Raw genomic sequence first — 144,179 nt, 5'->3', positions numbered from 1 at the left:
TATAAACAATAATCCCAAATACTCTAAATTTTTTGTTTAATGTAGCTGATTGAATGTTGCTGTGGAGCATTAGCCTTTTCATTGCCTGATCTTTTGCATGTTTAGATTGCCAAACATAGCAGTCCTTCAAAGCATACATTTTGTTATGATGAGGCTGCTTTCCACAGTGCTCCTACGTGTGGTTAAACCAGCCCCATTATGGCAAATCTGCTACATCATGAAAACAATAGCCTTCAACAAGCCATTATTCCCTCAGCTCCAGACTTGCTTCCCCCACTCCAGCTACCCATCATTCTGGTTTAAAGTCATATGCACCCTTGGTTGGCTTCCCTCTTGGGAATCTCTGGGTATCGACTGGGGCCTTGTCTACAAAGCTTGCACCAGCTTAACTAAATGTGTGTTTTTTCAAACCAATTGAGTCAAAGTGGTCCAAATTCAGGTGTAGATATTTTTATTTTGGATCAGGTTGTTACTATTAATCGTTTGTATTATTGTAGCTCATAGGAGCCCTAGTCAAATGTGACATATTTTGATTTAGATGTACCTTTTTTAAGGATTAAGCTAAATTGAAATAAGCCCCTCTTCAAATAGATTTCAAGGCCAGAAGGGAACATTATGATCATCTAGTCTGACTGCCTGTATAATGCAGGCTAGAGAACTTTTCTTAAATAATTCCTAGAGCAGATCACTTAGAAAAACACCCCTTCTTGATCTAAAACTTGTCAGTGATAGAGAATCCATCATTAACCTTGGGAGATTGTTTCAATGGTTAATTACACTCACTGTAAAAAATGTATGTGTTATTTCCAGTGTGAATTTGTCTAACTTCAACTTCCAGCCTTTGGATCTTGTTATACCTTTCTTTGATAGACTGAAGAGCCCATTATTAAATATTTGTTCCCTTTGTAGATAGTTATAGACTATGACCAGGACACCCCTTAACCTTCTCTTTGTTAAGCGAAATTGATTGAGTTCTTAAAGTCTAGTGCTGTAAGGCATGTTTTCTAATCCTTTAATCATTTTTGTGACTCTTCTCCGAACCCTCTCCAATCCATCAACATCCTTCTTAAATTGTAGTCGCCAGAACTGGACACAGTATTCCAGCAATGCTTGAATGAGTGCGAGGTATAGAGGTAAAATAACCTGTGTGCTCCTACTTGAGATTCCCCTGTTTATGCAATGGAATTTTCTCATTTTCTTCAAACCAGAACAAGAGCAATGTGCTACACATGGGAAGGAATAATCAATTGCACAAATACAAAATGGGAAATGACTGCCCAGGAAAGAGTACTGCAGAAAAGGATCTGGGGGTTATAGTGGATTGCAAACTAAATATGAGTCAACAATGTAATACTGTTGCAAAAAAAGTGAACATAATTCTAAGATGTTTTAGCAGGAGTGTTGTAAGCAGGACATGAGAAATAATTCTCCCACTCTTCTCAGCACTGATAAGTCCTCAGCTGGTATACTGTTTTTAGTTCTGGGCACCACACTTTAGGAAAGATGTGGACAAACTGGAGAAAATCCAGAGGAGAGCAACAAAAAAGATTAAAAGTCTAGAAAACATGACAGAATGAGAAAAGATTGGGGAAAAATGGGTTTGTTTAGTCTGGAGAAGACAGTACTGAGGTGGACATAACAGTCTTCTAGTATGTAAAAGTTTGTTATAAAGAGGAGTGTGCTAAATTGTTCTTCTTATCCACTGAGGATAGGACAAGAAATAATGGGCTTAAATTGCAGCAAGGGAAACTTAGGTTTGACATTAGGAAAAACTTCCTAACTGTAATGGTAGTTAAGCACTGAAACAAACTGGGGAGTTTGTGGCATCTATGTCATTGGAGGATTTTAAGAACAGGTTAGACAAACACCTGCCAGGGATGGTTAGATAATACTTAGTCCTGCCTCAGTGCAGGGGACTAGATTGATAACCTATTGAGGTCCCTTCCAGTCCTACTCTTCTATGATGCTATAAGAGAGAATGTCAAATGGGGGAAAATGTCATAATAGTGAGAGTAAATGATGTTTTATTTCTCTCCAGCTGTTTTCCTGCTATGAAATTGGAAAAAATATTAACACTTATTTTTTAGAGGGTCATAATTCAGGAACTTCTTGTCCAATTCACTTTTAACTCTTCATAATAATTTTACATTGATCTCAGACCTATCCTACCAATTTTGTATTTGAAATCCATTTTTTTGTGAAATTGGAGATGAAGGGGTAAAATTGTGCTTATCTCATTTCATAATATATTTTATAGTATACTACTTTTCTCATCCATATTGACGGATGTAGCTGCCATGGTATTATAGCACCAAATTTTGGATGTGCAAAATATCGAGCTAAAAATAGACTTTACATACCACTTTGCAAAAACTCTGCCTCTACAGTTTGGCATCTAATCTTTGTGAAAAGTGAAATTTTGAGGATTCAAACTGCATAGAGGAAAATTACATGAAAATTTTCACCTAGTTGGAAGTGTTTTTGCTCTGTTGAATTTTTACTTACTTGAAAAGTACAGTGAAAATAGCATGTAAGAAAACTGTTCATGTTAAATATTTATTTTGTATCTGAATCAGTTTGATTTTTAGAATAGACATACAGGTCAAAATGGCTGTGTTAATTGTTGCAACCTCAGGAGGAGAAAATGAGAAAAAGAATCTAAATTTTACCAGTGTTCCTTGTTCTTCCAACTAAATATCTTGTCTGTACATTTCAGCGTGTAATGAATACACACAGTCAGATTCTCCAGTCTAGTAAGACCATTTTATGCCATTTGTAAGCTGTGTAAATAGCAAATGGCCTTAAACCCGCCAAATATTCCCAGTAGAGACACCCCCACATGTAAAAGGAACAATATTGTCACCCCCAGTCTTTCAACAATCATGAGTCAGGGCTCCTAAAATTGTGATAGGCTCAACAATTATGAGGTTTAAAAAATAATGAATTTGGAGTCTTTTTGTCATGTGTTTTACCCTTTTAGTGTTCATGTTTTCAAATTTTTCTGCACAATGACAAGGGCAAGAAACTTCCTTTTTAAATGAAAGCTGAGACACTCCCATAATCACCTGACTCAGGAGTTGGGACTTTATGAAAAACAACAAATATAATGAAACCCATGATAAAATCATGAGAGTTGACAACACTGTGAGAATCTCTGCTGGCACAGTTGTTTCCTATGCCATCTGCTCATACCCTACCCTGTTGAAAAGGCAGGGGTGGGGGAGTTGAGCTTAGGTAGGAATGATCCTTTGCCAGAGCTAGCAGGCTCCTCCTGCCCTAACTTACTCCAGATCCAGGCATCCCTGAACCAGGCCACAACTGACTCCCTACAGTTATCTCTCTCCACTGCATCTGAACCAATGTGTAAGGGTGGAGTAAGTGGTCATATTACCCTCTGCAAATAAATGTTTGGTCTTCCCTGATCTTGAAGGAAATCATCTAAAAAGAGAAATCCCATTGCTTACTTTAGGGCCTGATTCTGAGAGGTGCTGTTGTGCTGAGTGTTTGCAACTCCCATTGAAAGCATAAGAATGGCCACACTGAGTCAGACCAATGCTCCATCTATCCCAATGTCCTGTCTTCCAACCGTGGCCTGTGCCAGATGCTTCAAAGGGAATGAACAGCACAGGGCAATTTATCGAGTGATCTATTCCCTGTCATCCAGTCCCAGTTTCTGGCAGTCAGAGGCTTAGAGACACCCAGAGCATGAGGATATGTTCCTGACTATCTTGACCTATAGCCACTGAGGTATCTATCCTCCATGAGCTTATCTAATTCTTTTTTGAACCTAATTATTCTGTTGGCCTTCACAACATCCGCTGGCAGTGACTTATACAACTGGAGTTATGATTGTTTAGTACTTCTCAGAATTAGGCCCACAGGTCACTGCCTTGTAATTGGTCAGTGCATGAATATCTAGCTCATTTTTTCCTCCTTTGCTGAGAGTACTACAGATGCAGTGTGCTCAGCACACTGGAAAAGAGAGTATTTCAAGCTAAATTCTTCTGGCTGATGCTTACCACTGTGTGGAAGGAGGGTCAGATTTTTTTTTCCCACCTTCCTCTGCAGAATTGGTTGCAGGTTTCTTGCTAGCTTCATCTAGTATATCTCATGAAATCAATTTCCCGCCATTGCAGGGGTCTCAGGCTTTGATGCACCTTGATCCCTCTTATTCTCTGCCTGTGATACACAATAGTTTAGTCTCTGGAGGACTGTAATACTGTAGTCTAATCCAGATTATTGGGTTCAATGCATATATTAATTGGATGGGGTTTAGTGGCTTGTGATATGTAGGAGGTGACACTAGACAATGCGGTGGTCCCTTTTGACCTTAAACTTGATGGCTGTATGATGACGCAGGAACTGTAAAGAGAGTAGGAACAGAGAAAAGAGGGAGAGTCTAAAACCAGGTTATTGGGATCCAAACTGAGAGAAACTGGGAGGTTTAGAGAGCTCTCAGTTTCTGAAGATGAATCAGCATGGGTCTAGGTAATGTCTATCCTACAAGAACTATAGTGATACAGCTGCAGCGCTACAGTTCCACCAGTGTAGTGTAGATGCGTCTTATATCGATGAATGGAAAACCTCTTCCATCGCAGTGTAGTGTAGATGCATCTTATATCGATGAATGGAAAACCCCTTCCATTGATATCAGAAGCATCTACACTACACTGGTGCAGTTGTAGCGCTGCAGTTGTGCCACTGTAGTGCTTGTAGGGTAGACATAACCGTGGTAAATCAGGCCTTAAGTGGCTTCCCAGTGCTTTTGCATTAGACCCCTGACCAGCTGATCAGACAGAACCATTTTAACTGGACACAAATGTCAGAACAAAACATTGAATCAAAAGTTAGTAACATGGTACCTGATGAGTTTAAAAAAAAATTTTAAGGGGATGAAAAGTCAACAATAAATGAGTAGGAAAAAATGGGAAACTAAAATATATTTAGATCCCAATCACACAATGAATTCTCTGAGCAGAGGATCCCTATGAGATAAACTCCATGTGGCAGCTTGGGTCTATCCGTGTGGATCCTCTTGCAGGATCAGGGTCTTGGCCTGCGAGAAAATATTCCCCTAAAATACTGTAAAGTACATCTGAGTTCACATAATACACTGGTGTGTGTAGTGGCCATAGATAGTGCATTGATGGTTAAACACATTCTAGAATGCTTTGGCCATTTATAATGCAATTGTAAAAAGTAGACAAAAACATTTAAAGGAGCAGGCACTTTTGCTTTTAATTTTCTAAAGGACAAAATAATGTCAAGCTACCAGTTATTTCTTTCTTTGTCAAACAGCAGGAGCATGTTTTTTTCTGGAGATTTTTGATGGAAGAGAGGTAGCATTTCATGCCATTAAACTTTTTTCCACCCCATGCCCTTTGGCTTCTTTCTGTAGCTTTTTTCATACAATGGAGCTCTTTAATGAATCATGATTCAGAATTGAGGCAGCTGGGGTTTGAAACTTTGACCTGGCAGTTTCCTGATGCACCACATATTCTGCTTTGAAAACCCTCACCCTACCTCTTGAGAACCCCTGTCTTACAGGGTGGAACACAGGCCTTTCAAAAGAAGTATTCACATTCTTTTTCCTATTGGGGAATTTGTGGAGACAGCATAACCCAGGACCAGACAGGAAGTGTAACAATTCAGAGTAATGCTTCCTCCCCAAACCCAGTCATTGCACAAAGACTCCTTCCCTACAAGAGTTTTGAGCATCCTTTCTGAGCAGCGTCCTGCTGGTTTAGAGCCTGATTCAACCCCGTTGAAGTCAACGGAAGTTAGATTGGGTCTGTACTAGTGAAAGATCATTAATGGAATTCAGACTTGGATACCTGCATGATAGAGCTTTGACTGCAGGTAGATTTCTTTGAAAGGGTGATACAAGAAATTCTCTTGAGCATGGTGAGTTTCAGCCCCAAGGAAGTTTATTTTTCCCTTCTTTTTATTTTAGGCAAGCTGTAGATTTATAAATAACCCTCTGAACAAATTGTTTTAACTGTGAAGAACAGAGACTCAGTAGAGCTACAGTGCAATAAAATAGGCAGTACCCTAGCTAATTTTATTATCATGTGCTTTAAGATGGACTAATTCTCTTAGGGAAATAGCTTCCCAATAGCATCATAAATCAGTATTTAGTAGGCTCCAGTGCCAGCTTCTAGAGCTAAAGTTGAGCTAAAATAAAATACAGACATTAGAAGGCTGGAGGCAGTAGAGATGAGAGTTCTTCTCAAGTTGGCAGATAAAAAGTGGTATTATTTTAAGACAAATGAAGTTAGAAAGAGAGAAGGATGTGAAATCAGCATACAGGATTGTCTGTGATAGAAAAGATTACGATGATGGGGACACTGCAGAAGACAGCTGATAGGATGAAAAAGAAAAAATAATGCATGCACAACCAAGGTCAGTCAGACCTAAAGGCTGATCACCGACTAAATGGTGGCACATTGTATATGGGGACTTGATCAGGCTGGTTTTAATGGAGGAACAAGCCATGGCTGAGAATGAATGGTGATGCTGTACTGCTCCCTGTGTCCGCAAAAATGCTTTGAGATGAGAAGAAGAAAATAAAAAGCAAACAAATTGGGTTTGTGCATCGTTGATTCCTTTGCTATACAAAGAAGGCATAACTTTTAAAGTTTGTTTTTTCCTGTTTTGAACAATGTTAGGTCTGATGTTCCTTGTTTTTTTTTCTGGAAAACTGGTTGGAAGTCTCAGATGTGTACTCTGAGCTATTTCAGCCCTTACGTGAAAGGGAGTAAGTGGGGGAATCGTTCAAAAAAGTTGAGCATTTTGAGTGAAATGGAAGTGAACAAAAGCAAACTGTTTAAAAAAATCTGAATAAAAAATGACTTCCTCTTTCACTTAATCAACTTCCATTGCATGAGATCTCTGATGTCATAATCCCACTAGTGCTGCGGTCATCCATAGTGTCTTCCAGGAAAAACAGGCTGGATGAGACCTACATTTCTACTGCAGACAACAAGGAGGAACCTTTCTCCCCCACATCCCTTCTAGGACTTTACAAATCAAAGAGAAGACAGAAAGAAAGAAAGAAAGAAAGGACACATCTCCCTTTGTCCTTTTTTTTTTATTATTATTATTAAGGAAAAAAGAGATACTTTAAAAATCTCCTCCATTAAGGATCACCAGGCTGTGAGCCCTTTACTCTGACTGAGTAGTCCTTACTTCAGGAATGGCCTTGTTGATTTAAATGAGGCTAATTAAGGAGTAAGATACTATTCTGTCTGTGTGCGCGCAAAATGTAGTCCTTAAATCTGGTTGCAATTCAGTTTCCATTTTTACTCCTTTGTGTTCATGCCCTTCCAGCTTTCCAAAGCATTCACCTGGAGCACTGAAATCTGCCAAGTTTGGTTTGAATTTATAAATTGTACAGTTTTTAAAATGGGATAACTTTTAAAAAAAAATTCTTCTTGTGTGGGCTTCCTGAATCCTGTGTCCCTCCCCTCTCCCTTAGCCCTCCACATGCCAGTGGAGCAGCCTCAGTTCTGCCGCTTTCAGGGCCTTCCTTGCACGTACAGGAGGATTTGTCATTTAATCCTTTGAGTGATGCACAATGGCACTGATATTTTCAAGGGTCCACTGTTATTCTATCTATCTGCTTCAATAGTTTATCTATAACCCTGCCCTGTGCTCATAACTGTAAACCATGACTGCCTCCATATTGGTCTGTTCATTTTTATTCTGACAAAGCTTTTCTGTTTTTGTTTTTGATGATATGGTTCCAGTACTGTAAACACTTACACATGGGATTACTCACATACCTCAGCATTTGCAGGATCAAGGCCTATACTTGCATCAGCATGGGGAACTCCAACTGATAACTAAGAATTTGGCAGACTAGAAGAATGAGTGCCAATTATGGAGCAGCTATGAAGGGGATTGTAGAGGAGATTCTTTTCTTAAATGTTTATTATTCATAAATTATACTTTAACTGAAAAGTATTATGTAAATGTTTTATTTTAATGAAAATAGGTAGGAATGCCAGCCAAAAAATGAAGTAATTCATAAAAGGTTTGGCATCATCAAGAGGTTTGACCCAAAGCCCATTGAGATCAAGGGGAAGGCTCCCACTGAGTTCAGTAGGTTTTGGATCCGACCATTAGTAACTATGTGTATTGCAAATTAATTAGGAAATGGTAAATGGCAGGAGAACAAGAAGCTGATTTTGTAGAACTGATAAATTGTTTTTAATTGTTCACTTTATTAATGTAACTTCTGTTCACCATTCACTACACTTGCCTACACTGCAACTTCTGTTCCATATTGTAATTCAAACCCCATTTTAAAACACTCACTCCATTTTGTAAAAGCTTCCTCCAGCCTTCATTTTTGCAATCCCTGCTGTAATCTTAGTTTAGTTTAGATGTGTGAATGAGGTATGTATGAATGACGGAATCAACCTCCAGCCCCAGCCTGTCCTGATGATAAAGTTCAAATACCAACGGCTGAAGACCTAGGGCTTGTCTACATCAGAAAGTTGCAGCGCTGGTGAGGGAGTTACAGCGCTGCAACTTTGAAGGTGTACACATCTGCAGGGCACCACCAGCGCTGCAACTCCCTGTTTGCAGCGCTGGCCGTACTCCCGTTTTGTCTCGGGTGTAGAGGATCCAGCGCTGGTGATCCAGCGCTGGTAATCCAATGTAGACAGTTACCAGCGCTTTTCTTGACCTCCGTGGAAGAAGGAAGCCTCTGGTAATCAAGCTGGTTTCCTTTCCCGGTTTGCTCTCTCGGTCCCGGAGCCACCCAGCAAACCGCAGGGAAGGAGACCTGCTTGCTCGGGGTTCCGGGACCGAGAGAGCAAACCGGGAACGCCGCGGTTTGCTCTCTCGGTCCCGGAGCCACCCAGCAAACCGCAGGGAAGGAGACCTGCTTGCTCGGGGTTCCGGGACCGAGAGAGCAAACCGGGAACGCCGCGGTTTGCTCTCTCGGTCCCGGAGCCAGCCAGCAAACCGCAGGGAAGGAGACCTGCTTGCTCGGGGTTCCGGGACCGAGAGAGCAAACCGGGAACGCCGCGGTTTGCTCTCTCGGTCCCGGAGCCAGCCAGCAAACCGCAGGGAAGGAGACCTGCTTGCTCGGGGTTCCGGGACCGAGAGAGCAAACCGGGAAAGGAAACCAGCTTCGCCGCGGTTTGCTCTCTCGGTCCCGGAACCCCGAGCAAGCAGGTCTCCTTCCCTGCGGTTTGCTGGCTGGCTCCGGGACCGAGAGAGCAAACCGCGGCGTTCCCGGTTTGCTCTCTCGGTCCCGGAACCCCGAGCAAGCAGGTCTCCTTCCCTGCGGTTTGCTGGCTGGCTCCGGGACCGAGAGAGCAAACCGCGGCGTTCCCGGTTTGCTCTCTCGGTCCCGGAACCCCGAGCAAGCAGGTCTCCTTCCCTGCGGTTTGCTGGGTGGCTCCGGGACCGAGAGAGCAAACCGCGGCGAAGCTGGTTTCCTTTCCCGGTTTGCTCTCTTGTCCCGGAACCCCCCTTGAAGCCGCCCAACAGCGCTGCAGTGTGGCCACATCTAACACCACTTGCAGCGCTGGTTGCTGTAAGTGTGGCCACTCTGCAGCGCTGGCCCTATACAGCTGTACTAATACAGCTGTAACAACCAGCGCTGCAAAATTTTAGATGTAGACATGGCCCTAGATAACATCCCTAAACAAAGTAAGAAGTATCCATCCTAAAAAGAAAAGAACAACAGAAGGAAGATCAAAGCCAGGTTCAAGGCTGAAAGTCACGCCTGCAATTGATGGGTGATCAATCTAAACCCAGAGGCAGCGTGACACAGCAAGACCTATAGACTTTGAATCCAAACTAAAAGCCTATAAAAAAGAAGGGTGAGATGAGAGACTCTGGGTAACATTCTGCTGCCAACATGGAAGAACATCGGTGCCTGCCCAAAAGAGATCCAATCGGCCTTGTGCCCAGCTTTCCTGGCCAGTTAGCTGCCACAAGCTACGAACCCAAGCTGCAAAATCAAGCCATGAACTTAAGCTATCTTCAGGACTGGTAACTATGCAGCAGCTGCAGAACACCTGATGAATGTGGGTGTGTGTGTGAATATATGTGTGTGTGTGTATAGGTATTAGGTATAATGTGAATGTGTGTGTGTGTGTGTGTATAGGTATTAGGTATAATGTGTTTGTGTATAAGAATTAAGATATTAGTTATTAGTCATAAATCAAATTATCATAATAAATGTGGCATCTTTGTCTTGTCCCCTTTAATAAGATCCTGCTGGTTTTTACTGGTCTAATATAATTAGTATAACAATTTCAATCAACTTTGTTGCTTGTGGAATATATCTTGCGAAAGCCTTTTGGCTGAAACATTGTTATTTTGTGAACATAGCCTCATTTAATAAATATATGTTTAATTCTCCTTAATGGCTTCATCTGTATTTGGATCTCACTGTAATTTAGGAACTGTGGGTGAAATTCATTGAGGTTGATGGGAGTGTTGGCAATACATTTAAATGGGGCCAAGATTTCACCCTGTGTCAACTGGAAGTGTAATGGTGTTGCCCAGCTACTGCAGTTTGTGGATAGAGATGAATGAAGATTTTCTGTCAGATTTTTTTTTTTTAGTGGCCCTATACTTGTTGTTTTCAAATAGGGCATGGGAAAGTTAGTATTTTTTCAACAAAACTACGGTCACTTCAATTAAATTGACATTTAAAATAAATATTTAACATAAAATTTACACAGCGGAAAGATGGTCCAGTGGTTAGTGTGTTAGCCTGGGAGTTGGGAGATCTGCGTTTCATTCTCTACTTTGCCAGAGACTTCCTATATGACACTGGGCAAATCATTTAGTCTCTTTGTGCCAACATTCCCCATCTATAAAATGGGAGTAGCAGCTCTTCCCTACCTCACAAAGGTGTTGTCAGGATCAATACATTAAAGACTGTGAGATGCTCAGGGTATGGCTACACTTGAAATTTCAAAGCGCTGCCGTGAGTGTGGTCGGAGCACCAGCGCTGGGAGAGAGCTTTCCCAGCGCTGCACGTAAACCACAGCCCTTACAGGTGTAGCTTGCAGCGCTGATTACACTGAGGCTTTTTACAGCGCTGTATCTTGCAGCGCTCAGGGGGGTGTTTTTTCACACCCCTGAGCGCGAAAGTTGCAGCGCTGTAAAGTGCCAGTGTAGCCAAGCCTTCAGATACTATGGTAAGTGGGCCACATAAGTACCTCAGATTAAGATGGAAGGTGTTTTAAGTTTTTGGCACCCAATTTGAGACACATTAAAGAGGCCTGGTGGGGTGTCTCTGTTTCAGTAGCCAAAATCACTAGTTATTTTAAAAAGTTAAGCACTTAAAATTTTGAATATAATTGACCAAATATCAGAAAATGAATTGAAGAAAAATGTGATTTAAACAAGATAAATGAAAGAGATAAAAAAAAGTATGTTCAGGTGTGAAAGAAACTCCTATCTGTTAAAAAGAGGAAAGTTGTTTTAATACCCTAAATCAATTTGGATTAGAATCTGTGATATTTATGCCTCTACTCATTAGTTGACCTTCTTGGTGCATGAAAAAGAAGCCGCAGTTTCCCATCAGTAGGAATGGAGAGACATTTCCTCACTTCATAGGAGTATTGTGAGGATAAATACATTAAAGATTGTGAAGTGCTCAGTTATTACAGTAATAGGGACCTTGCAAGTACTTATAATAGATAATAGTGGGATGTTAGCAACACTATAGTTAGTAAGAACATAATAATGGCTGTACTGTGTCAGACCAATGTTCTAGCTAGCCCAGTATCTTGTCGTCTGACAATGGCTGGTGCCAAATGCTTCAGAGGGAATGAACAGAACAGGGCAATTTATCAAGTGATCCACATCCTGTCATCCTGTCCCTGTTTCTGGCAGTTAGAGGCTTAGGGACAACCAGAGCATGGGATGCATCCCTGATCATTGCAGCTAATAGCCATTGAGGGAGCTGTCCTCCATGAACATATCTAATTCTTTTGTGAACCAATTATACTTTCGGCCTTCACAACATCTCCTGGCAATGAGTTCCTCAGATTGGCTGGATGTCACGTGACAAAGTACTTCCTTTTGTTTGTTTTAAACCTGCTGCCTATTAATTTCATTGGGTGAGCCCTGGTTTGTGTGTTATGTGAAGGGGTAAATAACATTTCCAATATTTGCTTTTTCCATACCATTCATGATTCTATCATAGCCTTAGTCGTGTCTTCTCTAAGCTGAATAGTCCCAGTCTTTTTAATCTCTCTTCCTGTGGAAGCTGTTCCATACTCTTAATCATTTCTGTTGCCCTTCTCTGTTCTTTTTTTCAAATTCTAATATATATATTGTGACAAAGTTCCTCCTCTACCTTGGTGGGTCCTGCACTTATTTGGCAGATTTACTCACCTCAGTGATCTTCCCCACAGTCTGGGTCAACTCCTCCTGTGTCTGATCAGGAGTTGGGAGGTTTGGGAGGAACCCAGGCTCGCCCTCTACTCCGGGTTCCAGCCCAGGGCCCTGTGGATTGCAGCTGTCTATAATGCCTCCTGTAACAGCTCCATGACAGCTACAACTCCCTGGGCTACTTCCCCATGGCCTCCTCCAAACACCTTCTTTATCCTCACCACAGGACCTTCCTCCTGGTGTCTGATAATGCTTGTACTCCTTAGTACTCCTGCAGCTCTCCTTCTCCTTCTCCTTCTCCTTCTCCTTCTCCCTCTCCCTCTCCCTCTCCCTCTCTCCGAACTCCTTGTGCCTCTTGCTCCCAGCTCCTCTCACACATTCCACTCCCTCATTGGAGTGAGCTCCTTTTTAAACCCAGGTGCCCTGATTAGCCTGCCTTGATTGGCTGCAGGTGTTCTAATCAGCCTGTCTGCTTTAATTGTTCTAGCAGGTTCCTGATTACTCTAGTGCAGCCCTTGCTTTGGTCACTCAGGGAACAGAAACCTGCTTCTTCAGTGGCCAGTAGATCTCCCTTCTATTCCTCTGCTGTAGAGGGAAGGAGGGAGAGGGCTGCTGCTGCTGTTCCTGCTGAGCACTGAGCCCTCGCTGCTGCTGCTCTTCCTGCTGCTCCCTTGGCTGTGCCAGACACCATCGCTTCCATCCCCGCCTCTCCTCTTCTCTGCTACCCTCTAGCTGGCTGGCTGCTGCTCCCGTCACCCCCCTCACCCACAGCTGCTGCTGCTGCTCCACCTACAGCCCCGGGGCGAGGGGGAGGGAGGAAGGAAGGAAGGCTGCTGGCCTGCGTCCCAGAGAAGAAGGGGAGTGAGGGGCCCTAGCTCTTGTTGCTGAGGACACCATCTGAGGGGGGTCCCTCCTGCCTGGACACCAGACCACCAGCACCTGGAGCTACTGGGATTATTGTGGCTTTTGCTGGGGAGCTGTTGGAGCCCCGAGGAGAAGGAGGAGGAGAAGAGGACCACCCGTTGCTGGAAGACCACGTGAGGAGCGCTGTGGAGGGGGCTTTACTGGACTAAGTCTTTTTCGAACTGTGCTCTTGTGGTGGGGGTTTGGACTGTGTCTGTTGGGACACCGGGGGTGTGGCGTGGAGCCTGCCCCCGGTCCATCCGTGTTCCCCTTCACCCCCACCACCATTGTTGCCCCCTCCACCACCCCTGCTGGCTGTTTTCCTTCTGCTTCAGACTCCTGCCTCTGGGACTGAGCTGCTCGCCTGGCTCACCACGCCCGCTTCCATCATTTGGGCCTGCAGCAGCAGCAGCCTAACATTGACTTTTGCATAAGTGCCCATGGGGAAACCACCACCCCCTGCCCCCTGGACTGACCCCCTTTCCTTTGCCACATTTGTCTGCGCCACCTGTTTCCCTCTGCGGCCCTGATAGTCCTGCCCCAGTCCTGCAGCTGTCCCCGTGGTCCCTCTACCCCAATCCCAGCTCACCCTTCCCCGCTCCCACCCTGTGATCCCCCAGGCCTGACTGGTCCCTTCCCTCGTGTGCCCACACCCCCTCCCATGCGCTTGTGCCCTTCCCCCATTTGAGTTTGCCCTTGTTCACAGCACTCCCTTATGCCATTGGCCCCCCATATCCCCTAATGCAATTGGAGGAGTCTGAATCCCCTCTGAGTCAGTGACCTGACACCCTCCTGCCCCTGGGTCCTTGGTTGCTCTCCATGTCCCTTTAGCCTTCCCTTTTTGGCACCCTCCTCCCCTGCCTGCAGCCTAGTGGGGAGGGGTGGTCACCTCCTCTCCCCTCGCTGTTTTTTCCCCTCCCTGCACTCATTACGGCGGGGGACATGGCGGGGGAGACCCCTCGTGATGCTCCCACCGCCCCTCCTCCACCCCGTGTCTACTCCCCAAGCCTCTACCTTGACCACCGCTGCCGATCCACCTTCCATCGCCTCCGCTGGGGCACGGCAGCGGTGAGCACCAGGGAGACCTCCGCTGCTGCCACGTCCCTCGCCGCTTCCTATTCGGGGGGAGCCCCCCCAGCCGGTGGGAAGGGTCGGAGTGGGAAGAAGGGTAAGGGGCCCACTAGAAAGGCCAGGCCCTCCATGGCAGAGACTGCCCCCGCTGCTGCAGTCCTGCTGCCAGTCGCAGCGCCCCTCCCCGCTGCTCCCTCCACCAGCTCCGTGGGTGTCCCTCCCCCAGCCCCCAAGGCGTACGCCCAGGTGGCGGCGGCCCCCCCAACCTGCTGCTGCTCCTCTGACTGCCGCTTCCGCTACCATCTATAGCGGCTGGGGCCCCTTCCCCACCTTCACCAGGAAGCACGGTGTCCGTTGCCTCCTGGTTCCTGCCTCGCCCCACATGGAGACCTATGTGCGGGCGTTGGCGAGGGTGGTGGGGCCCACGGCCAGTGTGGCGGCCTCCAAAATGTATGGGAGGGTGGTCTTCTTCCTGGCATCAGAGGCCGCTGCCCAGGAGGCGGTAGAGACGGGCCTGGCGGTGGGGGGCGTGTTCGTCCCCCTGGAGCCGTTGGAAGACCTGGGGGTCCACTTGGTCCTGACGTCCGTCCCTCTCTTCCTGCCTAATGCCGCCCTGCTGCCCGCCCTTTCTGCCCTGGGGCGCCCTATCTCTGTCATCGGCTCTCTCCCCTTGGGCTGCAAGGACCCCATCCTCCGTCACGTCTTCTTGTTCCACCGGCAAGGGCAGCTTCAACTGCCGCCAGCGGCGCGTGGCGGAGAGGCGCTCGAGAGGTCTTTTCTGGTCCCCTACCAGGGAGCCCACTACCGGGTGCATTACTCGACGGGGGAGGCCCGGTGCTACCTCTGCCGGGCGATGGGGCACGTCTGGAGGGAATGCCCCTTGGCCCAGCACGGAGGAGCATCCGGGATCCCCGAGCCCCGGCAAGGCGCTGGCCCTGTCTTTGCCAATGACCCTGGCCGTCTGGCACCCGAAGCTGCCCCTCCTCCTTCTCAGTCCACCACTGTGGAGGAGGGTGCTGCGAAGATACTGCCGGGCGTGGGAGAGGGCTTGTACCAAGGAGACTTCTCCCTTGTTCCTGCTACCCTACCATTGCCTCCCCGAGTTCTTGAGCCATCGCCCTTGCCCCCCAACCCGACCCCTATTAGCCAGCTCCCAGATGATGCCATGGAGGGCTGGTCCTTAGTGCAGGGGAAGCGGGGCAAGTGGAAGGCTCTAGCCCTGTTACATCCTTCAGCTTCAGAGACCCCCCGGAAGAGCAGGAAGGGGGGCACCAATGATGAGTCTTCCGCCTTGCCCCCTGACTACTCCTGTTGTGTGGTGCCAGCTGGGGACGCCGTGGCAGCACTGGATGGTGACACCATCCTCCTTCGGGGTCCCTTCCTGTGGTAGCCCCCGAGGGAGCCCCTCTCGCCCCCTTTCCATCTGAGGCCCCTGCGAGCACCGAGATGGGCATCACCTCGGGTGCTGGCGGGGAGGGCCCTGGGGTGGCGGACGGTGATCTCCCGTCCACGAGGAGATCGAGACCCTGGGTCTGACCCCGGTCACGCAGGGGGAGGACGACCCTCTGCCAGCGGGCCTCAATCTGGGTGACCTCACCCCGGTCCCCCGGTCCCCATGTTCCCTTCCCCTGACCACTGCTTCTGCTCCCGCCTCTGAGGGTCCCCTAGAATCTTCCATCAGCCCGGCTGCAGGTGGCGCCCGGCTGCAGGTTGCACCCTGCTGATGGCCGCCAAGCCCATTGATGCCCCTCTGCCGGGACCTGGTTCCCAGGGGGTGTCCCTGTTGGGTGTGGAGCACCCAACCTCCTTCCCGGGCAGGGACCCCGTTGATGACCAACCATCTCCTGATGCCGGGGCTACCGCCCAAACCATAGTGGCTGAGCCTGGCATCATTGGGGGTCTCCTTCCCACTCCCCAGATCTCTGAGCCTAACCAGGAGGGGCCACCTTCCAGCGGCCCGACTATTGAGGCTCAGGATCCTACTTCTGCCCCCCTCCCCGGTTCCCTTCCTGATTCCCCGCTCTACTCCTGTCCTCTGCCCTATTCCTGATGCCAGCCCTGTCCTTGTCTCCTCCACCTCCCATGCTGCCAGTGCTGCCCCTGGGGATACCCCCCCCCAAGGAGCGGCTTTAGTTGTTTTTCCCCATCCCGACCCATCGGGGTCTGCTGTTTTCCTTACACCACCCCCTGTTGAACCGGGGAGTGGGGCAGGTCATGTGGCATCAGCCCATCGGATGCCACATCGGGGGTCTGCCCCCTACCTGCCCACCTCGGTGGGCCACGGGGCTCTGACGGGGGCCCCACTGGGGGACAGTCGTAGATCAGTGACCCTGCCCCCCCATGCGCTGAAGGAGGAGCTGCGGGAGTTCCTTGAGGACGTCCGTGGCTCCTGTAACAAAGTCCAGCTTGCGCTCCAGTGGTGAGGGGATTTCCAGCAGGTCCTGCAGGCCACAGGGTCCCTCATGGGGGAGGGTAAGAGGACCAGGAAACAGGCCGCTGCGGCCTACCAGCGGGTCCACCTCTTCCGCGACTCTTTACTCACCTATGGGGTAGGTTACGGATTGCTGTGCGGCCCGACGGAGGCCATGGGCGTGTCTGCCGGCAAGGATCCCCCCTCAGCCCTACTCATGGCACCGATCATCTTTGCCACATTAAACATCCGGGGCTGTAGGATGGGTCTCCGCAGGAGCCAGGTGCTCTCCTTCCTTTGGGAGGGCGGGTATCGTGGTTTTCCTGCATGAAATCCATATGGATCCGGCCGCTGAAGCTAGCTGGCGACTGGAATGGGGGGACGGGGTCTACTTTAGCCACCTCTCGGTCCACATGGCTGGAGTGGTGACCTTGTTCTCTCCCGACCTACGATCCAAGGTGCTTGGGGTCGCTGAGGCTGTTCCGGGCCGCCTGCTGCACCTCCAGGTCCGTATGGAGAGCCTTGTGGTTAATCTTGTCAACGTTTACGCCCCAACATCGGGTCTGGAGAGGTTGCATTTTTATCAGCAGGCGTTCGCCTTCCTCGGCTCCCTGGATCCTCGTGAGTGCCTGGTCCTGGGCGGGGACTTTAACACCACTCTCGAGGAACGAGACCGCTCGGGGACCGAGCAGTGCCCATCCACCGCGGACGTCCTCCAGGAGATCATCGATCGCCACTCCCTGGTGGACGTCTGGCGCGACTATCGCCCGGACGACGTCTCGACGTTCACCTTTGTCTGGGTGGAGGCCCATCGGTCATGCCATTCCTGGCATGTTTCGACCTTTCACGGGCCCACTCCTCCAGCGTTTGGCCTGCCCCCTTCTCAAATCACCACCTTGCCACCGTGACGGCTTCTCTCTGCGCGGAGAGGCCAGGGCTGGCCTATTGGCACTATAATAATAGTTTTCTGGAGGATGCGGGCTTCGTGGCATCCTTCCGGGAGTTCTGGCTGGCCTGGCGAGGGCAGAGGTGCGCCTTTCCCTCGGCGCGGCGGTGGTGAGACCTGGGGAAGGTGCGCGCCCGGCTCTTCTGCTGTGATTACACCCGGGGCACCAGCCAACAGAGGGATGCGGCTATAGGGCAGTTGGAACGGGAGGTCTTGGAGCTGGAGAGGCGTCTGGCTGCCAGCCCTGAGGATCCATTCCTCTGCGGAGCGTGCCGGGAGAAGCGGGAGGAGCTCCAGGCCCTCGAAGACCATCGGGCCCGGGGTGCCTTTGTTCGATCCCGCATCCGCCTCCTTTGGGAGATGTATCGCGGCTCCCGCTTCTTCTATGCCCTGGAGAAAACGAGAGGGGCCAAGAAGCACGTCACCTGCCTCCTGGCAGAGGACTGAACCCCCCCTCACGGATCCGGCAGAGATGTGCAAGAGAGCCAGGGCCTTCTATGTGACTCTTTTCTCCCCAGTTCCAACCGATCCTAACACTTGCAGAATGCCATGGGATGGACTTCCGACGGTCAGCACGGGCAACCGGGACCGGCTACAGCTGCCTCACACTCTGGCCGAGTTCTCAGAAGCCCTCCGTCGCATGCCCACCAATAAATCTCTGGGCATGGACGGGCTGACCGTGGAGTTCTACCGCGTGTTCTGGGACGTCCTCGGCCCAGACTTGGTCACTGTATGGGTTGAGTCTTTGCAGAGCGGGGTCCTCCCTCTCTCATGCAGGTAAGCCATGCTCGCTTTATTGCCGAAGAGGGGGGACCTCCGTGACTTATGGAATTGGCGTCCCATCTTGCTCCTCAGCACGGACTACAAAATCGTTGTGAAGGCCATCTCGATGCAGCTAAGGTCCATGCTGGCGGACGTGATCCACCCAGACCAGACCTACACCATCCCAGGCCACACAATCTTTGATAACATGTATCTGGTCCGAGACCTTCTGGAATTAGGGTGTAGGGATGGTCTGTCGTTCGCCCTCTTGTCCCTGGATCAGGAGAAGGCGTTTGACAGGGTGGACCACAGGTATCTCCTGAGCACTCTGCAAGCGTTCGGCTTCAGACCCGGTTTGTGGGTTTTCTCCAGGTGCTGTACGCTTCTGTGGAGTGTCTGGTTAGGCTCAACTGGACCCTGACCGAGCCAGTCAGCTTCAGGCGAGGAGTGCGGCAGGGTTGTCCCCTCTTAGGTCAGCTGTACGCTCTGGTGATCGAGCCCTTCCTCTGTCTCCTCCGTCGGAGGCTGACGGGGTTGGTGCTTCAGGAGCCGGAGCTGCGGCTGGTCCTGTTGGCGTATGCCGACGATGTGCTCTTCGTGGTCCAGGACCCAGGCGACTGGGGGGGCTTGCCAGGCCAGCTACTTGGCGGCCTCCTCTGCCTGGGTCAACTGGATCAAGAGCTCTGGCCTGGTGGTCGGGGGCAGGTGGCAGGCGAACTTCCTCCCACCCGCGCTTCAGGCCATCCAGTGGAGCCCCGGTCCGCTGCTCTATCTTGGCATTTACCTTTCTGCCACGCATCCGTCTCCACCGGAGAACTGGCAAGATTTGCAGGGCAGGGTGACGGAGCGGCTCCGGAAATGGACAGGACTACTCTGGTGCGTCTCCCTTCGAGGGAGGGTGCTGGTGCTTAATCAGCTAGTCCTGTCCATGCTCTGGTACTGGCTCAACACCCTGGTCCCGGCCCCGGGTTTCCTGGCCAACCTCCGGACTGTGATTCTGGAGTTCTTTTGGCCAGGGATGCACTGGGTCTCTGCAGGGGTCGTCCATCTACCCCTAGAGGAGGGGGGGCAGGGCCTGAAGTGCCTACACACTCAGGTCCATGTCTTCCGCCTCCAGGCCCCACAGAGGCTCCAGTACGGTGCAGGTAGTCCGACGTGGAGCGTATTGGTGCACGCCTTCCTCCGCCACTTCCGAGGGCTCCAATACGACCGGCAGCTTTTTAACCTCCATCTGAGAGGTCTTCGACGAGAACTCTCCCGGCTGCCGGTCTTCTACCAAGATCTCCTCCGGACCTGGAAGCTCTTTTCAATGTCCAGGTCCGTGGTGGCCACCATGGGGGCCGATCTCCTCACGGAACCCCTGCTACACAACTCCCAGCTTTGTGTGCAGGTGGTGGAGTCCCCTGCGATGCGCCAGAGGCTGGTCTTGACGGGAGTCACCAGGGTCGGAGACCTCCTGGACTACGACCGGGGAGACTGGCTGATCCCCTGACGCTCGCTCAGCGCATGGGGCTCTCCAGACCTCATACTCCCCAGCGCATACTTCAGGAGGTGAAGGCCGCTTTACTGCCCGCTGCTCGGGCTTACCTCGACCGGGTCCTGTGAGAGGGCATGCCCTGCCCACCCTCCACCCCAGGCCCCGTGGACATTTTTATCGGGCCCCTGCCCCGTGGACCCAATCGGCCCCCTCACCCTTTCACTGTGAGCCGGCTGCATGATCTGCAGCCAGTTCTGTTCCAGGCCACGCCATGGAAACATCTGTACACGCTCGTGCTCCACACTCTCCACTACCTCATCCTCGTGTCCCACCCTGATACCAAATGGCAGGACCTCCTGCCACCTCTTGAGGGTGAGAGGCCCCAGTGGGCCAGCTTATACTCTGTCCTGGTCCCGAGGCCCGCCATGGATATCAGTTGGCGGCTCCTTCATGGGGCTGTGAGCACGGGCATGTACTTGGCGCGGTTTAGCCCTGTCCCCAGCACCTGCCCTTTTTGTGGCATAAAAGAGACCCTGGGGCACATTTATTTAGAGTGCGCCAGATTGCAGCCCCTGTTCCAGCTCCTCTTGAATCTTATGTTGCATATTTGGTTGCACTTTTCCTCTCACCTGTTTATCTACGCACGCCCCGTCCGTGGCCCCACCAAGTCTCGGGATCTCTTTTGTCAACCTCCTCTTGGTCCTGGCCAAGCTAGTCATCTACGAAACCAGGGAGAGGAGGTTGGCCGACGGGATTTCCTGCGACTGTGGGGCCTATTTCTGCTCCTCCATCCGTTCACACATCTGGGCAGAGTTCCTCTAGGCGGCATCCGCTGGCTCCCTTGATGCCTTCGAGGAGCAGTGGGCGTTGTCCAGGGTTCTCTGCTCGGTGTCCCCATCAGATTCCCTTCGTTTAGCCCTGTGACCTCACTCCTGATCCTGTTTTTTCATTAGTTGTCCCACGAAATTAGTTGGTGTCACAGACCTGTGGATCCTCCTCTTAGGCTGGGGAGAGGTCCTTCAGAAGTGGGCGGTCTTTGCCTGCCCACCTCCTGGATACCAATAGAACCAGACTCCTGTACTCCACTGCTCTGGGTCTGTCCCTATATATATATATATTGAAATGGGCAAGCAGTATTCCAGGTATGGGCATACACTGGATTTATATAGTGGCATTATATTTACTGTCTTATTATCTATCCCTTTCCTAATGGTTCCTAACATTTATGGTTAAAGTTGAGTCTAGCTTACTGCCTAACAGTTGGTTTTTGCTTAAATAGATATTACTTAAATAAACTGGAGGTTCCCATTTTTGCAGGGAATAACACAGAAGAGAGACAAAGAAAATTCACTTTCCAGAAAATTTGGTGGGACAAAGTCAGAACCGTTAACTACTATAAGAATATTAATAATTCCGCAGGCCTTATTTTTTAATGTGCTATTTGGGCATTTACATTAGATTTCATTTCTGTATTTATTTGCCTGTGCATAGTATGACTGAAAAACCTTTGATTTTGTTTTTGTTTAATTATTTAGAGCAGGGATTCTCAAACTTCATTGTGCCATGACCCCCTTCTGACAAAAATTGCTACATGACCCCAGGAGTGGGGACCGAAGCCTGAGGACCCTGGGCAGCGGGGCAAATGCTGAAGCCCCAAGGGCTACAGCTTCAGCCCCAGGCCCTAGCAAGTCAAACCCGGCCCTGGTGACCCCATTAAAACAGTATCGTGACCCACTTTAAGGGCCCAGCCCACAGTTTGAGAACTGCCGATTTAGAGTATTCACAGAAGTCACTACACACATGTAATATAGGTAGTGAAAAAGTGATTGTTACTGTCTCAAGAGTGTCCCAATACTGTACTGGGAGAGTGAGCTTTTTTTCCCCCTTGGCATAGTTGAACCAGTTATAAAACAATGTGTCTGATTAATAATGCATTCTATTGAAAAGGAATGGGCGGTTTGCTTAAGTATGATTCATCATTGTCTGGTACAATAATTATAAGTCTTTTGGTTGCTTTTAGGTCAAAATGACCCTGTTTATTATAATTTTTTCAATGTTGGAGTCCTATGCAGTGGGTGTTTAAAGAGTTTTGCAACAGATACCAGTTTATTGGCTTCACTGGTTTTTAGTAAGTATGTAACAGCCCGTATTTTCTTTCTGGTATCCTTTTTCACGTGGCACTGGAATGCCAAATTGCTTTATAAAACTTTATATTTTTATTTTTTGTTACAAATATCTGTGATAACAGATTTCACAATATTTTAATAAAGTCCTTCTTACTTTTCAGTAGTCTGGAGAAACAGAGAACTTGCATCGTGCATCTGTCCTGACCCACAAAGATTGGGGTGCAACTAACACTGTCAGGTGGTTTAAATACAGAAAAGTATTATATTATTACTGTGAGAATGTACTATGTGGTTTTATAATATACTTTCAGAGGATGGTCTCCAGTCGCTTTACAAATAGTGATTCACAACATCCATATGAGGTCACTAAGTTTTTGTTATTCCCATTTTGCAGAAACTACTGATCAAAGAAGTTGAATAACTATCTCAAGGTCACACAGGAATTCAATGGTCCAGCTGAGACTAGAACTCCTGACTCCTGGGGCTGTACTCTATTAGGCAACACTCCTCCCACACAAAATTAGTGTTCATCCGTAACCTAATTAGAGATTAAGATTTGATAGATTCAGTCCCTTATTTTCTATGCCCTCCGTTATCATAGCATCTGAAGCATGACATGATCTTTAACATAGTTATTTTCACAACACCTCTGTGAGGTAGGGAAGTACAATTTCCCCCATTTTACGGCTGGGTAACTGGAGCTTTTGTATGGTTGGATAGAATGGATACCTTCATTTTTATCAGCAACACACACACACACACACACACACACACACACACACACACACACACACACACACACACACACACACACACACACACACACACACACACACACACACACACACACACTTTTTAAAGGGAGAAAAATGATGATACAATGTGAAAGCAATTTGTCCTATATGCTAAAGTAAAATAAAATTAAAGCCTGTACAATATTTTGATCCCAGTATAGGCTTTGGGCAGTATTGTGTATAGTGTAACCAAGCAGTAACTTTAAAATATAGATATCACATTATCCTTTATGTGTGAAAGTCAGCTATCTACCTAGGAATATACTTTGGCCCCAGAACAACTTATTGTATAACAAATTACCTTGGCAACAGGTTCCAATAATTATAAGTAGCTGGAAGGTAATAGCTGTATTATAACAGGAGAGTATTATCTCTTACTTTGGTTGTGTTGTTGAATTATAGGAGTAATGTTACAAATAGGAGAGCCATGTTATAAAGCTTGAATGGAGAATCTCGCTGGACATTATGAGGTGGTTTTGAAAGTTCTAAAAATAAAGGTGGGGCTTTTGATTAAAACTTGGCTTCTGAGGGACAGAAAACACATCAGATATTATTAACTTGCAAAAAGCTCTTGTGAAGGTGTAAATGGAGTCCATTATCAAGTACCATTTTTGTGGGGGTCAGGACATACAGATACAATGGGTTGATCTGATTGTGCTTCTACTGGTATCAGGAAGTTTTCACATCAGAAATGGCTAGTAAAACCACTATATATTTGTTTTCATGAATATGATGCTCATATCCAAGGACTTGCTGGTGCAGGGACTCACCTTATGCAGACTCAAAATGCAAGCGAAACACAATAAACATTAAAGGGAAAAACAGTGCTGAGGTGCTTAAGAAATTTCAGCTGTTAAAAAGAGGCAGCTCGAATAGCAAGCTGAGTTATGATAACCTAAATCTGTTTGGACTAGAAGCTATGGTATTTGTTCCTCCTCTTGCTACTTGAGGTTCTTGGTATATGAAAGAGAAGAATCCCAGAAGAGATAATGTGACTAAAACAGAGGAAACTTAAGAACAAGTTGAACTTTTGCAGGCATAGTAGAGGTCATATTCTGTTCTTGATTATATCCATGTAGCCTATTGACTTGACTTAACTGAAGTTTCATGGCCATAAAATTTGGCCTTAAGATCTTGATTTTTTGCTTAACTTTAACAAAGCCTTCAGTTTTATGCCCCAAAACAATTTCAAGCACATTTTAGGCATGGTAGAACCTCTATTTTTATGAACTAATTCGGGATTGAGGAGTTCACAAAATCAAAAGGTTCATAAAAATGAATGTCTCAAAATTACAGTAGGTTCAAAGCATAAACGAGTCTGGTGCACTGCATCACCTTTTTTTTGTCCTTCAAACCACTGCAAAGCAACTTCTAATGCATTGAAGGCACTGGATTGTGAGGGAATACTGACTTGTTCTTCATCCACATCATCTCTTTATGTGATTTTTTTTTTTTTTTGCTCCTCCCTTCTTCCCTATTCGTCCTGTTGGGGAAAAATGGTTTGCATAATTGGTCATTCATAAGGTTGGTGTTCATAAAATTTGAGGTTCTACTGTAAGTTAGATATCTAAATATCTGATTTGTAGGTGAAATAGTTACTTAGATGTCCACATATTCAGTGTATAACAACTTAGTAACTTTGTGTAACAATAATTTAATATATCTAAATACCTGATTCGTAGGTGAAATTGAATACTTGGACATCTAAGTAACTGTGTGTAACAATTTCAAGAGACGTTATCAGGGTCAAAGTTAAGGGCATTATTGTGCCTTTTAGGCACTGATCTGCATCAGAGTAGTATGGGGTTGCACTGCCCCAGCAGAAACTCTGGGGCAAGGCAGTATGCCTTCTGGAGATGCCCAATGTAGAAAGAACAAGTACCCTCTGCTATGCCTTTTTTGGAAGAATTCTGATGGGGATCAGTGCAAGGAGGGCAATTATCTCATGGAAAATGTCTGATTGTACCCCATGTAACCACACTAATCTGGCCCCACCATTTTAAAGTACAGATTTCCTCACTTGTGTTACTGTTAGCAGTTTAGATTATTAGAAGTGAATATTTCAAACTGAATTTTCTTTTCGGTACTTATGCTGTTTGTTTACTTTTTTTGGATTTCTGTCAACTTAGACAACCAACATAGGCTATTCTGTGTCATCAATTTAACTTTATCTTTTCAGTTTCACTTTTATATTCTTACACTTTAGCACAGTGCAGGTGATTGGGCCTAAAATTTAGGTTTTGCATGTATATTTTAATCCCTTTTGGACCTAAGCAGCTAGTCAAAGTTTGCAGCCCTAGGGATGTTTCTGGTGGGAATAGAAATTGATGATGGAGTTTGCAAGGAAGGTACCACGTCCTGCTTGTCTGAATACAAGGGGAACCAATGGCAAAAGGAATAGTCTGTTAGCTTACCGGCCCAAGCTCCTTCAGCCCACCACCTCCAACCCAGAACCTCTCTAGGTTTCTCTCAGGCTCACACCATGCTTACAAGGTTCTGCTTTGCTTTTTCAGGCAATCTGTCTGTGGTTCTGTCTTCTGCCTTCACCCACTCCCACATCCCGTTACCCAAAACAATGCCCATACACTCCAAAGCTCCTGGGCAGGTGCACATAACCCTTTTGTCTTAGGTGAGAGCTTGTGATTAACTTATTCTTACAGTTCATCTCCATCAGTATCAAGGTTTTGACTCAACCCTTAACAAGGTTTCCACTAGCTCATAGCAGTATTTTACAAATATTAAGTACAACAGAAAAGATGTTCCATTTTTTTAAAAACTCCAGTGGAAATCTCTTTATTTTTTCCATACAACATATGTATGAACCTCCTAAAGATTAACTTGTGGTCTTTACATTCCTGATATTGCAGTAGTGTGTTTGTGTATGAGAACATGAACGTGAAGCTGAATAGAAATGGACTATAAACAAAAATGACATCATCTAATCTGTTGTCATTGTTCAGTGTAGCGGAAATGGAAAAACTAAAGTTTGCAGAGTCATAATTCACGTAAGCATGTTCTACGTCCTATTGACTTCAGTTAGGGTCACTGTTTTCAATGGGACTTAAACATGAATAAAATTAAGCATATGCTTAAGTACTTCATTAAACTGGAGCCATTGGGGGAAATAAAATTAGATTTTTTTAAAAACCGTTTCAGTTTTGATAATCTCTTTTGATATGTTACAAATAATGTAAGTCGATATGATTATCACCCTGACAAGTGGTCCCTTTACATGTAATACAGTGGTCCCTTTAAATGTAATACTGTAGTTGATGCTTTGCGCATCCAGCAATATGCTGAACATAAAAGGTTTTCCATATACCTATGTACTGTTTAATTTCCTACCCATTTTATTTAGAAGACACACAGACAATGTAGCAACATATGTAACTTTCATTCTCCTGTTAATCTTTCCTTCTGTTAACGTAGTAGAGTCTTGTACAAACAGAAATCTTTTGTTCTCTTCAAGTATTTTTCTATCTGCATAATGCAAAAGGATGTTCCTGTTTCTTTAAAAAAAAATCTGTTGATGTTAATATTGCTTTAGGCCGACAGATTGATTTGTACCTGGCTGGGAGCAACATGACCTAGCAAAACACTTGAGTGTTAATAAGACATAAAGTCATACCATTTATCATGTAGCACAGAGGGCATACAAATTATAGAACAGCTTGATAGGTTGTATGAGAGTCTGATTATTTTGTTTTTGTCGTAGCTATAGAGCAGATAGCTTTGAAACCTTCCTGTGTTCTACTGGGACAGAAAAATGTTCATGTCATGACGACCTGACTGAATGTTCAGTTGCGCACTGCACTGACTCAGAAGCCTTAAGTGCTCCTAACCTATACTCCAAAGCAGCAGATTCTCCTAAATCAAAAGAAAGAAAACTCCATGAAGAAAGTTATTAGCAGTTATCACAGGTGTAAATCCTCTGGGATTGCAATCAAAATGTGAAACTTTGGGATTAACTCATTGGATGTAATCAGGAAGAATAACTTTCTGTAAGGTACAGTGTATTTTGCTTTGTGCAAACTTATTTATTTTTGTCTGTATCAGTAATATTTTCAAGATGAGAATTTTCTGATGCTAAAGGGATTCCATCAAAATATAAATTTTACTGCTATTAATATTATTATTCACACTTCTGCCTCATTTTATGTTACAAATAGCATTTTTAAATGCTGTAATTGAAAGAGTGTAAAAATTATCAGTGTCTCAGGGTTTGTTTGTTTTTTAACTTTATGCATTTGTCTGCACTATGTGTATCCTTTGTGTTATTGGTCAGTTCCCCTGTGGGGTGAGTGGCTCTCTCCCACAGAAACAAGGGAGACATTTAAATAAAGTAGAAAATTATTATTTTAAATCTATAAAAGCTGGGTTTAAAACAGGGAACTTGGACAAATTGTTTCAAAACTACTTTCAACTTTGTTTGTGAAAAGGCTGAGATTTCATGTTAGTGGTGTCCCTTTAACCAAAGATACATTGTTCTAAACACTGTGTGACAGACCCAGGCCAGTGGGGTACAGGAATCTGGTAGAGGGCAAATATACTGGTCACTGGATGAGTAGCTTTCTGTTCTGTGAGTGACCAGAGCAGGGGCTGCACTAGAGTAATCAGGAACCTGCTAAAACCAGTTAAGACAGACAAGCTGATTAGATCACCTGCAGCCAATCAAGGCAGGCTAATCAGGGCACCTGGGTTTAAAAACGAGCTCACTCCAGTCAGGCGAGGAGGAGCCAGAGGAGAGGAAGTGTGTGAGAGGAGCTGGGAGCAAGAGGTGCAAGGAGCTGAGAGTGAGAGGGTGTGCTGCTGGAGGACTAAGGAGAACAAGTGTTATCAGACACCAGGAGGAAGGTCCTGTGGTGAGGATAAAGAAGGTGTTTGGAGGAGGCCATGGGGAAGTAGCCCAGGGAGCTGTAGCTGTCATGCAGCTATTACAAGAGGCACTATAGACAGCTGCAATCCACAGGGCCCTGGGCTGGAACCTGAGTAGAGGGTGGGCCTGGGTTCCCCCCAAACCTCCCAACTCCTGATCAGACACAGGAGGAGTTGAACCAGACTGTGGGGAAGATCTCTGAGGTGAGCAAATCTGCCAATAAGCGCAGGACCCAAGGTAGAGGAGGAACTTTGTCACAACTGTGATTACATGTTTTTTCTGATGTACAGTTTTAAAGTAAATTATAAATAGAAATTATTTCCCGTATTTAAATGGTGACTGGATGGTGGTGGATTTTATCTCACAATGAAATAGTATCTAGAGCTATTACTATTTGTTATAACTCTTCAGCAGCTTCATCACAAACAGGATCCAAGATATTTTAGACTCCCTTCTGCTCCAACTTTTAACATGTATTTAGTCTTCTCCGTGTAAGACTGTATAAAAGTGTGAGTCAGATGGAGGAAATCTCTGAGGCTGTCCATGTGGAGTTCTTCTAGTCTTCTACTGGGGGAACAGAATTTGACTTCCTCTCTGGAATAAACTATTGCCCCCAAATCTGATGGATCCTGTAGGACCCATGGAAGCTGAGGGACAACTGCAGAGATTCTCCGCCTCCACACTGGCTTTGGACCTTGGAAGGACTCTCACAATCCAGTCCCTGTCAGAATGGTACTGGGGTGTGTAGGCAGCACTCTGAAGGAAAGATAATATATCCCAGGCTGTGTTACCTTTTCCTAAGAATCTCCATGGGGCTGGGATGGGGGACAATGTGCACCCCAAGTTTGCCCACTTCTCTGGCCTGCCCGGTCACCAGTGCCTCCTCAGACCTTTGAAGTATCTCTGTGAAGCCCAGAATAGGTGTGTTTGGGGCAGTACCTAGAGGCAGCTGAACCCCTCTTTTGTCCAGGAGCAAGACAATCTATGCACATAGGGTCCACTATGTGCATGGAGCTGGGAGAGGGTATGATCTGGGCCAATATTATCATGGGAACATTTTCCACTCAGCTTCTACCTGCTACTTCAGCCATCCGCTACTAGCCCTGGTTTGCCCCTTCCTGCTGCTTAAAAAACTCAATATGTTTTATACATGTAATTCTTTTTAAGGGAATTTGAAAGGGTGTCTAAAAGAGCTGCTTTAATCAAAAGCCAGAAGCTGATCAAAGCAACACTTAAAAGTCGAACTAGGGTCAGAGCAGAGCTGCTTGACGGGCAATAGGGTTGGGGATTTAGGCTGGGAGAGGAGTGAAGCATGTCAATTGAAATACAGTCGAAACTGCTGATTAGTGATTTTTTTTCTCTCCAGAGTAACACCTGCAAAGTTTATGAGATCCCGCAGGAAAATCAAATCTGCATTAGAATACATTGTTTCCTGCAGGGAGGAATGTCAAAGCATCTACAGGATGCAATGCTATTGCCTAAACGTATTTATTGCCACATCATATATTAGGCTTAGTCTGCAGTATTATCGCAATGCTGGACTGTCATCGAGCTCTACATATGCTTTTCAAGAAGTGGGTCCTAGTCCTGCTGCTGGGCTAGCAAGGGATTAAAGAATGAAATGTATGGTTGGCTATATTCCTAGACAAAAACCAACCAAACAAAAAAAAACCCTTAAACCAGAGTTAGGGCTGAGAATAGGTTTCCAATGAAGGCTAACAATGTCGTCAGAAGGTTATAGCTAAGAAACAAACAGAAACTAAATACCCAAACATCAATAAATGTTCAGTTAAGGATCTCCTAAAATCTTTTTACTGGCCTGGATCTTCTTCCTCCAGTCTATACCTCCCTTAAAATTAAGCAACACCTTTATTAAAGAGTTTTGTAACTGCTGTGAGAACCACTGTCAAGACTCACGTAATTCAGACTTAGTTTATGAGCTTCCCCCTTCTGTGATATGTAAAATGTGAGATTTAGAGAGGTTATCAGCATGGCTTTTCTGGAGATTAAGAATTCCACAAATTCAGCAGAATTTATAACTTTTCCCAGACATCTAAAATGAATTATAACCCCCAACCCCGACAGAGTTCCCAGTGTGCATTTTTGAATAACTCTTATATTTAAAAAGTAAACTTTATGAAAGTAGTTTAATATATGAGATCTCAATAAAGATTTCTGATTAAGACCCATTTGAACTTTGTATGGCAAGATTTATTACAAACTAGAAAAGTTCAAAAACAGAACTTTTTTTTTTCAAAACTGAATAAATATCAAAATTTCAAAACATCATAACTCAAAATGATTTGTATTTCTGGCTTCAAATTTTTCAAATAAATTCAGCTCTGGCTTGGGTCTACCATGAGAAACTTCAGGCTCAAAGTAGTTTATTCTTTACTTTATAAAGTAAGTTTTAAAAAGGACCAAAACTAAGTCTTAAAAGGGGAACTGTTATTCATGCTTAATTAATGAAAGGAGTCTGGTTGTAAATTGGAATCTTCTGTTTCTCCATAGAAGTATAACACCACAAGCTGTAGCATTGCAAATTTCTCTGCATTGAACTGCCAATAATGCCTCAGGCTGGACAATCAAAACTAATAAATGATCATATCCCTTCATTGATCTATTGCTTGGTGGATTTATGCAATATCTAGTTGCGCTTTCTGTATTGGTTAACTGTAGAGCTGGTCGGGAAATGGTGGTTCATTCCTGTAGAAAATTTAGATGAAACATTTTTTCATTTTTGTCAAAAGTTCCTGCAGGAATTTTGTAGGTTACAGTGAAAAATTAACCCCTTCAAAAAAAACTTATTTTTTTTTTCCAGCTGAAATTGTTCAGCCAAAGCCCAAAAGATTTTGATTTTTGGGCTGAAATTTTTCCTGTTTCAGTGGCCAAAAATGAAAAAGAAAATTGGTTGTAGGCAGAAAATGAGCCTTTGGTCTCTTGTGAGTTGTTTGATACCTTGTCTGTCTGAGAGTGGCAGCATTGCTTTCCTAGCAGGTTTTCCACTTTGGTATGGATGTTTTGGGGTGATTTTTCAGATGCACAGAGGGCAGTTAGGCAACAATGAGCACATACATTTTTCATTAGCAAAACCCTAGCAGGGACAGTTATATATTTATTGCAAAAGTATGTATATTAATCTTTGTGAAGAGTGCCAATGTTGAAGATAAAAAAAACTCCTTATTTTTCTCACTCTGGGCAAGGACACTAATTTCAAAGCCTGGATTTGAAATAGTTTTATTTTTAATCCAAAATTGCCAGAAAGCCTGGTGGTCCCCTTCCCCCTTTTGAGCTCTTCTGCATGGTATACTTGAAAGTTTGGCAACTTGCATTCTGAATTCTTACTGAGATTCTGTTGCCTGGAAACATGAGTCAGCAGAGGAAATCATTATCGGATCACTTTCAGTGCAGAAGAAATCCAGTTTCATGTTGAACTAGTTTTCAGGACCAAAATAACAAATGAGATAAAAATAAAAAGAACAGTAAAGAAAGCGGCAGCTCAGAGATCAGACCAGTACTCTTACAGCATATGTCTTTTTATGGAAACAGAAGCAAAACTGGTTGTGGCTGGACAAAGGGGTAGGATTATTTTCTGTGTCCTGGTCCTGTCATCAGCCTTAATCATCAACCTCTGTGTTCAGTGATGAGATACTTTCCAAATTGGTACTATTAGGAAGGAATTTCTGATCTAATTCCATTGGAGAGGTATGAATTCTAAGATATGATTACAGAAAAGGGTACTGTGGGAGTTCTAGCTAGGATAACTGTGTTTGATGTTAAAGTTTTAATGTTGCTTTTAAAATTGTAATGCTGAGGTGGGGCCTAGAGAATTGCCATAACCTGACTCCTAAGAGAAAAAGGAGATCTTTTCATGGTGAGATTCCATTAGCCTTTTGGAGCCTAATAGGTAAGTGACTACAATTAACACTTTGTATATATTAGAACTGACCACGGTATGACAACTCTGTCTGGTGACAACCTTCACAGTTTCAAAATTTGTTTTCATTCTGCAATGGAATGAAAAGAAAACATTTTGAATGGTTTTGTGAAAAGGATGAGGCTGGGTTAGGGCATTGGCCTACGTTGTGGGAGAGTCAGGTTCAAGTCCCTGCTCTGCCTGATTCAGAGTAGAGGTTTTTGTCCCAAATAATTGCAAATCAGGCTAAGTCTCCCACATCCTAGGTCAGTACCCTGACCACCTGGCTTCTCTCTCTCTGTAAAAACATTCCTGACAAAAGTTTCGCAGAAACTGATACAACTTCAAGGAACTAGCATATTTTGCCAAAATTTCAGTTTGGCGGAAATGTTCTAGCCGGTTCTACTGTAGATGTGTATAGCCCTATACACGCAACTAAAACCACACCATAGAGCACTACAGTGAATGACAATTCTGTGGTATGCCAGTGACAGCTTCCTTTTCTCTGAAGAGAACTGATATGGTTTTGTACATGGCTGTAGTATTTATAGTCATTTGAATATAATTTTATCAGCATGCAATCTTTAATGTGAGGTTTGTTAAATCAACATGCCTATGCAGCTCCCACCAGAATTTTGCTTAACAACCAAAGTCTAGTTCTGTTCTTTTCAACTCCTTTTTCTTCACTTGTGCGTAACTCTGCTGATGAAAGGTGCTGATGGGCATGCCCAGAGAATAGCTCCCATCATTTATCAATGGGACAAGTACAGCAAAGAGAGTGGACATGCAGCTTCCTCACACTGGCCTGCCATTATGTCTCGGTCCTCATTTAAAGGACGGTCTCTGGGAGTGAAAGTGCCCACTTTGGTGTTATTGAGAGTCAAATGGGAACCAATTAGTGCCATTTGTAGGATTTTTTTTTTTGTGATGTGGATGGCTAGCCACAGTTGAGCTAACTCAGTTATTTTGCATAAGCAAGCCAATCCCTATCAGATGAAGTGTAGTAATTAATGGGTCCTTTAGATGTCCATATTTGATTTCCGGAATAGAAAGGGTGTGAAATGAAAAAACATTACTAGACACTGTCCCTCTCTCTAATTTAATAAACTTATTGGGATTAACTTCCTGAGTGCATAAGTGTGTTTTAAAAGGACAGTGTCAATTACTCTTGGCAGATTTTAATTTTTTTTCTCATTTGTATTATTCTTAAATACCAAAATACCATGTCTCTCCTGACTGTTTCTTTTATCTTCCATTTGGTAACGATATATTTTTCTCTTCTCCTCCCATATTTCTTGGAGAACACTTGGTTCTACTTAAATAGATGCAGACTCCACTGGCCTCTTTTCCACAACCCCACTTTCTGCAGTCAGTAGGCCCCAGATCCACCAACGGACTTAGGCGCCTAACTCCCACTTTAGGCTACGAAATCCCAAATCCTCAAAACTCCTGCTGAGCTGACACCTAAAGTCCTTCAGCGCCTAAATTTACAACTTTAGGTAGCTAGGCAACTTGAAGTTTCTGCCTCTGGGCATGAGTACAACTACCTATGTCTGACAGCTGGCACCTCTTTCATGCAAAAGCCTCAATAGGGATTATCCTACCAGGTGAAACTAAGCATCCCCAACACCTCTCTCACATGTGGAACCCTATCCTATAGGCTTGCTCAAACACACACACACACACACACACACACACACACACACGGGAGGGGGAGATGATAACAGTATGAGGTTTGCACTTTAGTTGATCTTATTAAACATGGGAGTTCTAGCTGAATCCTCTTACTTTGACTGGATCTCCTTTTGCTATAGTCTGTCCCCTATTCTACCATGACTGACACCCGAGATGACTTCCTGGCTGAGAAGGAACTGACTTTGTAAACCTGGGGAAAGGGCCACTGCAGAGTAATGCAAGTGGCTTCCTTTGTCAAGGTCTGGGTAGGGAAAAATTGAACTTGACCTTGAGTCTCTTCCCTGATACACTAGAATAGTAATCCTTAGTCAGAGTGGCCATCCTTCTCCTTCCATATTGCACAAACACCTCTTGCTATAAGAATTTTGACTATTCCATGGTTGGAGGTTGAATGCTGATCTCTGTGAATTCACATAGACCTCTTGCTACCACTTTCCATTTTTAGGATGGTTCTTTTCTTGTTTACTGTGCCAGCTATCTTTACACGTCCAAGGCAGCATTGTCTGAGAGATCCCATTATATTGCCCTAAATTACTTTGTTGAAGGAAACATCTATTGCTTTGATGCTGATGTGTCTCAGTGTGATCCTAGTCTCCTGTTTATCATGGATTTAAGCAGCAGTGGAAGGTATTTTTCCTCTTTATCCTCTCCAGGATGAGTGACAATGTGATAAATCAAAGAGAAACTCTCTATTGGTAGCCAGGATATTGGGCTATTCTGCTGCTACACTAACCCTCTCAATTGATCTGGTCACTGTCTCCGATTGTTGCTTGGAATTTCACAGGCATTTAAAACTTCTGCCTGTGCCACCCACTTGTAGCCGAGAGAGAGAGAGACATAAATCTGGGCTGTAAATGCCAAGTCCAGTGGACCAGGAAAATGGGGCTCCCTGTGATCTCCCCTGGAGCCAGGGGTCAGCATTTGACAACTCAGGTACCACATTCTGGGTGGGTAGGGCTCAGCGTCCCAAGTTTAAAAGAAATGGCTGGTCTTGTTGGTTGGAAGGCATGTCAGTCATCTTACAGCTAGTAAGAAACAACCCTTTCAGAGCTTGCTTATACTGGCATTAAAAGCCCTCTCTCAAGCAGCTGGGAGAATCGATGAAGGGCTCATTCTGCCTACATGGAGATGTGGCCAGGAGGCTCCACGCACCACCCTGTCCGCAGGCGCAGCCTCTGCAGTTCCCATTGGCCGTGATTCCTGGCCAATGGGAGCTGCAGAGCCAGTGCTTGGGGCGGGGGCAGCGTGCAGTGCCCTCTGGGTGCCCCTATGCATAGGAGTGGAGTGGGGACACACCACTGTTTCTGGGAGCCACACAGAGCCACAGCAGGCAGGGAGCCTGCCTTAGCTCCGCTGTGCCACTGACCTGACTTTTAATGGCCTGGTAAGTGATGCTGACCGGAGCTGCCAGGGTCCCTTTTCAACTAGGCATTATGGTCGAAAATTGGACACCTGGCAATCCTGGATCAAGGCTCTGATTTTAAACTGCATTTGAGTAGGCAGATATTCAGAGACTTAGTAGTAGCATACTGCAAACAGTAACATTACCGATATCAATATGGTTCAATTGATAAGTTACGATGCTGGGAATCAGGAGACTTGAGTTCTAGTCCTGTCACTGTCTGCTGTGTCACCTTGAGCATGTCACTTCACCTTTCTGAGTTCTCACTTTCACCATATGTAAAATAGAGTTAGATTTACAAAGGAAAATAAGGATCACTATTTAATGGGTTCATATGGCCCCCATCACCAGCACATCTTAGCACTTAGATTATGAGTGTGAAGTATTATTATTTCTTATATGCATTTGAAAATCCCCTCGTTCTGGCCATAACTAATCGAATATTTTTACAACTAATTATTAACCATGTTAATAAGAACTTGTTAGAAAGAACTTACTTTTTTAAATGGTCCTTTCCTAGGGGCTTCCCATTTTTTGCATTTGAAACCTGTTGACTGTTATAGAAATTCAGACTCGCCAGTTAAGACCACGTGTCCTAATTTTCATATTTGGAATATGAGATATTAACAAAGGACAAGGTCCTTCCTTAGGAATGAAATGACTGGTACCATATAGAAGTGTTTTGGGCTTAGGTGGAATGTGAGTGGCTGAAGGTTCTTTCAGAAATACTCAAGCTAAAAATCACTGTTAATGGAGAAAAATAATGGTTGATTGTTTTCTCATGTATATCAGTTTTACTTTGATGTAACTCATTGACTTTTTTGGAGTTAGGCCTGATTTACATCACTGTAAATGAGAGGAGAATTAGACCCCTTAACCCAACAGTTTAAAATGGCTTCACTTTCTCTGATCATTTAATTTACTTGTGTCTGTGATGGTAGTTTCTGAAGTATTCACAGACCTGGAGATGGAATTTCTGCTCTTTCCATTGGCTGACTTGCTATGAAAGTGCTGAAGACATATTTTTACATTCCACTTAACAATACACACATTTCTATTCCAAAGAAAGAAAAGATAATAGAGTAACAGGTGCTTTTTTGAGTGGGGCCGAGTTTATAAACTGGAAGAACCTTGAAAATTTCCTATAGAATGTGTTCCCACCTATAAGAATTAGATGCAAATACATTGCAGCATATGATGCTGTAAAAATATAAAATGTAGGTGACAATGTGTCCTTAAAAACAAACAAAACATGGGTATAGAGTCACCAATAACACTTTCCTAAGTGGACACTTACGGATTTTGCAAGTTGTCTAATGGTCTCATTTATTAACTAACAACCTCTATAGAAAAAATGTTTGTAAAATGGATGATTGCTGAGTGGTATTTAACTTCCTGATGGTGGCCAAATGTTGAGAGCAAGCAGGCTGACCACACCTTTTTCCAGAAGAAAGTATTTGTTATGCAGGATTGTGGGTATGCTACAACCAGTCATGTAACACTCAAATGGTGCCTGCCCTTTCACTGTGAAAAGAGGCCCTACCCAGAAATGTTTATAATTTAGTCAGAGAATATCTTGGTTCTGGATGTGGAAGGGAGGTTCAGCACGTGAACAAAGTGATAACGTTGTTAGCAGATGTTTCGTTATTTCCATGTTATTTTTTTAAAATGTGTTATGTAGATGTATGTAACTACACCTACAACTATGAGGCTTGGATGGACTGGAATTAGCATTCATCTTTTGGTAGCTTCATTAATGGCAACTGTCTTATACCTTAAAGTGGAAAATGTTTAATTCATTTTATGAATCCACCTTGGTTTCGTTTTATATCCCTGTGGTTTGAGATAACATCAGGACAACATTGGCAATGGCAGTGTTTCCTCATTGTCTGCAGTTGTGTTTGGTGTAGTGTAGCTTGAGGTTAAAGTAGCCTGCAACAGGAGAGAGTACTCTCATTGCACCAGTCCAGCAGGAAAGGGAGGCGTGGGCATGAGGGGGAGGGGATAGGCCTGGGGAGAGCACTGCTTACTCAAGCTGGGAGTTGGCCTTCTGCTTTTAGCAATGGAAGGGGGATGTGCCCGACCCTTATTTAAGTCCTGAACATAGTCTGGAAGCTCTGCAGCTTACCTGACACCATTGTGTCTTTGTGAAGCCTCACAACAAATTGAAGTCTCCTCTCTTTAGTTCTGTTTTCATCTGATAATGTCAGTGAGTGTACTTAAGGGATGTGTGTGCTCATGTGTGAGAGAGATGTCGGCACTGTTTGTTTTCTGTGTTCCGCATGCTTATGTTACATGTTGCACAACTTTCCTTGTTGGTTCTTTGTGCTTGCCTAATTGTTGTATATCGTTTTACTGGGGTGATATTAAAGTATATAATATCAGACTGTGCCATGTACTGTCACACACAGACAGCAGCTCACGAAAGACACATTTTTGTGTAGAGAGTGGTAAGTGGCTTAGCTTGTTCAAAGTAATTTTTCTCTTGATTGAGTGATTCCTGGAGGCTACTTCCCCACAGGCTTATTTCCCAAGCAGTATCCAGTGTGGGGACATGGCTGTTCAGTGGTTAGGAATTACTGTCACAAACAGGAAGCATTTCATGCTTTCAATTCACAGTTACTTGAGGAGGGAGTTTGTGGGGCCCAGGGCAAGAGCTACTTTGTAGTAGGAAAAAAAAAAAGCTGACATGGCTTTGCGTTAGACCAGTTCATTGTGTTCACAGTGGAAAAAAGGCAGTAAGAGAGTATGTGGAAAGTAAACTACTTGAATATTCCACTGGATTAGACTATTATGGTTCATTAAACTGCAAAATGAACAAATCACGTGGTTTTACTAATAATAAATGCAATTAAATACCGAATCAAATTGATAACTTATCTGACTCTTGTTCTAAAAACACATGTGCTTGTTTAAAAGGAAATATATTGTCTCAATGTATTCATAAGTCTCCTGTTAGTGGGGAAAAGATGCCAGCGATATTTTCAGCCATCCTTTTAGACTGGATTTTAGTTATAGGCAACACTATTTTGCTTGGAGAGAACACGTCTAAAAAAATAGTTAAACTGCTCTAACCATGAATTTTAGACATCTGTTATGATGGGCCATTGATTTGTCAATACACATGTTCATAACTGTTATCCACAAGACCCTTTAAAGTGTATTCTGTTTGAGATATGGAAAACACAAAGATTGTTTGACAGATAAGATTAATGACTTTGCAAATGCATCTCCTGAATTGCCGTATAGTTTGTTAAATTAGGGAATTACTAGAATCAGATTTCTAGCAACATCTTCAAAAAGGTGTCAGACCTTGCTGCCTTTCTGTTGAATTACAGAATGCTGTTACTTAGATAACTTCCTGTAATTTACCAGCAGGATCTGTTTAGTGGCTGCTGCTGTCAGTTTTCCTTTTTTCCGCCTTTCAGTGGAGACAATGCAGTGCTCCTCTTTCATGAGAAATGTTGTGGTTTGGCTTCCATACAATGTGATCTCCTAGCTCTGTGAACTAAAATTGAAACGTGGTTTATTTCTTCTTTTTTTGAATAAGAAGATGGGAAATTCTTACGCCGGGCAGCTCAAGACAACCAGATTTGAAGAAGTATTGCATAATTCTATTGAGGCCTCTCTCCGCTCAAACAACTTAGTCCCCAGACCAATCTTTTCTCAGCTCTATTTGGAAGCAGAGCAGCAGCTTTCATCACTAGAAGGTAGGAAATCTTGGCATTTATATTTTTGTTCAAATAGACCTATGAATCCATTCCTTGTTCATCCTATGATCAGCATGAAAGTTTCAAATTAGAGATGGAGAGATGCAAAAGTGTTTGAAGTTTGGGTGCTTTATGTTCTGTGCAACCTCCTCCCCCCAAATCTAATGCAAATTTGAAAACAACTATTTGAAGAGAATAATTATGGAATGCTCTTTGGTTTTACAAAGTAAGGCTCTATTTTGCAAACACTTATGGACATACATAACTGGAAGCACTATGAGTTCACCCACTAAACATGGGCAGAAATCTTTGGAGGAGCAGAGCTTTATCTGGTAGTTTACCTTTATAGAATAGAAAATTCTACCATGTTAGACAATTGCAAAAATACAACAGATTTACAACAGATTTACAAATGAGAGGCTAAAAATAATTTTGATTATGAATGAAAGAAGCAAAAATATTTGCAGCCTTCCTATTAAGGATGCTAAGATTTTATGATTAATTTTGGCATGACAGTGTTTTTAACTTGATCTCCATTTTTCAAGGTATTGGCTTAAGCTGTTACCTAGTGTTCTATGGTAAATCCTGCTCATGGTCTCTGGACTGATGTTTAGTGTCTTGGATTTCTCTGATATATTTATATATTTGCTGAGCTGCTTTGTTGGTGTCTCTTCTATTTCTGTTTGCAATGTTGTTGTACCTGTGACGGTCCCAGGATATTAGAGAAACAAAGTGGGTGAGGTAATATCTTTTACTGGACCAACTTGTCAAAACAAAGGGAAAGAGACAAGCTACCCAGAGGTCCAATAAAAAATATTACTCACCCACCTTGTCTGTTTCTTTTACTCATTCATTTTTCTCTCTAGAGGTGGAATAGTTTAGATGAAATGTGTAGATCTGACAACCAAATTGATTAGAAAAACAAGTGCTAATACATAACATCAAGTCTAATTAGGTGCTAAATTGTGTTGTTCTCAGTGGGTCTGACAATGTGCAGGCAACATTATCCTGCTGGCGCACATATTTCCTCTCTCTTCCAACTAACTACTGGAGTAATGTTGCATTTGTTTCCTCTCTGTGTGTGTTCTTGTGTAGCCTGCAAAAGATGATGGAGGCACATATGGAATGCAAAATGTGTAAGGTATAATATAGCCTGTAATAAAATAAGTATTCTAAAAAAAATCAGTCCAGCCACTGAAAACAAATGAAATCATTTTGAAAAGATTAAACACTTACCAATAGCTCACTGAAAATGTTGAAAAACATTCTATTTAGAAACAGGTCTGCTTATATCTCATACATGTTTAATTTTCTCCCTCCATTCTTTACTGCTTGCTAAGGACATTTGCCTGAAAATATAATCTGAGTGTCCATCTGCTCCTGCTGCTTATTCTCCACATGAAGTGTTTATCCTCTATTGGGAATTTCCATGGCAACTAACTCTGATGTCACAAAGTGGATTATGACATCAGCTGGGAAAGATGCTGCAAGAGCAGATGCATTGTTCAGGGACAAAGGTGCAGTTTTCACACTTCTGTAGCTCCTTTCATTTAAGGGTGTCAAAGGGCTTTACAGGCCTTCCTAGCCTGATCTGTTTTTGACTGCAAAAAAAAAAAAATCAATGTGAACAGAATCAGGCCTCAATTAATTAAACCTCACAAAGCTTTGCCTAAAGCATGCCCTTTCATGCAAATATCAGAGAGTGAAAACTCTTTATGGATTGCCTAATAGAGTTTTCCTGGGTTGTTGCATAAGATGGTTGAGGTTGCAAACTCACACCATACATCCAACTCCACCACCCCCATCCCCCCAGAACGAACAGGAGTTTCCTCCTCTAGGAACCATGAAGCATTAAGATCTGAGGGGTGGAGGGCAATCACCTTGAAGCAATGGACCATCCTTGTGGAGGCACTGGGCCACGATACCAGCTCTTGGCCCTCCTACTATCTGTATCCTCCCTGTTCCCTGACTCCTTGACACAGTGGGTCTGTTGTGGTGCATTTTATTTGTGGTCCTAGCATTTCTCGCCCCAAGCCAGTGTTTTCAAAGTGTAACCCATGCCTACTTGGTGTGGGGCTCTGTCCTCCTCCTGTGGCACCTAGACCATCTGTAGATCGATGTCACTTGGTTAAGTGCCATGTGACTTTTAGCTCATGCAGTAGAGCAGTGGCTCCCAGACTATGGGGCACACACCCCTAGGGGGGCATAGAGGAATGTCGGGGGGAGACGTGGTGGGGTTTGGGCCAGTCCCCACTCAGGGGGTGGGGAGGGAGCACCACATAGCCCCACTCAGCCCCCAGCTCCTTTCCAGCCTGGCCCCAACCCCGGCTGCAGCTGTGGCCCTGGCTCAGCCCCCGGCCCAGCCGCATACCTGCTTCCAGCCATCGGCCCCCGGTCTTGGTCCCCGGGACCCACTCACAGCCACGGCTCGGCCCCTGGCCCCAGCTGTGGCTCTGCTCCCGGCCTGGGTGGGGGAGTCACAGACACATTCTATTACTGGTAAGGGGGGCGTGAAAGAAAAGTTTGGTGACCACTAAGCTTCAGAGGTCCCAGGTTCGATCCTGCCTGCTGAGAACTGGGGTCTGTCAGCATTATACACACATAGAAGGAACCATGGGTTAAGTGATTCACCCAAGATAATACAGTGAGTAGCAGAGCAAGGAATAGAACCCAGGAGTTCTGATTTAACATTCTCTGCACTGCCAGTTAAGTCGTATAGGCACAAAATGACAAAAATACAGATGCAGGATTGTTTCTAAACAGAATGACTCTGGTATCCTGTTAGGCACTAATGGCATCACAAGTTGCTATAGCTTCTGGCCATATTTGAAGAGAGTGCTTTTCTGAAGTTATCTTGGAGCTCACACTGCATTTTTTTGGTGTTAGTTTGCCCTGTTCACCATACCACTTGGCAGCAAAACCAAGCACTATGATATCAGTCAGGTTTTATGTTCCTGCTGTTATTGTTCTAATTTTAAAATTGTTAATATAAAAGGGACACTGTGAACTTGAAATATAGTTAATTTAAAAATAAATGAGTTGAAAGTAGTTTCAGGTTCTACCCCTACCCCTAATTCCCACCTACTGATTTTTGTGGTTCATATAATCATTTTCCTATTTAAAATAAATGTTTTTCTCTCCCCTGTTGCTGTGTGAAAGACCTTCACAAATAATAGGGCAAAGTATCTACGCAGTAAAATTAGACTAGTGTTATTACAATTTATGATTATATATTACAATTTAAATCCTATAAATGTGAAACAGATTATACCCTGTGTTATGTGGGAATCAAACTGAATGATCATAATGGTCCCTTCTGAACTTAAAAGTCTGTGTCAAAAATGCACAAAGTGAACCAGCTGAAATTAAGGTCTCTTTTTAGCTTGTAGATTTTTAAGCTATCTTTTCAAATGTCACTATGTCTAAATTACAACATTTTTAACTCCAGTTTTTGCATATCATTTTGATAATACAAGATAGAACAAGGAATAACCCCTTCTTACTATTACAATACTATATTATTCAGCAAAACAATTGCTTTTAAAACATTTTTTCTGTATCCTAAAACTTTGTTTAGACATCTCTAAACAACTATTATCTTGTTTGCTGCTGTTACTGTTTTATATAGATCTGTTTGCATCCCTTAATCATCATATCCATAATCATTTTGAGGACTATATATTAAATAAACTAAAAGCTCCATGGGTCCATCAACACTGTTTGTCACTCTTTTTTATCTTTGCCCATGTAGTGATGCATTCTCTCTCTTCTCCTGTGTTGGCTCATTCAGCTTTTGAAACTGCCTGAAAATATTCTTTAAATACTCAGAGGGTAGCCGTGTTAGTCCCATTACATGCATCTGAGGAAGTGGGTATTCACCCACGAAAGCTCATGCTCCAAAACGTCTGTTAGTCTATAAGGTGCCACAGGATTCTTTGCTGCTTCTTTAAATACTGATTCTCTTTAAATGATCCTGCTTCTAGCTTGTCTAAAAGCCTAGAGAGTCTGATGTAACCTCTCACCTTTAATCTTGCCTTTCTAATGACTGGCTTTTAAAGTTTTCATCTTTTTGTGGGTTTTGGAGCTTGGAGAACCCTCCTCCAGATGTTTAGTAAAGTGACATACAGGCACTTCCCGGGATGGTTTGATGGCTGTAGTAGTTGTGGAAGGTGTTTGACTGGTGCTAGTTTAGATTTCTTATAGGCTCTGCCCTGACTATTGGGGGCATTTTTGAGCTCTAGCTAGTCTGTGTCTGTTACAGTGTGGACATGCTTTTCTGTTGCATCTTAAAAGATTGGGGGCCAGATTCTCTGCAGGTGTAAATCTGTATGGGCCCATTGAAGGCAGCGGAGTTGTGCCATTTCCCACCAGCTGATGATCTAGCCCTGTATATTCTTTTCCATTTTGAGATTGGTGGGGACGATCTTATAATGTGAACTCTTCCTTTCTCATTAATGCCTTCTGTCTGTGGATGTGGGACACGTGGCCTCACATTGTGGTGGCTCAACTGGCATCAGAGCTTTTGCTGCCTCTGGAGACCTCTAGGGTACTGTGTGTCTCATAAGGCAAAATCCACATAGTTCCTAAGATGCACAGGAGAGGGTCTTGTGTCTGCAGCCTACTTAAGGTATGCAGAAGGACCCCAGCAGACAGCCCTCATAAGGTGGGTGGGTTAAGGCTTTTCAGCAGTGTCTAGTCAAGTGGTCCCACATTACAAAATGTATTTTTAATCATTTCTTCTTTAAAAACAGCTAAAACTCCATAAAGAACTATGGGCTTTCTCCTCAGGTAAGGGGGGTGGATCATGGGGAGACTATGTACAGTTTTTTTATAACGCTGACAGCTGTGTGTGTGAGTAGACAGTTAAAGTCTCCTGTGCTCTGTGCGGGGCATGTTTACATGGCAACAAAAGATCCACGGCACCCAGTCTCAGAGCTCAGATGAACTGACTCTGGCTTCTGGGGTTTGGGGTGTGGGGCTAAAAATAGCGGTATAGGCATTTGGGCTCAGGCTGGAGTCCTGGCTCTGAGACCTGGCAAGTGGGACGGGTCTCAGAGCCAGGGCTTCAGCCTGAGCCCAAATGCCTACACTGCTATTTTTAGCCCTGAAGCCCAAGCCCCAGAAGCCAAAGTCAATTAAGCCGGGCTCTGAGACATATTGCTTCGGGTTTTTCTTTGTTGTGTAGACATACCCTAAAAGCTCATCCACAGAAACATGGGGCTTAATTTGGGAAGCAGTTTTTTTTACACTCAGATTTAAAATCGGATTTTGACTCATAACAAGGATTTGCAGTCTGCTGGAAAATAAAAGACCAAGCCCCTGAACTATGCCTGTTAGTGCAAAATGGAGCTGTCACTCATGTCGTACAGCTGCATATTTGCTTTTAGATTCCTTTCATTCTTAATCTGAAAGCCTGCACAGCTCTCTCCTGCCTAAATCTCTGCTCCCACGTTTTGTTACTCCGGTCTCCGCATTCCAGTGACAAAGGCTGCTTCACTTCTCCCTTTGTCCCCTCTTTACCTCTTGTCTTTGTGCCTTCTCCCATGTTATTCCCTGTGTGTACCACTCTGCCTTTATCCCTGTTCACCAAGGGATCAATCTTGCTGCTCATGTGAGTAAAGGTAAGCATATACTTAAATACTTTGCTGTCTTGAGGCCAGAGTGCTTGGCACCTTTCAGGGGAAAGCTTCCAACACACACCCTCTCCTCTTTCAGATCCCTCATTAAGACTCACTTATTCTGCAAAACTCACAAATACTAACCCTGGAGCCATTATTTAAGAAGAGGACAAAGTGGGGGAGGGGGATCACAGAGAAAACCCCACTGTGGCTGACCCCATCCATGGGATTTCCAGGGCCTCATCCAAAAGTCCATTGAAATCAATGGAATGACTCCCATTGACTCTGAGCTTTGGAGCAGACACACCTTCCCCATCCCAGTGGGTTTTGTATTGTCCATCTATTTAAGATCTTTGGGGCAGGGAACTATTTTTTGTTCTGTTTCTTGTATGGCATCAAGTATATAGTCAGCACTTAACTATTGATAATTTGCATTTGATCTTTTGCTTTGTGAGAGCATCTCAAAGTGATTATATATTGTAAATATTGAAAACAAAGGTCAAGAGAGCTTTTATGAGGACAGAATTCTATTATTGACAACTCCAAGGGTTCAAATGTCATAAGTCAGCCCCCCCCAATCATGAGTCTGATTTCAAAATCATAAGATTTTAAAAATAAAAATTTGGGGGTTTGTTTTTATTTGCCTTCTGTTTTCTGAGATTTAAGTGCACTCAGGTCACATTTTAAAGCTTTTCTCCACAATCACAATCACTGAACTTTTTTTTTTTTAATAAAAGTTGAAATTCTCACATAATCACAGGGTTCCAGGACCTGGAGCTTTAAGAAAAACACAAAACATTGTGGGATTTGGCAACACTGCGGTTCCTTGCAAAGACAAGGGAATCTTACTTTTCTATGGCGCTTGCTGTAACTGGGACACTGCTCATTCCCAGGATCAGCCATTGCCACAGCTATCCATTGTCTAAATGTAATTTTTCCTGTGGTACTTTTGTAGCAGGCAGCAGAGTGGATAATGAGGAAGAAGAGGAGGAGGAAGAAGAAGAAAGTTCAGAATCAAGTAACCCTCCTCTTTCTTATCAGATGAAACCTCCTCCTGAAGGCTGCTGCACTACTGATGGTAAGAAATTCACAAGACTCAAAGTTTGGCAACTGATCCAATGGCCTATTCAGACAAAGCTCCCATTGATATCAGTGGGAACTGGGGTCCCAGTAAAGAGTGCAGGATTGAGTCCAAACATCATAACAAGCACCTTCCAAGTGGATCATCAAAATTAGGTATATAGAAATTGCGGGGCTGTCCCAGTTTGTTACCTCTTAAACAAAACTAGAAACTTGGTTGATCATATGCTTTTGGGTGTCTTTGCTGAATCTTTCAAAGGAGCACTTCTGTGTCAGGATGAAGGAGGGGACTAGCTAGCAACTTGGAATCTATCCAGTTTTAAAAAAACTCAAGCTTAAAGTAGTTTCAGATATTACAATTGCCAACTTTTGTGGTTTTATCACCTTATTTTCCCATTTAAAACAATTTTTTTCTGCCCTCTCCTGTGGCTGGGAGAAAGACCCACATGAACAAGAGGGAAAAGACTGTATCAAAAGTGTAAAACTGCCCAGACACCAAGTGCTGTTGTCTCTTGTTAAACATATGCTTAATGTAATCTTGTTTATATTGTTAAATATATACATTTCCATAAAATGTATATGTTGTGCAACATAGATGTGTTTCTGTTGCTGCAGAAAACTTTATTTTTACATTTCCAATTTTTTATTTATTCATTGTATTTCTAGCATTTGTTTATAGCTCGCCCAGTAGCTGGAAAAATATTGACACTGAAGTTAAACCTGACATTAGGTTTACATTTTTTTTTAAATAAAAAGAGAAGTTGGAGTTTGTTCAATAAGGAAATTGTGAAGAATTAAGCAAAATGACCTTTGAGCTAAGAAATGTGTTGCATTTGTTTTTTTTCTAGGTTTCTGCCAGGCTGGTAAAGACTTGAGGCTGGTATCCATTTCCAGTGATCAAATTGAGGTGCCTTCGGGTTTTTTACTTGTTGGTGCTAAATCGCCAAATCTGCCTGATCACCTTTTAGTGTGTGCTGTAGATAAAAGATTCTTGCCAGATGACAATGGGCGTAATGCCCTGTTAGGTAAGTGTCCTTGCTCGCCCTAAGTGGATGCTGTTTTGGACTACAGTCATATCTACTCTTGTTGCAAAGTGAATATGGTAGATCTTATTTCCATCATTTGTAGACAATAGTCCTCCCTGATTGCTCACAGCAAGATAACCTTTTAGAACTGGCTGTGTTTGCACTGGAAAGAGTACAGTGTGAGCCACTCCAATACAAATGCTGCATCTCCTTTTATCCTGAGAGAATGCTATGCCTCCAGCTGAAGGTTAAAGTCATTGTCAGGTCAGTTTGAATTACGGTTGCCTGAACTACACCTTCACTAACTGAGATATTTCTGCATTGCTGCCTGTCTGTTACCTTTCTAAATACTGATATGTACCACTCCCCTTCTCAGATGCAGTTACTCTTAGTGAACCATTGTGGCAGCTACCTGGAGTGAATCATAACATTCTGCAGTGCAGTTGCTATTGGTCATTCGGGCCACAGAAATTCATAACCGTTTTTTAAATTATGATCCCTTTTGGGCAGAAATCAAGTCTTCCAATGTATTTGGACAGTCCCTAGCACAACAGGGCTCTGCTGCTCCCAGTTGGGGACTTTGGATGCTATTGCAGTATGGATGTGTGTATACATAAAAATAAGAGTTACAAGTCAAAGTTTTGATTTGACACATAAGCAGACAATATTGTCTGTCTGTCTTTGGTCTTAAAATAGAAAATATTTAATGACAAGGATAGTGGGGAAAACGCAGGAATTTTGTTATTCATCAGTTTAGGTGTTTGGCCCCTAAACTGTAATTAGGTTCTGGTATCCAGTTGGCAGTGGTCACAGCCCTTCTGATAAGTTATGGGCCGATTCAAAACCCGTTTAAGTTAATGAGAGTCTTTCCTTTGGCTCAGGCCCAGTATTACTGTTGACAGTGTTGAAAAGCCTCTAACATCTGAAATCATATGGATAAATGAGCTAATTATGAACATGATAAAAACTGAAGTAGTTTGTGTGATTATGTGAAGTGATATTTAAATCTACAAGAAAATTATGGGTTTTTTTGGTCACGCTTTTCAAGTTTAACATGTAGCATTTTATCAAAAATTGTTGTGCCTCTTCTGTGCAACACTGAGCTTTAATTATTAAAAGAACAAAAGAAAGAAAGTTGTCGTTGGGTTTGTTAGCCTTTTTGTTGATCAAGAAATGATCCTTGCAATTTCACTTTTACCAACGCCAAAGGTTCTGATGTGAACTCGGTTGCTATCTCAATTTGAATAAGACTGAAAGGCATTTGGGATAACAGCACAGTGTGAAGGTGCATAATGTAACTCCATGTACAGTAATGTCTTTCGGCATGGGATCTTCCTGACTTGGATTGGCCACAATAAAATTGACCAGTGATTGTAAAGGAATTAAGGGGGTTGTAAATCAGCCAAGTGTTGTCATTTTAAAGATACAGACAGGAATGTTGTACCACTCAATTCATTCACTGCTAGCACTATTAACAACTTAAATTCCCTTGACTGTAAGCACAGAGGAAGTAGTATATTTGTTAACTGCATGCTAAACAAGAACTGAAGAGGACAATAAGGAGCATTTGATAATAGCTCACTATTTTTTGTGCTACTCGTGCCCTCATTTTGCACATTCGATGCTATATTAGTTGCCTGTAAGCTATTTGTATGCTTATTTTTTATAATTTTATCACACATGAAAACTAATGAAGCAAACACTTTGCTTTTGTGAAACATTTTAGCAAAGCTGTAGGGTTACCCCTGGAAAGTCTGGAATAAACTTCAACCAAAAAGAAGCTACATATTTAAGATCCTGATTCAGGCCACAGAAATTGCAAACAAAGGAACACTCCTGAGTCCTATAATCTGATAAAGAATAGGGTGCAGTTTATTGTCATCAGGGTAGCATGGTGGTGGTACAACAGTACACTAACCATGTTTAGGTAAATAAAGATTGTTTGGTTCTGTTCTCACTAGCTATGTTTTCACTGCAGCTGGGAGCAAGCCTCTCAATCTGGGTAGACAGCCTTGTCTATCAGGACTTGAGCTTGTCTTGGGCTGCATTTCCGGCTGTCAAGCGTAAGGGATCGGGTGGACTTGAGAGTCTAAGCTCCAGCCCAAGCTGCAATGTCCTTACTGCTATTTTTAGCATGCTAGCTCGAGTTCCACTAGCAAGAGTATATCTAGGCTTGCTCGCAGTGGTTGTATAAACATACCCATGTATGTTGGTGTGAACCAGGATTAACTCTGTTGCAGTCAATGGAATTATACCAGGGTAAGTGAAATTAGAATCAGGTACACAGTCTCACAAGCCAAACAGTTTTATTTACAAATAAAAGGTATAGTCTGTGACAAATGAGTTTGTCTTCAATTTATTGTTTGCTGGACTAACATGGTAACCACTTTATCTTGCACTAAATTCAAGCTGATAACTGCAAAGGACTTTATCGAAAGGAACATAGGAACATAAGAACAGCCATAGTGGGTCAGACCAATGGTCCGTCTAGTCCAGTATCCTGTCTTCTGACAGTGGGCAAAGTCAGGTGCTTCAGAGGGGAACAGAACAGGTAATCATCAAGTGATCAACCCTCCTTTTATTTGATGGCTCTGAAAGAAGGGAACAGATTAATTATTCCTGAAAGTCTGGGTTTGAGACCATTTTCCTTTGCAAAGCCGCGGGTATGTGTATTTGTAAACAAAAATGAAAATGTTGCCCCAAAATATTTAGTAACTGTAGAGGTAACAGGCTCCATTTTCCAAAATGCTGAGTACTTACTGAGAGTCTATTGGAGCTGAAGGCATCTGGCACTTTCTAGGAGGTGCCGAGCACCTTACAGGATGAAGTGAAGTGTTTGTAACCCATGAGACACCTCATTTTCTTTCTTGGGTCAGTGGTGTTTGTGTAAAGAGGGAGGGTATTGTTCACTATTGTAGATTATCCAAAAGTAATTTATTCAGAAGGAAAACACACCCAAGAAATGTCTTAGTGGTTTCCAGGCTATTCTTGAGTTGCCTCCATATCAGTTTGTGGATATGCCTGTTGGGTATTTGTAGGCTCAGAAGGAAAACACACCTGAGGAGCGTCTCATAGTTTCCTGACGTTATCTTTTGATTCCTAGTCTTGTCTCCATGACAGGCTGTTGACCTGCCTCTGGGGCAGGTATAGGGTTGGTTTATTGATTATGGTAAAAGGTTGTATTACTCTCCTAGCTACCTGTTCATGTGATTTATGTGCCATTCATATTACATCTAATATTCCACTGGAAAGGCCCTCCTCTTGGAAACGTGTGGGTGTCTGCTTCAAGCACAACCATTTGTGTGTAATAGCACAGGAGCCTTAATTTGTACCCTGAGAAGCTCCATTGCATCAGCTTATCTTTATTAATCAGAATTAGTTTCCTTAATTACAAGGAAATCAGTATTTTGCCATTAAGAAGCCTTTTCCTTGTGCCTGGAGATCTGTTAGAAACGGATGGAGAAGGCAGTGTTGTGATTGGGGTCATTGTTTCCCCAACAAATGCAGCTGATACATCCCTCTCCCTTCCCCCCACTAAGGTTTATCTGTTTATTTTCCCCACTTTTCTTGTCTTGAAGTGGGAATGTGAGGACAAACAATGCAGCTAGTGTCTTCTACCATCTTCCTCCCAGAGACAGAGAACAGCCTCACAGATCATCCCCACTTCCATTGCTAGGAGTAAGAAGTGTATTTATTTTAGACACTGGCTGGGGACAGAATAATATAGCAGAAAAGATTAATTTACATATCGTTTGTAAGCCTGGTTGTAGATGAAAGGTTCCATTGTGAAGTATTGTATTGTTACTTCTATTGCTGGATGAAGTGCACAGGGCATATTGTATACCAAGCAGGTTTTTTGGTACCCTAAGCAAAAAAAATTTTGGCTGCCTCCCACCCCAGCCCTGGGCTCTCACCCCCTGCCGCCCCAGCCCTGGGCTCTCTCTCCCCCCCTGCACCCGCCCCAGCTGCCACCCCAGCCCTGGGCTCTCTCCCCCCAAATTCCCCACACCCCCTGCTGCCCCAGCCCTGGACTCTCTCCCCCCCCCCCACACCTCCTGCCACTCCAGCTCTGGGCTGTCTTCCCTCTCCCACCCACACACCCTGCAACCCCAGCGCTGGGCTCTCCACATCCCCTGCCGCCCCAGCCCTGAGCTCCCTCCCCACCCTCCAGCTGGCAGGGTCGGGGTAAGCTGCGGGACTCCAGGGCTGTGCCTCAGCCCAGGGTTCCTCCAGCCAGGGCTCCTGTCTCCAGGACTGGCCAGGACCTGGGAGGGCAGAGCTGGGGGACTGCCCGGCAGGGGGCTGAGAAGCCATAGGACTGCCCCGGCAGGGGGCTGAAGAGCCAGGGCAGGGTAGCCCCAGAGGGAGCGGAGTCCTGGAGAGCGGGACGTGGGCCCCGCATGGCAGTGCCCTGCCTCTATGGCCTCACTGCTGCTTCTAGCTGCCTTTCCCCAGTCCCTGGGCGGCTCGGGCCACTTTGCACAGCCCCAGCTGCAGTGCTGGGGGCAGCTGCCCTGCAGCACCTGCCGGCTGCTCTGTGCGCCCACGGGGCAGCCCCCAGCCTGAGTGTGGCCCGCTTGGAGCCTGCCTGGCCCAGCCACAAGATGTGGTGCTGTTCCCCCGCGGCACGAACTGCAGCGGCCCCAGGATGCCCCCCAGGCACGACACGCTGCTGCTGCCAGGGCTGGCTCTAGGTTTTTGCCGCCGGAAGCAAAAATAAAATAAAATAAAATAAAAAGATGGCCAGAATGCCGCCCCTGAAAATGTGCGGCTCCAAGCATGTGCTTGGTTTGCTGGTGCCTAGAGTCGACCCTGATACCAAGCTCATTATAATAACAAGCAGAACCGAGCATTCTTGCCTGGTCTTACAAAAACAAACATGGCTTCAGACTTCAGAGGAAATTGGACTGAAAGCCCCTCCACATTGGGCCGGGATTAGGTTCATGGTGCTGCGGTAGTGTGTGCAGACATGTAATGGTGGGTCACAGAAAGAAAGACAAAATGCAGTTGGTGGGTCACCTTATTAAAAGGTTTGGGAACCACTGGTCTATTTAATCAGTGAGCCAGGGTCAGTGCAAACAAACTTTTCCAAACTGTCCTCCTAATGAGCCTCAATCCTGACCCAGAGAGTCAATAATTGTACAGTAAGAAGACAGGTCAGTCTTCATGCTCTGTCAGTTGTTTGCCTCTCTACTTTAACTAACTGACAACTGGGTGTATTTGTCTGCTAGGTTGTGGACAGATTCATCCAAACCCATTTCATATAGACTGCTGAGGACTTTTCAGATGGTAACAACCTTCAGTCACTATTGATGTAGGTGGATTTGAACTGGTGACCTGGAGGTGAAAGGCTTTTATCCCCTATACTCTATGAATTGATCTCATGTTCTCTTGTGAAATCAGCCTTATGACATAAATAAATTAGGACAGCTGCCCTGAATCCCCTGACCTTTGCCCTTTCTATAATGTATGGAAGCCTATTTGATTTAGTTTATTTATGAAACTACCTGTCTTTCCTATCAATTGCTGCTTCCAGACATTGGCATGCGAAGAGAAAGGGAATAGTGAAATGTTTGAGTTCTCATCCTGCATAATCCCTGTTGCCATGTATTGGGTTATGAATAAGGTCCAAATGATGCTTTTTAAACCCTAGAGTTAGCCATATGATAATATAAATGATGTGTGACATCTTTATTTCACCATATTTGAGCACAATATCAACACTTGAAAACAAAATGAGATCCTCTTAGGATGTCTTATCAGTCAGAAAAGGGCTCCCAGTTAATTGAATGTTCTCAGCTCCACTAGGACTCTTTTCTAATCCATATTTGACTGATAAAGGATTTCTTAGGTCCTCTTAAAAGTTGACATAAAGTCATGTTGTGTTGTAGTTCTCAAGTTATAGCCAAAATATGCTAATGAAAAATCAGTGGACAAAGCTGACTGTCAATGAAAGTAGAGTAGCAATAGGGGGACATGATAGGGATAGCTGTGTTGGAGGGAACTTGCAGCAGGGAGATCTCAGGAGAGTGCTGAGAAGCTGGTGGGTGGTAGTGAAAGGAGACTGTTTTGATTTTTAAAAGGCTTTTCAGATAAAAGAAGTTCTAAAATGTGTAGCCTCTGAGTCCTTTTCAAAGTGAGTGGTCAATATTAGATGCGTCTGAGACACTTATCAGCTCTCTCATGCATACTGAAATGATTAGTGTTGACAACATTAGGTGGTGTTATAGCCTTACCGTAGCTTTAAGTTGTTGTCTTGTATGTTACTATGTGGTGGTTTTGTGATCTGAGAGGTTTAGGAGGAAGTCATGCCCTGCCTATGTGTGCTGGAGTTGCTACTTGCAACCTTCCAATAAATTCCTGTGATTTTATAAGTGAGTATTACAACTAATAGCAGCAGCTGGAAAATTACAGTGCTGTGGGTATGGATTTAGGAGCTGAAATAAGTTTGATCTATGGTGAACACCCAGTCCTGAAAGGGAAAAAGATTTGTACTGCAGGAGTTAAACTGATGACCATTAATCATCAGCCACTGCAGACAACAGGAGGTTGGTATGCTGCTCCCGATTTGCAGGACAGATACTTCCACGTGGCAATATATCCTGGCTGCAGAAAGTACCTTGCTTTATAGCAAGAGACATCCACTACCAGTACATGGTGCACTCCTTTGGTCTGTCATTCGCCTCAAAGGTCTTCACAAAATGCAGAGTGGTAGTAGTGGCTCACCTGTGCCATTTAGGTGTCCAAATTTTCCCTTACCTACACATTTGGCTAGTAGGTGGAGGTCAAGCATCCAAGTCAACAGCAGCATCCTCATTATCAGATAGCTGTTCTCTCATCTGAGCCTGAAACTGAATTTAAACAAATCAAAGTTGCAGCTGATAGAGTGTATAACATTCGTAGGAGCAGACCTCAATGCCATAACTGTGATAGCCTGTCTTCTGGTGGTCAGGTTTCAGTCTGCTTTCTAAAATCCTATACTGTTACAGCAGTGCATTCCTGTTCACAACTACTGGGCCACATGGCCTAGTACATATATGTAATTGCATGCCAGACTTCACCTTCATTGTCTATGGGCCTCACTTCATTTGGTTGTTCTTCTAACTAGGCATCCTCTGGATATGCTTGTTTATGTACCTGCATGAGTGCTTGAAACCCTGGGCCGTTGGCTGGGCCATCGCAATGTGAGCAAAGAGCTGCCTTTTCTATCTCCTGAGCCAGCTTTGACTCTGGTTACAGATGTGTCTACCAAAGGCTGGGGGTCCACCTTGGTTGACTTTGTGCGCAAGATCTGTAGTCACCCTAGGAAGTGTCTCTATGCATAAATGTGCTGGAGCCCTGTGTGATTCATTGGGCCTAAGAGACATTTATGTCTACCATCAAAAACCATGGTCATCTGTACATCTCTTTTGCAGACATTATGCCATCACTCTGGCCTCTTGGGCCGATGGCAGATCGGGTTAGTAGGAATTGCAATCTCTATTCAGGTATCAGAGGGGTGGCCGTGTTAGTCTGGATCTGTAAAAGCAACAGAGAGTCCTGTGGCACCTTATAAACTAACAGGCGTATTGGAGCATGCGCTTTCGTGGGTGAATACCCACTTGTGTCCAACGACACCCACGAAAGCTCATGCTCCAATACGTCTGTTAGTCCATAAGGTGCCACAAGACTCTTTGCTGCTTTTATAAATCTCTATTCAGATAATCCAAAATCCCTCCATCAGTAAGCTGCTACGGAGTCACCTGCAATGGAATATATGTGTTCACAATCACTTCAAGAAGAAAAATGGGCTACTTACCTAGAGTAACATTTTTGTTTTTTTGAGATGTGTTGTGCACATATACATTCAATGACTGCCCCATCTCCTCTGCTACTTCAGACAATAATTTCACAATTAGGAAGAAGGAATGGAGAGGGAGGTGGCAGACACGCCCTTTTATGGTCCTGGCTCAGCATACCAGGACAGCTGGGGCGGATGTGCCGCCTAGTTGTACCACTGGCAAAAGTCTCTGAGTCCAGTGTATTGGGCGCACATTATGTGTGCAGTGGAACATATATGCAGTTGAATGTATATGTGCACAATGTATCTCAAAGAATAAAAATTACTATAGGTAAGTAACCATTTTATCTACTGAAGGAGACTGGGGAAATCTACATAGTTCAGGAATCCATTGATCCAGCTACTAACTTGTTAATGTATGATGGTAACAGGATTGTTTTGCTAGGAAGCTTACAGAGAATGATATTAGATCATCTGGGGTATGAAAAGACACTGAACTGTGTATCTGACAGATATTTTGGCTGGGCATGGCTGCAGATGTTAAGGACTGGGTACTATCCTGTCTTATCTGTCAGGAAAAGAAAGTGCTGGCAAGAAGAGACAGAATTAGGAGCACACCAACCCAGCCAGCTCTAGGTGTTCATACAGACTGACTTGGAAAGGCCCTCTGTCAGAAACACCAGCTGGAAATTTATATTTGCTGATAGTGTCTGACACCTTATGCTGTGGTGTGACCACTGAAGGATAAAAGGACTGAGACAGTTACAGATGAATTGATGAAACAAACTGCATCTGCAGTGATCAGGAGAAGGAATCTGAATCATGGTTGCTATAGGAGGTTTTCTGACAACTCCAGATAACCAAGGTGAGGACTGGAGTTGCCCACCCTGCAAGTAATGGGAGTGTGGAGAAAGTGCACCACTGGCAATTTGTTAGCGAAGACCAATGAGACTGGGATACTAAGTCATCATTTGTCATCTTGGCATAGAACACAAGCATGCACTCACCTATCCATTACTCGCCTGTGAGGTTATTTTTGGCCTCTGCACACTCATGCTTCCCTGTGACTTGATGTTCAGGCAGCAAGAACTGGCAAGACCCCGTGCTTCTTTGCAGGTGGGTGATGTGGTGGAATCTTATATCAGTGACCTGAGGACAGCATTCCAGAAGGTAGAGGAACAGATTAGTTGGAAGCGAGCATGTCAGATACAAGATGCCAGAAAAAAGGAAAATTGTGCCCATCCAGGAAAGAGAAAAAGTGTAGCTATGCAACTGGAAAAAACAGTCTGGAAAAAATCCCCAAAGTACTCCTTTTTGGAGGGAATCTTACACAGTGATTAAGAAATTAAACAGCTTATCCTTACTGATACAAAAAGCAAGACCTTGCCACTTTGTAGTGCATCAAAAACTAGTGCACACATTCATTGAAAGAAAGAGGAAGGCAAACATTGAGGATACCCAATAATTATCCCAGAAGGATGCAGAAACGATTTAGAGGTACCCCTAGCAGGTTCCTGTGGCTCATAATGGGAGGCCAGTTGTGAAGGAGGAATTGCTGGGATGTTCTTGGGACCTTAGCACACGCTGTCTTCAGCAGACAGTTTGTGTACAACAGATAGAGGACATGAACCCTGCAGTCACTGATAATCTAGATCCAATTATGAATGAGATGTCAGTGAGTGAATATAGGCCTTTAGTGGGCAGACCAACACATAAACCCCCATGGATGGCAGACTACCTGGGTTCCTAGGAGTTACTGTTATTTAACTGGGGGGGGGGGAGTTGTAATGGTTATTATAGACAGCAACTCAACCAGTATATAGTGCTATATCTTTATCATAGTGTTAAGGTGTTGTGTTGTGTATGTTATGTTGTTGATCTGACATATGGGTTAGCAGGAAGTTCAGGTAGGAAGTTCAATCCTGCCTGCTTGTGCTAGAGTTGGTACTTGCAGTGTTCCAATAAATCCCTGTGAGAAATCCACACCCCTGAGAGACCAATCTAGCCCATGGTGTAGACAGCACTAGGTCAATGAAGGAATTCTTCCATTAACCTAGCTACTGCCTCTTGGGAAGGTGGTTACTTATGCTGATGGGAGACTTGCTCCTGCAGGCATAGGTAGTCTCTACACTGAAGCACTGCAGCGGTGCAACAGCTGCAGCTGTGCTGCTGTAGCATGAAGTGTAGATGAGCCCTAAGTGAAGATTAGGTTTCCTAATTGATCTCACATGGCTAAATGAGATTGCTTATGGGACCTTTAAGGGGCTATGGAACCTTTCAGTGCGGTCTCTGCTAGTTTGAGTCTGGTCCAGGTTGTGGTCAGTGATCTACGTGAGTGAGTTAGGAAGTTTAGTAGGAAGCTGGTCATGGAGCACAAAATCTTTTCAAGTGTACCACAGAGCAGGCACTGTATCTTGGTAACTGATCCAAGTGGCTGCTCTGTGGCGCACATGAAAAGATTTTGTGCTCCATGACCTGCTTCTTACTGGACAGCTGTTTCTATCACCAGTTTTGGCAGCCTGGCAGTCAGTCTCAGCAAACAGAACAGGCACAGACGACACTGTCTTGCTGTAGGAAATGGTTCCCTCTATGGTCAGGCTTAAAAAAAATCTGGGTAGGTGTCAGTGTAGGGAAAAGTTCACTGCTGCTGGCCATGCTTTCTGTGTTCTGTGGATGAACAAGGGATTTCATTCTCCAGGTTTCCTGAACTCTGAATCTGATTAGAACACATGTAACACTGTACAGCTTTAATCACATTGGGTTTATTTGAGGTTCCTTTTACTGTTGCCTTTAATTACTGAAGTAACTGAAGGTTTTCTCCTGTTACTATTGATGTTTGTGTGATGTTAGACAGATGGTTTTGTGATACCTGGTTTAATATGAAGGCTTATGAAGAGTGCTAATTTGTCCTAGTGTTATAAGTCATAGTGACCTTTACTAACCTATATACCAGAACCTGAGATGTAACAGTCATATTTCAATACCCTTAGCTTCAACACATAACCAGCAAAAAGACCTAGTACCCTTAGATACCAGACCAACAAAGGATGAATTTTGGCCTTTAATACCTTCTGCTGAGCCATTACGAGGCTAATAAGGAGGGTAATCAGATTTGTAAGCAAAGCGAACGATACTTTTCCTGGTATTCTCCTTCTGAACAAGTGTTTATAGAGCATTATATTTCAGTGGCTGTGCTTTTAGTTTACCTTAGCTCAGTAAAACAAAAATATTGTCAGTTAATTTGAAAACGTAATTTGTGTGAAAGATGTCCTTCCCTGTTATCACCTATTGAATAGGAAGCCTCGCTTTGCATCCATTGAAGCCAAGGAGAGTTTTGCTATTGACTCCAGTGGGTTCAGGATCAGGCAAAAATTGTAGCCTTGTAAGGAGAGTTGGTTGCAGTGCTGTGCCACTCCGCAGGGGGCTGGAGGAGGGGGTTGTATCTTAAACTCCTCCCTGAACCTCTTAACAGACAGGATGGGTGAATAAGAAAGATATGGGCTGACTTGTGGATAGCTCTGAAGGCAGCAGTGGCCAAAAAGCAAAAAAAAATGTGGAGATGTATGAAGACTGGGGTAGAAAATATTACTGAAAATATTATAATGCTGCTATATAAATTGGTACATCCTCACCTGGAATAATGGGTTCAGATATGGGCACCTACCTCAACATAAATAAATCAGAAACCAAAGGAGTTCAGAAGTGGGCTAAGAAAATGATTATAGGCATAAAAAAACTTCAGTATAGAGAGAATTTAGCAAGAGTGTGACTCTTCAATTTAGAGGAGAGATCAATCAGGTAGAAATGATAGAAGGATTCAAAATAACAAATGGTGGAAAGTAAAACCATTCTTATTTACTCTTATAACCCAGAAAACAAGGCCATTCAGTGAAATTGAAGAGTAACTAATTAAAAACTAATAAAAGAAAATAGTTTTACTATATGAGTAATTAATCTGTGGAACTCATTGCAGCAATATATTGGCCCATGAAAATTTCAATACTAAATAATACCTGGGCTCCGTGTAATTCAATATCCTGTCTCCAACAGTGGCCAGTACCAGATGCTTGAGAGGAAGGTGCACTCAACCTCATATTAGAAAGATGTGGAATAATCTGCTCCCTACATTAGGTGTCTTCCTAACCCTGATAGTTACTTCATGGCTTAAGCCAAAACCTATGAGGTTTAATATCCTTTCCAAAATGTGTTAGCATTAATTATGATAATTCTGAATAGTCTTGTTATCTATATAAATGTCCAGCCACTTTTTTGAATCTTGCTAAATTCTTAGCCTCAGTGGCATCCTGTATTAATGAGTTCCACAGTTTGATCACCCATTTAATGAAAAAGAATTTCCTTATACTAGTTTTTAATTTGCCATCTTTCAATTTCACTGAATGTCCCCTTTTCCTTGTAATATTAAACAGGAAACAGAAGCTCATGATCTACCTTCTCTAGACCATTCCTTATTCTTTGTCCATTTATTGCATTCTTTCCTGTTTTATTGCCTTTCTAAGGTAAACAATCTCAATCTTTTCAGTCTTCATATGAGAGTGTCTTCTCAATCTTCGTATGAGAGTTTTCCCATGATTTTCCTTGCAAAGATCCTAGGGTTAAAAAATGGATTAGACTTTTATGCGGATGATGACACATCCGCATACGTATTAGATAGGATTAAAAGAAAGGAAAGGAAAACTTTGATTCTTCAGGGCATAAGCCATATATTAACTGATGAGGGAAGTAGAAAGAAATGTCCATAGGAACCAGTTATTCATAACTACCCATTTCTTGTACTAGCCTATGTGGAGTGCTGTCTGATCCATTTGACAATTCCTATGTAAATACATTACAAAGTAGCAAGAAAAATAAGGCTATCCCAGACCACAGTACAAATTAACCAATCAGTGTCAATCTGCCCCCCCCCCCGAAGGAGTGCTGTTATATATTAAATAACAAATAGAGCACAACACCTGCTCCTTGGGGCTCAATCCTACGGGGTCTCAGTGTGAGGAATTCCCATTTAAGTGAATGGCACAAAGTCCCTGGGAGTTCTGTGTATGGAGCAGCTATCCCATCAGGCCCTGAGCTCTTTGGCACAAGCAGGGAGCATGTTTCTTTCAGGCTCCGTGCAGCCCCAAGCACTTTGGTATCATACAGATAAATAATAGTTTTTAAAACAAATTCTGTGATATTGCAGATGGGTCATGCAGACTAGCCCCCGAATTTGGGAAGGCTGTCTTAAATCACGAGGGATTTGCTATACTTTCTCCTGAAGGCCCTGACCCAGGAGAGCAACCCTAATAAGGAAAGCACTTTAAAAATGTGCTTAAGTGCATGTTTAAAGTTAAGCACTTGCTCAGTGCTGTCTTGCATAGGGATAGATTTAAACACATGCTTAAGTACTTTCTAGTCAGGGCCTTAATAGTCTAAGCCTTTCTCTACGCTACTTGAATGACAAAACTTTTGTCATCACAGGTGCTTAAAAAGCCCCCTCTGAAAGACAACGTTTTTGTGGCAGGAAGTGGCAGCATAAACGGCTCGTTGTCGGCAGGAGCGCTTCTCATGTCGACAACACGAATCCCGCTTGTAGGGGATGGAAGTATTTTGTTGGCAAAAGTGCTGACAAACAGCATTTACACTGCCTGATTTTTACGCTAAAAGCTGTGTTGTGTAGACCAAGCCTAAATGCCTGTTTCCATTTCTATGACCTGGGTATGAAGGTATCTGGAATGTTTTGAAAGTGGTCTGAAATGAAAAATATAACCATAGACAATGAAAACAAGGTATGTATTTACTAACTGTGAAGCTTAATTTAGGAAACCTGATGGCCAAGTGCAATTTGGAGGGTTTGACTTAATTTTTTTAGTAAGAGAATGTTTGTATCAGAGGAATTATTTAGAACAAATGCTCACCATCCCAGGGAAGTGTTGTGTCTACGTATTACTGTCACCTATCTTACCAGATCTTTTGTACTGTTTATTTTATCAGGTTTCTCTGGCAATTGTGTTGGCTGTGGAAAGAAGGGCTTCTGCTACTTTACTGAATTTTCCAATCACATCAATCTTAAACTGACCACTCAGCCCAAGAAACAGAAACACTTAAAGTATTATCTGGTCAGGAATGCACAAGGAACTCTTACCAAAGGATCTGTAATCTGCTGGAAAGGGGCAGGTGAGATAATGAAGCTGTCTTGTTGGAGCTCTGGTTCTCATCTGCAGAGCTTAGATAGCACAGAGATTAGCGTCTGAGAAAAGCCTGAGATAGACAGATAAACAAAGGAGTCTTTAAAGCTAGGTGATTACTAAAGAGCAGCTGTAGAAAGCAATTGTCTAATAAAGATGGCATGTTTTGACAAACCGTTAGTGCCCGCTTTCCAAATATCATAGCAACTGAATCAAATTAGTTCATGTTCTAAATTCTCAGTTTAAATTTACAAAGATAAAGCTTTTGTATTGGTTCTCAGTGGAAGGGTCTTGTTTTCTTAGAGTTCAGAGGCCGACAGGCTTCATCTGGTCCTTGTTCAAGCACTTTGTTCAACCTCCAGAGAGTTCTGGTCCCCCGCTAACACCACACAGTGAGCTTGTTCCAGCACGAAACCCAAATGCTCCGGCTGGGACTCAACAAACAGGTAACTTGGAGAAGAGGAACCCTTTGAGTTACTAAATATTTGTGTGTGTGTGTGTGTGTGTGTGTGTGTGTGTGTGTGTGTGTGTGTGTAAATAGAAACACATAACACAAAATGAATAAATGCGGATGTCTGGGTTAACTAAATCAAGTTAATTGATATAATAATGTCGTACGCTCTGAAAAAAGAAAGTTAATAGTTCTTTGAACGGCTTTTTCATTACAAGCGGTTTTTCAAAGTTATTGATGAGGGAGTTGACAACTAGCTTAATGATTAGAAAATATTTCTCTTTTGGAGTCAGTGAGCTTCTTCATAGCTAGGGCAAGCCAATCTTTGAGATCCAGCTGTTGCAAGGTGATAAAAGTGGACTTCACCATTTTGCAGCTGTTGTATCTAGCACAATGCTTTGGAATCAGTTTGTTTATTTCAGTTTGTTCTTCTGATCCATTTTATGATATGAGTGGGAATCCTCTTATTGCAGAGGTTATATGGAAGTTCGGTTAAATATGCTTTTGTTTTTTTTTCTTTTGCTGTGTAAAGGCATTGGTTTATTTTTTATATTTCAGACATATTAAGGTCAGGTTTTCATATTTAAACCCCCCCCACCATATCTTCTATGGTTAAAAATATTTACTTTCTGAAGGTTTGCTTTTCTGTTTCCTGGGTGTGCATAGGTAGGTGTTTACTGATGAAAGGTGAAATGATCTCTCGGATTTCACTCCTAATGAAATCATCTGTCCAGTGTCTTGTGAGTGTGAGGGTATTTGTATTTTGAGAACTGCAATAACTTTATTGACATTTTTTTTCTCTCTGTCAGAGAGGAGCCTGAATCCAAATATATTAAACAGTTACGATTTAGAAACCTGGTGTTTATTGAGAACAAAGCATTAATCCCCCTAGGACGTCATTGATGTGTGTATATTTTCAAAAGATGAAAGTAGAAAAAGTAAATAATTATAAACAGAGTTAGGGTTAGTCAAATCTACCTATTTATTAACATGACACTGTCAACTCCTGATAAATAAAAATATGTTTGGAAAAAAATGTAAACTCAAAATTTTGGTTGAGTTTATTTGTATTGATACAATGCTTGATTCTTTTAAGGCCATTCTTGCAATGAGCTTCCCATGGAAGCAGGTGGCTTCATGCTGATGGGCTGAATGTGGATCTGATTGCAGGACTGGAGCATTATCCACATATAAACCCCAAGTAACTCCAGTGAAGTCAGTGGAGTTACACTATTGTAAAACTGATATAAGATCCAAACTGGACCCACTGTGTTCAGTGCGGTAAACACTATGAGGTGATCCTCAGCTGATGTAAATTGTCATCGATCCATTGAAATCAGCTACTAATTGATCAGTTCATTACACCATCTGAGGATCTTCCTCTCTAATCATTTATTTAAAATAACTTTTTTTTAATGGCAGGCACAATATCTGATCATCTCCCATCAACAGCAGCATTAGGTTCAACTGTTTACAATGGCAAAGATTCTCCCAAACAACAGCTGGTGAAAAATAACCTGCCAGCTCTGACAAGACCATCAATCTTAGGTACCTTTGAACTTTGTGTTTAAACAATCTAAATAGTATATTCTGATTTGGTTACTTGAGGGGAAATTGGAGTATTCTGTTTGGCATAAATTCCTGTTTCTGGATCAGAATATTACCCTAAGAGTCATTGTGTTAATAAAATCTCTTGTTCCTTATTAACTTTCAAGGTGTGTTTTATGTATTTTCTGACACGGCTTCTGTAGAAGTCAGAACAGTAATTTATTATTTTTATTTCATTTTACTCTTATTTTAGTTTGAAAAGAAAGAAGCCTTTACTCGGTGTCCAGACTCTTGGAAAGATTTGTCTGTGTCAGTTTTTTATAGTCACTCCAGAACAGGTTTTATTTATCAATTCCAGGAAAGCTTTATTCTGACCAGTCAGAAGCTGCTTATCAAAGGATGCAGTCCACATTGGGAAAGATCATTCCACTTAGACATCTAGCTCCAGAGTTTAAGACACTGTTCACATTACTCTTTGGACTGCACAGGAACAACATGTTTTTAAATGGTTGTCCAGAATGGTTCTGTCTGATCTGTGATCGCCAAATTTTTCTGCATGAGCACCATGGATCTGCAGTTTGGGCAGGAAAACTCTTAATAGCCGTATTGTAGCCAAAGTCAGATTTGAGATTAATTTTAGGTAATCTTCACTGAATTACACTGCCAGCATGCTTCATCCCAGTTCAGTTTCCATGCCCACTCTGTCCTTGACCACTTCGCCTCTCTAAGTGAATGGTCACTTGCTTATGAGAAAATGGACTGATCTCACCTTCTCATTTCACAAAGAAACCATCAGATGTCAGTCGAATTACATAACCATGTGAGACCTGGCGGGTTGGGGATTTGCAAAAAATACATACATTATATTGATTTGCTCTTCTTGAAATTATTGCCTTCTGCTCTGGATTATGCTGGAAAGATAAGTAATTGAAAGTAGAACAAATGGCCATATATTGCCCTCACATGGGGAAATATAAAGGACAAAAGTCCAACTTTTTTAGTAGATACTAACTCTATGATGAATCTTCAAGTGAATAACTTTATTCCAGTCTGAAGGCATGCTAGTTCGGCACATATGGTTGTAGTTTATTTTTATATGGTATCTTTTACAAAGAAAATGTCATAACCTTTTTTTTTAATTCTATAAGACTCAAACTCAGGTTTTGAAGTATACATGGGAATAAACCATTCTGTTGTCAAGATAGCCTTTGACAGTGTGACTAGATGTGCTGGTACCTTGGCATATTAAGGTAGGGTGAGACTAAGAGCTCAGTCTTACAGGATTCTGAGCAAAACTTAAAAACCCTTAACATCCACTGGTCAGAAATGCCCACTGGTACAGTGCAAGTTCAGCATTCTGGAATTTGCAGAAATGCACAGGAAAACACAGGAAATCAAGACCAGTAACTTCAGCAGAAAGTGGCTCAGGCTGGTGATTGGTAGTACAAACAAAGGTGCCGGAGCCAGCTGCTGGTCTCTACGGCTGCCAACCTTGAATATCAGAGGAATAGAGCTGATAAACCAGTATGGGGTGGCAAAAATAATGATGGTGGGTAATGTTTTCAAAAGCTCCCAAGTATCATAATGTTTCAATGGGATTTAGATTCCTAAGTCCCTGAATGCACTTTGTCAAATTTTATCGAATGTCTCCTAATTGCTAAATCTGCTCATTTTAAGTGTTGTATCTGGACATACAAGGAATAAAACATATATATTCTTGGCTTCCAGGGTAAGAACATATTAATGCTATACTAGTATCGTTTTCCCAGAACTCACAGTGCTGTAAAATAGATGAACTGTGCTATCATGAATCACACGTCCCTGCCCTGGAGAGTTGAAATTATTAAGGTGTAACACAGTACAGTAAAATAAAGGTCATATACAGACTAGCGAGTCTGTGTACATGTTTGAGGCAAACTAGTACAATAATTAACGTGTATATAGGGCTTGTCTATCAAATACCATGTTGGACTGTCATGCATGTGATTTAACAAGTTAAAAATATTCCTCCATTTTGCATATTAATAATTTTCTGATGTATTAATATTACCCAGGCACTTTAACAATCCAGGGCCTCCTAAAAGCGCCACAAGGGATGGTCTCCAGAGTCGCCATCATTGACTGAAACTTGGAACTTGCAGCCTAACCTGCAGACTCCAAATAGAAATAAAAATGGTAAGTTAGTTGAATTCTTTTGTCTAAAAGATAATGAGTGATGGGTGAGATTTCACAAGGTATTTAGGAGCCGAAAGATCCATCTAGGTGCCTCAGATGATTTTGAAAAGTGCCTCAGCATCTAACTGCTTTGAAATCAGCCTTGTAATCTACCAGCTTTCTTTGAAATAGTCTTTTTATCTCCTGTTTGGAGTATGACTGCTGTCAAAAATGGAACATTGAAAAAAATGATACATTTTGGTGATTTTTAATTTCCCTCATTAGGTATTTAGAGCAAGAACATTCCCTTGGAATCCCTGAATATGTTACTATAGTGGAAAAATGCAAATCATACATGTTTGCTGTTGATAAAGCCACGCCAGTCCATATTATTGAACTCATGCCAGCATGTTGTTTTTTATGCTCATTTTGCAATCTTTAGACATGTGTGATACTCAAGGGCTTGGAAATGTAATTATTATTTCAAGGAAGCCAACATAATAAATATAAGCTTTATTAGCATTTCATGAGTCATTTGTTTTGTAGTTGTAAAAAGAATGGAACATTGATCTTGAATGCAGATGCTGTTAGTGTTTAATACTCTTCATCAAGAAAAACAACGTTCTGAATTTATTTGCATCAATATGATAATTCATTAACATTATGAATTAATTCTTAGATGTGGGAGGCCTATCATGTTTGACACATTCTACTCTGGTGGGACCAGTCTCTTCTCCAATGGTGGCCTCTGGAGAACCAGTTTCTGTTCCTGATAACTTGCTGAAAATATGTAAAGCAAAACCAGTTATATTTAAAGGTAAAAAAACTATCCATGTGTGTAAGAGACATACAAAGATATTGGCCTGCTTTTATAATTTAGGGAAGAAATTTTAAATACACTGGACGCAGGCTTAAAGGCAATTTAATGTATTTTGAGAAGAAACTTGTATAGGATTTTACATGTGCAAACATTAATTAACTTGATAATTATAAAAAATAACCCAAAAACCCAACCAATCAACCCACCCCTCAAAAAACCTAAAACAAAAAGCCAAAACTTCAAGAGCTCAAGGTTGTAATCCTGCTCCCGTGCAAATCAAATGCTTAATTCCCATTTAATGCAATAGGAACAAGATTGGTCAACAATTAAGGAGTGTAAGGCCATAAATTAGTGCTTTGGCCTTTGTAGATTTAAATTTGTGATGGGTACTCTGTGTTTACATCTCAGTCTAGACTAAAGTAGACATTATCTACATCACAGTTCTATCAGGTACTTTAGGAACACCTGTAGTCTTTGTTTGGGTTGGGATGGGGGAGTATATGAAATTATTGCAGCTTTGGTGCATTGTGAGGGACAGATGTAAAGCTCGCACAGTCTATTCATGTAAAATGCTGGCTAAGTAGTAGGGTGTTATCATCTTTGGAGAGCAGCCATGATACACCTGGGGTACATCTACACTGAATAAAAGACTCATGGTATGGCCACGGCTGGCCCAGGTCAGCTGACTTGGGCTCATGGGGCTTGTGCTGCAGGACTAAAAACTGCTGTGTAGATGTTCAGGCTCAGGCTGGAATCTGTACTTTTGGACCTTACCCCCTCAGGGGGTCCCAGAGTTTGGGCTCCAGCCAGAGCCTGAATGTTTACATTGCAGTTAAACAATCCCGTAGCTAGAGGCCAGCTGACATGGGCCAGCAGTAGGTGTTTAATTGCTGTGTAGACATAGCTTTAGAGTTAGTACACACAGCTGGGATGTAAAATGTAGTACAGACCAGTGTGTCACACACAACTCCACATGGACCTGCTGGCACACACTGAAAGTTCCCTAGTGTGCATTGATGCTGTACCGTTTGAAATGGGACTACATCAGCACACACTAAGGAACCCTGAATGTGCACATGGGTCCACACAGTAAGTGCACACTAGTGTGTTGCCACCAGCACGTTGCACACCAGCACACTGTGTAGACAAGCCCTAAGTCAACGTGCAATACTCTTCTTCTCCTCAGGGGAAGCTCCTTCTGAGCATCTGAAATCAACAGTTCTGTTCTGCATGTGGGACTTCACTTTGTAACAACTTTGCTTCCCTGAGTAGGGATTGAACCTGGGACTTTCAGTCTCTGAAATACAAGCATCTACCACTTGAGCTACCTCCATTAGCTGGTAATACCCTTAACTTCTATTCTCTACTTGGAATGTTTCTCAGTCCTTATCTTTAAGGTGCTCAGTAGCTTGTTCCCAGCATATCAGGAAGATCACCTAAAGCTCTGGGATGAGGACCATGGTCAACTTCTCTGCTCATCTGGTATGGGAGAGCTAGGGTAAAGCTCATCTGTGCAGGTGATAGAGCTTTGTTGGTCTGAGACTGTGGAATGAACTCCCACAGGAACTAAGGACCATCACAAACCTCATCACCGTCCACTCCAAATGCAAGGTGCACTTTGACTGGCCTTCTCTAACTAAACACAAAACAGCATGTACAAAAAACCCCAACAACCCCTCCCCCAGCAAAATCCAACCAAACAGAAAACCCTACCAAAACAAACCACTCCACACACAGTTGTTCCCCTTGGAAGAGATGAGAGAATGAGCCACAGCACATGTGGCTGACGTTATTTACATTGCTTAATGTGCTCCTGCAAGGCACTTGGCTTCTGTGGTGATGATCTAGAATAGAACTAGTCATTATGGGACACAACACGTGGAGCCAGGATGTTAGACATGGCATCACCTACTGCTTTTAATCTCTTTCGCTGACTCCCCGAGCGCTGAAATATAATTTGAGCTGTTACCCTTTAAAGTGTTAGTGACCTGTTTGATGCTGCATAGTGAATTATTAAATTAAGTTTATCTGACAAGTGCAAATATGTTTATATTACAGGTCATGGGAACTTCCCTTATCTTTGTGGGAACCTTAATGACATTATAGTCAGCCCTCTTTTGTACACCTGCTACAGAAATTCACAGTCCATATCTAGGGCTTATGAACAGTACGGTGCCTCTACAATACAGCCTATTTCAGAGGAAATGCAGCTTTTACTAACCGTCTACTACCTTGTTCAACTAGGTGAGTTTTTTTACACGTGTAGAATCTTGGACTAGAATTATTACATTTTGCTATTGTTGAGTAAAGACTAAGATTTCTTTGACTAAGTGCTTTTTAGATTAACTAAAGGAGCTCCTGCCGTAGTGAAAGAGTTGATTGCTGGGTCTTAAAAAAATATAGGGCCAAGTACTGAGATGTGCTGAGCATCTGCAGTTCCCCTGGGATTAAGTCCTTGGTAAATTCTGTCTCCCGTTGAAATCAGAACTGCCAAAAATGTTCATGGACTCTTAAATCAGGATTGGATATCTTTGGGAAAGATGTACTCTAGTTCAATGACATCTGTTGGGCTGGATGGAAACACTGGGTGAAATTCTGTCACTTGTGTTATCATAGAATCATAGAAATCAGGATTGGAAGGGACCTGAGGAGGTCATCTAGTGCCACTCCCTGCTCAGAGCAGGACCAATCCCCAACTGAATCATCCCAAACAGGGCTTTGTCAAGCATGACCTTAAAAACTTCTAAGGAAGGAGATTTCACCACGTTCCTAGGTAACCCATTCCAGTGTTTCACAACCCTCCTAGTGAAAAAGTTTTTCCTAATATCCAACCTAAACCTCCCCCACTGCAACTAAAACCGTTACTCCTTGTTCAGTCATCTGGTAACACTGAGAACAGTCTAGATCCATCGTCTTTGGAACCCCCTTTCAGATAGTTGAAAGCAGCTATCAAATTCCCCCTCATTCTTCTCTTCTGCAGACTAAACAATCCCAATTCCTTCAGCCTCTTCTCATAAGTCATGTTCTTCAGCCCCCTAATCATTTGTGTTGCCCTCAGCTGGACTCTTTCCAATTTTTCCACATCCTCTTGTAGTATGGCCCAAAACTGGACACACTACTCCAGCTGAAGCCTCACCAATGCCGAATAGAGGGGAATGATCACATATCTCGATCTGCTGGCAATGCCCCTACTTATACAGCCCAAAATGCTGTTAGACTTCTTGGCAACAAGCGCACACTGTTGACTCCTATCCAGCTTCTCGTCCACTGTAACTCCCAGGTCCCTTTCTGCAGAGCTGCTGCCTAGCCACTTGGTCCCTAATCTGTGCAGGAGTCTGTATTTTTCCTTGTTGAACCTCATCAGATTTCTTTTGGCCCAATCCTCCAATTTGTCTAGGTCCCTCTGTATCTTATTCCTACCTCCATCATATTTACCACTCCTCCCAGTTAGTGTTATCTGAAAACTTGCTGAGGGTGCAATCCACACCATCCTCCAGATCATTAATAAAGATATTGAACAAAACTGGTCCCAGGACTCACCTTTTGGGGCACTCTGCTTGATACCGGCTGCCAACGAGACATGGAGCCATTGATCACTACCTGTTGAACCCGATGGTCTAGCCAGCTTTCTATCTACCTTATACTCCATATATAGAATGTCATATTAGTTGATCATAATTATGCTTTCTGGCTTTAAAATCAATGAAATATCCATTTTGCATTCCAGCAGTGGTCCAAAAAGTCATTGTTGAAATGGTAAAGAACCCGGATGTTTGGGTCCTGGAGACGTCTGCTCTGTGTAGGAACCAAGGATGGAACAAAAGTGGCTATATGGCAGATTTGCTCCCACTGACTGCTAGGGCTGCTGAGGCCTGACTTTAAACTGTGCTGAGATTTGCTTTAACTTACACTGAGCATAACATCTCTCAAACACTAGCCCTGCCCTCCCTTCCCCACCAAGCCATGCCCTGATACACCCCGTACACCGGTGGGATGCTGGAAGAGTGTCGGTGTAGAGTCTTAGCCAGTTAGGGATTTCCCAGTGCTGAGGGAATGTTATGCTCCCAGTTAGGGAAGCTTTACATGGTGACGCAAAGGGGCTGCAATGTGGACCGGAATCTGGCCCTAAATCTTTTATATGGGCAAAGAGCCTGATTCTGATGTAAACCATCTGTAATGCCAGTGAAGACAATGGAGTTGTGTGTGTAAAACCAGAGAAAAATCAGTCCTCAAAGAATTTTAATTTGCTGTATTTTTCAGAGGGGAGGGGCTTGATTTTCAGTTTGACGTCATTTGCAAGTGATTTATAATGGGCCTCTAATGCTGCTGTTTCTTTAGCTCCAGACCAGGTCCCTTTGATTGAGGATTTGGAACAAATATTCATGCGCTCGTGGCGGGAGTCGCACCTCTCTGAAATCCGTCAGTATCAACAGGCCATTCCACAGGCTTTCCCTCCGGTTCCCAGCCAGATTGCACCAATGACATCGGCCCAGCTTCCCTGGCTAGCAGGGTTGGCAGCCAGCTCTTGCAATGACAGTGTCCATATCATCGAGTGCAGTTACTCTCTTGCAGAGGGACTTTCAGAAATGTTTAAGTTGCTCATTGAAGGGAAGCTAGTGAAGACGAACTATGTGGTGATCATATGTGCTTGCAGAAACAGAGCATTAGATTCCTGCATTGCGGTAACAGGTGAGATCCATAGGGAAAAATCTTGGGACAAGCCTGGAAAATTCCATCATTTTCTGTTCTGAAAAGTTAGTTGAGTTAACTTGCTTGCATGCCCTTGCACACCCTTGCTTGTGTATTGGTGCCCTTACCCATGCTACTTGCTAACTTTGCCTGTTGGTGAATGCAAAGGAGGGTTTTGCGCATGCACACTAGTGCACATGCAAATTTTGAGGTTGGGTCGAAGCCTCATTGAAAATGTAGTTCTTCTTTAAGTGCTTGCTCATATCGATTCCAATTAGGTGTGCACGTGCCGCGTGCACGTTCGCCGGAAGATTTTTACCCTAGCAACACTCGGTGGGTTGAATGGGTCGCCCCCTGGAGTGACACTGCTATGGCGGTGAATATATACCCCTGCCAACCCAACAGCCCTTCAGTTCCTTCTTACCACCCATGTCGGTCATTGGAACAGTGGAGCGCGGCTTAGCTGATCTCCGCTTCCCTAGCTACTCGTAGTTTCTTATTAATAGTTGTGTATATAGTTATAATCTCTATAGTCGTAGTTAGTTTTAGTCGTTTCTATAATATATTTAGTGTATATAGTTGCGAGGGGATCGTGGATTAGCCCCTTCCCCCCACCCAGTACCGGTGCTCATGCCTGGGTCACCGGGCTTCAAACCGTGCTCGGCCTGCCATAAGCCGATGCCAACAGGAGATCCCCACAACTCCTGCCTTAAGTGCCTTGGGGAATCCCATCTCTCAGATAAGTGCTGGATCTGTAAGGCCTTTAAGCTGAGGACGAAGAAAGAGCGGGACTTTCGCCTCAAACAGCTCCTGATGGAGGCAGCTCTTAGTCCTACGCCCTCGGCACCGAGCGCAACAGGGTGATCATGCGCTCGCTGGGAATGCACATCCCAGTGACTCAGCGCAGGTCCTTCCGTCCTCAGCCTCAGCGCGCTTACCACCCATCTAGGCCACGAAAGGACTTCGGCAGAAGACGCGGCCAGGGGAATTGCAGAAGGCAGTCTGGGCCCCAAGGGGGTCAAAATCAGGGCGCCCCCAAACCATCCGCGGGACCCAAACTGAGCTTTTGAAGGGACGCCCAAGGACAACATACCAGTTCTTTCCCAGGATCCTTTTCCGCCTTTTTTCAACCGCCTCTCCCGTTTCCTCCCTGCGTGGGCCCAACTCACATCGGATCGTTGGGTCCTACGCATGGTATAATTGCGATACCACCTCCAATTTATTTTGCCCTCCCACCCCCCACCCTCGTCCCTCTTCAGGGGCCCCTCTCACGAGAAATTCCTCTTGCAAGAGGTAGGGATGCTCCTAACCATGGGAGCTATAGAGGAGGTACCGAAAGACTCGAGGGGCAATGCATTTTATTCCCACTATTTCCTAATCCCCAAAGCAAAGGGAGGTCTGAGAGCTATCCTAGACCTGCGAGGACTCAACAAATTCATGATAAAGTTGAAGTTCCGCATGGTATCCCTGGGGATTATCATCCCATCCTTGGATCCTGGAGACTGGTTATGCTGCCCTCAATATGAAGATTGCGTATTTTCACATCGCTATTTACCCACCACACAGATGGTACCTCTGTTTTGTGGTCAACCATCAACATTTTCCATTTATAGTCCTTCCTTTTGGCCTTTCTGTGGCCCCACGAATATTCACAAAATGTATGGCTGTAGTCGCCGCCTCTCTCCGTCGTCATCGAGTGCACGTCTTCCCATATCTCGACAATTGGCTCATTTGAGGGACCTCCGAGACACAAGTCACCCATCAAGTGGGCATCATCAAGGACCTATTCAGGCAACTAGGCCTGATGATCAATACAGAAAAATCCACTCTGGTTCCCACTCAGAGAATAGACTTCACTGGGGCCATCTTGGACTCCACTCTAGCCAGAGCCTGCTTACCACAGCCCCGGTTTCAGGTGATGGTATCAATTATTCAAGGCCTGCAAAATTCCCGACAATGTCGGCTTGCACTTGTCTCGGCTTCCTAGGTCACGTGGCGGCCTGCACATTCATGACCAAACACACCAGACTACTCCTCCGTCCCCTTCAAACTTGGCTCAACTCGGTATACCACCCGGGCAGAGACAGCATAGACATGATCCTCATGATCCCACCCCCTCAGCATCATAAACTCCCTGAACTGGTGACTGTCGCCCGCCCTGGTCTGCGCAGGGATGCCTTTCCACCCGCCTCAACCTTCAATGGCCCTGACCACGGATGTGTCATCTCTGGGTTGGGGAGCCCACCTCGAGGATCTCTGCACTCAAGGCCTTTGGTCAGCTCAAGAACTGACCTTGCACATCAATGTACGGGACCTGAGGGCAGTCCACCTCGCGTGCCGGGCGTTTCAAGAGCATATACAAGGCCATTTGTGTCTCAGTGTTCACAGACAACACAATGGCCATGTTTTACATAAACAAGCAGGGCGACACACGTTACTCCCCCCTTTGTCAGGAAGCCATCCAGCTCTGGGACTTTTGCATAGCCCACTCGATCGACCTGGTAGCGTCTTTTCTCCAAGGGGTTCAGAACACTCTGGCGGATCACCTCAGCAGATCCTTCCTGTCTCACGAGTGGTCGATTCGTCCGGATGTTATCCATTCTGTTTTCCGGAAGTGGGGTTCTCCCGGCATAGACCTCTTTGCCTCCCGCGAGAACAGGAAATGCCATGTGTTCTGCTCCTTCCAGGGTCACTCCCCGGGCTCTCTATCAGATGCATTCCTGATACCATGGACAAGCCATCTCCTTTACGCCTTTCCACCATTCCTGGTGGTCCACAGGGTCCTGCTCAAGCTCCGCAGAGACAGAGCCCACCTGATCTTTATTGTTCCAGCGTGGCCAAGGCAACACTGGTACACCACGTTGCTCGACCTCTCGCTGGCCAACCCAATCCCCCTACCTCTTTGACCGGATCTCATAACTCAGGGCCACGGCAGACTTCACCACCCAGACCTGAAGTCTCTTCACCTTACAGCATGGTTGCTGCATGGTTAAGCCGGTCCGAGTTTACGCTGCTCTGCCTCGGTACAACAAGTACTCCTGGGTAGTAGGAAACCTTCCACTAGGTTAACATATATGGCCACGTGGAGGCGTTTCTCCTGCTGGTGCGAGCAGTGTAACGCTGTTCCTACCAAGGCACCAGTTCCTACCATCTTGGACTACCTCTGGTCCCTAAAAGAACACGGCCTAGCGGTTTCATCAATAAAGGTGCACTTGGTGGCCATCTCTGCCTTCCACCCAGGGGAGAACGGCTGCTCGGTCTTCTCTCACCCCATGGTTTTGAGGTTCCTCAAGGGCTTGGAACGTTTATACTCACAGGTCCGCCGCCCTGCCCCAACCTGGGACCTCAACCTAGTTCTAGCCAAACTTATGGCTCCTCTCTTTGAGCAGCTGGCAACTTGCTTGCTGCTGTACCTGTCCTGGAAGACAGCATTTCTCGTAGCTATTACATCGGCAAGACGAGTCTCTGAACTTCAGGCTCTAACGGTCAACCCCCCCGTATACAGTGTTTCACAAGGACAAGGTACAGCTGCGACCACATCCGGCCTTCCTCCCTAAAGTGGTATCGGCCTTCCATATCAATCAAGATATCTTCTTCCTGAAGCCACACTCATCACACCGAGAGCAGCAACTGCACTCCCTAGATGTCCGTAGGGCTCTCACGTTTTATACTGAGCGAATAAAGCCCTTTCGTAAAACACCCCAACTCTTCGTCACGGTAGCAGATAGAATGAAGGGCCTACCCATCTCCTCCCAGAGGATTTCATCTTGGGTGATGTCGTGCATCTGCACCTGCTATGACTTAGCTCATGTTCCGATGAGCCACCTCACTGTACATTCTACTAGGGCTCACGCTTCATCTGCCACCTTCCTGGCTCATGTACCCATCCAGGAGATATGTCGTGCAGCTACCTGGTCCTCGGTCCACACCTTCGCATCACACTACGCGTTGGTACAACAATCCAGAGATGACGCGGCATTTGGTTCAGCAGGGTTACATTCTGTGACATCTCACTCCGACCCCACCGCCTAGGTAAGCCTTGGGAGTCAACTAATTGGAATCGATATGAGCAAGCACTTGAAGAAGAAAAGACGGTTACTCACCTTTATAACTGTTGTTCTTCAAGATGTGTTGCTCATATCCATTCCAAACCCGCCCTCCTTCCCCTCTGTCGGAGTAGCCAGCAAGAAGGAACTGAAGGGCCATTGGGTCGGCAGGGGTATATATTCACCGCCGTAGCAGCGCCACTCCAGGGGGTGACCCAGCCTACCCACCGAGTGTTGCTAGGGTAAAAATCTTCTGACGAACGTGCACACGGCGCGCGTACACCTAATTGGAATGGATATGAGCAACACATCTCGAAGAACAGTTACAAAGGTGAGCAACTGTCTTTTACACAGTCCTACTTCTGTGTTTGACTGGAATATCTCCACTAAGGAGAGGTTTGAGCATGTTCTTACTTTCACAAGGATGTTTTTTCTTTTTGTTCTCCCAAAGACAGCTGATGTCCTGTATAGGCTATGCTGATACTGTTGGCAAGAATTCTTGGCACTCTACAGCTTTACTCAGAATAATGGGTTTGAATGTCAATGAAATAACTAAGATCTAAGAGTTTATTTTGAAAGCAGTATGGCTCAGATGAATGACAAATCCAAGACTGTTTTTGTACTGTCGTTTCCATATATTGCTTGCAAACATACTTCCTGAGACAAAAGATAAAATAGAGGGGGGAGCATAAAACTGTTTGTTGGGGAGGTGAGAGAGAAAGATGCTGATTTCTGTTACTTTTGTTTTGGGGGAATATGCCTTTGATAGGTATTGTTATAGTTATTTTATCAATTAAGTAGAGAATTTTGATTTTAATTTGAAGTGAATTCAAAATTGAAATTCAAATTAAAAAGAGCGTATTTTTTGTCTTTTAGGAGGAGTACCAGGCACGAGTACTGTGCTGAGAGCATGCGTACCCCAGCAGAGTATCAGAAAGAAGTTAACTATCAACTAGTTACTGGGAAAGTGGGAAACATTGGGCTCTTTTTTAGCACCCTTTGTCCAGGTACATAACATGCCATAAATAGACACAGTTCTAAGAGCCTGATCTTTGTAAGTCAGTGGCAACTGCAGGAGCTCATCACTTTTTAGGAACAGGGTATATAATAAGAATACATACAAACGAGACAAGGAAGATCTGGGAACATACATTTGGTCTCTCCTTAAGAAATTCTCCTGGAATGCGTCAATTTATAAATGCCTATATTGTAATAAAAATGCATGAATGTATAGTTGTGTTCTATTTCTGACTGCACAGCACAGACACATTGATGGGTAAATGCGTTTGATGCATGCACATAATTTCCATTGATACTAATGAACACACTCAGATTAAGAGGAGAATTTGAGTACTCCCCTTCTACACCTCAGCATGCATTCAATCCTGAGCCCGCTAAAAGAGAGGGAGTAGTACTGAGTCACCAGTAGGGCTGCTGATCATGGCTCCTTTCCACTTGCAATTCAGTAAGGTGAAGTAAATGGAGGGGAGCTGGTGCTGCAGGCAGGGGAGCTGGCAAGAACAGTGTGCCCTGCGTACGTCATGAGCAGAGCTGAGTGAATGAGGGATTTTTTGGTTTGAGGGCTTAGCCAAAAAAAATGGTTTGAAATTAATTATTTTGGGTTTTCTCACTGAAACAAAAACCAAAAAATAGACAAACAAGTAAAACATAATCTTGGATTGAAAAACACTTGAAATGAAATAAGAAAAAAATAAATAAAATTGAATGGTTTTGATTTTTCCTTTTTGTTTCATTTTTGGTGATTTTCTCCTTTTTCTTTTAAAAAGTAAATATAGCTAAATTTCAAAATGTCATTTTGAAAAAAAAGTCAAATATGTTTTGCTTTGAAATGGTCAGTATGAACTGTTTTGATTTTTTTTCAAAAAAGTTTATGAGGTTTTTTTTTGGCCAAAACTATTTGCCAAATTTGACCTGAATTTGTGAATAATTTAAGTGCCCCAAGAAATGCATTTTTTTTTAGCAAATTTACTATTTGTCAAATTTTTTTTGCCTAGCTCTAATCACAAGCCATCAACTAGCCATTTGAGAGTGATTCTGTTTTCTTAGAACTGTCAGACACATTTCTATGTCGGTGGCTGCCTCTGTCCCCATTTTCTGTTAAAGATGACTCTCACAAGTACTCAGGTGCTCCTTTTCCTTGGGCAGTAACAGTAACTGAAAATCCTCAGAATAGCTTCCATGCACATCATGTTCACTCACTAGATTGCAGTTAAGAATCTAGAGCCTGACCATGCTCAGCTCACTCCGGGTGTACTAATGTGTCTCTGCACAAGTGCTGAGCAAACTGAGTACTCAGTGCTAATGCTATGTCCTGTACATCTTTCAACAAGACAAAACAGGTTGTAAGGAGGATCCTTATGTGGATGGATATACCATGAAATACAGTGGCACTATTCAGTAAAATATGTCTGTTTTTTGCCTTATGTATAGCTAGAGAATCCCATATTGCAGGCTTACAGGGGCTGCAGAACTTACTTTGTAAACATCACTCACTGGGATTTAGAAATCAAACTAAGTCTGTAGTGACTGAACTAAAAGTAAGGTTTTATAAGCAATTCAGATTTGTTTTATATTTTATTTAACAAATAAATTACAGTGATATAAAAAGAGCATATTTTAAGACATAAACCCAAGATGGCAGAGTTAAGATTGAGTGTACAACCTTCTGTTGTGCTCCTTTGTTTCTGAGTATTCCATTTTTCAGTCTACTATGGCTTTCTATCCATTTGGCCACACTGCCTAAATAGGGAGGAAGGGCTAAAGCTCTGGACTGGGACTTTTAAGACCTGGGTTCTATTCCCTGCTGTACTGCTAGATAACCTTGGGCAAGTCACTTCACCACTCCCTGCCTCAGTGTCCCCATCTGTAAAGTGAGTTTAATGATACTGACGTCCTTTATTAAGCACATTCATATCTTCAGATGAAAAACACTGTATAAAAGAGATAGGGATTGTCTTTGATTTTTTAATTTAACATTGTATTAAGTCTTGTGCTTTGCAGGGAATCTTATCTAATGACATTCTTTTATTTTTAAATGTATCCCTTACACTGTGACTGGGATCTGCTTATCCTTTTCCTGTGGGATGACACAGAAATATAATTGACCTAGGTTCCATTAACATAGGGCCTGGTTCTCCTGTCTCTTACATCCATTTTCTATTAGTGTAATTTCATTAACTTCAATGAGGTTAGTCCTGATTTACACTGGTAGAAGAGAGAGGAGAAACTGGCCCATAGTTTCTTTGCCCTGGGTGTTCATTTGGTTCTGTTATGACTATGGGAGCCATTCAGAGAAGAGTTTAATTGTGTACCATGGATACTAATATCCACTGTCCTTTCAATGTGGTAGATGGTGACATTGAAGTTCTGCTGGACAAGTTTTATCAAGAAAACCAAGGCCAGAGGTCTTCATCTCTTTCTACTTCAGTGAATAAGCCAACAGCATTGGATATAACTGGAGCAGCTGTGTGCACAAGTAAGTAATGAAGGTGTCTGAAGATGTAGCAGAGGAGGGTCTCTCTCCTTCAAGACAAACTTAGGCCCTAATCCTGCAGTTGGATCCATGTGGGCAGAGCCTTATCCCTTTGCAGAGTCCCAAACTCAGGTTAATAGAAACTCCTCTTGTTTCGGTCCTCCAAGTTTGCATGGTTGGAAGTTCCACTTCCTTCCTTTGTATCTCCTCGTCTCTCAACCTTAAGGTTGGACCTTAACTCTGCAGCAGCTGAGCTTCAGCCCTGAGGAGTTTGAGACTCATAGGATTAAAAGATGGTAGTCCACAATTATGCAAATACACAGTTTCACAAAGGTTTTTTGGATGCCCCTTTAGCTTTTATGAAAGCAGAATCCTAACTCAGTAAGCAAGATACTTTAAAGATTGCCAGACTTTTAGGGAGAGTTTGTATAAGATTAGGCTTCAGTCATTCAGCTGAACAGATTTTTGCCTCTTTCCAGGTTATAATGTTGAACGGCATCAGATTCGTCCATTCCAGCTAGCAGTGGCTCAGAAATTGTTGTCTCACGTTTGCTCAATCGCTGACTCCAGCACTCAAAATCTTGATTTGGGTTCCTTTGAGAAAGTTGATTTTCTGATTTGTGTTCCTCCCTCCGAAGTGACATATCAGCAGACACTGTTTCACCTCTGGCATTCAGGTGCTCATTATTAGCTAGACTTATTTTATATATGTTCAGGAAATTGTTAGCCGCGTCTGACCCCTGTTCCATTTCTTTAGGTGTTTTATTAGAACTTGGCTTAGAAAAGGAGCACCTTACAAAGCAGAGGATGGAACAATATGTTGTGAAGCTGGATGCAGAGGCCCAGATAAAATTTAAAGTGTTTTTGCAAAACTCTATGCAGAATCCACATACACTGTTTGTACTAATCCATGATCATGCACACTGGGATCTTGTGAGGTAAGAACAGCTTCATTCCTAGGCCATTTTTAGAGAGATTATTATTAATTATTGTTGTTATTGTTTGTATTCTTGGATCATTGCTTCATCTATGTTACCCCTTTGTATGCATCCCTCCACTGGCTTTGCCTTTCTATGCATCAAACATAAACACTTCCTTTTAAAGCCCTTGGTTATCTACCTGCCTATCATCTCTTATGCCTTATCGAGCCATCAATGCCAGCCTTCATTGTCCATCAGTTACATTTTCCCACAAGTACCTTCATGCATTCTGTCAGGCTGTCCCTTATGTATTGGAGGAACTCTGTGTAAATATGTGTAAAGCCACCACAATATCCACCCTCACATCCCTCTTTCAAATGCCCCTCTGCTACAGTGCCTGCAGAAACTCCACAGTGGCTGGGCAGTTGGTATGATGTGCTAGCTGCTTATTACTAGAGCAAGTTGGAAATTTTTCTGATGGTATGTTTTTTTTTCAGTTGAAAAATGCCAATCTTGTCAAAATCAGACTGTTCTGTGGTTTCTGCCAGGTCAGCCACTCACATCCCCAGCTCCTTGGGGAACCTGGGCTCCCAGCTCTTCAGCAACACGCCTGGCGGGGAATTTCAGAATCAGAGGGCATATTTCAGAAACACCAAAATGCTCTCACTGCAGGAATGTGTCAGTGTTTCTAAAATAAAAAAGATGGCATTTTCACTTCTGTAAGGAATGCCAAGGTATTGACAGTTTGTCCTGATTCAGGATGAACATTTTTCCAAAACATTGAAAATTTTCACAAAAATGAAATTCAGCTTCCCTATCAGCTTATTATACCAATCATAATTTATTGGTGGATGGATGAGATCCCAGTGGACTAGAGGAAGGAAGACATAGCACTTACCTTTAAAAGGGGGAACAAAGATGACCCTGGGAATTAGACCAGTCAGCCTAACTTTGACACCTGGAAAGATATTGGAGCAAATTATTAAACAATCAGTCAATCTGTACACCTAGAGGATAATAGGCACCTTTGGAACGTGTGCCTACCCTTGTTATAGTGGATCACAAATTGAATATGAGTCAACAGTGTGACGCAGTTGCAAAACAGGCTAATACCACTCTTGGGCATATAACAGGAGTGTCATATGTAAGACATAACTATCCTACTCTACTCAGCACTGGTGAGGTCTCAGATGGAGCATCGTGTCCAGTTTTGAGTGCCACACTTGAGAAAGATGTGGACAAATTGGTGAAAGTCTGGAGGAGAGCAACAAAAATAATTAAAAATTTAGAAAACCTGGCCTCTGAGGAAAAATTAAAAAAACTGGACATGTTTAGTCTTGAGAAAAGGAGACTAGGTGGGACCCGATAGGTCTTCAAGGTCTTTAAACACATTAAGGGCTGGTATAAAGAGGATGGTACCTGACTACAGTCCCCAGAGGACCACGTGGCTGTTGGCAATTGCTGTGGTGCCAGCCCCTTCTCAATCTCCTCGTGAAGTATGCTGGGGGCTGAGGGAAGTCTGCCATCACAGCCCCTAGCCTGCAGTGTAATCCACCGTGCCAGGGAATTCCCAGCTGAGGAGATATGTGGCTTGCTTTCCCCTTCCTTTGTGTCACTGGAGTGGTGCAAAGAGAGCAGGGTAAGGCCAAAGAATCCAGTCCCAAATTCCTTGTGGCTGGTTCACTGTGCTTTTGTGTCCAGGTTTGAGATGGTGACACGCATGAATTTGTCACAAGCATACATTTATACAAATCACTTAGGAGAGTTTGGGGTTTCTTTTTGCAGCGCTGTTCACAGCCTTTATCCTCAAGCGGAACCATCTGTGGGACTCGTTGATAGATTGTTGAACTGCAGAGAGGTGAAAGAGGCTCCAAACATTTTGACGCTCCATGTGACTTCCTTCCCCTATGCTCTGCAGACACAGCATACTCACATCAGCCCATACAATGAAATCCACTGGCCTTCGTCATACAGCAATGTAAGATGGATGTTTTCAGGATTTTAGGTTCATTCAATAACTATTTTACATTTACATGTTCTGAAAAACACTTGAGACCACGTGTTCTTGTAAGTGAAATGATGAATAATGATGTCTGCATCACTCCTATCTTTCGTCTTCCTCATTCAGTGCATAGACGCGTCTCTCTTATTCTTCCATCTCTTCCCCTTTTTTGTTTGTTCCCCTTCTGCCACTCACCTTCCTTCCATTTCTCCCTTCCCTTTCCCCAGTATCTATTAGTCCCTTTTCAGTCTATCCCCCAGGTCTTTTATCTTCCAGACTGTTTGCCCCCTTCCATACTGTTTCTCACCCTCCCAGTCTCCTTATCCTCAACTACAGTTTTTGATGGCTCGTGGAAAGAGCAGCCTGAAGAGAAGCACTGGTTCAGAAGCTGCTTAAAGAAGAGTCCTTGATATCCTTCCCCTACTGTCTGGCCCTTTTTCTTTCCTCCTCTCAGGGGAAACATATTTCTATCTGCTCCCAATGAAGGGTGGCTGGCAGGAGGGAACAGGGTTAGCCACCTGAACTGGCATGTGTGGCATTGCTATGCTGCATTGCAACATGGCACAGCTATGACAGACAGAGGACCCTGAGGCAACCAGCTGTCCTAGGAATACACTGAAATTTGTTGAAGCCTACAGTTTCAATAAAGCCATTCAGGACGTCTGGTAACTGTAAATGTAGGTGACATTGGATCATTAGCTACTGAGAATGGGAGGGGCCTGTGTTTTTTGTAGTGATCCAAATTTTATACCCCCCCACCATTTTTTTGGTGAGCTACTCACACTACTAAGGTATGTCACATTTTCATACCTCACTTGCCCATGCCTAAAATAAATGAAGGTGTTTATTTGTAGACCAGATCCTGAGGAGCATTTTGTTCCCTCTCCATGAGCACTAATGTCATAATCCAGGTCTCTGGGCCATGCCTTTCTCTCTGGAGGGCTTCAACACCTTATTGGGTGGAAAGAAGTCCTACAATGTCACTCAGATCCCCAGTCTATTAAGGACAGAGCTGATGTAACTGCCAGCTGTATTAAGCATCCATAAACTTTATGCAAATATTTGTTAAAAATAATAAGTGAATTATAATATTGAGAGTGTGGTCCTGACTGCTCAGAGGAAGCTGCAAAGACCATGACTGCTCTCTCCACTGAAGGCGTCTGCCTGCTTCTTCCAAAATGGTTGCAATCATAGGTTTTAATCTTCATTGTTTTTGAATTCTGAGAAAGAAGGAGGTTCTGAAAAGTTTTTTTATTAAATCTTCACCTTACCAAGAGATCATTGCATTTCCTCTCACACATCTCACCATGTTTATCCATGCTTTTGATACCTCTATTTTAAGTTAGTTCATATGCTCTATATGGAAATAACTACAATGTGGTTCATGTGTGCAAGGTGGACCAGTGAAAGCACATTATACTTACTATCAGAAAAGTTCCCTAGCTGTTTTTCCAACATTTTTTCAATATTTTTCTCCAGACTTTTATTTTTTTGGCTCATACATTTTCTGATATGTGGAAAGATGATGTGTCAAGTAGTTCAGAACTGTGCAGTCTTTCTACTGTGCACAAGATAAAAATATATATAAATCTACCCAGATCCTCAACTTGTGTTAATTGTAAGTAAGCTTCATTGAATGACACCAGTTTAAACCTTCTCAGAATGACCTATTGTGAGTATGAATGTGTGTGTATATATATGTGGACTATTTTATATATACATGTGTGTGTGTGTATGTGTGTGTACGAGATATAAAGAATGTCTATATATAGGTGATGGTAGTTTCATCCTTAAATTGCTGTCGTCTTATTCACTTTAGGGAATAGATCTATACCATGAAAACAAGAAATATTTTGGGTTGTCAGAATTCATTGAATCCACCCTTTCTGGACACAGCCTTCCATTACTTCGATATGACAGCTCTTTTGAAGCTATGGTCATGGCTTTAGGAAAAAGGTACAGTACATTCTTTAGTTTAAAGCATTATGAAATTTGAGAGGTAGTGTGGTCTAGTGGGTGGGATACTGGGCTGCAAGTCAGGAGACCTGGATTCTTTCTATTCCTGGTTTTGCCACCAACTTAGGTCAAATCACTTTACCTCTCTTTGTCTCTTTTTCTACTCCTAACCTTTTTCAGTTGTCTTTATTTAGACTGGAAGCTATTCAGGGTAGGGGCACTCTCTTGCTACGTGCACACCTTCTAGCACAGTGAGACCCTGGTCTTTGTTGGTGCCTCTAGGTACTACAGAAATAATATTACAAACAAATCTTGTGTTCAAAGTGAAATGTTAGAAATTAACTAACCCCCAGCCAATACTTTTTGACTGCTTCCCTGCTCTTACAGGAACTAACTTCATTAGCTTAATTAGTTTTATGTATGAACTAACAGACCAAAATGTATGGGAATATTGACATATAGTACAACAGTCTTAATGGTCAAAAGTTGTGGGTTTAAATGGCTGCATTGTAACCATCAGGAATTTGCATTCTGAGTTGCAGTATAATTTCTATGCTTAGTCTCAGGTGTTATTCAGTCAATATTGGGAGTGTGATTCCATTCTGAATTTGGCTGGCTATCAAAAAACTGATTTTAACATACAACATTTGTAAATATTTTCGTGGGACCACAAAGAGCAGGTGAGATTTCACTTTGGCTCATGGAGTTAAATCAATGAAAGACTCAGTTAGGGAGAATACTGTAGAACATCATCAAAGCTTGAAAAAATGTCAGTGAGCCGATTGGCTCCATGTGGGGAGATTCAGATTAAAAACGTAGTTACTCCAACTGCATAGTAATTGTTACTTAGATATATTTTTTGCATGCACAAAACTCCAGTAGGATTCCTTGCAGGTGTTAAGGTGTGCACGTAATAAAAGATTGGGCAAGCAGAACTTGGCTAAATTGTCTAATGACTGGGGGAATCTGTTTGTATTAGGGATAAATCCAGTTCTTTCTATTGGTTTTAGTAGTAGTTGAATCAGATCGTTCATAAGTAAATGTTAGTAAAAAACAAGGATAATGCACCGTGAGGAGTACTTTGTTCATTTATATGACAAGTGCATTTTAGTTTTGATTAATAGTACTGCGTAGTTCTCTAGCAAATATCCAGTAGTATGTTTTGCAAATGTGATGAAGTTTAATAATAATAGGAGATAATATAACTTCACTACACCACTTAGTTATTACATCTATACTGAGAAGGGGAGAGATTGCATCATTGGTCTTGGAATTACAGGATTTGCAGATTACCTGTTGGTCAATGAGGTTCTACTGTGTATCGGGCATGATTTTTCACCTGGATTAAATTTTGAGTATTAATTATTTTTACAAGGGCAACTTTCTCACTTTAATTCTAGGATTTTAATGCTTCACAATTTATTTCAGATTTCCCAGATTACACAGTGCAGTGATAAGGACATTTGTCCTTGTACAGCATTACTCTGCAGCTATGATGGCAGTAAGTGGCCTGTCTCAGATGAAGAATTACACCTCAGTTGAAACTCTGGAAATCACCCAAAACCTTGTAAACTCTTCAAGGCAGTGCCCTAGTGGTCATGGCTTCATGGTGGTGTTAAGAATTCCTTGCATTCCATTGGCTGCTGTGGCGTATGAACGACTTTATCACGTAAGGGAAAGACTATCCCTTGCAGATAATTTTGAAATCATCTTGGGAAATCCTAATTCTGGAATCACCATAGGGAAGCACTTTGTGGAGCAACTAAAGGTAACTTGCAGAATGACATTGCCTGAAAAGAATCTCTGAGGAGCAGTGCTTTCAGTGGGTGGCTGGTGATATAAAAGTTTTATTGGCATGAGATCTGGATGTTAGTGACTGAGATGGCTATTTCCCAGCAAAATTAAAATTCCCTGAAGAGCCTGACTCCTATCTATCAGACACATGCATCTGTCATTCCTATAGCCAGCTTCTGATGGCTGCTCAGGAGGGCCTTTACAAACGTGTTTGTTAGAATTCCCAACCACTAACAACTTTAGCCCCAATCAGCTTCATTGCACTGGACTGTGGCACCAATGAATCAACATAGTGGTAAAAGACCAAGTGAAAATGAAGTGAAATGAAAGCTACTTTTGGTATGAAAAATCCTTTACCAGAGCAGTGAGGCTCTTCCCCCTTGTGAGCAAACCTCAGTGACCAGTTTGGAATTGTATTGCACAGCCTACCAGATGGAAAGGCTTTGAATCAGTACACTTACCCACAGGTCTCTGAATGGCCCAGGTTTTCCAAGCATGGTGCCTAATGTTTTCTGAATCTTATGTGATTTTGAAGATGATAATGCTGGAAATAAGATTTAGATTTTTAAGGCTAGAAAGGACCACTATGATCACACAGTCTGACCTCAAGCATCACACATGTTGAATTCCACAGACACTACCCCTCTTAGTACAAATGCTATCACCACATATTAAAACAAAAATATTTGCATTCTCTAAACTAGGACTGCTCTTACATTCGGAGTCTGATTCATGTCATTTATCTACTTAGCTCAACAGAGCTGAGGACAAGAGCCTGATTTTGAACTCATTCTGATATAAATCAGGAATAACTCCATGCTTTAAAGCTGATATAAGTGAATTCAGAATCACATGCCAGGTTGTCTTAGGTGTCTTGAGCAGCACTGCATTTACTGTTGGTGTTTGTAGGGGTGCTGGCCGGGGCTCGACCCTCTCTGGGGCGGAGGGGAGCCACAATGATTCACTGCACACTGCTGAGGTTTGGGGAATTAGTCTGGCCGTGGGAGTCTTTCCTGGTGGTAACTGGAATAAACACCGTAATCCCAGGCCCTGGGTCAGGGCAGGTAACAGTAAGTCCAGTGCTCAGGCCCTCAGGCAGGGCTGAGCAACAACAGTACAAACAGTAGGGAGCCCAGGCCCTGGGTCAGGGCGGGGCAACAATTAGTCAGGAGCTCAAGCCCTCGGGCAGGGCTGAGCAGTGACAGTAGGCCCAAGCCTTCAAAAGGCCTGGGAGAGGGGGAGACTGCCACCCGCGAGTTGGGTGGCAGGGGGACGCAGGCCCTCCCACTCCACTGCGTCCCAGCCCGGGGCCCTAGCAGCGGCAGAAGACCCGCTGCTGAGTCAGTGGGGATCCTGGCTGCAACACATTGACATGGGCTGCCCCCGGGCTACTTCCTAACTCCCCCTCAGGTAGGACCTGGGTCAGGGTGTTGTCCTCTGGGCGGTCCAGCACCATAGGTTCCTCGGCGTGGTGGGCAAGTGGCAGGCCCAGCAAGTCCTCCAGGGAGCAGGCGCAGGGTAGGTCTGGCAACTCCTCCGGGTAGCGGGCGCTGGGCAGGTCCGGCCAGTCCTGGCGGCCACCTTGGGCCACGGGGTTCGCCCAGTCGCAGGCTAGGCTGGAGGCGTTTGGCCTCTCTGGTGGCTGGAGCCTTACTGAGCTCTGAGGGAAAGCCTTTATACTTCCGGGTCGTCACCTGACCCTCTAGGGGCGGGCTCAGAGCTCTCTAGCTCTGCCCCCTCTGGCTGCTGGATGGGCTCTTCCCTCTCCGGGGTGGAGGGGAGCCACACCGCTTCACTACAGTGCTTAATGAATTAATAAGGACCAGATAGTGATACCCTTGCTCCCACTGAGTAGTACCTTACTCATCAAGAAATCTCATTGACTAGGTACTAATCAGTGTGAATAAAGGTATCATTCAATGGGCCTGATTATCAAAGGGTAACTGACAGCTGTGGTTAGACGACTGGACCAACAAAGGAAAACCTTTATAGTGAGTAACTCCGCTTTCTGTCTTTGAAGATCAAGCTATACATCTTCACAATGGTTTCTCATGTTTCCTGAAGGAGCATTTGGATCTATATTTAGCCACTTATGGTAACAATTCACTAGAGTTCTGAAATATAGTCATATTATGGGGCAGTTTATTATTGATAGAATAATTCTGAAAAAAGATTAGATCATTTGCAACTCAGGACCTTTCAGTTTAGAGCCTGATCCTGCAATGATTTCTCTTGAACATCTGCAGAATTAGATCCATACAATAGACAATAAATCATTTGTTTCTTCATTCTTAATTGTGCCATATAAATATGCCCACCAATGTTTTTATATTCTATGACAGATATGGCAGAAAATTGAAGATGCAGAGTGGAGGCCACAGACCTATTTGGAATTAGAAGGTCTGCCTTGCATATTAATATTTAGTGGAATGGACCCCCAAGGGGAAGCCTTGCCAAGGTAGGAAGGAAATACTGACAAATATTTCCATGACAATTTTTCATTCCCAGTGGTTCACAACTTCCTTTTTCTCTTCACCCTTCAAATGGCTGAAAAATCATTCTGTGACCTGCTGTGTCCCATAATCCTTTGTGGGTGCAAAGGCTGATGAAATTTGAGTGACAGGATGGCTTTTGGTAGTTTCTGTATCAAAAAAGTGGAACATTTGTGGTGTAGTAGGTTGGTGGTAATGGTTGTGAGGCGGAAGTGTGAGGTGCAATCTTTAATTTTCATAACATTGCCAATTATTTCTGTTTTTATAGATGAGGAAACCAAGACACAAAAAGGTCCCACTCATCCTTGGTATAGGCAGGTGCAGTTCCCATCAACATCAGTGTTGCGCCTGCTTATGAATTAGTCCAAAGAGATTAAGTGACATCCCTAGAGTAGAGAGAAAGTAAGTGTCAGAGCCAGGATTAGAACTCCGAAGAATCGGTCTCCTAAATTTATGCCTAATGCTTTGGATTATACTGCTTAAAGTAATAATAATGAAACAATATAGTGGTGAATTTACTGAAAGACAGAACAAGTGATTTGAATTGGTCACTATCTCACACATCAGTTAAGTAGGCAATGACAAAATTACTTATTATTTCTTTTGCAAACACAATCAAAGGTGTGGAATACCATGAATTTTCATAGTATCTTTTGGTTTCTTTCCAGATCATTGAGATATTGTGACCTACGTTTAATAAATTCCTCTTGCTTAGTAAGGACAGCCTTGGAGCAAGAGCTTGGCTTGGCAGCATACTTTGTTAGCTCTGAAATCCACATGGAGAAGGTGGTCGTGAATGATGTGTTGGAGAGTGACCCAGAGAAACTGAGTAGTACTGATAATGAAGATGAAGAAATAGTGACAGAAGGTAAATGAACCTGTGTAGTGCCAGTTTTCTTAAAAGGTATTCAAACAGCAATTGTGATTAAATACTAATACCATAAATTTCAGCTAAGTGAGATGGACATTAGCCTTTAAGAGTGCAAATCAAACTGTCAGAAGGAAGGGAATGGTAAATACGTAAGTATACAGCAATCAGTAGCATGGGAAGCTGCAAAAGATTGGGCGACATCATTTGAATTTACAGTGATGGTTTGTGCACTTTTGGAATTAAACTTATCAAATAATGTTATTTGTTCTTCCTGTTGTGTTTTACATCTGAGGAATGCAAAGAATTTTATTAACATTAATTAGTTGAACCTCAGAACCCTTGAAAAGTCATTATTTTACCCATTTTACAGATGGGGGAACTGAAGCACAGAGAGGATAAGTGATTGCTCAAGGTCACATTGAAGGGACTGCTCAACTGAATAAGGTGTTATTCAACACAAATAAGGGTGGCAGAATAGGGGCCAAAATTAACAGAAAGATGTACTTTGAAAGGGGGATGAAATTATATTGTTATCAAAGAGAAAGGTACAGTCTGGTTGTGAAGTTGGTTTAAAATCCCATTTTAAGGATGGTCACCTGGTAGTGCCAACATAGGGGCTACAGCTGAGATAGCAAAGAGGAGGAGGCATGACTAGCAAAGAGGGAATGCGGCCGAGATACCTCTGCACTATGCCAGCTGTTCATTGCAGTTTTGGCTCTCAGAGGCTGTTGCAGCTCAGCCAAAGTTAGAACAGCCCTTAGGCTGCTCCACCATAGCCTAGGAAGAATGGCCATGCTCAGAACAGCACCTGAATCAGGGCACCTAAATGAGCTTTAAGCCACTGTTGCCCAGCATCCCTTCACTTTATGCACTTTGGCCATAGCAGAGAATTGGTCTTTAGAATTATAATTCTCCTCCATCCTCCCTCTTCTCATGAAACAGGCTCCACTTCAGAAAAGAGAAGTCCTGTCAAAAGAGAGAGATCATGCTCCCATGACTCTGCATCTTCATCTCTCTCTTCAAAAGCTTCAAGTAAGACTTTATGATGATCTTTCTCAAGTGGTATTTAGGATGTAAAAGTGGCAATTCATTTAGCCTGGCAAATGAAGAATAAAAGACACAAATCATTAGGTTTTTGGCAAAACCTGTTTGAATGAACTTGCTAACAATTAAATTTTAAAAAAATCTGAGCTTTCAAGAATCTTACTTCTGAGATAAAAAAATAATGAGATTGCCTCATGCTTGATCCATGAATGCATAGACATAGGGCACTGTACAGATCTGTGAGCAGGGTCACTGTGTTATACAACAGTATTGTAACAACAGAAATGTTCTTTAATATTTTTATGACAGGCACCAAGATGCAGATCCTCAACTGGTGCACATTGTCAGAGCATCATTTGAAACCAGTGGACTCATGACAACTCTCACCAGCTGAGGATCTGCCTCTGTATTTTCAAAGGACATTCCTAAATTTTGCCTGAAAAAATGTTCATGAACTTTTTTGGGGCACTAGAATGTGTGCTCACAAATTTTTCAGTGTAGAGTGTGTTCATTTTAGAAATGAGTGTATTTTGTCAATACTTTGCCCTATACATTGAATATATATTCTTTCTTCTCAATCTGAAAACTGGTTTAAGAACAGACCATTAAAGGAATTCTGCACCAAAAAAATTAAAAAATTTGCACCAAAAATATTTAAAATTCTGCACACAATATTTTAAAATTCTGCATATTTTATTTGTCAAAATAATCATGCCAATTTCAATTATTTTGGTAATTTATTTCAAAATACCTGTCAGCAAGTGTAACTGTAACAATTCAGACAACAAAAAAGATTCAGGAAATGTTTTTTGACAAATAGATTCCTTACTGGGCATATTAGCACAGAACTTCAAGTAATAATTTAAACTACAGTACAGAAAGGTATTTCCCACACCCCTCAGAAGAAGTACAAAGGCTTGGGGGAGTCAGGATAATTAATTTCTGGCAGTCTGGGAGTGAACCTGGAGGGTTGTTGGGTGTGGTTGGGAGAAATATGGAACAGGGTTTTTTGCAGGGAAGACGACAAGGGATTGTTAGGGGGTTGGGGAGCCTCTCCCATGCAAACCCTGGCTGACCCCTAGCCTTTCCTATTTGGGCAAATCTGCACCCTTCTTCCCTCAGTCCCCATGTGTCTCTACAGTGGCAGCCCACTCCCATTCAGGTCCTGGCTCAGTGTTGTCATTCCACTAGCTCCTGTGCCCTTACCCTAATCTGTCCTTCCCAATCGCTGTGAGAAAAGCAGCCTCTGCTCTCAACGGCTCTGTGGCTGGCTGCTCTGGCTCATGAGCTGTCTGCCCTCTGTTTGATGCCACAACAGCCCCTGATGGGCAAAAGGTGTAATTGCAATGGCTCCCTGACAGAATGTTTTACAGTATTCAGTAGAGAGAAAAAAAGCTGTGGGGGGATGTGAATTTGGCATATGTGCAGTGGTGCAGAATTCCCCCAGGAGTAAAGGTTTGAAGCAATGTCAGTAGGTACTAAAATTTTAAATTTGTATGATTTTTTTATGGACAGAGACTAATGGAACAGAACAAAAAAGTGCAATATGCATTGAATCATACTTCAGTAAAAATGCATGTTTATTTGGAAGATTACAATTTCATGTAACATCACAAAACATGTTATATTGCATTAGCTGTAAAATTAAATGTTTCAAGTTATTTCCAAATAATTATTGTTCTCACCACAGCTATATGAGTATTCTGACTGTGAATTCTTTTGCCATAAGGCACAGTGACCATTACAAATGGAAAAGCACCAAAATTTTTAATTTTTGAAATGTATACTGTTCTTCAAAGGCAGGTTGCTGACCTTTTCTGCACTGCCTTAGGATGCCACTTGTGGGTTTGTTGGACTGAATCTGTTTGTTAAAGAAAATCTTTTTGGACAGTTCTTGCACGTGGATACAGGTCTTTGGCATGTTGTCACAGTATTACTAAGTCCAAAATGTATTAACATTGTTGGTGACATTTTTACCATTGTTTTTATTCTGCTATTGGCTGCTTTGGAGTATGCAATTGGGATGTCTCTTCCTGTTTCATGGGGACAAAGCAAGTGGGCATCCCTCATTATTTTTCCACAAACATATGAAAGTCAAGAAAGGAACCATAGTACGTAACTATTGTACATCACTTTTGGATCTCCCAGAAACTATGGAGTTCACACTTAGAAGGTCCCCCATGGCTAGTCATGACAGAGAGTGTTGTGGAATAGGGTCTGGTGTAAGGGAGCATGAACTGTGAATTTTAGTGTGAACACTCCCCAGCTTTGTTGGTCCATGTCTCATGGAGATTGCGTCTATCTTTGGTAGGCGTAATCTGTGGAGTTTCTGTATGATGTCATGGGCCTCTAGGCAATGAGTTTATGGGAACTCTGGTTTTGGAGTGTGAATTGTATAGCTGTTTTCTTGGAAATTGGTGCATGCCCTGAATTAGATGGTTGAAGTCTGCTTGACTTTATGAGATTGTGTTTGTTTATATCAGTGCTGACAATCACTTTTCTTTTCTTTTCTTATTGCTTGCGGGGAGACACCAATAAGTGCTATGGAGATCAGTGCCTTGGAAAATGGACCATTTTGAAAAGCTAATCTGAGAACTGCTGATCATTTGCCTCTTGTTTTTGAAATTGTTGAGAGTTGGGGATGCTCAGCAGCTCTCAGGATCAGGCCCTCACCTGCCAGGAGGCTGATAAGTGTAATGTTAATGGGATTCTGGTAGAATATTTAGGATCAAAATCATGCCTATGTTAAAACTGTTATAGTTGCAGGGGGGGGGAGAATAACCTGTGATTAAATTTTTTAAAGTTATATATTTTTTACATTTCTCAAAGAAATGGAAAATTTAACAAACATAAGGCTCAGCGCTGAAATCAATGGGAGCTTTGCCATGGATTTTAGTATTCCAAATTTGCATGGGCTTATTCGCATAAATACTCCTGTTAGTTTCAATAAGACAACCTGTGTGAGTTAGGTGAACACAATTTGGCCCAACAGGAGCAGGTATCGACTCAGACCTTTTGATGTCTGCATTATACATTGTTTACTGTGGTTTGACAATTAAAAGTGTAATAGAAATGTTGTGGTTCAAAGTGGTTGCTGGAGAATCACATCACCCCATGTTGAAATGCAGACTTTGTTTTTAGGTGCAGCATTCTGCATTGAATCATCTCCTCCTTTAGCAACACCGGAGGATGTAGCAAAGTCATCCCACCAAGTCCTAAGCGGCAGTACAGAAGAGAACACAAACAACTGTGAAAGGCAAAGGCAGAAAGTAGAAAAGGGGGCGCAAACAGTGATCAGCAAGCACTTGCCAGCTGCAGCTGAACAGCTGGATTCAAAACAGAACATAAAAAGTGCCCAAATTTCCATCAACTCATCGTCATCACCTTTCTCCTCTTCTTCCTCTTCCTCTGCACCTACTCACAACTCCTTCATCCTGCAGACGTCTCAGTGCTCCATGACTAAAGCATCAAAACAGCCCCCCATTGTTTTCCTGCCTAAGCTGGTGTATGACATTATTACTTCTACTGACAGCAGCGGACTTCCCAAGTCATCTTCCCTCTTGCCTTATCATTCTGTGATGTGGGCAAGTTCTTTCCGCCCTGTCATGAGTAAAATGATGACCTGCACGGAGCAGTCTCTATACTATCGCCAGTGGACAGTTCCCAAACCAATCCATATGGACTACAATAATAGAAATGAGGGCAGAATGGACACCTTTCACCCAAGGAGGCTGCTGCTGAGTGGGCCACCTCAGGTGTGTAATAAGAAGAGGGTATTATTATCATTGTTTTATTTTGATTAATTTTGTCTTCATCTCATTAAATGCTAGGTTAATGAGATTATTATTCATACCTAACTGATTTTTTTCACTGGTGGAAAAATAACCTTTCTTATATGTTTTTATTACTGTATCCACCTTAGTTAAATCTTCCTCTCTTCACTGTTAACTTGAGGCAAGGACAATTAAGTTGTAGTGATATCTTTTTTTGTTGTCAATCTTTATACAATTAGTGTTGTGTTTTACGGAAATGATACTCTTTTTTTTCTTTGAAAATACATTTTACACACCATGCTGTCCCTTGCAGCTTGTTACAGACTAATAGGAGTTACATTTTAAATAAAGTTTGAATAGCCACCCAGGGTCAGTTTCTTATGGTCAAGCTGATTAGGATGTGAAATTGGCAGAGTCAGCCATTTTCTTCATGGTTTGGAGAGAAACAGAAATTGTCGCAAATACAAGAGGGGACTGATCCACTTCAACAAAGACAGCTGAACTTCTGGCCCAAGAGTTTTCAAATGACTTTGTAAGGACACTTGGAAGTAGGTAAAGACTTCAGGGAACCTTTTCCCTCTTAAGTGTCCTAAGAATATTTAGCGTGCAGCTATGAGCATAGTGGCTCTACAATTCAATGCATATACTATATACTAAAAGTTTTAATGTTCCATTGAAGTTTTATGCAACATGCCAGGCATAGGGGAAACACCATAGCCACCAAGAGAATATTGCATAGAGCCCTCAGAAATTAGAAATAAATCCAAACTAAGGCAAAGACTTAGATGTCCAGTTTTTGTACCATTCACTCACTGACTAAAACCACAGAAAGTCAAAGTTCAACCTGCCACTCACTCTTCTGTACCTGTGTATTGCAGAGGTCTCAGGTCAGAAAAGACCACATTTTGCTCCTAGTTTAATAGGCGCAATGCATTGAAATAGATGGTGTCACACTGGGGTAAGTAAGACTGCAAATTGGCTCTAAGTATTTGAAGTATGTAGGCACTTGCAAGTGCTGCTATAAATGTATAGAGGGTACCAGATGGATCACTGAAGAATATCTCTTCACTGCTCTTCATCTCCATGATCAAAACTCTCAATGTTTGCTGTGGATTAAGATAATAAGTGTTCAAAAGAGATGAATATGTGGTAAACACAGACAAGGTAAAAACTGATGTACTGTGCAACAGACAGCTAGTATGCTAGCACATCCAAGAAAAACATACATTGATGTAATTTTGGTTGGAATTTTGAATGCCTAAAAATCAAGAACTTCAAAGTTATGGTTCCCAAAGCTACAATAAGGGTACAAAATAACCCATATGTAGTAGTTTGTATTACTGTGCCATTAATTTGGCCATAAGATAACTGATTTCTGCCCACAGATCTATGCTTGTGGTTCTCAACAAAGTCAGCGGGAGTCCTGTATTCATCTGAGGACAGAACTTGGCCCTTAACACATATATGGTATGTGTCATTGGCCAAATATATGCAGAAAATATAGTCTGCTTATTTATTCATTTGTCTGCTTCTTGGGGCATGAGTGCAAGTCTGATTTTGAGGGATTAAGTGGTACATAGGACTCAGGTTGGCCCTCTGCACAGATGTGAATTTCACCTCAGAAGAACACTGTCTGTTCTACAACTCCTCCATCTCTTCTCTGACTGTCTCCAGAACAAAAGTTCTGGCCTACAATTTCCCACTGACTTTAATGAGAGTTGGATCAGGTCCTAAAAATATTCTCCATGCATTTATTTATTGCATACTCACTAGTTCTTCCTGATTACACACTGTTTCATACTGTATTTTTTTTTGAGGAAATCAGGAATTAAATGTTTCATTTTATTAAATGTTTCATTTTTAGGAGTATATGCTCATTTTAGTATGTTGGGGAAACATGGCTGCTTAGCTCCATTTAATATCTAAACCCCAAACATACGAAAGAGAATATATTCTAAAAACCTACAAAACAGTCAAGAAAGTATGTTGGTTGCTTTTGGCTTAATGTATGGTAGTATGGTGTCTATTCTAATGGCAAGGTGAAAGAAAACATATAGCAAAAGTGAGCTCCTGTCTCACTTTGGAAATAAACAGTTTTCTTTCCAGAAGTGTGTTTTGCTCATGGGGTTGTTTCATAACTATTGCACTATATGTGGAGTTATGCTACCTACTGCATTAAGAGGAATCAGCAGAAGATTTTGGCACCATAATGTCTTGTCTGAGCGTTTTAGAGACAAATCCAAACTCAGGCAAAGACTTAGATTTCCAGTTTTTGTAACATTAACCCACTGACTAAAACCACAGAAAACCAGAGTTCATAATAGCTGGTAGAGATCAGCTATTAGACATGCCATTCTAAATGTATAAATAACAATTCAGCCAGAATATTAAGCTGGAGAAAGATCTCTGAATTGGTGGACACAATCCTTTCAGGCACTAGAAGGTGGTGGTTGCTATCGTACCATACAACATAAGTCAATTTAAGAAAAATCAAGCACTCTAGTGAACCAAAACTATAAGTATCACTGCCGAAATGTTTAGCATTCAGGAATTTTTCTCATGTACATAACACCTATATATAATAATAATAATAAGAGATACACCTATCTCCTAGAACTGGAAGGGACCTTGAATCCAGCCCCCTGCCTTCACTAGCAGGACCAAGTACTGATTTTTGCCCCAGATCCCTAAGTGGCCTCTACAAGGATTGAACTCACAACCCTGGGTTTAGCAGGCCAATGCTCAAACCACTGAGCTATCCCTCCCACCTCCATAGCTGGCTAACATATTTTCTATGTGGCTACTTTCCAGTCAAGATATGTACAGCCCCTAGCACTGTGGGACTTTGATCTCCATTGAGGCCTTCGGGTGATACCGCAATACCAATTATAAACTAATGATAAAAACTGCATGTAAAGACATCAACCAGTGGTTTGAATACATACACAGGAATAAAAGGGGCAAAACAGACTTGCCATTAGCTAACCCCAATACTTATTTTTCTCAGTAGCCTTTTATTTTGCTTCTTTTGAATGAAATATGGGGAGAAATTCTCTCACTCTATCTGGTGAACCCAAATCCTTAGTGAATGCAGGGTGTCTCTGCATTTCTTACAGTTTCTGCCTTATATCCAGAAAGACAAATTCAACGATAAAAGGAAGGAGAGAAGATGCTCCAAGTTTCAAACCTACTCAATCTGGAACACTCACCCCATTCTATGGAGCCACTAGACCATTACTTTAACTGGTCTCCAGAGTACTATTCCTGGTACTTCCTTCTGGTTTCTAAGACATCTTGTTTCCCACCCATCGCCCACCTTAGATTCTCAGCCTATGACACTCAAAGAAATACACTGAAGTTTTGTTTCATTAATACATCCTTTTGCACCATATTTTTTTTTTAGCTCTGAGGTAAGAAGACCCTCTGGCATGTGGTCCTGAAGGCTGCATGCTTCTATGGCATGCCACAGTCATACCTTAGTATGGATTCTTCCCAAGGTCTATGGTTGGTGACCTGCATGTCTAGATTGTCTTTATGCAATTTTATCTTTGGCCCAAAGCATTTTCAACAAGCTATTTATAGTCTTTTGATTCTACTTGAATGCATTCTTGGATAACATTTTGGGTTGGATTGTCTCAAGATTTATTTGTAGGTTCATAGCATAAAGGCTTTGTGTAAATTGGAAATTATTTACTCTGACTACCTTTCAGATCCCCTGGGAATGGTTTTGGAAATTAATGAGGGAAAGAAGTCAACAATTTTTTTTTATCTTCATGTCCATTGTCAAGAGTTCCTTTCATGTGAAAGGAGTTGGTAGACTCAATCCATTTTTCAGTAGACAAGTGTCCACATTAAGAAACCCACTGAAACAATTATCTTTCTTGTTGAGAGTCTTAGCAGAGGGCAAAGAGTGAAAAGGCATGGAGATAGTATTGCTGTTTCATCCCTGGGGTGATCTCTCTGTTAAAATATTCAGACACTGGTTGGGCAGTATGGATAAATATGCACTACTGTGAAAAAGTTTACCAGTTCTGTGGAAATAAATTTATCATCCAGGGTGCTCAAATATAATACCATCCATGACCACCAAATTCACTGAAATTTGGGGGGGTGTTTTTTTTGTTGAAGAAATATAAGTTTCTATTATGTTCCCAAATTACATGCAAGAGGTTTGGTGCTATTGCTGGGTTTCTTTGTTGTGTTTTTTACCATGAAAACAGCACTTTCTGTAAGCGTGGAAGCAGTTTAAGTCCTGTGAATGACTCTGTGACACAGGATTCTCAAACACTTTTGTTGTGTGAACCGCAGCCTAAAAGAAAGATTGTCTTCAGGGCAACCTTCCATCCATGGCTGCTTACACCACCTGCCCTACCACTCAGATAACATCTCAGATTTCTAGAGCTAGTTGCTCACGTGTGAAAATAATGTTAGGTAAGTATTTAATATATCTAATGTTAGCTGTCTTTTAGTGCAATGTAGCAGGTAGAAACAAGAAGAGCGAGCACCATCTGTGGACCACAAGTGTTTCACGGACCACAAGTTTAGAACCACTGCTCTGATCTGTTCAGAACTCTCTCACCTGGAAACTGGATTAGAAAAAAATTATAGCAGTGTTTTTCCATTTGCCATATTTTTTTAAACGTGAAGATTTGGAAGCATATTCTTAGTAGTAGTAGATATGAAGAAAGTGGTCAATCAGATGGCTTGTACCACAGGAGTTGGTATCTGAGAGCCATTCCTGTCAATCATCCTGCTGTGCAGTTTCTGAAACCAGTGGAAAAAGGGGAACCCATTATGGTACATGTTATAACAGCACTTTGAATGTCTCTTCTACAAATCAAAATGGTAGCATTTAAACCATGTTGCTGACTGGAATCTGACCCTCTGATTGCTGGACAGAAGGACCACCTGCTTTCAGTTTACCATAGATATCCATGGAAAGAATAATATCCTGTCTAAGATCTCAGGACTGCCTTTCCTCTTAAGCAGGTATTGTACTTTAGAAATGTCTCTCTTTAGTACACAAACATTGGGCCTTCCCACCATTGAGCATCTTGCAAGGAACACCTCAACTGAGATTCATTCCTAAATGTTGTCATCATAAATAGTAAATACTGTCACATGGCATTCTGATTAAAAGGTTGGAATGTAAATGTATCCCCAGTTTTTCATGTCCCAAATCGTGGCAAATGTCAAGCAGAAATCAGACTAGTGAATGGTTGCTGGTGCCGCACATATCAGTTTTCATAAATGATCTAAAAGCTTGAGATTTTTGCTTCTTCCCTTCTTGAGCCTTTTTCTTCTAAGATCTTGTCTGTTCTGTCTGCATCAGACTGCACTCTTTCTACTTTGTGTAGACAGAAAAAGAAACAGAGTAAGTGTTCTACATCAAGGTAGATAAAAGATTGTATGGAACCCAAAACATCTCATCTAAGAAGGCACTGGGCACTGCCACATTTTAGAGGTTATTGATAGTCATAAAATACCTCTGCTTTCCTTTAATGCAACGTTACCCCATTTGGTATCTTATTTACTTAGATTGATAGGGAGGCTAGATGTAAAAACTAATGTTATCAGCAACAGGTATTGCGGACAGCTCCATTTACTGAGAAGATCATGTTGCAAATCCATTAGCTCTAAAATTTTGCTTTCTGGAGCTGACAGTTGACTGAATGAATGGAAAGCTTATTAAGGAAGTTGTGTTCAATCAAAATGAACTTGGTAATGAGATCCTGCCTATTTCAGCTATGAGGGCATATGTCTGAGCTACAGAGTCACTTTATTACTGTCAAATTGTCTATCAAATTATTCTCAAGCTGAGAATCTATCAAATTTACCCAATTTTGACAGAATACTGATGATCTTAATGGAAATCCAAGTGTCACTTCAGATGAAATGAAAGCTCTGATAAAGATACATAGAAGTAACCCCAAACATGAGAGATGATGTAGGTACTATACTCTTCTGGAACTAAGCATGATCAATTATACATTTACATGAAATATTAGATGAGGGATCATTTCGAAGACATGAAATTTTTGTTTAGTTGATTCACAAATAAATGGATCCAGGTAATCACTATAATATAGCTATTATTTTCAGCTCTAGGGTCCTGATCTAAAACCCACTGAAGTCAATAAAAAAATTCCCATTGAAATCAATGGGCTTTGGATCAGTTCCAAGGTTAACTGTTTTGAAAGAAATCTGATTTAGTAGAAAGTGCAGGTTCCAGTTTGCTGTTTGTCATTTTTAAAGAGAACAAATGTTACTTTTGTCTTGTTTTAGCTTCAAAGCCGCCTTCTTTCAAATGTAAAGTGAAATTAACATATATTCCATAACTGTTTAAAATAAAACAACTCTCATTATACTCAATCCTTCATATCTTATATTCCTCAAATCTTCAGTATAGTTTTTTCATAGCAACTGGATTCTTGGGTACATCAGGAAAGCAGGATCCGCACTGCTATCAGGCCTCATGCTCTCCCATTGAAATAAACTGTACAGTTTCAATAGAAGAAGGATCAGGATTCTAATTAATTTGTTAGCCTGAGCACTGAAGAGGCAACTGTTGTTTATGATTATCAAGTTATCTTCAGTGTAATTTTTAATGTTGAATTACACAGAAAGAAGGCGAAGTGTAAACAGGATTTATGAAAGCTGCTCTTATCCCTGCAAAATGGACATTTCTTCCTGAGCCACATTAATGTCAAGGGCCCAGAGTTTGTCAAGTACTGTGTTTAGGTGCTTGCTTGCTTATTTATTTATTTAACATTGTGTCCGGTAAAGTTCACATGCAAGATGATAGGACAATTCATTGGTTAAACGATCTGCTGCCTGAGAGTAATTGGCCCATCCTTTTGTAAAATCAGGTGCAAAAGTAAGTTGTACAAAAGCACAGCAGTGCATGTCTGCATAGTGGCGAGAAGGACTGTATCTTCTCTGTTTGGGTTAAAAAAAGAAAAGCGTTAAAGGTTTGATGTAATTTAAAAAACGGATCACATAAGCACAGGGAAAATAGGAGGTGAAATGCTACATAATTTTGCATATTGTATCTGACTGAAAAGAGAAACTGTGCGGATATAATGCACTCCGTCTTATGGACCTGTTTCAACTCATTCTTCAGTATAGAAAGTTGCCTCAATATGTCAATCAATGAATGTACAGGCTTGGAAGGGTTGAGGAAAAGCTTTAGTGATATTGTACTTTTCCCTGGCAGATTTTCATGTAATGTACTTGTCTGGATTATTAAAAATGTGTTTTCCTGCCCATTGTAGGGAATATAGTTAAGGGGAGAGAAGTTGCTTGTGGTGAGTTTTTTTTATTTGTCTGCCTATATCCCAAGAGTATCACGTAAGGTATATTTTGAAAGTTAATTTCCTGCACAAAAGTGGCATTGCTGTGTAAGATGAGTCATTGATCATCCCATATAAACTTGTGAATGTGCAGGAATAGGAATGTATATGCAACGGAACTTAAGAGTTGAACTTTGACCTGCTTTTAAATTAGATTACAATAGTCATTACAATTCCAAGTTTCCAAATAATGACAGAATGGCATTCATGACAAACAACTGTTTAGTTTCTGATTTATATGTTTGTTACAGATAGGAAAAACGGGAGCCTATCTTCAGTTCCTCAGTATCTTGTCCAGAATGCTAATTAGACTGACGGAAGTGGATGTTTATGATGAGGAAGAAATCAATATTAGTAAGTTGTTGATAAAGAGACATTTGCTTCTGGGGATTTTTTATGTCACATTGTTAATTGGACCGGTTGTTGACTAGTTTGTCATGTGCTTTTCCCCTTTACACGGTAGTTCATTTACATTACTGCAGTCCATTTAAATGAAGGAGTTAAGGATTTTAATTTCTAATTTGGAATCCTGTGATTAGCTAATTTCTCTCCATTTAGAGCTCACTCCGCCTCTCAGTACATCTGTTTTTCTTAGAAAGTTGGCAGCAGCATTTTGTATGTTAAAAATAGTTCACCTAATGCTGAGAAACAATATACTGACTTTAAGCCTGGAATGATTATTTTGGTCAAATGCAAAAAGGGGGTTAGTTGGAAACGCTGACAGATTTATAACCATTGGCAATACTGTCACTATATTATACATTTTAGGTAAACAAGAGATCACATGAATGAGAAGACCATATACACATTCCTGCTTTCCGGTAGTTGATCCTATTGTCAACTTCCAGTTTTTTCAGCGTATCCCTCATTCTCCTCTTTCTCCAGATGTAATTCTAGACTTCTCTGAGGCTCTGCTGTTTACTTTGATCAAACACTTTCTACAGTGATTTATTTGCTGTTTTTTTTTTACTCTTGGGGGTAAAATTCTCCCCTGTGCAGAGAAGCAGTACAAAGCTTTTACCTCATGTAAGTCTCATTTAAATTCTTGTTTTGAGTGCTTATGTAGAATCTAAGAGGATCATACATTGTATCCTGGCTGGCCCTCTGCATGGGGAGGAATTTCATCCTGTGTGAATAGCTCTGCTTGAGTTTCCTATTTACTTCTAGTTTCCAAGCAGCAGATCCTCAGCTAGTGTAAATGATTATAGCTCCAGTCACTTCTGCGGAACTATGACACTGCAACTGCCCCCAAACATCTTAGACTCCTTACTAGTGGGGGAGAGAACAAACCAAATTCCCTTAACTGAAAACTCTATCTCCAAAGTGTATTGAAGTCAGTGGAGAGATTCCTTCTGACTGGTCTATTTTACCAGCAAAACCCTTGCTGTGGTGCTTTTATTATCAGTGCATATATGATTCCAGATGGCTTCTGACTGGTGCTTTTACTCTGTTACGGCAGAATTGCATTGAGGGGAGAGGAATGTTGAGTAATTGATCAGATGATCACTAGTTTTTCTGCAGAAAAAAGCTTCACAGATGTTGTTGCCTTAAAATAGTAAAAGAAATAATAGTACAATAATAATAATAATTAATAACCTCTTAAACTGTATTAATAGCATAGACTTGCTTTAGGTTGGGGTATCTTTCTATGCAATCATTTGAACCTTTCAATTGGTTTCACACATCTCTTTAATAAAGCATTCTGTAAAACTGTAGACATCATTCCATTTATTGTAAACTGCATGTTTGGGTTTTGGGGTTTTTTTTTTTTACTGTTATTATAGAACTCCAAGAAGAAGCAGATCAATGTTATCACCAGCCAGGAGACATGTGGCCTGATTTGGAGACATTTAAGAAGATACCTTTTGACTACACTATTCATGATCCGAAATATGAGGATGCAAGTCTGATTTGTACAAGGCTTCAGAATATGAACAGTGACGGTCAGAATTTAAAATATAACAGAGAGAGATGCATGTATTTATTTATTTACTTGCAGTCACTATAAACAGTATGGATGGAATCCTGGCCCTATTGAAGCAAATGGCAAGACTCCCTGTGATTCCAATGGGGCCAGGATTTTGTCGAGATGAAATTACAATGTACAGAGCTATATTGTTTATAGCTTTAACATGAGGGTTAAATTGTAAAAGGATTAAAAGTTTGTCAAATAAGGAACAAGACATAAGGATGAGCAATGTGAGTGTTTTGTGGCACGGAAGCTATGTAGCCTTTCACTAGTAATGCCCTGATCTTACAAACACGTATGTATCTGAGTAAATTTACTTACTTGAGTTGTCCCATTATGTTTCAATAAGACTATGCATGTGTGCAGGGCTGGTTCTAGGAGTGGGCAAGCCGGGTGGCCGCCCAGACATCAACTTCTGGGATTCCAAAGTGCTGTGGCACTCAGCTGGTTTTTTCCTCCACTCCTGATTGGCCAGCCTTTTTTTTTCTCCCCCGCCAGTTGTTTAGCTGCTAGGAGAGTGGGACCAAAAACATGTTCTGGCTTGGCTAAAGTTAGGATTGGACTGTAGGTCACCAGTTTGAATGAGGTCCACTGAAGTAGTGATTCATTTGAGGGCTGTTTTTGGTGGGCTGTGTGAAATGAGTTGGTGTCTCAGTTCAGGACCAACTAGATGAAAGTCCACATCACAATGTCACTAGACCATCTCCTCATTTGGCTCTGACATCAATCACATGATAGCAACTGCCTCTCTGGGCCAGATTTTCAAAGATCATTTTATTCCTGAAGATGCAGATAGGCTCCAAGTTGGATTTACAAAAGTGCCTAAGTGGGCTAGGCACTGGACTCTGATTTACTTTTGTACATCTCACAAGGTACCTATATGCATCTGTACATGTCCAAATACCTTTGTAAATTTGGCCCAGAGAGATCAGCACCAACATTTGCAAATATGGCCTTTGATTTTAGGTGCATCTATTTTGAGGCACATTTTCAGTGCTCATTTATAATAATGCAGAGAGCATTTTAAACTGTACTTTGGGAAAGCAGAGATAGTGTCTTCCTCTCTGTTTGTTCTGTGCCCAGCACAAGTCAGCACTCAACAAATAGTAATCATAATAATAATAATTTTGCTTTACCTGCACCTCTGTGTTATGAATGAGCACCGAACCATCACGACAAAGCACTTAAATCTACAGTTATTTTCTCTTACCTTTGATACACATATATAATAAAACCAAAGCTCAGGCCGAATATCTATTTTGTTTGGTGTTCCCACTGTCCCTGCAGGCTTATGATGATTACATAAACAGTTTATTCATCACAGGGGGGATATAATGGGCCCTAGAATATACTTAAAATGAATACAGTCCAATTTTTTAAATTTACAGACAGATCAATGGGCAGAAAACAGGAGGACATGTATATGCGCCGTCAGACAACTCGAATGAGATTATCTAAGTATGCAGCATACAATACATACCACCACTGTGAACAATGCCATCAGTATATGGGCTTCAATCCCAGGTATCAGGTAAATCATGCCTAATTTTTATTTAGGATAGTAAATCTGTAGCAGATCTGTAAATTACATTGTGCATACTTTATAGTATCAGTACTGGTACCCAGGCTGCATATTTGCTCTATAAGCATTTCCATAGAGAACTGATATATACATTTTGGCCCTGATACTGCAGTTGGATCTTTGCACTTGCACTGAGCCCCAGTGAAGTCAATGGAGTCCTGCCCAGGCACAGGGGTGTGTGTGAGTGGATTGCATTGCAGTTTTGGGTTCTTTGTCTAGATGAAATGTTTTATCTTAGTGATAATTAATTTTCAGTAATGGCGGCAGTGCAGGACAAAAGCACATTGTGAATATCTTCTGTTATTCTTTGAGTACCCAGATTCATGGCTGGTACGGTCAGGAAAGGTCATGGAGGTCAACAGTTTCACTCGGTGGACTTTGCACGACTGTTCCTTGGATCATTCCCGCTGACCTATGAAGTACTATAGTCAACATTCTACACTAACCACTATAAATGATCATTGATTTCCCAGTAAACCTTCCCCTAGGGTTTATTAACATTTGCTCTGGGGCAGAGCAGTTGCTGAAGGTAGTAAGCTGACTGTTTCAGAGAACATTTTATACACATCATGTGGACTCTGATTATTCAAACCAACCCTCCCAGTTTGCTGCTCATTAGAATGTGAAGAAAAAGGCATCAGCAATGCAAGCACTGCAGCTATTGTATAGCACACAGCGTTACTGAGAAACGAGGTTGGCCCACAAGCCTTGCTACCATCGATGAAACAAAGAGCAAATCGATGGCTTCAGGCCAGGAAGCTGTGTAAATTGCTTAGTGAATATGTTGGGCTTGAGCCAGATGTCACTGATTAGTATTAAGATGAATTATGAGGTAAAAAGTATTCCTGTGCCATGTGTGGTTTCCTACTGGTTGGTGCTGACTTAGTGATGTCCACAGACTGTTCTATGCTCTCTTGGGAAGGAAAGTTAGAATCTAACAATTAAATTTGTCCTTTTTCCCCCGCCTCAGCTTTATGAGTCCACCCTGCATGCTTTTGCCTTTTCCTATTCCATGCTCGGAGAGGAGATCCAGCTGCATTTTATCATCCCCAAGTCAAAGGAGCACCATTTTGTCTTTAGTCAACCAGGAAGACAGCTGGAAAGTATGAGGTTACCGCTTGTCACAGATAAGGTAGATGGATAACTATATTTATGCTCACATATGGGGCATAGATAGGGCTGATCTAAAGATTTGTAGGGTCAGATCATACTTTGGCCTCACTACTGGTTCTGCTGCTGGGAGATGGTGAGAATGGTCTGGCAATGAGTTGTTTCCTTCTCTTTGGGTGCCCTTGCTGAAGAGAAAGACAAGCTGCAGAAATTGCTTGGAATGCCAGGTCCCAATCAAATACTTGCTTTGCTCATAATTAAGGCTATGATTTTGTCGTGGATATTTTTAGGAAAAAAAACATAGACAGGTCACGGGCAATAAACAACAATAAATCATGGAAGCCGTGACCTGTCCCTGACTTTTACTAAAAACAGCTCTGACTAAATAGGGAGGGAGGAGGATGCAGCACCTTGTCCCCCCTGCAGCAGATGGGAGCTGCAGGGACCCCATTTCCCAGTGGCTGGGAGGGGTGCCCCTGCCACCGTATGGGGCTAGAGCTGGATGGGTCCCCCCACTGCCCTGCAGGGCTGGGAACTGTGGGTGGCCTCTTTGCCTCTGGCCACTGAGCAGCTCCAGTGTACCTCTGCCACTGCTGCCAAAGCCTGGGAACTGCAAGAGGGCCCCCCTGCCCACAGCCACTGAGCAGCTCTGGGGTCCCTCTGCCACCATCTCCAGTGGCTGGGAGCTGCGGGGAGGGGCCTTGCTGCTCACAGCAGCTGAGCCACTACAGGAGGGACCCCTGCCAGTGGTAGCTGCAGGACAGCTCAGGGGTTGCTGCCACTGGCAGCGAACAGTCAATTGTGGGAGTTCCTGCTGGGCAGTTGTGAGAGGGTCCCCCGCCCCCCCATGGAGGCTGGTTGCTGCAGGGTCCCCCGTTGCTGGCAGCAGCTGGTCAGCTGCAGGGGTCCCCAGTGTCATGGAGGTTGCTGGAAGTCACTGTTTCAGTTACTTCTACAACCTCTGTGACATAATAATAGCCTTACGTATAATCAAGGCTGGTTCTGGGCACACACTGTTTGTGAGCTGGGACTATGACAATTGGAGACTGTTGTGCAGTGAATCAGGAGTTCTCAGGGTTCTGGATAGACACTGAAGAGAGGATGGTATCAGCTTTGAGAATCAAATGTACATGTTTTTGTTTAGCCTATGGCTAAGTAAGAGGAAGCAATTTATCACTAGCTTGCCTGTCCTGGCCTGCGTAAGTGGTTTCACCAGATAACATAAAGGAGAGTTTTGAAAGAATCTCTGGGGTGACTGTGCAGAACCTCATGGTAGCTTCAGGGAAGACTGCTGCAGAGGTTATCAATCTGAGCAGTCTGTCTTGTCTCTGATATGAGCCTTTACAATGACCCCTGCAAGCCCGGAACAATCTCTGCCTGATTCAATGAAGTATACTCTCTTTAGACTACTGGAGCAGTTTGTGGAATAGTAGTAGCAGCCAAGATTTTATGGTGCAGAAGGTAAGCTGTTCACAAAAAAATTATTGATCCACACTCCATCCTTCACTTTTGGCAGCTTATGCCTAGATAGGTAGGAGCATAATATACATCTGCTAGACTGCAATCAAACTTGAAGTTACACAACGCCTTTTATCTGAGAGAGAGTTGTGTTTTTCAGCTGATGAGAATACAAAATTATCCCAATTTACTGTGTGCCACCAGAAGCACCTTCAATTTACTAGTGGTTACTTCATTGGAACTAGGTGTCAAGTGTCCATAGAATCTGTTCCCATCCCTGCCTCTGATCTACCGTGAGACCTTTGGCAAATCACTTAATTTCTCTGTGTTTTTTTCATCTATAAAAATTGTAAACTACTTACCTACTTCATAGGGTATGCTGCTGTAAGATTTAATGCATGTTTGCAAAGCACTATGAGATTACTGGATGTAGGTCACTATAGCTGTGTAAAGTTTTATCATCTTAGTCTTTTTCTTGTTATTCTTTCACTTCTCTTAATGTTTGGTTGCTTTCTATTCTTCTGTTATTTACTTCTTTACTTCCTCAGAGCCTGTCAAACCCTGAGGATCCTATATCCCTGGTAGATCAAGATTTAGCAATCCCAACTGGGGCTATACGTATCTATCCCTCTCTTACCAGCCAATCAAGTGATCAAGACCCTTTTCTTTGTCACTTGATAGAAGTTGTTCTCTTCCAACTCTTATAAAAATTCCTAATTTCTCTTTTATTTACATATTAGACCAGTTTCTCATCTGGTGTAAATCAGCATAGCTCATTGATGACTTACACCACCTAAAGATCTGGCCTTCTTTGTTTAAATAATATTCAGCATAATACAGAGACTCATTCTTCATTTTTGTATTTACTTTACAGAGTCAGGATTACATAAAAAGCCCCACTTTTACTCCCACAACTGGGCGTCATGAACATGGACTTTTCAACCTGTATCATGCAATGGATGGTGCCAGCCATTTGCATGTTCTAGTTGTCAAAGAGTATGAAATGGCCATATATAAAAAATACTGGCCGAACCACATCATGCTAGTGCTGCCGAGTATTTTCAACAGTGCTGGAGTAGGTAGGTATTGGGGGATAAAAAGAAGGTAAAACACACGTGTTATTGTACAGACACCCTCACCGAGAGGTTTGTAATAAGTGATCTCTTGCAACACAGTATATCTCACCATATATTCTGTGCTTCAGAAACCACACCCTCCTTCTTTACTGTGATAGGTGGTGAAGTGTATTGTACCCCAAGTAAATGCAAAATCAATTAACACTTGATAAGTCATTCATACTTAACCCTATAATGCTAACATTAGTGAAGAAGGCATGTGACTCAGGGGCATTTTCTCCCAGGTGCAACATGCAGCCGAGGATCCTTGGCCACAGGACATTTGTCAGTGGGGGGAACTACAGCATCTCAAGGCAGTGGAACTTGAGCAGGGCTCATAGCTAATTAACATAGCCTTAAATGAGTTTGGTGCTGGCCAGGGATAGGGAGTGGCTATAGTGCCTAATAATGCACTGATCCTATGCATTTCTTAGGTAGTATCTGCCAGAAGTGTTTTTATGGAGCACCCAGAGTCTGCTCTGGTGGGACCCCCAAGGTGAACAGACAGAAGAGGGGATTATGACTTTCATCACTTAGGTGGGTCCATCCCCATGTGCAGTGGCTGGTGCCAGGAGGTATCAGTGGACATAAATCTGTCCCTCGCAGTTTAAAGGCATCACAGAAATTCCCACCACAAAAATCAAACTAATCTTATTAGTTTCCTCAGTGGTGTCCCATGTGGCCTTAGCAGCCTGACACAACATCCACACCTGTCAACTCAGTTGCATTTTGGTAGGGGATGGTGACAGATTGGCTCTGGAGTCCTTTAATCACCAACCTTCAGAGTGAGCAAGCCACGCTGTGCTCCATGAACTTTTTAAAGGTTGGCACTTATCAACAAACAACTCCTGCCCCTGTCACCACCACCTCCCATCCCAAAATTTTCCTCTGTTTATGCTGTCTTTGGTTTCAGGTGCTGCACACTTTCTAATAAAAGAGCTGTCTTATCATAATCTGGAACTAGAACGAAATCGGCAAGAAGAACTGGGGATTAAACCCCAGGATATCTGGCCTTTCATTGTTATTTCGGATGATTCCTGTGTTATGTGGAATGCGGTAGAAATTGATTGTTCGGGAGACAGAAAGAGGTAAAACACCATAATTAAGGAACATGATTTTTTTCAGCTGATCACTTTAAACTCTGAGCACAACTTGTTGAAATGACATCCTGGAAACAGCAAGGCTTTTACTCTGTGTAACAAGTAGGCTATAATATTTGCCTGGCAACAGAGAAATATTTCTTAATATATTTGTCTGCATGTAGATTAGCGTTCATCAGTGCCCAGTCTACAGCTTCAGCCATACAGCTCAGCACTTCAGTTCCGGCTGGAGTGACTCATGCTTTTGGCTCTGGAGTTCTGTGGTTCAGTCCCAGCTGTGTTGGCCTGAACACATGTACAGGGGTGGCTGTCACATGTACAGTTGATCCAGATACAGCGGTGCAATGAGTACAAGCACACATGGATGGATTTTAAGTGGCAGGCCAGAACTTTTATTTAGCTTTACTACAGGGGAGGGGCACTACCTGCCCATCATCCATGCTCACCTATACCAGGCATTAAGTGGTTCCAGTGCAGGGGTTACAGGGCTCCTACCATAAAACCCATCACTGAGGCTAAGCTCTCCTCAACTACCCCTCCTGGGACTCAGCTCTCTCTGATTCCTACCACCTCATCCACCCATGAGGGGGACAGAGGATGCAGAAGGGTGGAGATGTTAGGCCTCCGCCCACAAGGGTTTCAGGATCTCCCTCTACCCCAGGAGCCCATGGCCTATCAGGAAAATCCAAGGTCTTTTATCTCTGGGAACTGTGCGCTATATCCTTTTAACCACACTGGAAACTGGTCTCAAGTTGAGACAAATTAACAATGCAACCAGTTACCTCAGTTAGGGACTAAGCACATTCGTACTTAATAGGGCTGTTGATTAATTGCAGTTAACTCACGTGATTAACTCAAAAAATTAATTGCAATTAATTGCAGTTTTAATCACGTTGTTAAACAATAGAATATCAATTGAAATTTATTAAATATTTTGGATGTTTTTCTACATGTTCATATATATTGTATTCTGTATTGTAATTGAAATCAAAGTGTATATTTTTATTACAAATATTTGCACTATAAAAATGAAATAGTATTTTTCAATTCACCTCATACAAGTGCTGTAGTGCAATCTGTCATGAAAGTGCAACTTACAAATGTGGATTTTTTTGTTACATAACTGCACTCAAAAGCAAAACAATGTAAAACTTCAGCACCTATAAGTCCACTCAGTCCTATGTCTTGTTCACCAATCACTCAGACTTGCTTAATGCTGCCTTCTTCTTATTTACAGTGTCACCAGAAAGTGAGAACAGGCATTTGCATTGCACTTTTGTAGCCAGAATTGCAAGATATTTAGGTGCCAGATATGCTAAACATTTGTATGCCCCTTCATGCTTTGGCCACAATTCCATGCTGATGACACTCGTTAAAAAAAAATGCGTTAATTAAATTTGCGACTGAACTCCTTGGGGGAGAATTATATGTCCCCTGCTCTGTTTTACGCACATTCTGCTATATATTTCATGTTATAGCAGTCTTGGATGATGACTCAGCACATGTTCATTTTAAGAACACTTTCACTGCAGATTTGACAAAATACAAAGAAGGTTCCAATGTGAGATTTCTGAAGTTAGCTACAGCACTTGACCCAAAGTTTAAGAATCTGAAGTGCCTTCCTGAATCTAAGAGGGATGAGGTGAAGAGCATGCTTTCAGAAGTCTTAAAAGAGCCATACTCCATTATGGAAACTACAGAACCTTAACCACCAAAAAAGAAAATCAACCTTCTGCTGGTGGCATCTGACTCAGATGATGAAAGTGAACATGCATCAGTCCATACTGCTTTGGATTGTTATCAAGCCGAACCCGTCATCAGCATGAATGCATGTTCCCTGGAATGGGAGTTGAAGCATGAAGGGACATATGAATTTTTAGCGCATCTGGCATATAAATATCTTGTGACACTGGCTAGAACAGTGCCATGAGAATGCCTGTTCTCACTTTCAGATGACATTGTAAGCAAGAAATGGGAGCATTATCTCCTGCAAATGTAAACAAACCTGTTTGCCTAAGTGATTGGCTGAACAAGAAGTATGACTGAGGGGACTGCAGGCTTTAAAATTTTACATTGTTTTATTTTTGAATGCAGTTTTTCTTGTACATAATTCTACATTTGTAAGTTCAACTTTCATGATAAAGAGACTGCACTACAGTACTTGTTTTAGGTGAATTGAAAAATACTATTTCTTTTGGTTTTTTACACTGCAAATACTTGTATTCAAAAATAAATATAAAGTGAGCACTTTACACTTTGTATTCTATGTTGTAATTGAAATCAGTATATTTGAAAATGTAGAAAACATCCAAAAATATTTAAATAAATGGAATCGCACCATTAATTTTTTTAATGGCTTGACAGCCCTACTACTTAACCTACTGTGTCTCAAAGATGCTGAGAAGGTGAAGAACTCCCTTGTCCTCTGCCGATTGGCCCTATGGGATAAAAAATCCTCTCTAACCCCCAGTGGCCAAACGGCTAGATCAAGGGTGGGCAAACTTTTTGGCCTGAAGGCCGCATCCGGTTTCCAGAATTGTATGGAGGGCCGGTTAGGGGAGGCTGTGTGTCCCCAAACAGCCAGGCGTGGCCTGGCCCCACCCCCTATCTAACCCCCCCTGCTTCTCTCCCCCTGACGGCGCCCCCCGGGACTCCTGCTCCATCCACACTCCTGCCCCCTGACCACCACCCTGAACACCTCTGCCTTCTATCCACCACCCCCTGCTCCCTGCCCCCTTACTGCGCTGCCTGGAGCACCGGTGGCTGGTGGCGTTACAGTTGCACTGCCCAGAGCACCAGGACAGGCAGCCGTGCTGCCCAGTTGGAGCCAGCCACACTACTGCACAGCACAGAGCACCAGGCCAAGCTGCGGCTCTGCAGCTGTGCTGCCCCAGGAGCTCGCAGCCCTGCTGCCCAGAGGATTGCACCAGTGGCAGGGTGAGCTGAGGCTGCGAGGGAAGGGGAACAATGGGGGAGAGGCCGGGGGCTAGCCTCCTGGGCCAGGAGCTCAGGCTAGGCAGGAGGGTCCCGCGGGCCAGATGTGGCCCGTGGGCTGCAGTTTTCCCATCTTTGGGCTAGATCCACGGCATCTGCTGGCTGGATTCCCATTCCTAGTTCTGTGGGTAGGGTGGAACAGAGCCAAAAGAGACTTCACATGGTGCTGAAGCTGGGGGATGTAGGCCACACAGCATCCTCCCCCCGACTGATCAGTGGGTGCCAGAGACTACCACGGGGGAGGAGGTACCTAGTGTGTCTTGCTGCCGGGTCTGTCCCATTTGCTGCTACCCCCATCAAGTTCACTCAGCAGTTGAGGCACATGGGTGGCATTCTGAGTAAGATTTTTGAAGGAACTAAGGGAGTTAATGAAAATTCAGGGGGAGTTGGCCACCTACAGTACCTCTCTTTGGCTCCTTTGATAGTCCCAGCCTATGTGATTTCTACTTTATTTCAGTTTGCAAATGATAAAATAAGTCTCTTTGCTTTTTTAAACAGTACTTGATTGGGCCAGTTTTATTTATTACCAGAGCTGTGCTAAATTCAGCAGCTTTGCTATGCAGGGATTTGGAGAAATCTTTTTTTCTGTTTCAATTTGTATATTTGATTTTATGTCAAATCTCAAAACAAAAGCAAAGCTCAGTCAAAACTGAAAAATTCCACGTGGTTTTGTAATGGGCTAGTGGTAAACATATCTTCTTAGGATCTCTTGGAGCAAGAGTTAGGTTAACGTCAAACATTTACAAACCTTAATGAGCATATTGAGAAATCCAGGCTGAGTTTCAAACCTATAATGTCAGCCCAAGCTAAATGAGCTTTAGGTAGTTTCAGATTGTGATTAGAACTGAAGATGAGGCAGTAGGTCTAGCATCACTGCTGCCTGTTTAATATGCTCATATTTATAACTATTGTAAGATCCTGCTCATATGAACTGGATGCTGATTATTTTTTGTACACTTTGAATCTGAAACATTTTTTCCCAACCTTTTGTAGTGAATATACATGGACTGAAAGGAATGTTTCCTTGAAGCAAATTCTGCAACACATTGAAGCAACCCCTAATGTCACTCAGTATGCCTTGATTGGGATGAGGAAATGGTCTAGTAAAACAAATAGTGGTGAGATCAGGGAACCATTCTCCTGTTGCCATGTACACGACTTCATCATGCTGAATGTGGATCTGACTCAGAATGTCCAGTATAACCAGAACAGGTGAGTGAATCCGTGGGCGCCTCTAGTGTAGAGCAAGGACCAAATCATGCAGCATTCACTCCCGCTAAGCTCTCTATCACGCGAGCTGGATTTCTCAGGAGACTGCTATTAGAATAGAGATAAATTTTACATCTAAGTTGCTGGTTCCAATCCAGCCTAGGTAAGGCTACGTCTTCACTACCCACCGTATCGGCGGGTAGCAATCGAGTGCTCGAGGATCGATATATCGCGTCTCATCTAGACATGATATATCGATCCCCGAACGTGCTTATATCGATTCCGGAACTCCACCAACCCAAACGGAGTTGCGGAGTCGACATGGGGAGCCTCGGACATCGATCCCGCGCTGTGAGGACAGTGAGTAATTCGATCTTAGATACTTCAACTTCAACTACGTTATTCACATAGCTGAAGTTGCGTATCTGAGATCAATTTTCCCCCGTAGTGTAAACCAGCCCTAAGAAGTGGCTAAAAAAGACTGTTATCTCTCTCCACGTAAGCTAGGCATACTCTTTAATTAATAACAATAAGTTTAATTGGTTGAGAACAATAATAAGAAAGAAAAACAACAAAAACAAATCCCTCTAACATTGATGGGGGGCCTTTAGGGAGAAGCTGCATCCAGCCCACTCCATTTTTGGGTTCAATCTCAAACCCACCTTCTGCTACCCATTTTTTTAACTGAGCCACACAGAATGTTCCAGACCTTAAAGGTGCCAAGCGTAGTCACTGTGGTTCTTAAAGCTCCATTCACTATAGATACCACTTGACAGTTGTATATTATCCCATGTGAAATAGTGAACTCGGTTCCTAGGGAACAAGTGTTCACATCACAAAACCACCACAGCTTTTGCCACTAATTGTCAGAGGGGCACAGGGCTGAATAGGATAAGAGACTGTCACCTCTACAAGTGATCTTTCCAAATCTAGATTGAGGCATATTTGTGAGGAAGCATCTCTGCTTTAACTATTCTGTGGATAAACAGGTGACTTAAATCTTGAAGTCTGTCACTGGCACTTTTCAAGAGCACTAGAAACATAGCCACGTGTATCTCCTGTATCCAGTGTTCTAAGTCTGTTTAGTCTATGGGGGCATAGTACGTTTTCAGACAGTATTACCATTTGAGGCCGTTTTTGAATAGAAAGCTGAGTGCTAATCTAATAAAACAATAATTATAGAATTGAATGTAGAGCTGGAAGAGACCTCAATAAGTCATCTGACCCACCCCCACTCCCACCCCCCAGTTAGACAGGACCAAGTAAACCTAGATCATCCCTGATAGGGGTTCTTAAAAACCTCCAGTGATGGGAATTACACAACTGCCCTTGGAAGCCTATTTCAGAGCTTAACTACTCTTATAGTTAGAACATTTCCCCTAATATCGAACCTAAATCTCCCTTGCTGCTGATTAAGCCCATTACTTCTTGTCCTACCTCGGTGGACATGGAGAATAATTGGTCACCGTCCTCTTTATAACAGCCCTTAACATATTTGAAAATTGTTATCAGGTCTCCCCTCAGTCTTTGTTTCTCAGGACTAAACATGCCTAGTTTTATTAACCTTTCCACACAGGTCAGCTTCTCTAAACCTTTTATCATTTGTTGCTTTCCTCTGGACTTTCTCCAGTTTATCCACATCTTTCCTTAAGTGTAGGGCCCAGTATTGGACACAGTACTCCGAGGCCTTACCAGTGCTGAGTAGAGTGGGATAATTATCTCCACTGTCTTCCATAAGACACTCCCAGAATGATATTAGCAACTGCATCATATTGTTGGTTCATATTCAATTTATGACCTTCAGATCCTTTTCGACAGTATTACAACCTAGCTGTTTTTTCCCCATTTTGTAGTTGTGCATTTGATTTTTTTTCCTTCCTAAATGTTAGTACTTCCATGCTTGTCTTTATTGAAATTTATCTTGTTGATTTCAGACCAATTCTCTAATTTGTCAAGGTTGTTTTTAATTCTAATCCTGTCTTTCAAAGTGCTTTCAATCAACCTCAGCTTGATGTCATCAGCTCTCCATTATCTAAGTTGTTAATTAAAATGTTGAATAGTACCAGACCCACCAATGCAATAAAGCAAAGTAATATTAATGCATAGAGTGATGCAAAAATGTCAAGAATAAGATTTTATGCCAGTTTATACAGCAATACTTAACCTGTGGGTGTTTAATCACTGGTGACTCACGGGTAGTTCTGCATGCAGCTCTCTGTTAAGGCTTGCGCAATATTGTGTGACATTCCAAGGATGAATTGGTGGTGAGAAAACATGGCATTTTGAATCAAAAAGAGACACAGTCAGCCAGAGATAGCAAAGACACATGTGAGTATCAATCAGCAGAGTATCTATCAACAGAGCCATAATTTTAAAAACTGATAGCTTTAAATGGCAGATTACTCACTGAGCCCTAAATAGAACCAGTCCTCCTGTAATCTTTATTTTGCTGGTTTGGTGAATGTAGTAACTGTTTGTTTTACGAAATGATTGTTACATAGGGATTTTCTGACTTCTGAGAAGAGATGTGTGAATCCAAAAGCACAGATCCAAATCCTAGATCAGATTCTCATGCTTCTAAAAGTCATTCCAGTTCTCTTGTAGAACATGTATATTTACAATCAGGAATAGAATCCAGATTACCCAAAGATGAGGGTACATGGGCATGGCCCATTGTAGAAGCTTGAGATGCTAACTCTGGTCTGAATTCAGACCAGGATTGATAGTTTCCATTAAGTTTCATCTCTAATTTGAAATGGGCCAAATTCAACACAATGAAATCTTAAAACATGAATGAATTTGGCCCATATTGCTTAATTGTGGCTTTTTGCAGTGCTGTTGGATGAAGAAGTGAAGAAGTGGCTTTTAAATGCTTGATCTCATTGATGTAGACTGATAGCATTTCTACAGAGGGATGTTGAAAATTTCAACAGTTACATGCTCCTTGTTACAGAGGAGAAATATATGGTCAGAGACCTGTACCTCCATGTGTCTCATCTAGGCCCTAATCCATGTCCTTTGAAGTCAGTTGAAACCTCTATATTGCCCTTATTTGTGGTGGGATCATACTCCTTTCTACTTGTACAATCTGGATTGTCTGCTAATGTTCAATAACAAGCAGTGTTTATTAATAGCTGTGGTTTCCGCTCCTGCTAGATTTACATGCGATGATGTTGATTTCAACCTGCGTGCCCACAGTGCCGGTCTTCTGATCTGTCGGTTCAATCGCTTCAGTGTCATGAAGAAGCAAATTGCAGTAGGAGGACAGAGGTCCTTCCACATTAAGTCTAAGGTAAAAGTTGATATTTATCTTTCATTCTTGTTAGTTATTTGTTTGTGCTGTCTTTAACCTTTAATGTAGAGAGTGAGGTTTGTTAGTGTACATTCTATTGCCAGAGATGGGACATGTGTGCCATTAGATTTTTTTTTTTTAACATGAAACTCCTGGAACCCACAATTCCCATGGCATAAATGTACCCTGACTGTTTCCTGTGTCATCTTCCTGTGTAATGTCTTAAACCACATACTTTTTTATTCAAACAAGAAAGACTTTTACTGTGAATTTGATGTAGAACTGTTGTAAAGTATTATTTAATAACTCCTCCTTACACCATTTCATGTTCAGGAAGAACTTTTGGAGTCAAAGCAGAATCCAAAATGCTATTTAACTATAATTAAACTCCAATTTTCCATGCATATCTGAAACCGTTGGATAATAGGAGTTTTGGATAACCTATTTTTGGTTGCTATATGCATTTTGGATTTTTGGGACAGAGATGCATTTTGTACAACCCCAAATTCAGATGATTGGGGTTTGGCTGATCAGGATTTATCAATATCACAATGTTTTTCCATGTAGGTTTCTGAAACTCCAGTCTCAACCGCACCTGCTCAGTATATCTGTGCTCCTGATAGCAAGCACACCTTCTTGGCAGCACCTGCTCAGCTGCTGCTTGAAAAATATCTCCAGTACCACAGCCATCGCTTCTTTCCTCTTTCACTGAAGAATTATAGCCATCCAGTGCTATCTGTGGACTGTTACCTTAACTTAGGACCGCAGGTACTGAACAAAATGATCTTCAAGTAGCTCTGCAGTTTAAGCCAGCCCATATTTAACCCAAGTGTTATACAAGTTCTCTGATATATTCCTTTGGGATTTTTACATGGCTTCTGAACTGTATAATATAGATTGTTGTGATATTTAAAAAATCAATTTGTAAGTTACAAAAAAGAAAATGAATGATTAGAAGCTATGAATGACTATGCACACTAAAAATAAAGTACACAGAGAACAATCCTACAGTTATAGTAAGGAATAGTTATAGTAATTTAGACTGTGCTTTCTATTCAGGTCTCAGTTACCAGCGCCTCCAAAACTTTTTTCCGTAAGTGTTTCCTCAACTTCATATAATAACTTGGCCATTTATATAGCTCTTTCCTCCTACAAAGCATTTTACAAACATGGACCAGTCCTCAGAACATCCCTGTAAGCTACTGTACACATTTTGTTAGCTCTAATTTATTAATGGGGAAATTGAAGCCAAGAAGTGAATGCTCCACACAAGAGCTCAGATTAGAACTGAGGAGTTCCTGGCTCCCAGTCTTGAGCTCAGACCATGTCCCTCTCTAAAACCAAGATACATATTTGGACTCAAATGCAAATCAAGTATGAATGATGCTAGCAGGTTTTTTGGTAGTGTTTTGATTTGTTTGTTTTTGCCTTCCCATCCAACTGGAAAACTACATAAGATTAAAACTCGGTAGACCTGTCAATTTGTCTTCCTCCCTGAGTCAGCTGTGTAACAGACTTCACAACTCATTCTACCCCCAAATGGTCTAAGTCCTTAAAGTTCCTTTCTGGCTGACTTCTGATAAGCTGAAGTACTCTGGACACAAAGTCCTATGTGGGAAATTTCTTTATTGGGGAAGAACAATAAACCTTTAAACATCTCAGTGAATCGCCAAGGTTCTTAACTGGCCTGAGAAGTCTGAGTGAGCAGAGAGGTTTGGAAAGCGAAAGTCTTCCAGTCTCTAGGGAAAACCTTAGGACCCAATCCTGTATACACTTATGGACATTCATAACTTTACTCACATAAGTGGTTCCATTGACACTTGAGTACAATTATGAACCTCCATAAGTGTTTGCTGTATTGGACCATACAGCTGTGTGTGTGTTTGTATGTGTGTGTACAAATGTGCAAGGCATGTCTCAGATTTGTTTTTAAGGGGAGAGACAGTTGTTGAGGCGTGTAAATCCTGCCAGGTTTACCTAGCTCTTTATAGAGCACTTTTTTTTCCAGAGGAGGGATTTTTATTTGGGGGCAGTAGGGATGCTCACAAATGGTTGATCACAAAGACCATTCCTATAATTAGGAAGGATTGCTAAACTTTAAACTGGTGCAGGCATTCACACCTTTGTGCAAAGCCCTGTGAAGCAACACTACTTTGAAGTCTGAGGAAAATTAATTTCTGATTCCTCTTTCCTCCAATCAGATTGCAGTTTGCTACGTGAGTTCCCGACCTCACTCTCTGAACATCAGTTGCTGTGGTTTGATGTTTAGTGGACTCCTGCTTTACCTCTGTGACTCCTTCGTTGTAGCTAGCTTTTTGAAAAAGTTTCACTTCCTGAAAGGTGAGCTGCAGAATTATTACAAATTGCAGTGTCTGTCTGGTTTGAGGTTGCCAAATCCACCGTTGGGCAGAAACTAAATAATGTTTTGCCTTTGTACATCATCCAGGTCCATCTCTCCCCATGGGGATCACACCAGTCCAGCACTACAGCAGATTAATACCTACATCCTCATACATGTATTATCAGTTCTATAGATTTTTGAAATTAGTCAGGCATTGGTGCATACATACTATTGAGTTGCCTAATGTATACTCATAAATACTCTGTGCATGTTTGCAGATTGGGTATTTGTGTATATGCAATAGGCAGTTGTGCACCTCTAATTTTCAAAACCTTACCCATAAGATTCTACTCAGTAGATCTTGGGGAAAAAGGATGGGTTGTTTAATATTAATAACAAATAATAATCAAATGAATCAATTTAGTCTTCAAGGTTCCAGACTGACAGCACTGGAGACTGATGTCCTCTATCTACAAACGAGCAATTGTATTGCCAGCATCTCCCATGCTACGCTGGCACTGTGTTGTAGGCCTTATCTACTCTGGGGATTTGTCCCAATTACAGCCATCAGTGGCCTGGCGTAGCTACATTGTTGCAGATCTGTAAACGGGCAAAGCTGTTATAAACTACCATTTGGATCAGTACAGTACAGCTTAACCCCGTTTCAAGCAGGGGTATGCTAGACTGATACAAGAGATGGAGTATAGTGGTTTCACCACTGAAATGGTGGTTGGCTACTGAAGACTGAATTCTGTAGCATGGACAAAGCCTTAATCTTGACCTGGAGGCACAGGTCTAGAGATGGAAACTTTAGTAGTGAAGGTTAGTTAAGTTTCCATCACCAGCCCTTCTGGCAGGAAGATCCAGTGTTCACAGAATCAGAGGGTTCTGTCCCTCTTTTTCCCTTAAGTGATAGATAACGAAGGGGTTCACTTTCCTTCATTTTATATTCCAGTAAAACTTTGAAATGTATCATTCTGAAGGGTATCCTCCGATAAAGTTCTTCTCCCCTGCTGTTTGTCCTTTCCTGCCTACATCCCTTCCCTCTGTTGGCTTGTGTGTAAATGTAACTTTCATTGGCTCTGTCCTCATCTTCCTCAGTTGACACTGGAGACACACACAAAACAATATTGCTTTGTCTTGGACATTCCTTTTATCATGTCTGCCCCAAAAATATATTCTAGAATGTATTTCCAGCACACATACATACCTGTTTACACACTCTCTGCATATAGATCATGACCGGCATTTCACTAGGTTTCGTTTGAGATTTTACTCCATATACTTCTATAGTACAGTAATATTGTATAGAATCCATTGATTCAGTTACTTATTCTTTGAGGATTAGACCTTTTCCCCCCAGGGTGTCTGGACTCTGATTGTCAATGATTGCTTATTTAGGATTTTGGCTTCAAATGGCATATATTGATATAGGTTTAGATTCTTCCAGCCTTACACTGAGTAGTAACATAGTCTGCAGTTCAGCAAAGAACTTAAGCTCGTGCTTAGTTTTAATTTTAAGTACATTCTTAAGTCCATTCCTGCTCAACATAGCATTTAAGCACATGCTTAAGTATCCAGCCTCTTCAATCTCTCTTAAAATTTAGGTGCTTTGCTGAATTAGGACCCTGTAGTCCCACTGCAATCAGTAAGGTACTTCTTAGTGTGAATAAGGATATCAAAATCTGGCCCATGGAACTGTCACAAATGTAAAGGCTTGTCTTCACTACGGGGGTAAGTCGACCTAAGTTACGCTACTCCAGCTACGGAAATAACATACCTGGCGTCGACGTAGCTTAGGTCGGCTAATCCTAGTGTCTTCACTGCGCTGCGTCGATGGAGATGCTCTTCAGTCGACTGCCCTTACTCTTCTCAGAGAACTGGAGTACCAGGGTTGACCAGAGAATGCTCTGCCATTGATTTAGTGGGTCTTCACTAGACCTGCTAAATCAATCCCTGCTACATCGATTGCAGCAGCGTTGATCTCCCTGCAGTGAAGACCAGTCCTAAGGCTTGATCGTGATCTATCTTAAGTACTAGATGGATCTCATTATCATAATATCTAAGCACTTTATAATCTTTAATATATTTATCCTCACAACATCCCTGAGGTACAGAAGTATTGTTATCACCATCTTAAAGATGGGGAACTGAGAGGACAAGTAAGTTGCCTGAGGTCACACAGGAAGTCTCTGATAGAGCAGGGAACTGAACCAGGGTTTCCCCAGTCTTAGACTAGCACCCTAAGCACTGAACCATCCTTCCCCTGTCTTCCAGGCGTAGACCTCCCACTGAAGACAATTGAGAGGACCAGGTTGATGATTTAGAGAATAAAACAAAACACTCATACTTGTTTGTTTTAACCATTCATGTAGGTGCCACCTTGTGTGTTATTTGCCAAGACCGCAATTCTCTTCGCCAGACTGTTGTCCGGCTAGAACTAGAAGATGAATGGCAGTTCCGACTGAGGGATGAATTCCAAACTGCCAACGCCAAAGAGGACAGACCACTTTTCTTTCTGACTGGACGACATATTTGATAGAAAATGAGCAGGCTTCCTGAACTGGCTAATGAGAAGGGGTAGTACAAGAGGCTGAGTTCTCACCGGTCAAAAAATAAAAAAGGCATTTGTGCATTTGAGAGGCTCTGTGCTCTGAAACATTCCAGCACATGTTTCCTGAGTAGCCATCAGCTGAGTAATTTTTAAATATTTTTATTAAAATTATATTTAATCAACTAATGTATGTTTATATCACCAAGCATTGGAAATGACTCTTCTAATTTAATTACCCAGTAGAAGTAATTCCCGATACCGGGGAAAGAGGTACTGACTTTCTACTTCACATGGTGGAAACATTTCTGGATAAGAAGAGAGATCACATTTCGTCTGTCAAAACAGAAAGCACACAAAATGTTTCAAAATTAAGATGTTTAGAAAAGTTTTGTACAATTAGGGAATGTAAATTTAGAGAAATAGAGAATGTACATTTAGAAGTAGACTTTGTTCTTTTTCAGTCTTATTTATCTAGAAGTCAGCACAAGACATCAGACCAAATTTCGGATTTTACAGGAAATTTTACATTCTGATAATCCATTGCTACTGATTGATACAGAAAGGCTTTTATACCTAGAGGTGTAAAATATATTTTTTAATGTAATGGGAACTGGTTGCGACCATAAGTATGGTGTGAGTGTCACACTGAATAATTTTATCATATAGGATTTTCGAAAGGGAGGTGTAATTAAGGTGCCTGTGTTTGGTTGGTCAGAAAAGAGCACTTTGAAAGTAGACTTACGAAAGAAGGAGATGTAGACATTTATTCCAGAACACTTCACTATCTGGGACAAAGTCCCAAAGAGATTAAGGGGAAGATTAACAGCAACCAAACTTTGAGATAAATAATTTTGAGCTAATGAACTGGTGCTTCCAGTTACAGATGAATTTGTTGCACTGGCTTAAGACTTCAAATCTGGCCACCAGGGAATTCAAACAGGAGATGCATATAGCACTGAAGTCCAATTTCAGAATACCCTCCCAGAATGCTTTTTGCTAACGCACTTCAAAAGAGCTGGGCAGTCAGGTGGCCTCTTTGCTGAGTATATGTAGAAATCTAAGAGGATGTTTAGAAAATGCATCATGCAGTATAGTATTTTGCACTCTGGACTGTTAAAATGTAGAGTGCATGCTGAAAACACCTGGTTATATTTATAGACATACTCAGCGAAGCTGCAATCCCAGAACTTCGTTTATCCTTATAGAGACAGTGGCTCTGATCCTTGGCTTGGCCTAGGTGTAGGCATGAAAGGTGGCACAAAAGTCACCAGAAAACCCTTCATAATATGTTAATCCTCTCTTGACTGGCTATGCCAACTGTACGACCTTTTTGTGCTGGTGGAGCAGCATTAAGTGGCTATAACACATTTGAGGTTCTGTAACTAAGACACTAATAATCTGTGCCAAAGAGCTGACTTAGATTTATTTTCAGGGAATAAAAATAAATTAAGTGATTGGGAGAGATTTAGGTTAATGTTTACACAATTGTTTTTGGTAGAAAGTGATATGCTTGTATATTTCATTGTGCTTCTTTTGGAGTAAGAACTTGCTTTTTAGTTTTGTTTTATTCTGTGTAAATAGTATTTCCTGTGCAATTCCCTCCATTTGATTAGTTAATTTAAACTTTTCAGAGGGTTGTAATATTCAAGTCTTACTCATCCTTTATAAATAAAATATGTAATGCATGGACAGGTATCTGGGTGATGTATGACCACTGTCAAATGCTCACACTCACAGGGAAAAATTGCATTGGCAAAAGGAGCTAATAAGATTTAGAATTACCCTGCATGCATCAAGAGGAAATGATGTGCTGTTTAACACCTACTACAAGCTTTCAACAGTTCAGGACTTTTGGGATAGATCCAGGACTATGGATGCAGGGAACTCATGACGTACAAACATAAAACAAGCTTTGAAAACAGTTCAAAAATATGAATCAAAATCAACTTTCTGTAAATGCAATCTCTGTATCTTGGGTTTTTAGTCATAAAATCTATTTCACAAGTTTTTCAAACTTGCATTTTCTCCAAATGATTATATTAAATATGCAGTGATACCATGCATAATCTGAAAAGAGGCCATTAAGTACTAGCTATATTGGAATGAAAAAAATTTCAGCTCTGTGTTTTCTTAAGGGCTTGCATTATATCTTCGATTTTCCTTATATAGTCAACCATTTGTTTGGCATTTCCTGCCAGGAATATACTGGGCAGCGTCATTAAAACAGAGGTGGTAAAGAAATGCAATAGTGTTTGGCAAATCCTGAATGATTTCTTTCTTTCTTTCTTTCTTTCTTTCTTTCTTTCTTTCTTTCTTTCTTTCTTTCTTTCTTTCTAACAAACAAGAATTAGTTTAACCTACTGGTGAGTGTTTGTCACAGATCCCTCTCTGTGGGTTACAGTAGCAAATGGTTGGCTGTAAACTCATTCACTTTCTAGCCCAATGCATAGTATTTAAACACAGTGGAACAGCTTCAGCTTGAGAAAGTGAGACTACCCTAGTGATTAGGGCAATCTCCTGGGCAGGAGACCAAATTCAAATCGCTGCACCACATTAGCCATTCTCCTACCCACTGCTGTTTCTTTTTCCATTCCTGTATCCTCTTTCCTGATTTTTCTCCCACTCAGTGTTAGAATCAGGGCAGGTGGTTACATGAGCACCTCTGCTGAGTTCCTAGTTTAAGGCTCTTTTAATCAGTTGTGCCAACCTCCATCCCAGAAGGCTGTTTTCCTCCCTACTCAGGTGGAGGTCATCCCACGAGAATTGTCCTCTATCCATGAATGCCTCCCAGTGGTCCAACATCCCAAAGTCCTCCTTATAGCACCACTGCCTGAGCCTTCTGTTGGTCATCATAATCTTCTCTCCTTCATTCTCCCCCTGTAGGGACAGGTAGAACCCACTAAAGATAATCTGAGTCTCCATTTCCTTAAGCATCTTCCCCAGCCTGGCATAGTCTCCCTTGATACATTCCAGTGAGAATCTAGATGTATCATTTGTTCCAACATGAAGGACAATCAGTGGATTATTTCCTGCTCCCATTAGGATCCTCTTCAGCCTCAGGTCCCCCATATCTTAGCTCTTCACTCTTCTGTTCACCAGATCAGCTCTGGTGACAGGCTTGTCTGTGCTTCTTAGTAGAGAGTCACCAATCACACAGACCTGCCTCTTCTACTGGTGTTGGTGTAATTTTCTGGCCTTCCTCCTGTTCTTTCTGGCTGCAAGTCCGCTAGTCTTTTATTCTCCTTTACAGTCTCCTGAGAGTCATTCTGTATTCTCCTGGGGCTCTGAACTCTGGGTACCTCCACTGACTCTTCCCCTCTTCTTAAGGACTAGCTGCTCTTCTCTCGTGCCTTCCCACCTTCAGCTACTGCCTACTGTGCCCCTCCTTCATTTTCAGCAAACCTGTTCCTGAGCTCTTTGTCCTTCACTAGCCAGTCTTTTCCTCTGCCTGGTTCTCGTAGTCAGATGTGTCTACTGGCCACTTTCCTTCCCCAGCAGTTTCCCCTCTGAGTTCTTCAGTCCAGCTTCCATCTGCGAGTCTTGACTTTTCCCTTCAGCTTCCTCTTCCCTTCCCTCCATGATTATCTCAAATCCCCTTTGAAACTCAACATGCCATCTTTGGGTAGAGCCTGATGCTTCGGACTGTCCTTTGGAACATGGAGCTAAAGCTGGTGTAGACTGTAGCAATGCTGTCTTGTATAGGCAGGCACTAGGTGTATGTTGAGCACCCCCATCCCTTTAACGTAATGAGGGATGGATCACTGCACATATGGCCTGTGAGGCAGTGTGGTATGGTGACCTAGGTTTTATTCCTGACTCCACAACTGATCTGTTTATCAATTTGAGCAAGTCACTTCACCCCATTTCCTCTTCCACCCTTTGTCTGTCTTATCGACTTAGGCCTGGTCTACACTATAAGTTTATTTCAAATTTAGCAGCGCTAAACTGAATTAACGCTGCACTCATCCACACAATGAAGCCCTTTATTTTGATATAAAGGGCTCTTAATATCGATATCTGTACTCCTTCCCGATGAGGGGAGTAGCACTGAAATCAGTATTGCCATTTCAGATAAGTGTGGATGCAATTTGATGGTGTTGGCCTCCGGGAGCTATCCCACAGTGCACCATTGTGACCGCTCTGGAAAGCAATCTGAACTTGGATGCACTGGCCAGGTAGACAGGTAAAGCCCCGCGAACTTTTGAATTTCATTTCCTGTTTGCCCAGCATGGAGCGCCAATCAGCACAGGTGACCATGCAGACCCAGAATCAAAAAAGAGCTCCAGCATGGACCGTATGGGATATACTGAATCTGATCTCTGTATAGGGAGATGAATCTGTTCTATCAGAACTCTGTTCCAAAAGACAAAATGCCAAAACATTTGAAAAAATCTCCAAAGCTATGATGGTCAGAGGCCACAACAGGGACTCAACACAGTGCTGCGTGAAACTTAAGGAGCTGAGACAAGGGTACCAGAAAGCCAAAGAATGAAATGGACGCTCATGGAAGGAGGGGCGACTGATGACTGTAGCTATCCCACAGTTACCGCACTCTGAAAATTATTTGAATTCTTGGCTGAGTTCCCAAAGCCTGAAGGGTCAAAAACATTGTCACGGGTGGTTCACGGTATATGTCATCAGCCCCTCGCTCCCTCCCTCTGTGAAAACAAAGGGAAAAAATTGTTTCTTGCCTTTTTTCAAAGTCACTGTGTGTCTACTGGATGCTGCTGGCAGATGCGGTGCTGCAGCGCTACACAGCAGCATCCCCTTCCCTTCCCTTCCGGATGGCAGATGGTACAGTAGGACTGATAGCCATCATCGTTGTCCCTTGAGCGCTCCTGGCTGGCCTCAGTGAGGTTGGCTGGGAGCGCCTGGGCAAAAATGGGAATGACTCCCGGTCATTCTCTTCTTTAAGCTTTGTCTCCTGGAGATTCACTCCTGCTTGGAATATCATAGCTGTAGAGGCAATAAAGTCAGTGTTTGTTTCTTATTCATGCATTCTTTATTACTTCATCACACAAATGGGAAGATAACTGCCACGGTAGCCCAGGAGGGGTGTGGAAGGAGGGAAGCAATGGGTGGGGTTGTTGCAGGGGCATCCCCTAGAATGGCATGCAGCTCATCAATTCTGCAGGATGTCTGGGGCTCTGACCTGGAGCGGCCATTTTCCTCTCTGGTTCTTTAGTAGGCTTGCCTGATATTCTGACTGTCCCTTTAGACAAAACTTGAAGAAGAGAATGACCTGGGGAGTCATTCCCATTTTTGTCCAGGCACCCCCGACCAACCTCACCGAGGCCGGCCAGGAGCACCCATGATAGCAGCAGATGTTACAGTATGACTGGTAACCATCATTGTCAACTTGCAAAGCAGCAGACGGTACAGTAGAGCTGGTAACTATCTTTGCTAACTTGCAAAAGGCAAGGAGATGCTGCTGTGTAGCGCTGCAGTACCGCGTCTGTTAGCAACATCCAGTACACATACGATGACAGTAAAAGAAGGCTGAACGGGCTCCATGGTTGCCGTGCTATGGCGTCTGCCTGGGCAATCCAGGGAAAAGGGCGTGAAATGATTGTCTGCTGTTGCTTTCACAGAGGGAGGATTGACTGATGACATTTATCCAGAATCACCTGTGAGACTGTTTTTGCCTCATCATGCATTGGTATCTCAACCCAGAATTCTGTGGGGGGGGCGACTGCGGGAACTATGGGATAGCTACCCACGGTGCATTGCTCCAGAAATCGATGCTAGCCTCGGTACATGGACACATGCTGCCGAATTAATGTGCTTAGTATAGCCGCGTGCACTCAACTTTCTACAATCTGTTTCCAAAAATCGGTTTCTGTAAAATCGGAATAATCCCGTAGTGTAGACATACCCTTAGATTGTGGTAGGGACTGTGTGCACAGAGAGAGCAAAATGATGCCCTAGTTTCAGCTGAGGACTCTAGGTACTACCACAATGCAAATAAGGTTTCCCAGGTCTGGCTGAAGCTTTTCAGGATAGTGTTGGGTACCAGAGCAGTCCACACAAGCGAGGAGGGCACAGACTCTACCATTTGTGTGTCTCTCCCATTATGAAAGCCATAGGGGGAGAGCTAAGCCCAGACAGGAGAGCCAAAGCAGCTTTGGCCCTCTTTCTAGACATGATATTCCTGGTCCAAATAGGACGGCAGATGGACAGTATCTCTCATAGTTCAGGCTGGCAGGGTTCAGCACAGTGGCATAGGAACAGATGTCCTGGAGAAAATGGCAGACCAGGTCTCTGAAAACCCAGGGTAGTGGACTCAGAGTTGTAGAGCAGTGTGGGGTTGCTGACCCCCAGCAGGAGGATATTGGACAGCTGATCAGGTGGTAGTGCATGGTGCCCTGCAGGAGGATCTTCAGCACCTGTAGATGGACAGCAGACTGTCCCATCAGGAAGATCAAGGTGTGGGGCATTGGAGGAGACGTGGGTATCTGTCCCCTACTGCTCTTCCAGGCTGATGGGCAAAGTGGGGAGGAGTGAAGCAGAGGGACTCAGGTTGGGTCAGTTTGTATCTTATTCGTCCTCCTCAAGGGTTGGATCTTACAAGAGCTCTTTGGAGGTGGAAGCTACTCCTTTGGACGTGCTCTGGAGTAAAACCCAAGCAACAATCTCAGAGAGTATTTGGTTAGTGAAAGGAACTACCTCACCCTAGGGCTATGACCTACAGAGAAGTGCTTGCTATGGAGAAGTTGGGAAGTTTTGTGCCCCCTCCATCCAGGGAGCTGAGACTGTCATTGCATTTAGCATTTCCCTGGTGGTGCAGATAGTTTTTTTATAACTGACTCTAGGAGTATCTTGTAATAACTTTCTATAAATAGCAAGAGAAGTTATACAACTGAATATAAACATTCAGAAGCCTTTACATGAAGTAGCAGATGTATCGATCCTGGGATTCATTCAATCACAATTTTATTTCAACACTTTACACAGTGACATTAACAAAGCTCAAACCAGAAGGGGGTCAGACTGGCAGATTTAAATGCAGCCTTCATGACATACTCGAAAATCATCTTAGTGTGCTTCACTGAACAGACAGCTGCTGAGCCTGTGAGGCAAGGAATTCCAGCTGTCACTGTGTCGAATAAACTTAAAGGGCCAAGAGACCAATTCTGTTCCCATTGATGTAAGTGGCAGAACTGCCCTTTATTTCAATGGGAGTAGGTTAGCTTTGGACTATAGTCACCCACACATAGGTAATATCTCCCCGAAATCTTGGAGAATTTTGTCTTAAGTTAAACAGGCTGAGTCTGATAGTCATTTGATCTAGGTCACACTCTAAAGATATCTATGAAGGAACAAAAATGGATTTGTAATCTTTATAAATTCTTTCATGTATAAAAAAAACTCACAATCAGAAAGCACCAGCAAAACCTGAAGTGACATTCCTGATATTTCTCACGTAAAGAGCAAACAGGAAAAAACTTTTTTTAGAGAAAATCCTTTTAGGCCTTCTGTAAATACAGAATATAATAGAAATGCAAGAGTGTAATCTGAACAACATGATTTTAGGGTCTGATATTATGAATCATCAAAGCTAGAAAAAGCTGCTATACTTGAAGTGCTTATGTCCTACTTATTACTACTTCTATAGCTGAAAAAATTGAGTTCAACGTTTTTCTACTCCTGATTGGTTTGGTGCTTCTACAATAGAAGCTTAATGCCTAGTTCAGTGATTGCACACTGTAGTTGGAAGATATTTTATAAATTACACTGAAAGTATTGGCATGAAACCAGGAGAGATCTTTAATTTGCTGTCAAGTTTCTGACTGGTAGGACTTGTAAAAGAGTTCAGCTGCTGGACTGGAAGTCGCAGAGTTTGAAGCTTTAAGGGGAAAGGCTATCTGGATTCAACATGAGGACTACATTAAGTGTTTGTGAAGCTGCACACTCCCCAGCTGGGCATACTCAAAACCAGTGGTTTAAGAAGTTGTATTTCTCTTTAAACTTAACTCTGACAAAGAAACACTTGTGAATCTAATTGTAGCATTCCACACCAGAAAATCAAATAGACAGGCAGGTATTAAGGGCCAAATCTATCTTCTGTTACACCCATGTAACCACATTTAAGCTGCGGAGTTCCAGGGTTGTGTAGGAGGGTACTATTGGGTTGTGATAGTAAGGGCCAATTTTAAAGACATATCTAATGCATTAAAATGCTGGCAGAATGCACATTGCATTGAGTTTTGTTCACAGTTGGAGGAACTCAGCAAATTGCCTGCCCAGAAAAAACCCTTTCAAAATATGAAAGAAACCATCCAGCTGGAAGGTGTTTTGTGTCTGTAAAGCTGCCTTCGTTCCACTGAACCTTGTGACTTAATTGGAATATTTGAGGAGTCAGTTGAAAGGAAAGTGTGCACTAGCTTATTGGGCTCATGTTTCTTGCTCTGGCTGCTGTTCCAAGAACTTGAGCAGGTAAAATTAGCAAGCAAACATAAGCACAGTCAAATTATTTTCTCTGGATCTTTGTTGTCAACAACTATTACCTGAGGGCAGCATTTTTGTTTATGACCAAAGCAAAACCCAGTTTTAGTGTTCCTGGGTAAAGAATTCCCTGGGAATGGAGGAAAATGATCATCTCAAGATGTCGTCCGGAGACGCAGGACACAGAGGAACCCCTGCAGAATCTTCTTGGTCTTGGGTAAGGCCTTATGATCTAAGCCTACATACACAACATTTTAAAGCAGTAGAAGAGTTTTACTAACTATGGTATAAAACAGGTCAGCAACCTTTCGGAAGTGGTGAGCGGAGTCTTCATTTATTCACTCTAAGTTAAGGTTTTGTGTGCCAGGAATACATTTTAATGTTTTTAGAAGGTCTCTTTCTATAAGTCTATAATATATAATTAAACTATTCTTGTATGTAAAGTAAATAAGGTTTTTAAAGTGTTTAAGAAGCTTCATTTAAAATTAAATTAAAATGCAGAGCCCCCTGGACCGGTGACCAGGACCCGGGCAGTGTGAGTGCCACTGAAAATCAGCTCGCGTGCTGCCTTCGGCACCCGTGCCATAGGTTCCCTACCCCTAGTATAAACCTCATATATTAGACAGAGTAGAACTGGTAGGACTTGCATCTACTCCACTTTTCTCCAGCAGTGTAAGTGTTTAACTGATTATTTGATTTTCATTTCTATTTCCACCTACAGATATTTACAAATATATTTGAAATGGGGGGAGGATGTGTTCCTTAGTCATGCTGCAGACCCACACATTGGAGGCTTCACAGCAAGCAATGCTGTGCATTTACAGTTCACTTTGAGAACCTGTTGGCAGAATAAAGCATTGCTGGTTGTATACTTAGAAGGTGGTCAATGCTCTAGAGTAAGTTTCAACTTTTTTATGGAAGCTTAACTCTAAATTTCCAGATTTTAAAGAAATGTTGATTTTGTTAATCTTTACATTTAAAAATGTCCTGGCTTTTAATTTTAATGTATAATGCCAATGTTCTACCAAGGCAGATTTCTTAAATGGCATGTGTTTACAATCTTAACTTAAGATAAAGTTACTGTCTTGGAATTTCCTTAGCATTTTTTTTAATTGTCAAGGGAAAATATCACAAATATTGCTACACAGAACTGTTTATTCTGCACTGAATTAAGAACTGTGTTAATGTGCATATTTTGAACTTCTGCTCGCAATAGATGCACTATAGTTCATTCAAAGGAACTACTGTTGACTTCTTAAGTTCTTAAACTTGAAGTTCTACTGAGAACTTTAAAGAGTGTGGCAGTTTTGCCTCCACAAACTTATTGAAGTGCTTACACTCATTAGGAGTATGGTGACTAGTTCAACTGTAGAGCTCTCTTAGGAGATGCAGAAGATTATAGACCTTAGCATCCAAAAGAGAACTCATGTATTTGAGGGATTCAGAAGTCCACAGTAAATAACTCCACAATCAAACCTTACCCCAAATATTGAAAAATGCTAATTCTAGCAGGGGACAGAATAATAATGCACATTTGGTGTATCTTGGCCAAGCTATTTTTTATTTTAAAATATGGTATTTTATAAAAATAATCTCCCAAAAGTGAAAATTCTCTCACTTCAGAAATACCCTCAAAAATGCTTCCTCTGATTCACTGCAGAGACCACACACACAAAATTTTATGCAAAGGGATTCTTTTTACCTGAGGAATGTAGAGGGGGTCACACATGATTTTCCTTTTTGGGGAGAGGAATGGAGAAATAATCTCATAAAATGGAGACAAATTACATCCCTTAATGCATCACTGGAAGGAGAGCATGTAACATGTCTCTAAGCGCAGTATAGGAATTTAAACAGAACCATCACTCAGTCTTATAATAGAAAACTAGTTAAGAGCTTAACAAACCACCATTGTTATTCAGTAATAGGATAAGTAGGAAGGATGGACTATGGATTAGAAACTTGCATAACTAGTTCTGTCTCTTTGCCCTTTTTGATTATTTTCTAGCAGTTACAAGAAACATTGTTTCAGGATAAAATTCTAAATGATGTTTGCCTTTATGCTACTATATTATATGCAGGGCTGGCTCTACCATTTTTGCCGCCCCAAGCAAAAAAAAAAAAAAAAAAAAGCCGCTTGGACTGCCACCTGAACTGCAGAAGCAAAAAAAAACAAAAAAAAACCCAACCACGGGGACGGAGCTGCCCCAAGAATGGACGGAATGCCGCTCCTTAGCATGTGCCACCCCAGGCATGTGCTTCCTCCGCTGGAGCCTGGACCCAGCCCTGATTATACGGGCCCTCTGATGAATCAAGGGCCTCTGCTTACAAACTGCTCAAATTCAGACTCAGAGGCAATAGAACTAGAAGCCTAAGTTACAGCACAATTATTTAGCCTATGGTTCTGGCATATCTTACATATTTTTTATAAAATCCCAGGTAAATCCAACAGCTATGTTTACATGGCCATTAGCAGGCCTTTGGATCTGGGTTTATAATGCAGCAGATGACAATATGTTGAACTGCAAAATGCACATAGTGTAGAAAGAGGGGGGAAAACTGGTATAGGTTCAATCGTTCCCTTCCTCCTATGGGAAGGGGATGAAATCATTATGAGGCCCCTAATGGTGTGTGCTGACATCCTTCCCACCCACCTCAACTCCTGACAATAAGGATTTGCTGCAGCTGTGCTACCAGAGCTTCTGCAGCCAGCAGCTGACCCCAGGACCAGCCACTCAGGGAGTTGACAGGGGTAGAGAAAAGTAATAGAACTTCTCTCTGTATCACTTTTGCATCTTTAGCTCTGCAGGACTAGTGTGTGGGGAAACCCTGCTGTTGCTCTGTGGGGTCTGAGAGAAGAGGGAATGTTCAATTTGGACACAGCTGAGTCAAAATCTGAACTTCAGAAATGAAACTCATCCACCACAAAAAATCTTTTCTTCTTAATTGGGTGGAAACTCTCATGTGAACGATGCCAGACTGATGGCAGTAGGGCCTGAACTCCTCCATCTATCCACAGTATGGACAGAATATGGGCTTCTACACTGGCCGGGTGTCTAGATTAGTTAATCTCTACACCCAGTCAATAGCTAACCTCTTATCTAGTCTATTTACAATGTTTATAATAGGCCCTTTCCCATGGCATCTGAGCACCTGGTGAAATTGGCCCCAAGGGTGTTGGGACTTGTCTACATGGGGAAGCTATAGGGACTCAAGCTAGGGTGAATATAAAGTTACTCCAGACATTCTTATTCTGCATTAACAGTGTCCATATGAGGAGCTAGTGTGGAATAGCAATGTAGCAATAGCTATTTCGGGCTACTTTTCCATGTAGACAATTGGTGGTGTTTTCCATGTTTTCCATGATGTGGGCACATGACTACACTTGCAAACTGGAAGGATACCACACCTCTCTCACTCCAGTGAACAGCCATCACATGATAACCGTTTTTGATCACTACTGATTTGGTTTGGTTTTAACCTGTGACGTAAATAAATTAATATTTACTCATCTGGTCGGCATCTCACATTGGCTAGATTAGGTGGCTCCCTGCCTTGCATGCTGTCTTTGTGGTTGTAGTTGAAGGCACCTATTTCTCCCCATTCATTGAATAGGAGCCTAGGCACTGAATTCAGGCTCTGTAGATCTCTGTGTTGTCCCTGTGACTTTCTAGGGCTGAGGTACAGGAAACTTTATAAAATATATTGCAAATGAAGATACAAGCTGTGGAAAAATAAATTGCTTGGCGGAGGAGTGATCAAACACTTGAACAGGAAAAGAGAGAACTGAGAGGGGATGGAAATGTACCAGGTTTCCTCTTACAAATAAATCACTAATCTGCAAGCAACTTGGAGGTAAAGAAGGTGTTTTTCGCAAGGCACTGAATGTCATGAGTGCCTTCAGTGCAACATGAACCTCTTGGCCAGTTTCTGAAACACCAAGCACATGAACAGTTGTCACATTTGAGAGTTCTGCTCAAAACATGAAGTGTTAAAGCCCTAGATTCATCAAAGGGATTTTGGTATCAACAACCAAGCTTCAGAAGTGAATTGCCTACAACTTTTGTGCAGACCAGCCATATAATGCTTATGGGTGCAGGTGTGAAAGAAATGCACATAGAACATTTTTTCTTTCATTTAAAGTATCAGTTTGCATATTTTTGAAAATTGAAGCTATTCATTTCCATTTTCTATGCAATATAAACCTTAATGTAATTCTCTGGCTGGCTGTCTTAGGGCAAGTCTACACTTAAAATGGTGCCTCAGTGCAGCTGCACCAATGCAGCGGTGCCACTTCAGTTCTTAAGTGAAGATACACCTATCCTGATGGGAGAGCCTCTTGTGTCAGCATAGTTAATCACCTGCATGAGAGGTGGTAGCTGTGTTGATGGGAGAAACTCTCTCATTGACATAGTGCAGTCTACACCAGGGGTTCAATTGGTCTCACTGTGTTTCTCAGGGGGGTGGATTTTTCACACCCATGAGCGACATAATTCTACCGATATAACTCTGTAGTGTAGATCTGGCCTCAGGGTTTTATCCTGTTGCCCATCACTGTAGTATTTGAGCACCCTGCACATCAAATCAACAGCAAAGTCACTAGTGGACATCCCAGAGTCTCTGGCTCTTCTCCCTTTGATGGGTAAAAGCTCTGTTTGGGGGTGCGAGAGTGGGTTGGTTTTGTTTTTACATTCTATTAATTTTTTCTTTTTTTTTGGCTACTAAGGTGTTGGGGCAGAGGAGATGTCAGTGTTGTTTCAGTCTCTAATACTTTCATAATACTTTACTAAAGTTCTGGTGTCTGTGTTTCCTGCAATAATACCACTTAGCAGTTACAGCACTTTGAATAGTCGTTGCATAACAAACTGCAGATTTATCTACACAGCCACCTTGGCCGGCAGTGGTGCAAGAATGTTCAGTACCAAAACCACAGGCCTTTACCCCTGGAGCTAAAGGAGAACTCTTTCAGTGGTCACTGAGTAGCAGGAAGTTATAGTCACTGTGGCTGGGCACTGGAGGTAGATTTGATCACTAGCAATAATTGAGTATATCACACAAGCATTTTACAAACACATTCTCAGGACTCTCTGAGGAAGGCAAGGAAGTATTTTATAGATGCACTTATTTAGATCTTTATATAGACACTTGTTTTCAGGAAGGCCTGGCAGGCTGAGATTTTAATCAGTATTTATAGAGCATTTATAAATTTTGCATGCTTCTTTAGGGTCTGTTCCACACTGTAGTCAATGCAATGGATTCTGCTGGATTTGGATTTTACAGAGATACAAATAGGCCTGTTCTCTGCCTCAAAGAGCTTACAGTCTACTTGCAAGACACCTAGAAAATGAAGAAAAGAAAGGAAGTTGCAGAGATTGGGGACACACTCCTTCTGAGAGGCGTATCGGCTACCCTTGTCAATTTTCCCTTGGCACTTTTCTCGAACATATCAGTGAAACTTTACTTTTTATCTCTGTAAGCAGGGAATGAATTCTTTCCTGACAGCTAGCTGAGAGAGGGAGAGACTTTGGGTGTGTTAATGTAAATACAATTTGCTCCTGCTCTGCTTAGATATCCAGCAAATAGAGCGTTTAGGTTTTTTTATTGCTCAAAGTAACCAATTTTGGCTGGTGTTGGGTTACAAATCACTTTAGTACTGAACGCAGGGATAGTGAAATGCTGTTACGAAAATGTTGTAATTATTGTAGGAATAAAGGGCAGCAGATAAGGAGGGTCACCAAATGAGGGGGGGTCACCTTCAGCTGAAAGGACCTCATTAAGCCAGGGGCTCGAATGCCAGAGCCCTGTGAAGGTAAGAGGGATGGGGACAGGTGTCAGCCAGGAGGTTTGCAAACCCTCCCTAAGGGTTCTCCTGGTCTGATATAATCTGTTCCTCCCCAATGTTCAAAGAAAGAGCTAAATAGGCTTCATTAGGAGCCTCTTTTGTTATTTTAAATGATCAATCAGAGCTGAAATCAATTGAGATGGGGCAGTGTTTCTACCCAGCCTGGAAATCACTGAGACTGATGTGCAGAAGTCACAGCAGAGAGGCAGGTAGCAACAAAAAGTGACTGACAGTCAGCTGGCGACTGAGTGACTGAAGAGGTTCAGTGAGTGGCCAGCAGGGTGGCTGGTGGAGAGGTGCAGAGAGTGGCCAGCAGGCAAGTGCCTGAGCAGTGGCGCAAGTAAGATTCCTCCTTATCTCCACCCAGGGTGAGAGGTGAACTCTGCAGATGCACCTCTGAACTCTGGGTCTGCACTGACCAAGGACAGCAACTGTGAGCAGGGTGCAGAGAAGGGATGGGCACCTTAAAGGGACTTTTGGGTTGCTGAACTTCCTGAGGGAAAAGTACACTGCCCAACTTACTTGGGGGTGGGTCTTTTACTCATGGTTTATGTTTATGAACCCTGTTTGCAGTGTTTTCCCAAATTAATGCAGAGTTACTTCCCTGCTTTTATTAAAAGTTTCTTTTCTACACTCAGACTTTGTGCTTGCACGTGGGGAGCATTGCTTCTCCGAGGCGCCCAGGGATGATGTGTAATTTTCCCAGGTTACTGAGTAGGGGCTTGAGCCACTTCTGTGTTGTACTGATGGAAAGGTATTGAACCTGGCCCTGCTGCTGCTGGCTCCGCCTGGCAGAAAGGTTACATCTGGATTTTAACTTTATTTCCCCGCTAATGTTATTTCCTGGACACACACTATGAACTCCTCATCAATGTGATGGAACAGCAACAGTGACTTGTAGCACTGCTTATTATTTAATATTACTTCATGTAATTAGTGGCTTATTTTGTAAAACACCGTACAAGAATCAATCTAATTAATCCCAATCCTGTTGAGCACTAGCCCTAAGATGGGAAGGGGAAACTGCTGTAAATAAATCTCTTTATTCCCCGGACATTTAAAGGACTGTAAAATATTAAAAAAGTAAAATAAAAACCAGAACAGAGATTCCAGATGATTTCCCTCCCTTCTATGTTAGAATCAGAGAATTCGAAATGTGGGGCTGGAAAGGACCTTGATACAATAACTCCTCGCTTAACGTTGTAGTTATGTTCCTGAAAAATGCAACTTTAAGCGAAATGATGTTAAACAAATCCAATTTCCCCATAAGAATTAATGTAAATGGGGGGGGGTTAGGTTCCAGGGAATTTTTTTTCACCAGACAAAAACCTATATACATATCTATCTATCTATCTATCTATCTATCTATCTATCTATCTATCTATCTATCTATATATATACACACACACACACACACACACACACACACACACACACACACACACACACACACACTCTCTCTCTCTCTCTCTCTCCGGTTTAAACAAACAATTTAATACTGTTCACAGCTATGATGATTGTGAAGCGTGGTTGAGGTGGTGAAGTTAGAGGGTGGAAGAGAGTGGGATATTTTCCAGGGAATGTATTGCTGCTAAATCAGTGGTTCTCAAACTTTTCTACTGGTGATCCCTTTCACATAGCAAGCCTCTGAGTGCGACTCTCCCTATAAATTAAAAACACTTTTTTTTATGTTTACCACCATTCTAAATGCTGGAGGCAAAGCAGGGTTTGGGTTGGAGGCTGACAGCTTGTGACCCCCCCATGTAATTATCTCATGACCCCGAGGGGTCCCGACCCCCCAGTTTGAGAACCCCTGTGCTAAATGACGAATGAGCACTTGGCTGAGTGAGCCCTCAAGGGTTAACACGTTGTTAATGTAGCCTCTCTACACAAGGCAGCACAAACACGAGGGAGGGGAGACAGCACAGCAGACAGAGACAGACACACACCTTGTGTGTGGGAGAGAGAGAGAGAGAGAGAGAGAAATGCACACTGCCCCTTTAAGTAAGCTGACCCACTCTTAAGTGCTGTCTTTTTACGTGGATCAGGAAGTTGAGACTAGCAACTGCTGCCCCAGGGTCTCTCCGTCTGTGTCCCCACCCTGCTCTATATGGAGCAGAAGGGGTAAACGGGGCATAGGAGCATGGGGGAGGGGGACACCCTGACATTAGCCTCCCCGTTTTCTCCCCCTTCCTGCATAGCAAGCAGGAAGCTTGGGGAGCAGCTCCAAGGCAGAGGGCAGGAGCAGCACATGGCAGAGGGGGAGGAACAGCTGCAATTGCTAGCTTGCTGGGGAGCTGCTGCACAGGGAACTTAGGGGGGGTGGGGAGCTGATGCGGGGGGAGGCTGCTGGTCCACCCTGGGTCCAAGCCCCACCAGCTAGGTGCAACGGGCTTGCTCTTCCTGTAAGCAGTAGACAAAGCAGGTGGCTGCCAAACGACATTAGAAGGGAGCACTGAACAACTTTAAAGGAGCATGTTCCTTAATTGATCCGCAATGAAACAACAGTTTACAGGGACGACTTTAAGTGAGGAGTTACTGTAGTCATCATGTCTAGTCCCTGCACTAGGCAGGACTAAGTATTATCTAAACCATTCCTGCCAGGTGTTTTGTTTTCTCTTTGTTTCCCATTCCCCACTAACAAACTCTTGGGCTGATCTCGGATTCCCAGTATGGCCCGTTGAAATCAACAGGAGTTTTGTGTGTGTAAAGAACAGGACTGGCGCTAGGGGTTTTAGCACCCTAGGCGCACGGTAATTTCGCCGCCCTGCACGCTGGTCCCGCGGCGCCAGTGGAGCTGCCGCAGTCGTGCCTGCGGGTGGTCCACCGGAGCCGCGCGAGCAGCCGACCGTCTGCAGGCACGACTGCAGCAGGTCCACCGGAGCCGCCTGCCGCCCCCTCCAGCAAAATGCCGCCCACCAATAATCCTGGCGCCCTAGGCGATTGCCTAGGCCGCCTAAATGTAAGCGCCGGCCCTGGTAAAGAAACAGGAACAAGTTGCTAAGTAAAATAATCGCCAACCCCTTAACTCTGTAGGATTACTGGAAAAATGCCTCTGTTATCTTACTATTACAGGTGTTGGTTGGTATCAACATTTCATACAAGATGGTATAGTTAAAATTAACCTTTATTTGAATGGTTTGAGCCCCAGGCTTCATGCACTTCAGCTGTTCCCGATTCTAGTTCAGCATATGGAGTGCTGCATGATTGGGTCTTCTACTTTGCTTCCACCCCTGACTTGAAGAACGCCTGTAAAGGTATTCAGTGGCAATCTCTCATTCACATTAATATAATGCCATTTTCTTTTTTTATTTGGCTAAAGCGCAGTGCTGAATTTGTGGAATCACAGCTGTGAGTTATTGATGTAGGAACTGAACGTTTGCTGCCCTGCGCATATTGTGAATGCAGCGGGACCTAGTAGTATGTGTGCGGGTCTAATCAAAAGAAGCTAGGAAGCCTCACAGACTGTGTACACTGCAATCAGAGGGGTGTCACTGAAGCATGTGTAGATGCATATGAGTTGGCTTTAATTCGTGCTGCTAACTTCATCATTAGCCAGCTCAGGTCTATCTGTGCTACAACCATCTTCCCCTCCCTGCATTGCAGTGGAGATATTGTTTATTCATGAGGTCCTGAATAAACTATAATCAAAGGAGAGAGAACAAACCAAATGGTAGAGACTGGTCCAGCAGAACTTTACTCATGTGAGTAATCTCCTTGAAGCCAATTAGACTCATCACATGAATGACTACTGGTAGGGGTATGATTTTGCAGGATCTGACCCTTTTTTTGGTATACACTGTGTTACTGTTGTCGGAGAAAAACTCAGTTCTTGCTTTTTGTTTGGATGCAGCAGAGTCAGATATTTTATTCTGTTTAGCAGCTACAACAGGGAGACAGTGCACTAGGACATAGGGTCTCCCCTTCCTAGACAGGTCTCTCAACAGGTAAACAATTACAGCAAGCATTTATACTTTTGTTACAGACAATAATAAGCAACAGCTGCATTTTGTTTATACATAGGTCATCCTGATACCTTGTTTTTCTCACTTAAGAGACGCCAGTCTACATATTGGATTATCTACACAAGGTCGAAAAACAACTTTTCACACAGTTCTTTTCCGCTCGCCTCACACAATCCTCGCTTCTACAAATCTCCCGTTGTTAGGGTTACAGCTAGCCTGACTCTGGGTAACAGAGACTGTCTTGCATTAAGTTCCCCTACAAATCCCTGTCAGTTCTTTCTCTACCTCCACACTCTCCCCTTTTGTACTTCTAGTACAACAAATATTTTCAAACCTCTATTTGCATTAAGCCATGGATTTCTGATTCTACATCAGATGTTTCAACCTTAGGGGTTTTCATTGGATGTAATGACAATGCATGATTAACATGGACATGAAAGGTATTACTTTTAGTACATCCTTTACTACAACAACAACAACAACCACCTAATCCTAAGCTAACTAATAGCAATATAAGCAATAACATTTCCATAGCAATAATATGATGGGGTTGTTGTACAGTTTTAGTTATAAAGCACAATACATCATACTTAGTACATAAAATAGACACTCTATAAGCTGTACGAAAGGCATACTTTTCAACTTGATATATATTTTGAAACATGAATTTTCCCTTTTACTTCAGAGATTCTTTGAACCTCTGGTAACAATGAAAGCAAATCTTGAAACCATTCAGGTACTAAACTACTCCAATTAAAGGGTATCTGGAAACTATAAGAGCTACTTGCAAAATTCTACCTGCAGGCCAGTAAACAATATGATTGCCTGTAGTGGTAATAAGATTAAAATGTATATCTTGCAATGCGGTGGTTTTAAAATACACACAGCTATCATTAGCTTGAAAAAGTAGGTGTCCTGTCAGGATAGTTCCTTGTCCTCTACCCTCCCAGCAAACATTGTCATGAACAGTGACAACTTCCCCTGGCTTCAGTTTATGGATACTCTGAAGCTGTAGGGGTTCTAACAGCCAAAATGTCCATTGACTCCCTATTCCTATCCAAAATGTCAGGTGTTATTCTAGGGGCACTGACTATAATCAGTTAGGTATACCAGGTGGTCTAATTTCCCAGATGTCTCAGTGAATAATCCAGTCCCACATGCATCCTCACCATGGACCCATCAGGATTCGGTATGTGGAAGCCCACATCCCTCTAACCGGTCCATATGCTTGGAAGGAGCACTGTGAGTGTTCACACTTCCACCCAGAAAGTCTCCAATATGTCTCCATGGCCACAGATCAGATGGTACTCCTGATATGTCTGTTAGGAGGGGGTGTATTGCAATAAGGTACAGGTTACATTATTAGTCACTGGAATTGTTTCAATACAGGTAAAATTTCCAGTGGCAGAACAAACTCTTTGGGTATTTGTTTAATTAATCATTAATTGGGTGACCAAATAACAATAAGGGCTTCTTTCATGTAACACAGTACAAATTCCAGGAATAGCCATCATATCTACTTCACTATGGAACCCATCAATTTCAATTACAGATTCTTGGGGTTCATTTGTAGTGATATCATATACTTCTATTTCCACTGAACCATTTATTCTCCACTCAATTGTTTGCTTATATGGGATATCCTGAACTTTTAACATATTTTTTTTTCCAAACAATCTTTAAATAAATCACTAAAGTGTGAAGGCCTTGGCCATTGGTATATAGCATTGTCTGTATTTGGGTGTATTACAGGGGTAATAGTGTAATGGAGGAGATGGCAGGGGCAGTGACAACAAGGTGCCTTTGGTACTTGTCATTTAAAATCCAATTAGGGAGGACAATACATGCTGAAGGATTTATCCAGAACACAGGGCGCAGCCTGTAGAATAAACCCCAACATTCAATCAATATCACATTCCCAAGCATGGGTCCCACAAATTTCTTCCTGCCAGTGTATAATTCTTTGTTTCTTCACCAAGATCAGTTCTTAATGTTCTTTCTAGTCAGGAATTCCTGGACTTTGGCAATTTCAGTGGAGTGAGTGTTCCTTCTTCTTTCCCGAAACAGTTGTGGTTCAGCATCCTACAGGGGAGAGGTTACCAGCACATCACCCTGTAATGGTTTTGATTCTTCTAGAAAAATCCAAAGGCACAGTAGGTCTGTCAGTGGACAAGGGAGAGGTTACTAGCACTTCCCTTTGTCCTTTTTCCCTGCTGTCCAGAAGGCACAGCAGTGCTAGAAGGAGGAATAGGCTAATCGTCAGTAGGAGATTCCTCCCGAGGTGGAGGGGTCTTTTTGCAGTGAGAATCATGGGTCCAAGCAGTCAGTCTTTGGCACTTCACAGCGGTGTTGGTAGTCAGCAGGACTTAATAAGGGCCTTTCCAGCATGGAGCCAAAGCAGTTGTTTGTTGGTGGACCTTTACATAGATCCAGTCTCCTGGTTCTAGGGAGTGGCAGGGCTGCTAGGGTCTTTGGGTAGCGCTGCTTTACCTGTGAGAAAAGAAACCTAACACATTTCATTAGTGCCTGGCGTGTTTTACAGATCTCATAGCTGCTTGGGCACATTCAAGCTCCCCCACTTTTCTTGGTTGTCAGCCAAGTCTTAGCTGTGAGCAGTGTCCTTGAATGGGGCCAGTGTCTTATCTTTAGCCTGAGCTTGCTAGCTATTTTTTCCAGTTAATTCATTCTGTTCTTTTTCCTTCTTCCCTTCTTGGCTTCTTTTAACCTACAAAGGAAACTTCCACTCTTCTCTCATACACCTTTTTCCAACAATGGACACATAAACATTGCCATTATACAGTACATTAGTCTTATTATTCAATGTATGCCACATATACCCTTCCACTAAAATAACTTATTACAAAGCTTTGGAGCAACAAGCCAGGACAAGCACACCCACTTTGAGGAGTTCACTCAATACAACCTCTAGTGTCCCATAGCTTCCCACCATCCCCAGCCCTCTGGCTAGAAATCTGAGGTAGTCAGAAGGATCCCATGTACAATACGGGGAGTGGGTTAACTTTTCATGTCCTTGCTTCCAAAGACTGTTGGTATGCAAATTTTAATAACAATTTTCAATTAAAAGATTTGGCCAATGAAGTTTCTTTTCTTACTTAAGAAAATGTATTAGACTTTAGTATATCACATTTTCCAGATTTATCCAAACACTTTGTATTCCAAGTTGAATAAAACAAATATCTGCATTTTAACATAACCCCTCTGTTTGATTTTTAACTAGACTATTCCACGAAAATATTAAACACAACAATTCTGGCCACAAAACAAACACAACAAGACAGAACATAGAACACAAAACATAATTCCTATTGTGCCAGTAAATGCATGGTACGTTGAATGCTGTTCAGCTGGCATCAGTATTCTCTGATTATCTGAAAGACCAAAAAAACAAAGGTCTACCCTTCTGCACAGTCAACCATCGCTTAAAATATACAAATACCCTTGTTGATTTCAGGCAAAACAGAGGAATTACCCCATATTTTCTTGTATTTGTTTCATAGGCAACCCAGGTTTCAGTGGCTTCTACCTTATCAGTTAGTTAATTTGCATTAATACGGATGCTTTCTGGCTTGCTTCTGGATCCAAAGCTATTCACAGCTTAAAGATTCTTACCTTAAAAGGGACATAATTAACTTTACCAGAATTTTGATGGCTTTTTACTTCTAACTTCTGCTTTCAAACACTGAAAGAAAACATCACTACTTATAGTGGCCCCTTAGAGCCTAATAGAGTTTTAATTACATAGCACTGTATACATTTCTTTAGCTAATTCGACTAAATTGTTCATAGCCAAATAATTGCAATCAGATAATTTCTTTGCCTGAATTTATTTACAAACATTTCAAAGACACCAAGAACTTTCCTCTTTAGCATTCCTTTCTGAACACCAGGTAAAGGCCATTTATTTAACATGTAATCCAAAGGGCTATCCTTAGAGGGTTTCTGCTGAGACCGATCTATCCCCTTTTCTGGCACTCAAATAGAGAATTAAACAGAAAGAAGGAGGGAATAATGGTCTAATCCAAAAAATCCAAGCCAGCAATCTCTGCTTACAGTGACTGCTACAGGTGACTGAACAGAAGGATCTTAATATGACCTCAGGGGCTTCCTCGCACGCTATGGCTTCCACCCTGAGGAATTACGAACAAGAAGCTCAGTTCCGCCCACACTTCTAACACCCAAAGGTATAAGACAGAAATACAGTAACCAGGTAACCAGAATATAACCAGAACCCCATTATTTCCTTATCTTATTAGGGCTCACCTTTAATCATGCAGTCCTCAACATATAACACCAACAGTACCAAGCAAAGCAAACATAAAATAACAAGGGTAAAACAAATAGATGGTGTAAATTCTGCCAGGCTCCCCCCTTTTCAATTGCTCACCAAACTGTGACAAATTTCTGTTACCAATATATCCCTCGTGTCAGGTGATCAGGCTGACACTGCAGGATCGTTGGGGGAAGATAAAGAAAACACACCATATGACTGAATTTTAAAGCTTCATTAATAAAATAATAGAACAACAAGGGAGAGTGTTGGGAATGCTCCCACATCACTCAGGAAAAACATTAATGCCCCAGGCCACTTTCATACTCACACATGTCCAGACTGGCCACGTCTGTATATAACGTTCAGAGAAGGGGAATAGGTGGACGGGAGATTATCCTATATACAGCTTGTCCAGAATTTCCAACATGCTTCCGCTCTTGGGAGGGCTGTTCTTTTACACCCTGTAATCTCCTGTGGCATCTCTTTCAGAGATTCCAGTCCAGGTCAGTTGCCTCTGGCTTCTTCAGTGTCACCAAGCCACACCGGCTCCGGGGTTACAAAGGCACACTGTTGGATCTCACTGGACAGTTAAGCTTTGCAAATGTAATCTCAGTTCTGTAACTTGTATTGCCTTTGGTTTGCCTCTGTCTATATTTTTTCACAGCCAGCTGGGGCCGAAAGCAGTTTTTCTTTGTACTTAGCATGATCTGCGTTGATTCTTGACCTTGAACACAGAGCAACTTTCTCTATCTCTGGGCCAAGCTGAATTTCAAATTAACCCGTTCCTTTCCTCAATAGACAAATTGCTCACACTGTGTCAGAGGCTTTTTGGTGATTAAAAGCTCCTCTGAGATGTATAATCTTATCTAGGTTGAAGGTACCTTCTAGTGGGCATTGTTTAGATGGATTTTCACGTGTATAAAGATTCCAATACTCTAAATACCTGCAAGTTTTAGGACCATAAGGTACGTACATGAAATATGCTAGGGTACCCTAGGGGGTGAGGTGGAATGTTTAGACTGTCCCCCACCCATTTTCCACACACACACACACAGGGAGGATGCCCTGTCCGCACTAGCAGCACATAAACTAAGGATCTCTTCCTACAGGGTACTCACACAGGATAGGCTAACGAGGATGGCCACGACCCTCCTACATCTCCCTTCAGCAAAGAGCGTCAGCTAGTCTCAGGGAGATGGCGCCACTTTCTCTGATTGCATCCAGTGAAATGATCAGACTGGCAGTAGCTCACACGGAAAGGAAAGGGGAAGGGAAGATGGGTTCACACGCTCCTAGACCTAGGTAGCTTCCTTGCCGGATGAAGCCAGGCGAGTCAGCCCACCGTGGGTCGGATCTTCTAAA

General features: G+C 42.7%; 1 protein-coding gene across 1 annotated transcript; it reads left to right on the top strand.

Moving 5' to 3' along the window:
• The first annotated feature begins 26,493 nt into the window (after positions 1 to 26,493).
• GREB1 (growth regulating estrogen receptor binding 1) lies at positions 26,494 to 121,952 on the top strand. The gene is given in 36 exon segments (XM_030554378.1): positions 26,494 to 26,867; positions 38,304 to 38,460; positions 45,034 to 45,156; positions 46,007 to 46,183; positions 59,952 to 60,134; positions 60,449 to 60,496; positions 60,499 to 60,591; positions 62,019 to 62,161; positions 62,398 to 62,453; positions 64,216 to 64,319; positions 64,978 to 65,115; positions 67,177 to 67,362; positions 69,457 to 69,807; positions 71,795 to 72,038; positions 74,730 to 74,860; positions 77,224 to 77,349; positions 77,826 to 78,023; positions 78,104 to 78,284; positions 80,052 to 80,244; positions 82,088 to 82,224; positions 83,653 to 83,992; positions 86,361 to 86,476; positions 87,179 to 87,378; positions 88,324 to 88,413; positions 91,567 to 92,180; positions 99,802 to 99,904; positions 101,335 to 101,493; positions 102,908 to 103,050; positions 104,072 to 104,233; positions 106,544 to 106,748; positions 107,698 to 107,872; positions 111,872 to 112,090; positions 115,244 to 115,379; positions 115,947 to 116,147; positions 117,581 to 117,719; positions 120,096 to 121,952. Coding segments are annotated over 35 exon segments (6,135 nt in total). The 5' UTR covers positions 26,494 to 26,867; the 3' UTR covers positions 120,260 to 121,952.
• The last annotated feature ends 22,227 nt before the right edge of the window (positions 121,953 to 144,179 follow it).

Source organism: Gopherus evgoodei, chromosome 3, assembly GCF_007399415.2.
Source record: "Gopherus evgoodei ecotype Sinaloan lineage chromosome 3, rGopEvg1_v1.p, whole genome shotgun sequence".
NCBI lineage: Eukaryota > Metazoa > Chordata > Testudines > Testudinidae > Gopherus > Gopherus evgoodei.
Note: the sequence above shows the minus strand (reverse complement) of the source record. Positions and strands in the feature narration are given on the sequence as shown.